This window comes from Myotis yumanensis, unplaced genomic scaffold (assembly GCF_028538775.1).
Source record: "Myotis yumanensis isolate MYYU_CA2020_CCGP unplaced genomic scaffold, mMyoYum1.0.hap1 SCAF_1, whole genome shotgun sequence".
Taxonomy (NCBI): domain Eukaryota; kingdom Metazoa; phylum Chordata; class Mammalia; order Chiroptera; family Vespertilionidae; genus Myotis; species Myotis yumanensis.
This window is the reverse complement of record NW_027223752.1, coordinates 72,582,472-72,716,235: the sequence shown is the minus strand read 5'-3', so window position 1 is coordinate 72,716,235 and position 133,764 is coordinate 72,582,472. Positions and strand designations below refer to the sequence as shown.

Sequence of the window (133,764 nt, the reverse complement as noted above, 5' to 3'; positions counted from 1 at the left end):
TCCCATTAATTAAAAGTTGCCAGATAAACAAATGAGCGAATTCTGTGTTTCTTTCGTGAAACTCTATAATCACTTTAAGAGCAGAGACTGTGTCTTTTTGTGTGTGGAGGGAAAAAAATCACATAACATAAAATTTTCCATCTTAACCATTATTAAGTACACAGTTCAGTAGTGTTAACTTATATTCACACTGTTGTGCAACAAGAATTTATTATTTTGTATTCTCAGAACCCAGCACAGTGCCTGGTACATAATCTTAATAAATATTGACTGACAGACTGGGGAACTCCAGGCTTTTAAAGGTTCCCGTGCCACTTTCTAACCCTCCTCCACACATGCCCTTGCACTTTGAGAACACTTTGAGTAAAACTCTAGAGCACAAGGTTGTAAAGAAGATTCACACTACAATCCACTGGGGGTAGGGAATAAAATATAATTTATGTTTTAAAATCTAAAATAAAGTTGAATCCACTTAACATATGGGTTGACAGTAGTAGTACATGCATATCCTATATAATAAAGAGGTGATATGCAAATTAACCCTGATGCCCTCACAAGATGGCTGCCTATGACCAGGCTGGCAGGGGGGTTAGTGAGGGATGACCAAACGACTGAATAAGCAGGCTGCATGGGGCAACCACGCCGGCGGGGGGGAGGGGGGGATTTGGGGGCAACCAGGCCAACAGGGGGGCAGTTAGGAGCAACCAGGCCAGCAGGGAGGGGGCAGTTAGGGGCAACCAGGCTGGCAGAGGGGGGCAGTTGGGGGCCACCAGGCCATCAGGGGGAGGCAGTAAGGGGTGACCAGGCTATCAGGGAGGGCAGTAAGGGGTGACCAGGCCAGCAGGGGGGGCAGTTGGGGGTGACCTGGCTGGCAGGGGGGACAGTTAGGGGCGATCAGGCCAGCACGCAGAGGCAGTGAGGGGCAATCAGGCCAGCAGGGGCAGTTAGCGGCGACCAGGCAGGCAGGCAGGGGAGCAATTAGGAGCCAGCAGTCCAGGATTGTGAGAGGGATCCTGGATTGGAGAGGGTGCAGGCTGGACTGAGGGAACCCCCCCCCCCCCCCCACACACACACACACACTGTGCATGAATTTTGTGCACCGGGCCTTTAGTAAGTTATAAATGTACAAATATCTGGGGGTGCGGCCTCTCAATTTTTTGCTTATTGGTTGGATGCCACAGGCAACTGTGTATTTAAGTCATATCTATTTTTTGAGCTCACTCCTAGCAGAGGAGTTAAAATTTAAGTTCTGGCTCTCAAGTAATTTTCAGTCTTAAGTCACAAAATTGGGGTCTTGTACCCCAGGAATGTTCAATAGGTATTGTAAATCAAGAGAGCTTGAAGAAAATCCATTTTCTGATCCCCAATTTTTTATGCTCTTTCGTTAAAGTGACCTTTCCAAAAAGGCACGTCTGACAAGGCATCCCCTTCCACACCTGATGGAATGGAGGGTTTTACAAGTGAAAGTGGCACTTCTGTTCTGACTCCCACTGTGGACAAGAACTCTGAGTGACTCTAAACAAGTCTTTTTACAACTTAGGTGGTTTCCAATTCTTTGTTTTTAACAAAATTGAAGGAGACGCACCCAGCCGGTGTGGCTCAATGATTGAGTGTTGGCCCATGAACCAGGAAGTTGAAGTTCAATTCCTGGTCAGGGCACATGCCCAGGTTGTGGGCTTGATCCCCAGTAGAGGCTATGCAGGAGGCAGCCAATCAATGATTCCCTCTCACCATTAATGTTTCTATCCCTCTTTCCATCTCTCTTCCTCTCTCTGAAATCAATAAAAACATATAAAAAAGATTGAAGGAGACACTAATCAAATTGTCAGTGGATCATTAAAAACAATTTGGTAATATTGATACCATTGTAATTAGTTATTAATAATAGGAAAGAAGTAAGGGGAAGGCCACAGACATTATAGGCATGTCATTTGGGCAGCTTCACCAGGAAGCTGCAACTTTGTACTCCCCAGGTAACTGAACCATCAGCCTATTCCCTGCAAAACAGGGGGGGGGGGGGGGGGGGGGGGGGAGAATCCAACAAAGGAAAGGTAGACACATGCCCAGCAAAGTTGGCGGGGTATAGGGAAGGTTCTTGCCTGTCAATCAAACCTGGGGACAGAGATGAATGCCCAGAATTGGCATGGCCACTGCAAGCCGTTGGGAATACATAATCTCCTAAACAAAGGAGTTCTCTCTCTTGTTACTCTTGGCATAGTTGGCTTGTGACTCTTGGTTCTCTTACATTTGTCTTTAGCCATATGGACCCCACATGCAATGGACTGATGGATGCAGGGGGGAAACACAAGCTAAGCTAGCCTGATGCTGGACTGGACCCGGCTCCAACATGGAAAGGAAGCTCTGGACACTGACTCTGGTTTTAACTCTACTGAAGCCCCAGCTACACTTCCTCTATGATGACTGAACTAAGGGAAATGGGACTTTGGAAACCCAGAGTGTAATTCCACCGAAATAAAGCTTTCTACTGATGAGAAAAATAAGACATTTGGGGGTGGGGGAGGGGCTAGCAATCTAAATTTGTGCCAGTAACCTAATGTACATTCTTGATAGCCTATAATTAAGTCACTGTCCCTTTCCCAGAATCTGGTCTTGCAATACTTAAGGCCATAAACTGAACAATGCAACCCCTGAAGGGGGTTATCAATGCTGATGCCAGGCCAGGCCCATAGGTGTGGTTTCACTGACCTCATTCCAGCACATGGGGCTTTTTGCAAAGCCCGCGAAAGGTCTGGAAGTCCCATTACATATCTGGGGGACAAAGACACCAAAGGGATATAAAGAAGAGCTTCCACCATATTGGTTTGCTCAGACTTTGAGAGGCAACTCCTCTGAGACTGCCCGTAATAAAGCTGTGTAACTCCATTTCTCTAAGCGTCGCTGGGGTTTCTTCGGTCTTCTACAACACTACTATATGTCATCCTCCCTTGTGAGTCTCAGAAAATTCCTTTCTCAGATATGGCAAGAATCCCACCCCTACTAGCAACTGGGGGAGACAAGGCCCTCTCTTCTCTGTTAACAATATTAGGCATGTAATTTGGAAGAAGTTCAAAGAATTGAATGACATTTCTATTACAAAGCTCAGTGGTTTCCATTTAATTTTCTATCATCTATCTAAACAATGTTTTGGAATGTTTAAATCTATAAAAATGAAACATGGCAATAAAATAGATGCTAAGCCTTTAGTCTAGCAATAAGTAATAGTCATCCATATATGCATGGGCTAATTGGGAAAAAAAACCTGTCCCTACCACCTCATTAAAAGATGTATTTCCAATAAAATTTTACTTTTTTTGTTAATAGTTGTTTATCAGATTTTACAGTTATTTATATTGTTCTGATCAACCAAGCATTAATCACTGTAACAACAACTAAAATCATAAAAAAAAATTGTTAACAGAGTTTTATGAACAAAGAGTTTTAACTAAAAATTGTATTGATGTGTTACTCAATAAAAGACTTTTCAGTCATAAACTGTATTACAGTTGGATAAACTCTATAATGAGGTGGGATGAAAATACCAGCTCCTGGGAGGAAAGGAACAACGTAAACTTCCAGCTGCTCAAGAATCAGTGTGCTTCTCAACTTTTTAAAATGGATGATGAAGGATGTCAAATTGCTATGATGTGTATAGTCCCTTGGACATTAACATTATTTTTATTTTAAAATATCAATATTCCTTTTTCTTGGAGTTTTCGTAATGACTGTAATACATAATCAAATAAAAGCAGATAGAAGTGAAAAAAATCCATTTTCATCGAGTGCTAGGAAGGATAGTCTTTGGAACTATTTAAGCTTCTGATGAAAAATTTTAAATGCCAATTTAAAAAAATACAGGAGGGGATGTAATGCAAAAAAAATGTTTAGAGGATTTGAAGGCCACTGTCTGGGAGGTGGTGACCCGCCCGCGCCGACAGCGCCTGCTCCCCCCCTACGGCCCGGGTTGGCCTCTGGAAGCGCATCTGTCCCGGCTCTGCCTTAGGGAACCTCTCATGTGGCAGAAACACAAAAAAAGTAAATGACGCGAACCCCTCCCCAGCGCGCCCAGCCCTGGGCTCCGCCCGCCGCCGTCCAGCCTCCCGGGCCTGGGCTCAGCCGGCCCTCGGCCTCACCCACCAGCGGCCGGTGCCCCCCCCCCCCCCCCGCACCCATCCGCACCCCCGCACCCCTCCCCGCCGCCGCGTCCCCTGACCCGCCCGCCCCGCCGCCTCCCGGCCCCAGCCGCCCAGCCCGGGAGTAAATAAACCAGCGGGCAGGGACCCAGACAATGGCCTTGGCGAGGAGTTAATGGGCTGGGCCTCTCGCGTTAGCCGAGTGTGACCGGGGCTGGCAGGGGGCCTGGCCCGGCGCCAGCATCGATTACGACTAGACGGAGCCAGGGCAGACTTGGCACGGCGGGCCCGCAGCTGGCAGAGCCAGTCACCCCGGCCACGAGGGCGTGCGCCGGCCCCGGGCGCCCGCGGCCCCGCTGGCCCCGCTCCCGCCGGCTGGGCGGCCGCCCCTGCCCGTGGGGCAGGGCCCCTGGTGAGCCCGGACTCGCGCCCGACCTTTGGTCCTCCCCAGGGGGCTGCCCCAGATCCGGCCTCTTCCTGTCCTCGGCCGCGGGGGAGGCTGCTCTGGGCCCCACGGACGGGAGGGGGGGACGGCGGGGGCGGGCGGTGGCGAGCAGAGAACCTGCGGGGGTCGCTGGGCTGGGCGGGAAGAGCAGGTAAAGCGGCCCGAACTCGTCTCCAGATGGGGGCCCCGTGAGGTCTTTCTTTTCCTGTCCCCAAAAGCCCTGCGGGGCCCCTTGGCTGAGCTCCGCCGCTGCACCCCCGCCCTGGAGAGCCAGTGGGGCCGGACGCAGGGGACCTGACCCGAAGGGCTCTTCTCAGCTTCTGTGGGGGCCACAGAAAATCAGTGCTTTTCCTGCCGCCTTGTAAATCCTTCTGGCTGGGCTCGTCATCATCAAACTCACTGAGACCGATTCACAGGAGAAAATCAAATTGTAATACATGTGCATGGGGATTCCAGTAAGCTTGAAAATTCCAAAGACAACGAGGCAATATTGGGTTTATTGTGACATTTTTGGACAGAGGAGAAAAGGGTAGAGGCCAGGGTATTCGATTTCATAAGTGGGAATGGGCGGTTTACAGGTAGTTGAGGAAGGACACGGCAGGGACATGCTTGCTGGGCTACTCGACAGTGGGACACAGAGGGTATCCCGCTAACGGGCTGGGAGCGGGCTGGGAGGAACGCTGGGGTGAAGATTCCTAAGGTGATCGAGCCCGGGCTCCCTCCCAAAAGCAGGTTTCTGGTCTGAATCTCTTGGGCAGGAAAAGGGGGAGGGTCAAAGGTTCTTTCTGAGTCTTGTTTCTTAGTAAACAGCTTAAGATCAATATCCCAAAAGGCAGCTTCAAGGTGACAAAATTTTGGTTCCCTTCACTTCTCTGCTTAAAAGGTGTTCGTGTTGCAGTTTACAAGCCAGGCTTGCCTGGGTGGAAAGGAAATGCTTTGCTTTTTAAAGTTCGCTTCCAGTTCCACGACTCTCCTCGGACACTCTCCCCTGGGCAACAGAGTAAGTATAAAACGACTCTTCATCACCCCCCGGGTCTCTGTCTCCGGTCGGCTCCTCGCCCTGTGCTGAGGAGACCCATGGTCTCAGTCTTGCTGAGCAAAGGTTGTGCAGGTTTGGCCTGACATCAGGGACACAAATCATTCCACTGGGAAGAGTCTCCAAATTTGAGGGGATGGTCCCTGAGAGGCCTAGGGAACCCCACTGAGGAGAGAAAACACCTGGTCACATCCCAGAGTGACAGTCCCTGCTCCCTGAGGCCACAGGTGGAGAGCCGGGAGGTCAGGTCCTGCTAGAGCCTGATCATACCACATCTTTGGAGCTGCGGGTGGTGGTGTATCCCATCCCAGGAGGCAGTTATAGACCCCTCCACCCCAATACCCAGAGAGGGAAGCTGAACCAAGGAGTGAGAGGCATTGGAAATGGACCACCCCAGGGCCCAGGTAAAGCAGCTAGATCTCATGCCACTTCCCGTTCTTCCTCCAACTCTTAGTTTCCCTGCTTCCCTCCTCAAGCTCTAAGACCCGATCTTATCCTTCCCCATGAACTCTGTTCTCAGGGGGCGTTTGGTGTGTGCAATGACTGACCAGCTGAGGGGGAGTGGGACTTGGGGGAGGGGAGAATGTGTGGCCCACTAAGTGACATCAGCTCTAGCAACACTGGGGAGTTGTGGCCTTCAAATGGAATGGACACAGTGACAGGAAACAAAACTGGCCTGGACTAGGCATGAGAAATGCCCAGACATTTTGTACTAAAAGGAGGAATGGTGGGGGGATGACTTTTCTAAAAGAAGTATGGCTCTGGCTGGTGTGATTCAGTTGGTTGGAGCGTTGTCCCAGGCACTGAAAGGTCACAGGTTCGATTCCCCGTCAGGGCACATATCTAGGCTGAGCGTTCCAGCCTTTGTCAGGGCACGTACAGGAGGCAACTGATGTTTCTCTCTCATATGGATGTTTTTCTATCTCTCTCCCTTTCTTTCTCTCTAAAATCAATGAAAACATATTTTAAAAATCTAAAGAGAAATACAGACAATTATTTTTTGCCCCTCCACACTTACTTTTTAGAGTCCTTTAAGGACCTACAAAAACCACTTAGGTCGTTTAGGAACATAAAACGTGCTATGCATAACTTGGCTCATAAAATTGTCACCTTTGTTATATGGTTTTGGAGATGTGAAGGCCTGTTATAAAGTTATAAACGCGTTGTTAATGGAGAGTCTTTATTTTTCCACAATATTTTTTAAAACCAAAAGACTCAAGGAGTTTGGATTTTTCACTCCTGACCTTCACATCTACAGCCCAGACTCATCCTTTTGGCATCATTTACACAGGAGCTCAAAGTCCTCTCACACTGGACCCTCACACCCAGGGCCCGCTCTGACCTGGGCAGCCATAGCCACAGAGGGCCCTGGGCTCAGTAAGGCCTCCACTTGGTTTACTACCCTGCTGTTGCCATCTTAAAATTCTTCAAAATTTTTTTAACAAGGGGCCCACATTTTCACTTGGCACTGAGTCCCACGAATTACGTAGTGGATTCTACTTGCACCCTACCAGTCCCTCTGCCTGAGGCCAGCACTGACCTTCCTGGCCCTGGTCCCTCTGGGCCATTGCTGGTCCTCACCAGCAGTGTCCCTGGGATCCCAGATGGCCTTGTCCTTCCTCAACTCTCCTTCTTCCCTACAGGCCCTGCATTCCTCCTGATCCCCTCCTGTCCCCGGCCAGCGCGTCAGCATCTACTTCTTACATCCCCCCTTTGTCTGGCTCTGGTGACCACCTGGAACACAACAGCACTGCAGAGCCCGTGTCCCGTGTGAAGTGGGTTTGGGCAGCCAGGCTCGCTCCTCACTGCAGCTGGTGTTCCCTCCAGAAGCCGCACTTCACCCGGAGCGGGGAACCTTCAAAGGAGCCAGGCCTTCCTGGCTGCTCCCTCTGCATCCTGATCCAGTCGGAAGGTGTTTTTGCCATTTTCCTATCAGCTCGGTGGGAAAAGTTCAAAGAGACTTTGTCTTCCTCTCTGGCTTCCTTTCCAGACGCAGCAGCTTTCTCTCGGCTGCTCCCTGCCCCCCCCCCCCGCCCCCCCTCCCCAGGAAATCGGTGTCTTCCTCCCTCCCCCATCAAAAATGGTCCATTTATGAGGGTTATCCTGAAAGCAGGTGTGTGTACGTTTGGGGGACAAAGGGTCCTTTGAAGCACAAGGTGGGTCAGAAGTCAGCAACTCCCTGACTTTGGGGTCTCTTTGCCAACGCCCTGCTGTGGAGTTAGACTCTCAGAGGATTGGAGAGGGAGAAGCAGGAGAGGGAGCCCCTGGGGCTAGAAGAACATGAGCAGCTCTCATTAGAGCACTTGAGTCACCAATTCTGAAAGAAGGTGATGCACTCTTTATCGTCTGCTTCTCCTGGTCACGCTGCCTCGTGGCCTCTGACAAAGGGGGATTTGCCCCACCTGCTGTGTTCCTGCGGAGGAAGCTTAGTGGCCGAGGCTACTCCCTGGGAAGAACCTTGAATCCCAGTGGTCTAAGAATGGGCCTCTGATTCCAGAATGTGTAGCAGTCATTCCCGCCCCAAACTGGGAGTTTTCTGATTCTCCCAAGGCATTAGGTTTGCTCTGCACTCTACTCGGTCAATTCTAACTGCCCCAGAAAACCTGGTATAGTGCTCAGAAGAGTGTGTAAACCCAGCTGACATCACTCCTCCATCCCAGCTCTCCCTCTTTCCTCCTCTAACGATTAAAACGAGTCAACAGGACCTGGGTGTAGAGGTGCCTTGCCCGTTGTTCCCTTGCCAAGCTTAACCACTCACTGCAGAGGAGCCTGCCAGGCCACGGACAAGCCCTGGGCTCCAAGCCTTCCCTTCCAGGTCAGCACTGGGCATCCCCAGCCTGGGGACCAGACGAAATAGGTAGGACTGTGAGCAGGCCAGGAGACAAGGTGGACAGTAGACCAAAAGGCAGCAAGAACATGCCCTGAAAAGTTAAATCCCAAAAGAATAGAGCGGGCTGGTTTCCAGAAAGCCCCCCCGCCCCCGTGGAGCAGACTCAACTGGCAGAGGAATATCTGTTCAGGCTCCGGGGAAAGGGAGACATGAGGGCAGTTGGCAAAAATTCTAACCCCCCAAAAGGAAAGAGGAGTAAGGGTGGAAATTACCCGCTTCAGCAAGACTGCCAAGAAATGGGGTAAAAGTGGAAGAAAAAAGGGTACACAGAGCCTGAAAATCACACCATTGGAATCAAAGGGATCCACTGAGTCTAGCAGTAAGAGAAGGAAGTTTTAGCTGTCTTAGTCAATCTTGTGACCAACAGTGCCTGGGACTTTCCTAGCAGCATTAATGCACAGGGGCTTGGAATACCCTCTGTGGCCAGAAATGGTATCTGTGCACCATTATGCACCCTTCCATGGTGTGCAGGTGATGCTGGGAAGTGTCCACCCAGCCAGGGACTATATTCCCCAGTTCCTCTTGCAGTAAGTGTGGTACCACGTGATTAGTGCTTACGAACAGAAAATGAATGGAGGTGGTGTGTGTCATTTCCAAACTGATGTGACTAAGAAGCAGATGTGCCTTTTCCACCCCCTCTTTCCCCATCTGTAGTGGCTTTTGAAGGTACTTGTGAAGTTGACCAAGTGACAAGCTAGAAGGAGCCTGGATACTTGACTCACCCACATCAAAGGCCACCCACCAAACACCCTCAGTGGACAACAGTGTGAGTGAGAAATAAACTTGTTTTGTGTTAAGCCTGTAAGATGTTTGGGGTGTATGTAATAGAGCAGCTAGCGTTCCTTACATCCCTGACCCAGAAATTGCACTTCTAGGAATGTTTCCTAAAGAAATGACCAGAGAAACAAAGATTTATAGAGCCTAAGAATAAGGAGCAAAACCTTAAATGGTTATAATCACAGTGAACACTGCACAGAGCTCTGAAATAGGGGAATGGGAAGTGGCCAGCAGAGGAGAGAAAATAGATTGGGCAATTGCACAGGACTACAAATGCTAATAGTTGTGGGAAATAAGGAAGAACAGCAGTTGAGAAGAAAATAAGAAAACTGATCAACAATCCCTGTGTTTAACAAGTGTGTAAACTGAACCATCTGTACAAACATTTTGGAAGAGGTTGGTGAATAGATCCTTGCAGGGAAATACTTTGTTAATTGCAATCAGGAGTCATCAGCATTTCCCTCCTCCCCCTAAGAAATCCTTTGACATCTGATTAAATTGTCAAGGTCTCTTTTACCTATTTTTAAATTTTTAATTGTTTTTTTAAAAATATTTTTTTATTATTGATTATAGAGGAAGAGAGAGAGAGAGAGAGAGAGAGAGAGAGAGAGAGAGAGAAAGGAAGGAAGGAAGTGGGAGAAAGAGAAACATTGATTGGCTGCCTCCTGCACAACCCCTACTAGGGATCTAGCCTACAACCCCGGGCATGTGCTCTGACTGGGAATAGAACCTACAACCTCTTGGTGCATGGGATGATGCTCAACCAATTGAGCCATACCTGCCAGGGCACTTTTACCTTTTATATCTGGATTTCTCTAGCTCAAAACCCTTTACATTTGTGTTTTCATAAATCCAAAGCTCTTTGTTCTCTTTTGTCAGTGATGCTTCTCACCATCTTCTCTGGCCCCAGGCAGTGATGGTAGTATTGGTAAAGTAAGTACTAGTACTAATGTTTAAAATATTCTATATTTGTATATTGCTTATACTTTCAAATACATTTTCACTATTTTGCAGGATTGTAATTATTACTTCAAATGTCATTTTTCAGACTGGCAACTCCCACATGCACCAGAAATAACCTTCAAAGTTCTATTATTTTGTATTTCTGAAATAGTGATCTCAAATATGGGCAGAAAATGAAAAAAAAAAAAAGTTCCCCTTTCGTTACTACTAGTCAGGATAGACCAGGGTATGCTGCAGTAATAAAGTAACTCTGAAATTCCAGTGGACACAAGAGAGGTTTTTTTCTCTCTTAGGCTATGTGTGCATCCCAGGTTGGCTCCACATAGTCCTCAGGGACCCCAGGGTGACAGAAGTTACACCATATTGTAGCTGTGCTATCTGGAACAAGAGGCCCCCTCAATCACAGAACAAGGGATGAACGGTACATGGGTATTTTCTGCCCCAGCCTGGAAGTGACACACACCATTTCTGCTTATGTTTTACTGCTCTCAACTTGTCACATAGCCCACCTAACATGAAGGACTAAATACAATGTTTAGCGAGCACCACTGTCTCTACCATAATTACTACATCATCTCTCATCCTGTCTACCATTTCCTCTCTGGAACTGCCTGTTTTCTACTTATGTTAGCATATGTACAGTAATCTAACTTTCTGACATTGTACTAGGACAGGGCTGGCAAGTACGTGCTAGCATTTCCTCCTCCCATGCCCAGCAGACACTGCTCTTTGATCACAAGGACTCTCTTCTGTTAAGCCAGGAGACAGCATCGGAACTCCCCAACGCAGGTGGCCGCCAGTTTCTCCGAGTCATCACTAGAGAGGAAACGTATTTGCCATTCCTTGCCTAAGGATTTCACTGACGCCACGGACATGGAACTGGCTTGCTTGGCTCCACTTCTTTCTTTGGGGGTGAACATGAAACCGGCAGGCAATTGATCATTTCTGTTATCTGTCCTGTTTACAAACACCTAATCTAGGGCCTCCAATGTTACCAGCATGTTTGGACTCTGGTATTTTCCCTTCAACTCTACCACTTTGATCAGGATAAGAACAATCAAAGGAAACTTGACTTCCTTCACAGCTAGCATGGGCTAACACAAGAAAAGGAATCTTTAGGGGAAAAACAGAAACACAAATCCTTCCGACCCAGACTTGTGGAATGGAACAGTCCAGACCTCCTCCCCAGAAGCCCCTATAGTTTCACAGTTCAGTCCCCTAAACCTAAGAAGGGAATCTTTTGTTCCTACCCTCAGTGATGTGTAGCAAAGAGAATATCCTTCATAAAAAGTAATCATACATTAAAAAGGAAAGAAAATATCCCTTTTCTTAAGAGTTAAACAAAGTAGGATCTTAATAATAAGAAAATCCAGAATGTTCTTTCCTCTCAGCCCTTAACACTCTGCTCACCATTTCTGTTTCTTGAGAGCTTTAACCTGAGTCCCTGGGGTCTCTGGTAAGAGACACTTCAGAAAATAGAGAAGTTGGGGCAGGCTGCTGGCTTCCTGATATTTTTTTCTCTAAGTCGTTTCCCAAAATGTCTTAAAGTCCTCTGGTTATACAACGTTGAAGATCTGATCTCTTACTACCACAGTCAAGAAGTCTCTCCCTACAGAGAGTTTCACTACTGTTGCTGTTTGGAATTGGCTCAGCAGACGTAAACAGGGTCATCTGGGGCCAAAGAGGGTGGGTGTTTAGTTTTAAAGCTCTGGGGTTAAGAGTGAAAACATGTGACTCCAGCCTGGCCAGAAACAGAGGAGCCTTTGTGTGCAGGGAGCAAGCGATTGGCAGTCCCGAGGCTAAACACAGGGGGAGAGAGAAAGAGCGCTGACACAGGTTTCAAGGGTCTGATAGGACACCACTGGCGGGAGGTTAACTCTTTGTGTCAGGCTCAGAGGCTCCCATGGGGAGAGCTTCTGTTTGTGGCTCATCGTAGAGCTAAGACCTTAGAAAAAATAAGTAGAGCTCCCTTGGCTTGCAAAGAAATACATGTTCTCCCGTAGCCAGTGTTGAGATGAAGGCAGGCTGAAGCAACTGGAAGCAAAAGCAATGTCTGGGAGGGGGTGGGGTTGATAGATAATCCGATAGAACTTCCTTGGAGTCCTAACATCTAAACACTGCAGGCTGTTCCTGTGCCAATGCTCCCCCCACCGCCCCCTCCTTCTCGCCCTGGATGGCGGGGATGAGCCAGAGAAGAGAGCAGGGCAGCTTGGACCACATCTCCTCCTCACCAGCCCTCCTCAGCAGGGGGGAGGCTGGTGGTTGGCAGAGCACTGCAAGAGGGAAGCTGGCAGGCTGCTGACTCAGCCCACCCTGGCTATTCCCGCAGGCAGCAGCAACCCACTGGCAGCATCACTCACCAAGGTGCTGGGGACTCACAGGCACTTGGTGAGCTTGGGGTCTGCTCACGGTCAATACTGAGTGAGGCCGGTGGTCCTCGGGCTGGCCCCCTCTCCTACACTGCTCAGAGCCCACCTGCCCCGGTGCCAATGTGCCCTTTCCCCAACCCCACCTCTGCCCAGATATTCTTGAATTGAATGTATTTGAAATGAACAAGTCAAGTTTCCTGAAAGTCTATAGAACCTGACTGTCAGACTTTGGTCGGATGAGGAAAAGGAAACAAAGATCACTCAAAGCCTGGATCCAGGAGACTCCTCAGGAGGAGTTCAGATAAACATGGCAGTGGTGGCATACCTTGCTGAACATCGCATCAGTACTCACCCCATTCCTCCAACTGTAACTCACCACTCCTTCCTTCCGCAAAGATTTCTTAGCATTGTGCCAGTGTCAAGTTCTTTGCTGGATGGTGGGGATACAGTAGTGAATGAGACAGACCAGGTCCTGCCACCAGGAGCCTTTAGTCTATCAGACATTCACAGAGCCATTCACACACTAGTGCTCACTGGTCAAAAGAGTGGTGATAATTGTACTGGGTAAATGGGGACTGCCCGTGTGAGAGGTGGTCCTGATGGGTTGAAATCTTGTCTTATGGTGGGTTCCGTTTCCCCAGTTGCTGACATGTCTCCAGCTCTTCTCCGCATTTCCGGGAGGGATCACTGCTGGAAGGACCATCACCAGCAGCATGTGGATGCAATGCCATGTCCTGGTGCTTAGGCCAGGGCCTCACTGGCCCCAGGCTTGATCTACCAGACTTGGAGCTGGTGGGTTTTTCCGAGGTTGCTATTTAAAACAGTGCAGTACACAGATCTTATATCATAGGAATCTACACCTGAAACCTATATGATCCTCTTAACCAATGTCACCCCAATAAATTTAATAAAAATAAAGAAGCAAAGGCAGTTAATTAATTAATCAATTAATTGAAAAAAACAAAACAAAACTGTACTGTACCCAGTTCACTCTGGCCAGTGTGGCTCAATTGGTTGGAGCATTGTCACGTATACCGAAAGGTGGCTGGTTGTTGTTTTTGTTGTTGTTTTTTTATATTTTTTATTTATTTTTTACAGAGAGGAAGGGAGACAGATAGAGAGTTAGAAACATCGATGAGAGAGAAACATCTATCAGCTGCCTCCTGCACACCTCCTACTGGGGATGTGCCTGCAACCAAGGTACATGCCCTTGACCGGAATTGAACCTGGGACCTTTCAGTCCGCAGGCCAATGCTCTATCCACTGAGCCAAACCGGTTAGGGCAGGTGGCTGGTTTAATTCCTAATCAGGGCACATACCCAGGTTTTGGGTTCACTCTCCCGTTGGGGCACAGGCAGGAGGCAACCAATTGGTGATTCTCTTTTGCATCGATGTTCCTCTCTTTCTCTCTCTCACTCTCTGTCTCTCTCTCCTTCCCTTCCTCTCTCTAAAGTTAATGAAAAAAGGAAAAAAGAATCACATTAAATCAAAAACTGTGTCACATAATTAAAAACAGCAACAGCACCCAGTTCACTTGAGTGTGCATGTGTGTGCGCGTGCACACAGTACCTATAAAACTGCTGCCCAGTGCTCAAGGGCACTTGGCAAATGTAATGATGTGTTAGAAATGAGGTTGCCACCAGGCACTGAACCCTCTCCACTTCAAAGATAAATTCACCCGGCAGAACCCTGGACTCACTCAGGTGAAAAACAAGAACCTTTTATCAGGGTTGCCCAGAGCGCCCTGATTTTTACCCTTGACAGCTCCTGGGTCTCCCAGAGCCACAGGCCACATTCTCCTACACCTTCAGTGGCTGATTGCACCCCACCTGCTCATTCAGCACGAATCCTGAGACACCTTCAGCAAGAGCCCCTTTCCTCCCTGAGTTTATGGAATGGCATGTGGGCTTACTGCCCACTTTCAGCTGGATAAGATAGCAGGGCTGCAGAGACAACTGTGGCCACAGATACCCTGTCTGCGTGTGGATGTGGGGGTCTCCAAAAGAACCAGACCATTGTCACAGCTCCAGTCTCCGAGTGTGCTGAAGAAGTGTGCATCTCTGAAATCCAGAAGGCAGAATAAAAAATGAAGCACATCCAGAGATTGCACTGTCCTCCTCTATGGTGTATACAGAGGTCGAAATGTCTAGGAGGCAGAGGTAACTTCTTGTGGTATAAGCAAAGTCAGGCACAGAAAGAGGGAAGAATGGGCTTTGGCTTCTAAGTTTTGTGTGCACAATTTGTTTTATTTTAGAGAAAGAAGGAGGGAGGAAGGAAAGGAGGGAGAGAGAGAAACAATGATTTGTTGTTCCACTCATTTATGCATTCACTAGAGGCCCGGTGCACAAAAATTCGTGTACTCAGGGAGATCCTCAGCTCAGCCTGAGCCCTCTCGCAGTCCAGGAGCCCTCAGGGAATGTCTGACTGACGCAGTCTGGCCTCCCTATGTGGGAGGCAACCAGGCTGGCTGATCAGGGGACAGCACAGGCCAGCGAGCGGCCGGCCCTGCCCACCCCCAGCCCCCCAGTCTCCCCTCCACTGCTGCTGCTCTCCCCCCCCCCACTCCCCGATCGCTGTCCCCTCCCTCTACCCGCTGGCACACACCTTGGCTGGCCTGGCGCCGCCTGCTCACTGGCCCTGCCCCCCGCCAACTGGTTGTTCTGCTGTTTGGTCGATTTGCATGTTATGCTTTTATTATATAGGATTGATTGGTTCTTGTATGTGCCCTGACCAGAGATTCAACCTACAACCTTGGCATATCAGGACGACATTCTAACCAACTAAGCTCCCCGGCCAGGGTGGGTCTCTAAGTTTGTGTACTACTTGTTCTTCACAGATATGCAGTCTGGTCCTATCCCATTGTATAGGCGAGGACACCAAGGACCAGAGAAGTGAAGCCACTTCTTTGCCCAGAGTCCTTCAGCCAGTTAGTGACAGAGTCAGCCTACAAACCCAGTCTCCTCATCCTAGTCAGGTGGGGTTTCCACTGCTTCATCCCAACTGGATTTCTTTTAGGACATAATTTTGAGGGCAGGCATCCTGTGGCCTGCTTCTTTATTTTATGAGTTTTTATTGATTTTTAGAGAGGGAGAAAGATCGATGTGAGAGCAAGACATTTATTGGCTGTCTCTTGTGATAGAGCAACCTGGGCATGTGCTCTGACTGGGAATCAAACCGGCAACCTTTTGGTGTACAGGACGATGCTCCAACCGAGCCACACCGGCCAGGGCTGGCTTGTTTCTTTAAAATCTGTGCATGGTGTAGGGTGGTGTCTTGCTCATGGTAAGGGGCTCAGCCAGTGCTGTTGACTCACTCAGTGGACCTTGTCTCCCCTCACGGGCAGGGCATGGCGTAATGCAAATGCTAGAGCCAGATTCACCTGCAAGGTAGCATGGAGCCAGGGGACCTTTGAATGGCAGCAAAAGTACCAGCCAGAGAGGACATCACTTACTCTCACCTCCCTTCAGGGCAATTCCAATTCCAATTCCATTCTGAGCCTTCCCTTTTAGGAGGACAAACACTTCTGGGAAGCAGGAGATTAAGGGAGGGTGACTGGGGTTAGTGGTCCAATGGAGTCTCGTTTTCCATAAGAACTGGTTCCAAGACCTCTTGTCAGGCAAAAATCACATGATGTGAAAATTGCCCTTAAAAACCCTGTCAGACACCCAGGAAGTACAACAAGCAAACATATCACTTCTGAGGAAACCCCAGCCAGCTCGCTTTTCCTTCAGCTTGGAAGAGGGCTCTGTGGCCTCAGTGGAGCAGCAGAGGAAGCCACTGGCAGCCAGGGCACACTGGACCAGAAACAATTATCTTTGAGGGTGATACGCTGCTGGTGTGATATGAGGCCAGGAAAGGGCTGTCATGCATGTTCCCATGTCACACCCTCTACAGGCACCACATGTTCACGGAGTGGAGGGCAGGAGACACATCTGCTACACTATGTCACCGTATACATTTCTCTCTCTCTCCCCTTTACACACCCCCAAACTGAGCGTGTACCATTGACTTCGTGTCCATTAAATGGGCGCTCCAGGAAATCTCCATCTTAACACCAATCTCTCAGCATGCTGCCACCTGGGGCTGACACTTCTGAGTTCCTGACCCACAGAAACTGTGAGATAATAAATGTTTGTGGTTGGAAGCTGCTAGGTTTGGGAATATTTCATTATACAGAATACAAATGCAGAATTCTGATACAGGGGATAGCTGGAGAGGTGGGCTAAGGAATGTGAGCTTGATTCAGGAGGGCGAGTTTTCCAGGGGAGAGCAATGAGATCTGGCCTGTCCTTTAGAAATGCCTCTGGCGCAGAGAGGTCACTGTGGAAGGAGGAAGGCTGGCAGAGACCAGTCAGGAGGCTCGTCAATTGTTTAGGGAAAAAAAAAAAGAATCATATTAGAACAACACAGCAGAGATAGAAGACATGTGCAAGAGACAATTCCTAGTAAGAAAGGTCAGACCTTGCTCTAGCTGGTTTGGTTCAGTAGATAAGAGCGTTGGACTGCAGACTGAAGGGTCCCGGGTTTGATTCCGGTCAAGGGCACATGCCCAGGTTGCTGTCTCAATCCCCAGTTGGGGTGTGCAGAAGGCAGCCAATCAATGATTCTCACTCATCATTGATGTTTCTATCTCTTCCTCTCCTTTCCTCTCTGAAATCAATACTGGTCAGAACTTATTGATCGGCTGCCTACAAATAACAATAACAAAAGTAATACTATTATCAGCTAACATTTATTTATTTATTTAAGAGGAGGCAGAGTGGGAGTGGAGGCAGGGGCCTTTTATTTATTATTGATTTTTAGAGAGAATTAGGGAGAGTGCGAAAGAGAAACATTAATTTGTTGTCCCACTTAAGCATTTTATTCATGCATTTATTACTTGGTTCTTACCAGTGCCCTGAGGATCCAACCTGCAACCTCGGCATATCGGGACAATGCTCTAACCAACCAAGCTACCTGGTCAGGGCCCAGCTAACATTTATTGGCAACTTAATATGTACCAAGCATTATTCTAAGCACCTGACACATATTTAATGCTCACAACAACCTTCAATAGATACTATTGTCATCTCATTTTACAGATAAGGAAACTGAGGCACAGCAAGGCTATGTGACCTGCCCAATGCCATTCAGCTGGTGAGCAGCAGAGCCTGGGTTCAAACCTGGGCAGCTGCGCCTTTAACTTCTCCCTGGACTTCCTGGGAAGGGTTCAGAGAGAAAGAGAAAGGGAGGGACAGGGGGGACAGGGTGAGCTCTCAGGTTTCTAGCCTAGGCAATTGAATGCAGCCGTACCCAGAGTAGGAGCAGATGACTTGAAAGAAAGACAGTACATCACCAATCACCTACTAATTCCCTGTGTAGCTCATAGGAGCTGCTAATGGGCTCAACTACAACCCTGCACGTGAAATGTAGAATAACATCCGGACGTGGCACCAGGCCGCACTTCTACCACACTCCAGTAAAAATAAACCTCTCCGTCCAAATATAGAGTGGTTAGAAGTGCCATGTTTTACAGGAGAAGAGGCAGTTATTTGGCATTAAAAATAGACAAGTTTTGGCTTCCCTGCAGATCTGGGCAAGAGCACTGCAATTTCCAAGTGGAAACCCAGATGGATGGGGTAGGCCCCCCTCAGACTGACTCAGCTATTTAAAAAGCCCAACCGAAAATTGCAGCCCCTTTCTGGGCCTCAGTTTACTCAACCATAAAAGGAAGAGGTTAGACAAGACGGTTCAATGTCACTTCAAACTCCCACTGTCTATGGGGGGAGGAACCGGAGTCCAAGGCTGGTCCTCAGAGAGCCGACAGCTTCCTAAATCACGGGGCCCGGCGCTGGCAAGGCGCATTGGCCCTTTGGCTCCGGGCTTACTGCTGACAGGACCAGGGGTGGTTTTCCCCGAGGATTTTCAGAACTCTGTCAAGAGCTTTAAATTACCCTCTTGAATCAGACACATTGTTAATCCACAAAGAAATGCAAGCCAGGAAGTCCCCCTACAAGGAGCCTACCTCCTGAGATGCTACCTTGATAAAAGAAAACTGAAGCCCAGCTTGACAGGGGTGGGGGAATGGAGGTGTGGGCAGGTCCTTTGCACACATTCCCTTTGACCCTGCAAAGCAGGCACAGCTGTATTTTACACAGGAAGAACCAACAGCTCAGAGAGGTTACATAACTTGCCTAAGATCATTCAGCTGATGGAGGCTGGAACTGGATTCAAATCTGGATCCAAAGCCCATGTCTTCCACCTCATGGGGCCTCTGCTGTGCTGCTTACTGTATGGTCAGAGGCTCTTCTCCAATCCCAGAGGGGAAAGGAAGTCCTGACAATCCAGGAGCCTCAGGGATAACTCAGGAGTGCAGCTGAGACACAAGTTAGGAATCTCAAATTCCCTAATGGGTCCCGTTGCACTTTTACCACACCTTGAATCAGACCAGTTTTGCTTTAAATGGTTTTATTAAAAACTGTACCAATTGATGGAGGGAAGACACACACACACACACACACACACACACACACACACACTGGAAGAACAGAAAGTCAAATACTCTGTACAGGTTAAAAAACAATGGGTCCCCATTCCCCTCCCCCTTTCCCTGTCTCTCTCCCAGAGGCAGAGTGCCTAGAACCCAGGGCAACTAATCTGGGATGAACAAAATGCTACATTCTCACTGGGTCTCCCCTGACAGCCCTGTGGACCCAGGGTGGCCGCTGGGCAATGCTCACCCAGCAGGGAGAGGCTCTGGCCAACTGTGCAGAGAGAAGAGCAGTGTGGACCTGGGACCTTCACAGGCTCTGAGCACCGTCAGCTTCAGCATGGAGGCTGGTGCATCTCTGGAAGGGCTGGGCTTTTCCTGCCATTCCCTCCAGGATCTAAGTCCTCACTAGCCCTGACATGCCTGCCCACTGCCCAGTGTTCCCAGGAGGCATCACAGGCTGATAGGTTAACCCCTTCCTAGGGCAAGTCTGGCCAGGGTGGCCGACCACCAAGGGTCCCCGCCTACACACAGAGGGGCCCTCAGCTTCCTCCAGCCTGGGCTGTAGCGCTGATTCCCTGAAGCCCTGAGGGCAGTGGCAATTTAAGTCTGCCTGCTTCTGCTGCTCTCTACTCTCTCTACTCCCTCTTCATCAAGTCCCCCCACAGGCAAGCTTTCATGGGCAGTGTACTCCTTGCTGCCTAGGACAGTCAAGTGGCTCCCCAGCCTCCTTCCCAGAAGACTTCAGGCAGATGGAGGACCTAGATGGGCCATCCCAATCAACCCGTCCCTGCCATGACCAGTCAGGAGCCACCCTTGGACAGGGCCTGGCCACAGGAGTCAGTGAGACAAGTCAGGTGGGCCCCTCTGAGCACTTTGAATGTGCCTGCCACACAAGCTCTGAAAACAGACCTACTCCCCTGGGGTTGGGGAGGTCATTGGGAGGTGATCTGTTCGTGCCTCAGATTGAGCAGGGGAAGGCCACGGGACAGCTCTTCAGCAGCCCAGACTTTGCAACCGGCTGGAGCAGTCAGATGTCTGGCCGGGGGGGATTGTCTCCCCACTTCTGTCCATAGGCTTCCAGAAACCCCTCCTCTGGGGTTCTGAATTGGAAGGGCTGTTTAGACCCTGAATAGCAGGCTTCCCCTCCTCCAGGGCATTTCTGCAACGGGGAGGGAGGTTTCCAGTCCCTCTCTCACCCCCATCCATCAGCAAACCACAAAAGCTCCACTAGTCTTCAGCTGGTTACAGGTCAGGACCCAGGTCAGACTCTCCCTCCCTCTCAATCGGATTCTCCACCCCCTCACAGGAGACAGCCAAGCCTCTGGGGGTGGGGGTGGGAAGAGGGGCCCAGGGGGAGGGACATGTCTCCTGAGGCTGGACTTGAGGAATGTTCAGATCAACTCACCAGGCAGAGGGAAGGGGCGGGACCTAGATCACTAGGCCAATTGAAAATAGCCAGCCAGAAGGAACCTCTCTCCTAGGGCTATTCTGGGAGTTACCTCCTTGGTTTTCTGGGGGATGGGAGAGGAAGGAGGTTTTAAATGTTGCCCTGGCTCGCTTTAACATAGTGAGTTAGTTCTTGGCTTCACAGAAGATGGAGATAGTGCGGTTGGACCATCTTCCCCCAGGCCCCAGGCTCAATGTTCAGATGGGCTTGTCAAACTCTGGGCTCAGTTCTTAGCACAGGCCCTCCTGGGCCTGGCAGGGTCCCTGAAGTGGATGGCTTTGCCTCAGCACCAAAGTCTAGACCATTTATTTGCTCTCTCACTCAGCTCAGGTAGAAAGTCTGCCAAGAGAGGTTAAAAAATGGTTGGTAGAAATAATCGTGGTTTTCTTGTGTGTTCCACTCCAGCACATATACCAGCCGCTGCCTGTCGTAGCCTTGGTCCAGGGGAGGGGAAGACACCAAGGCCCTCAGCACCTCATGAATGATATGACACGCAGGGGAGGCTGAACTTCACGACGGTCAGCGTGTTCCAGAGCCAGTCCTCATGCCTGTTCTCTGGGTTCCTTCTTGTAAGTGAGAACCCATCTTCTTAGCAGACAAACCATGGTACACACCCTGAGAATATAATTCTGGCCAAGAAAAGGTAATACCTCCAGAACATCTAAGTAGAACAAAACAAAGGCATTTGCACAGTTTGAGGTCCTTCTCCTCAGGGTCACTATGAGCCCATTCGGCACCTTCATACAAAGGCACCAGTTCTTCTGGGAAGACTTAGCCCTGCACTGGGGCATCCAACTTGGTGAGCAGAGCAGGAGCTCGACCTTAGTCTCTATCACCTTCCTCTGCAGGTGCCCTTGTGCAGGGAACCTTCCCAACTGTACATACAGGGATCGAGGCTTCCTTCAACAGTACTGAGACCTCCTCTTGGCAGAATTGGAGGAGCCTTGGCTTGTTCAGATGTGAGAGCCTCCTCTGGACTTCTCCGATTTCCTTGGGTAGCCCCGGGGTCTTCGCTGCCCAGGAAAGCAGTCTTTTCTTTGGGCCTTGCTTCTCTGTTTAGCACCAATGTTATCTTTTCCTACATATGCAAAAATTATCATTTCATTTCTAGGTATCTGTTAACAGGTTCTGTTCATCAAATTCTCTGTCTGGTCAGAGCTGGCAGACTGGCTGCTTTAAATTCTCGCCATTAGCGCCACAGCAGGGCGAGAAGGGAAGTTCGGAGGCAGCTGTGATCCTGCTGAGTGCCAGAGCATGCCCTGCTGGCCTAGCTGGGAGCTGAAGGAAGACGGGAGACGTGCACCCAGTTCTGACGGTTCTGCACTCTCATCATTGTCTATTGCTCGAAAAGACACATGTCAGCTGACAAAGTCACTGTGCTGGCTTCTTCCTTCTACCTTTCATAGTAGGTGTGAAAAAGGAATGGGAATGAGGAGGAGGAGGTATGTTGTTTCCAAGGAAACCAAGTGGTCTGGGTTCCTCCAGGGCTGACTCTTCCAGGAGGGAGGGCCGCGTCCCACTGCAGTGCTGCCCCTTCATGCCCTACAGTGCTGATCCGGGGCCGGAATGCAGTCTGTTGCTGGTTCTTTGGAAAGAAGAGCCCACAAAGGCACAAGCTGCTGATGACAGCACGTTGATTGGCTATTTGGCTCATCCATGGCTGACAGGCAGCCAGTTCTAGGAAGCCAGAGGTGGCAGTGGTTCTGTACCTCAGGATCAATCCTGGGGCCTCCAAGTGGGACCAAGTCAGATTTGAGGCCTACACAGAAGTTTGGTTCATTTTGAGGCATGTTTGAGGGGTCCTTGGAGAAACCCAACCCTCCCTGAGGTCTGCTGGAGATGACATGGGCTGGGCAAGAATCCCTGAGCCCTTGGAGCAGGCACCGGCTGGGCCGAAGGAGAACCCAGATATAGGCTGAGTGGCCTAGCGAAGTGGCCATGCTCAGCTGGAAAGCCCCTGACCACGGCCCTGGTGCGTTGAAGCAGTGTGACTGTCCGGATCTCGGCTCCATCCATGGCGGAAAGCTGACAGGTTTGGTGGGAGCAGGAGTGTAATCCGGCTTCCTATGGTTTAACTGAGTTCCTGTGGCTAAACTACAGTCCTCTGGCCAGAGAACATCACTACCTGGCCATCTTCAACAGCCGCGGGCTGAAGAATCTGCTTGTCAGAGCCCTTGGGAGGACCCACCATCAGAGACTCATCAGCCTCCACTTCAACAGTGTTTGACAAAGGCCCCCATTCCTGGTCAAGGTCCTGAACAGGGGAAAGGTCCCACTTGGGCAAGTCTTATTTACACACAGAGATAAAATTTTAAGGTAAGAACAACAAAAAACAACTTCACATGACACAGTGTCAGTCCTCGCCAAAGTCCTTCCTGCGGTGCCCCATTCGAAGAGGGCAGCCCAGCCTCACCTGGGACCTGCCCCGTTCCTGTTCTCATCTCCATTCAAGGCGAGGTTATGTAGGAAGAGGAGGAACTGCCACCACATGCGATTTCGGTTCTGCTGGTGCTGAAAGGGGGGAAAAAATATCAACGTGACTCCTCAACGCAGCCTTAGATGACTTCTTATCATTTCCAATAAAAGTTTAGATCAACATGTCTGGGGCGGCACTTTAATCCTATCAGTACAGCAAAGGGGGTGGGGGGCAGGGAGGCAAGAGAAGCGGCGATGAGGGGGAGATAGCTGAGTCCTCCAAAAACAATTGCAGTTTTTAACATTAAAAAGAAAAGACCAGGCTCATTCTGCACTGTGCACAAGAGGATTAAACTTTTTCCCCTGCTTGCAGGATTTTCCAGAGTTTAGCCAAGTGCTGCTTTTAATCAGATTGGCTCCTGAGCCCCTCAAACCTCAGCTGCATGAACAACAAACTTTCTTCAGAAAGAAAGAGAAGTGCCCCCTCCCTCCCCCCACTCCAAAGTAACACAGAGAACAAGGGCGAAAAGGGGGGAACCTCCATCTGCAAGTGATTTGACACTGTGAAGGTCAAAGGGTTAATCTTCAATTTAAACCACACTGCTGAGGCAGCAAAAATCTGATTTCATCCAGTGCAAACACGCACACAGACAGACACACACACACACACACTTGAGCGCCTGCCCTCTCTCCCTTCCCAGCATCTCCAGCTCAGCACTGCCTGCCCTTTTTATAGCTGCTCTTGACAGTAAGCCATAAATAACCCCTCTTGGAGCGCTTTCCTACTGACTGGAGCCAATTAAACGTTAAGCAAGAACATACTTGAAAACAAAACAAAAACAAAGAATGCACACTACTCTCTGGAGGTCATCCCAGGTCCTACTGTCAGGCAGGAAAGCTGGGGGCAAAGGTCAGGGGTCAGTGGCTCACAGGACAGTGGCTGGTGCCCCACCCACACAGGTACATTTCCCTGGGGCCAGAAGAGGCCAGGGGGGGACTGAGGGGTGCTGGAAGAGGCGGTCTTTGTTCTCTCTTTGTCTGCCAGGGCAGGACTGGGCTGGGGCCCTCTCCACAGGGTTCTCAGTGGACAGGGGAATAAAAACCTAGTGTACAGAAAGAAACCAGCACAGGCTGGACTTGTACTGCTGCAGGGGCCCAGGCAGCAAGGGCCAGGGGAGCTGGAGCCCTCTCTTGGGCTTTATTTATTTTTTTTTTTAATATATTTTTTTTTATTGCAGAGAGAAAGGGAGAGGGAAAGAGAGATAGAAACATCAATGAGAGAGAATCATTGATTGGCTGCCTCCTGAATGCCCCTCACTGGGAACTGAGCTAGCAACCCAGGCATATGCCCTTGACCGGAATCGAACCCTGGACCCTTCAGTCCACAGGCCGACGCTCTATCCACTGAGCCAAACCAGATAGGGCTCTTGGGCTGTCTTTAACCACACAGCCCTGGCCGCCACCAGGAGACCACTAGTCAGATAGGAAGGGGATAGGGTAAGTCAGTAGCAGAACTGGAAAGTGAGTCCAGGTCTCCTGCACTCCCAGAGCTTCGCAGATACATCTGGCCTGGGACAAGCACGCAGGCTGCTGGGTTCCCTTTCACTCTGCCTGAGGCCACTAAGAGAAGAGAGGTGAGGTGTCAGCTCAGGCTGACCTCAGAGCCCTGCCAACCCAGGAGAACAGAATGCCCCATGCCTGTGGCAAGCGTACTCTTTCCCCTGCAGAAGGAGGCCTGGAAAACAAAGTGGAGGCATAACTACTGCAGGGAGGGGCAGGAAAACCGGGCCGTGCCACTGAGGAGGCCTGGCAGCGGCTGGGGAGACTGATAGCTTCCTTGAGTTTTGTAAACAAAGATGAGTAAAAAGAGGAAACACACCCGGCTTAACAAAATCTGGTTATAGTAAAACAGCGTGAAAATGGACTCAGCTGCAAACCTGAAAACGCGGGCCTGCGGCAGCTGGGCAGAGCACCCCCGCCCCCGCCCCCCCCCCCCCCCCCCCCAGCTGCTGCCCAGGACAGGTGCAAAGGTCATGTGCTGGAACAGGAGGAGATTCCAGGAAAAGCCCGGTCCCTGGAGAGGCCAGTCTGCTGGAATCTCCAGTCTCCTCAGGTGCCTGTTTGAAAAAGGCCAAGCAACAATAACAGCCGTGATCATAACAATAATAGTAACATTGAGTGGGCGAGGCTCTGTTTTGAGTGTTTTACGTCTTCCTCTCAGAGTGTGGTCCATGGACCAGCAGCTTCAGCATCACCTGGGAGCTTATTAGAAATGTACATCTACTAAATCAGAGCATGAACCTATAAGAAGATCCCCGGGTGACTCTGAGACAAGTTACACATACATTAAACTCCTTTGATCCTCTCAACAACCCAATAAGACAGGTGTATATTATCATCCTCATTTCACAGATGAGATCATTGAAAGAGTTAGGTACCTTGGCCACATAGCTGGTAAGTGTCAGGGATTGGACTGAGTCCAGACTATTTGACCCTAGAGCTGTGTCCTTACCCATTGTCACTATGTTCCGAGTACCACCATATCTGCCTTTCTTTATACCAAATCTAACCCTTTATTCTCCCTTCTCTAAATCGTCTCCAAACAGCAATTCAGCCAGGGATGGGAGATCACTATTCCATGATTTGGGACCTGGTCCAATACCATTTCTGTATGCCTCAGTTTCTCCCTCAATGCCTTTAACAGAGGCTACCTGCTGCTTTGTGTCTCTGGGAATAAGGCAAGGCAAGCAGCCTCACTCCCATCACTGGGGGTATTGGAGGATCCAGAAACAGCTGTGGGCCAGAGAGTGCTGTCAGATAGGAAGGCTGGGGTCTTCTGGGAAACACAGGCTGGCCCAGGACAGGTAGGCACGCAGGCCCGCCCTCAGGAAGGATCAAGGTTCTGTGCCTCGGCCTGTGACAGATCTCAGGGCTCATGAATTGGCAAGGAAGGCTTTGGTCCAGGAATCAGAGGACCTGGCTGTAGGCTGGGGTCTCCCACCAGCCTGTGTGTGAGTCCTCACTCTCCTTATAAGTGAAATGCAGGCTCCCAAACCTGACTGCATCACAGAATCCACTGAGGTGCTGCTGTAAATACAGAATCCCCGGGCCTCACCCAGACCGACTGGGTCAGAATCTCCAGGGAAGGGGCCCAGGAATTTGTATACTAAACAAGCTCCCTGAGTGATAGTTTAAAAATCAGAAGTTACATTTATTGTATATTTTAGTCATAAACGTAATTGCATGTTAACTGTAGAAAATTGGAAAACACAAGAAAAAAAAAAAAGAACAGAGGAGAAAATAAAATCACCCCTGATTCTATAGCCTAGAAGAAAACACTTCGTGACCTGGTGTTTTCTTCATGCTCTTTCAACCTCTTCCCACCAGGGTAATGCCTTGGCCAACTCAGGGGTAAAGCCTGCCCAGGTGGCTCCACAGCAGCCAGGCCACAGACAGGCATTTGGAAACCACTGAGGTGCTTTCCAGCCCTCAGGTTTGGTGATTCGGAGTTTGTCATCCACAATTATCTTCAAGATTACAACTCAGTGCTCCAACAACTGAACCCAGTTAGCCTGGTGGAGGGTCTGGGTGGGCCTGGAGAACAGGCTGCCCCGTACGGAGTTAAGTCAGTGGCGGCGGCAGCAGTGAGGCCAGCAAGGGCAGCCTGGGAACCTGCTTACGGCCCCGGCAGCCCTTTCTCTGGGCATAAGCAGATGCCACACATACTCCACTTAGCTTTCTCCTGCCACAGTTGCAGCCTCACAAGGCCCTTTTCTGAAAGGAAACCAAGCGGCCTCACACCAAGAGAATCAAAGAATGCTCTGATTTTGAGGAGCAACAATAAATATTTTTTTTTTAAATTAAACAAAAGGGCCTGACGAGAAAGGAAAGAAAAAGGACTTGAAGGGAGGCCAGTGAGAGAAACAGTGAGGAGGAAGGAAATGAACATTTTGCCCAACAGGATGAAGTACACAAAGACACCAGAATGCCAGAGAACCTGGATCCCTCCAGGAGAGGGTGTGGAGGAGAAGGGGAGAAGGAAGAGGGAACCAGGAAAGAGTGTGCTTGGCCTCGGGCTCTCGGGTTCTTGGCACAGCAGCAGGCACATAAACTCAGATTAATGAGTGCAAACCCCAGAGCAAGGCCCAGCTCTCCCAGGCCTGAGCACCTCTCAAAATATGGGAACTCGCCCTAGTCCATTTGGCTCAGAGGAGAGAGCATCGGCCCATGGACGGAAGGGTCCCGGGTTCGGTTCCAGTGAAGGGCACGGTACCTCGGTTGCAGGCTTAATCCCTGTGCAGGAGGCAACCAATCAATGTGTCTCTCTCACATCGATGTTTCTCTCTCTGTCTCTCCCGCTCCACTCTCTCCAAAAATCAATGGAAAAATATCCTCAGGTGAGGATTAACAACAACAACAACAACAAAAGTATGGGAACTTGCAAAGAGTGGAGTTCCCAGAATGCATCGTCAGGTGCCCTCAGGGCTAAGGGGTTGGGCTACAAGGCATGGGAAGCTGGTGGCAGTTTAAGCTTACACTGGAAGTATTCAAATTCAGTCTAGAGGGTGGGACCAAGGCATGGAGGGAAAGAATAGAGGTGCATGCCCAAGGGAAGGGGTTCAAACATGGTGGGTAATAGTACTGTCTTCAGGTGAGAGAGTACAACCAGGCATTAGAGGCCTAAGGTTTGTCTTTAACTCAGTCCCACTCTCTTGCTGTGGTCCGGGGATGAAGGCAGTTTTTTGACAAGTGTGCCAGTCAGTGGGGACTTGTGTGCCAGGCCCTGTGGCTAGATGGGCATTTATCCTGTATAACGGGGAACATGCAGGGACCCACAGTAGGTATTCAACAAGTATACACTGGGCTGACTACAGAAAAGTCAGCCTTGCAAGATAACCCACTTGTCTGAGGCCGGGAACAACTGATGTCTGGCCAGGTCTAAAGATGTACTAGATGTGATAGTATCAGCCTCTTGCCTGGGGAGAGGCCCAGCCAGTAAAAGGCTTTTTTTTTAAGAGCTAGCTGTGGTGTCTGACATGGTTGGATTACACAAATCAAACTCTGTTTCATCCCACGTGGCCTCTGCCCTAAGCACAAAGAGTGTTCCCTGCCCTCCCCAGATAAAAATCTCCCTCTGCCTCTCCCCTTCGGCTCCAATTCACACCCGTGGGAGGGGGGCAGGGGGCTGTCACCAGTGTTCCAGATGCTCCAGCAAGAGCTAACTCACCTCCACGGGACTAGAAAGGACTAGAGGAAAGAGCAAGGCTACGCTGTGGCCCTGCTTTAAAAGAACACTGCACATCTACCAACCAGATAGCAATGATTACATCTCATACTTAGAACAGAGTACTTGATCTTCCCCGTTTGTTCCTCACAAAGATCTGGGATGTGGGAAGGGCAGATGTTATCACAGACAGGGAGGCAAAGGCTTAGAAAAGTTACCCCAAGCAAATTAGTTGAGATAGTGGGTTGTTCAAACCCTTGACTTCTGACTCCAGTGTTAGGTCCTTGCACTGAAATATTACAGTGTGTTTATTCACATGATGGAAATAGCATTAACCTCCAAAGCGAATCACAACTGGACTGCTCCCCTAGTATGTTTAAAGACATTGTTTCCAGATCATTAACTATTTAGTAAGGATGCTGTGGACCAGAAAAAATAAACCTTTCAGAGGCAGAGCTAACTGAAGATCAAACAGAAATAAAGGTAAAACTGGTCTGAAATTTTAACTTCAGATCATGTTCTGAAACCATGCTCCGTTTCTTCAAAATGCAGAACTCTATATACTTTACCTTCTGGGGAGAGACACTCTCTAGAAAGTGACATTCTCCTACCTTTTCCCTTTCCCCATCTAAACCTACCCTGTGGGACCGAAAGAAAGAGGCTCGCCACTGAGAAGCAGGAATGGAGATGAGGGAGACTTCAGGAAAATTCCACTTGCAAGAAGTAGGGAAGATACTTTTATTCAACCCAGCAAGCTTTTATCAAGCACGCAACTCAGCTAAGGGTTATGAGGGATACAAAGATGAGCAATGCAAACCCTGTCAATTATTTTACAACCTGAAGTGGAGAAAAGCAAGAACCCCGAGAGGAGGCAGAGCAGGGTCGAGGCAGAGAGTGGGCGCACCATCGCGCTCTCACTTTCCAGCGTGTGCTGCTGCGGAGCAGGGGTGGGTGCTGGAAAGCCCAAGGCTTCCAGCCCAGCCACTTACAGTGTAACCTGGGCACATTATCTCGTGTCTCTGGGTCTCACTTTCCTATAGGACGGGCATAATGGGGTCTAGATGTATAAGGTGGCTGTAAAGCAGCGGCCCTGGTGGCTGCACCGAGCAAGCTCACCTCTCCTGGTGAGCACAAGGGGAACCTGGGCCACTTCACTTTGCTGTGTTCTTCCCTCAACACGCTCTGCTCAGCGTGCCCGTCTGGGAGCATTCTCTTCTGAACAGACTGATCGAGTCCTGGGGAAAGCCGTGACTTCTCACTCTGAGACAGGCCGTGGCGGCCAGAGACAGCTGGGCGCAGAATTCCAGGATACACGCGGAGCCGGAGATTCTGAACCCCCAGTGGGCCCACTGTCCCAAAATGCTTCTGACCCAGATACTCAAGGAAAGAGCCGTGGAATGGCAAAATGGGAAAGGTAACAATTCTCCTGCCGCCTTGGCCGGTGTTGCTCAGTTGTTGGGCATCGTCCCGTGCACAGAAAGGTTGCCAGTTTGATTCCCAGTCAGGGCACTTGCCTGGGTTGCAGGCTTGATCCCTGGTAGGGGGTGTGATGGAGGTAGCAAATCAGTTTCGCTCTCACATGTTTTTTCTCTCTTTTCCCCTCTCCCTTCCTCTCTCTCTGAAAATCAATTTAAAAATATTAAAAAATAATAATTCTCCCTGCCAAGAGCTTCCTCAGCTCAACCTGCAGTGCTAACAGGACGTTGAAGCCACAGGCCACCACCATGGCAAAAGGGCAGCCTGGGGCCAGCAGGTTCTCAGTCAAAGACAGGAGGGCTCCCTCTAATGCAACTGGAGGACACTACCTTCAGCCACTGGGGGCGAGGGGTGAGGGACAGGCTGGGTGCCGCCCCGGTCCCCAGGGCGAACTGCTGAGGCCCCTACCTCGCTCCCCTCCGGGAGGGCTTTGTGCTTCAGTTTCCCTCAATCTGAGAACAGCTCCATCCAACTATCAGGCAACCTCTCAAGAGCTCAAAAGGAACGGTGGTGTGTGTGCTCTGGTCAAAGGCAAGGGAGAGAGGGGATCGAGGAGGGGGCAGGCTTGTTGTGGGTCTACAAGGCTGTGGAGAAGGAACCCCAAGGTTCTGACTTGGGGCCTTTGCAACTGGTTGTTCTTGTCCGGGCCCTCCTCCCCACCATATCAGTGACTGTTCTCATTCTGGTCATGGAACATCCCCCTCTTGGTAGCCAGATGTGGATCAAAAGGCAAACGAGACATTTCTCTTTTTCTTTTTTAGTGCCTCCTGCTACCCCTTCCCTCATCACCCACCCCCCTCCTCCAAGAAAAAACACACAACAAAAGCCAACTCCCATCTCCATGGCGAGCCTTGGTGGGGAGGGAATGAACTGTCCGTAACTACAAGGCCCTTCTCCTAGAAAAGAGAGTAGTCAGGTGCAGAGTTGTGTGGGGAACTCGGCCTCTAGTCAGCCACGCTGATGACTCATAAGCTAAATATAGCGAGCGATATAAACAGAGCCAGCCACAGAGCAAACACAGGGCCCCCAAGCCCTTGCCCTGGCTCTCACGCACGGCAGCTTTCCACAGCCCCTCCCTCAGCCTCACTCTTCCCAAGCACTGTCCTGGGTGGACCTCCCACTCCCGGGGCAGAGGCTGGCTCTGTTGGGGCCCTTCTCACTTTAAGGCAAATCTCTGGGTTTCCTGCCCAGGGCTGTCCCATCTAAAGCCTGAACAACCTCACTAGCCACAGTCTGAGTTCCAGAAAACCACTCGCTAACAAGGAGAGCATCCCAAAGGGTCAGGAAGCAGTCAGGGGCTCCCTGAACAAAGAATCCAGGCTGCTGGCAGAGAAGCTGCTAGTTAATACACCGTGCAAACACTACCCTGGGTACAACTGCCCAAAGGGCTCCCCAAGAACTATAAGGGCAGGTCCAAGTGAAATCCTAAAATCATCTTTTAACACATGTCCAAAAGTATTAAACTGTCCATTCCTTACTAGTGATATATCTTACAACCAGGACCTGCCTCTGAAGTCCAGGGTCCTTTCTGTGATATTGCAATTAAAGATGATTTCAACTGAGTGGCTGAATTGTTTCTCAGATTTCATTTTCCAGAAAGTCTAATTACTATTCAGGGAATTTCCAAATCTGACTGTTCTGAATGGAGCTACTCCTTGTCCAAGTGAAAAAGTCATTTCCAACATGAAAAATTCCAACCCTCCTTTAGCTTTACTCAACAGTCTACAGTAGCTGCTTTTTTGGGGGATTCTTGGCTTCTTAACTTTGCCCCAAAATACCACCACAAATTTCAAGATGGCGCCACTGGGACAGGAGACTTTCTCAAGGGGAGGGGACACTAGCTACCGCTGTCCATTCATAGGCCCACGCAGGAGGACACCGTGACAGAGCAGCCATGAGCTCAGTGAGGAAGCAAACCCGCACCTCCTCTTCCCTGCAGGAGCTGTACGGACATGGAAGTACCAGGGCACGCTCACAGAGCCTGAGTCAGGGTAGGCCACCGTCAACAGTCTGCAGCCCGTCACATCACAGACGAGCAAAGAGGAAGGTAGAGTGTGTGACCAGGTTTGGAAAGGCTTTTACCTCCATTCACTCTGCCTCCAAAACTCTTGTAGCTTTGAAGACCCTCGCTGACACTGATCTGCCTCCAATTCCTTGCTGGTTGGTCCAGAGGAGCCAGCGGAACTGATCACTGGAGTAACCAGGCTAGACCTGCACGCTCTTTGGGAAATATGGCCAGCACACACTGACCCGGGAGAATCTGCAACCTCTTCAATCCGGGGTCACGTTCATGCACTCAATTTGCCATACTGCCATCCTATAATGCACTACCCATCATCATACCCCCGCCCTTGGCTCCACATCTCCTAGGGAGAAGATCTCCCCTGATACAGAAAAAGAATAACTGAGGTTGCTGTAACCGGTTTGGCTCAGTGATTAGAGCGTCGGCCTGCGGACTGAAGGGTCCCAGGTTCGATTCCAGTCAAGGGCATGTACCTTGGTTGCAGGCACATCCCCAGTACAGGGTGTGCAGGAGGCAGCTGATCGATGCTTCTCCCTCATTGATGTTTCTAACTCTCTATCCCTCTTCCTTCCTCTCTGTAAAAATATTTAAAAAAAAAAAAAAAGAATAACTGAGGTTCAAACCAGGGACAAAAATCAGAGCTCACACTCCCTTCAGGACTCAGGGATTAATGGCCACTGTCTTGCTCTGTGATACCATCCCAGATCCAAGGAGAAAGAAGATGGCCAGGCCCCTTCAACTTCTTCTTACCTCTTGGGTTGTCTTTCGTGGCTCTCTAAACTCAGCCTACAATGATGGGGAATGACCATCACTCTCAGAGGAGAATGTTCAAGGCCAAAGCCCGAAGCTGAACAGTTGGGACACGGATTTCTCTGGACAAGACAGGCAGAGGGGAGCTCAGGGAGCAGCGTGATGGGTGGGGTGGGAAATGTTGAGGGCGATCAGGATTACAGAGAGACAGAAGTAAACAAGCATTCAAGGATACCTACTGATGTGCCTGGAGTTTTCACAGGTATTAACTCACTTAACCTTTCAAGTAAAATTCCGTGGTATTAGCTCAAATTTACAGAAGAGGAAAGAGGCTTGGCAAGGTCAAGTGACTTCCCAATGGCTAGTAGGCGGAAAAACTGGTATTCAAACCTGGACATTCTGACTTTATCCTCAAAGCCTAGAGACTTAATCCTAAACCTTCCAGGGCCTCAGTCTCCCTGCCTGTAAAGATGAGGGAAGGCAATAGGGAAAGAAGATAAAGGATAAGAATGTAGGAGTGTCAACAGTACTTTTTAGATATGAAATATTAGACTGTAGTTATGTAATAATGAAGTTCAGAAGATGACTAACTCCTTAAAACTAGCTGCTAAAAGATCCTATGTGTGCAATTATCCTAGCCCTTCCCCCAAGATGAGCCCCGGGTGAGCAGGGTTAGCGGGGAGGAGGGGGTGAAAAGCAAGAGGACTCCGCAGAGTTTCTTTGTAACGGAAAATTTGGGAAAACCAGAGGTAGCTGGCAGGTGGATGAGGGGCACAGAGAGCCCAGGAGCCAGTACAGGGTGAGGTGCTGAGCAGGGAACACTTTTTTACAGTTAGATCTCCTGCTCTATCCTTCCTCCTACCTGGCTGGGGTGGCTCTGCTGAGAGGACGGCATCCTGTCTAGGGATGAACCATGTCCTCAAAGAGGCAGCCCTGGGCTGGGGGAAATGATTACAAGCAGCAAAGAGCAGGGTCAGACCTTGAGATAAGGGCTGCCTCCTCCTGTTCAGGACTGAGGCAGGAAGAAAGGGCGCTAGGCTGTGGTCTAGTCCTATCCTCCCAGCCTGCTCCCAAGCCTACAGGAGCTCCCCAGATGAGGGAATTTTCTGGGAAACACCTGTTGAAAGAGACCAGGTCTGTTGAAAATGAAAAAAGCTGCCTTCCAAACAATACTTTAGATGAGTCTAGGAGACCCAGAGCCACTGTGTCATCCATCAGCTCCAGCACCAGGACTGGAAGCTGTGAGCTGGACTCAGCCACAGGCCGTACAACCAGGCTAGAGTGAATGGGCAGGAAGGAGGCCAAGAGAAAGAAATCAAGAATCAGAGTGAGTCCACACATGGACTGAAGGGGAAACTCTAAGCCAAGTTTCCACAGAAAAATCAAAAGGACAGACTAGAAACGAGTTTGGGGCCAGAAGAAGAGGCCAAGCTGCCTTATTATCTAAGCACAGGGCCACCCTACCTTCCTGATCTCTGAGGGACTAGGAGAGCCCACCAGGACCAGTTCTAGACCCAAATTTCCCTCAGAACCCTTTGGCAGAAGGCACTGACCATATTTAACTCTTGATGGCCTGTTCGCAGGAGACCCAAAGTCAATTTCTCCTCCCCCTGGTGCTGGCAATGGTTTGGTCCTTGAGTCAAACTATCAATAGCTCTCCTCAGGCCACCTGAAGTGACCCATCTAACCTCAGGGCCTTGCCCAATCAAGATGTTATTTATTTTCCTGATTTCCAGACAGACAGACAGATACACACACACACACACACACACACACACACACACACACACATTTATCCTACGGGCCAGGGACACTGTCCCAGAAGGAGGGAACGCGCTCACTTCCAGGTGGCGTGCCTCCGCTTCAGCGACGGGTATGCTAGCACAGACCAGCCCCAGCCCTCTCCCTGCCTTGGCAGCCCTCCAGAAAGTCAGCCCAGAGAGGAAGGGTTAAGTGCCGGGGGGCCGCCCAGACAGGGCTGCAGAGCAGGGCAGCCTTCAGCCCGTGGCACAAGGGCTCCTTCAGCACGAGCCTGCCAGCCGCCGCCTTTGTTGATGGACTCTGCCACATGCTCCACTGACACGGGATGCCCCGCCCTGGCGGTGCTGGTGCCAGGCTGCCGGCCAAGCACCCGGCCGAGCGCCCGGCCGCCGGTCTGGAGAGACTCCCCGAGGTACACTCTCCAGAGTCCCAGGCCCCAGTTCCCAGACAGAGACAATGAGGAGCAGCCTCCCCAGCTGGAAAGTGTCAGGTTACAACCGGTTCCACCACTTTCCCCCACTCAGCCCATCCCTCAGCCTTGCTTATTAGGTTCCCATTGCACCTCAGCCAGACACCCCCCAACTGTCCAGTTTCACCGCAGCACCCTGGAAATCTTCCCCTTAGGTCCATAAGGGACAATCTCTCAACCCAGGCCTCAAGAAGACACAGTTTGTCAAGCAAGGCTGCAAAAAGTCATCCCATTTTCCAGGAAGGAGGGATAGTGGCATCTCCCAACAAACCATCTTATGGAGCCTGAGCTGAAAGTGGGCAGATAACCAACTTGGAACGCAGAGATGAGGGCAGGCATGCTCATCCAGTAGGGCCCATCCAGTCCTCAGGAATCACAGGAGTCAAGGCCAAAACTCTGGGACCATATTCTTGAGATCTAGCCAGACAGGGTTGCAGAGGCAGGCCCCAGCCACCCCCTACCCACCCACCCAGCAGACTCAAACCTCACCCCCCACCCCACCCCAAGGACCCGTGCCTACTTGCTGCATTTGAAGCCGATGAAATTGGTCGGCAATACTCTGAAGCTTTCTGGCAATCTGGATCTCTGCTCGATGATGTTGCCACTGTCCTTCCGGGGGCTGCTCACCAAGGGGCAAGCCTGCAGGGAAACTGGCAGGGAGAGGGAGCCGGTAGCCAGCATTGCCTGCAAGGACAGAGGGCCCACATCTCAGTATTCTCCACAACCGCCCCTTCCTCCCCGTGCCGAACACTCCTGGCAGAGACCGGGGGTTGAGGCCTTATCAGGGCAGTCTGCCAAATTTGGACAACCTGACTCACTAGCAAGTATATAAAAGTTGGTGCTGGGAGAACAGAAGGGAATGGTCCCAGCCCTCCCTTTACATTTGCCGGCAGTGCCATGGCAAAAGTAATATGTATGGGTGAACTTGCCAACTTTCTGTCCTTATTTACCAAGCTATGCTTGACCATAATTTATTATTCATGTAGTAGCAGGTTGAAGCTCTTCTCTGGACAGGCACTGGAGGCAGCTCTCCAGAGTTCCTGGGTTGAGCAAAGCAAGGGACAGAGAAAGAGAAAACCAAAATGTGTCTTCACTTATTAGTGCAGCACAGGAAGGTTGGTCTCAGGTCCTAAAGCTCTGGGCAGTGGTATAAAAACTAGGGAGAGAAAAGTCAGGCCCACAGAATAGCTAAGTTCCTCTCTGGAAGCAAGACCTCAAGATCAGTGCTCCATACTTACCAAGTGCTGGCAACTGAGCTGCCACTAGGGGCACCCGCCTGCCTCCTCCCTCCTTTCCCTCTTCCCGCCAGAACTGCGGTGCAAGAATTCCCTATGGGTGGGCTCCCTCTGGGAATAAGTAGAGCATCTCCCCAGTCTGTCCATCAGACTCAGCAAGATAGCCTCTGAACCTTTCCCCTCTCTCCATGCGCTATTGTGCTAAAAGTAGAACACAGACTGTGTATCTAAGCCTGCCTTTTTGCCAGAGGAGGGCATACAGCTCATAAAACAAACCATTTAAGTCCACAAATGAAGGGGTCTTGTCCTATTGAACCTTGGAAAAAGCCCCTCTGCTGGCATTGAGCCTAGGCAGTCTCAACCTCTTTTTCCAGTTCCCCTTCCAAGCACAGAAAGTCCCAAGTGACAAGTGGGGGCCACCTTCTGCCTTCAGGAACCTTCTGTCCCAGAAACAGCTGGGTTTTTCCCTTCTGTGTCAACAGCGAGTCACAGATCCGCGAACCTTCTCCTGAGCAATGTCAGCCACTTTACGGAAGGACACAAAAGGCTGCACCACTTTACTGGCCACAGGATGTAACAGCTGAGGCTCAGGTACCCTCTCCAACCCAAGGAAACACCATGGACCCAAAGATCCTTCCAGAAAGGGACAAAAGAGCAGAAATGATGGCAGGGCGCTCTGTCCTTCCTGGTGCTCAAGGAGCACAGGTAAGGAGCAATGACAAGCAGAAAGGCAACAGGTGAGAGTTGAGGAAATCAGTAGCCCCTGCTGCTCAGTTTGGGGAAGGAAATAGCAACAGGCAGGTTTGGGGAGGGAAAGTCCCCTCTTTTCCCCAAGTCTCTATGGGAGGAGTCCTGAGGCTAAGAGCACTCACCATAAAAGAGTCGCTGGGGTTCCTCGGTCACCCCACAAGGCAGCATGACACCCTGGCTCGGGGAGGCTGGACTGAGGGTCTGGGTGGCCTTGTCTTCCTGGCTGACGGGTCGAAGCCCAGGGCCACAGCAGTGGGTGAGAGGGAAGAGCTGCAGACGGCTGAGGGGGCAGTCCAGCTGGCTCTGGGCAAACAGGTCAGCAGAGGGCAAGCTCCCAGGCTGGGTCCCCAGCTCATCCTCTGGCTGAAACACATCATCCTCCAGCTCCTCCACACACTGAGGTGGCTCCATCTCCCCTGTTGGATGTAATGAGGCATCCAGGATGCTATCCCTTCCAGGGAGTCCTAGAGGGGGTCCTCCCCTGCCCTTCCTTCTTCTCTCTTCTTATCTGTGGAAGTGGGGCCAGGTACTGATGACTGATAACCCTGGTGATATAGTGCTGCCACGGGTGACACCTGTCCCCAAATGTGGGCTGCCTCACTGTTCAGGGACTCTCCACACTTCTTCCTGAGCTCACCCACGGCCACCCTCCCCTCAGTCTCTTCTTCTGACTCAGCTGGTCAGAGTCATGAAGTTTGCTCCCAACTCTGAGCAATAGCAGGGGTCTGATCAGCTGCTATAAGCACTCAGGGTACCTGGGGAAATGTCAACGAGACTAGCCTCTGTGAGAGAGCAGAAGGGTGCTGTGTGACTGACTGTACCCACAGTGCTCACAACACTCACTCTCTCTCACCCACTCTCTCACTCACTGCCCTGAGGAGTAACCAACCACCAAGTCTAAACTGAGCTCCAGGCTCAGCAGTAAAAACAAAAGCCAGCCAGCAATCCTAGGACAGCCAGGTTCCCTCCAAACCTGCTAGGCCCTGCCCATCTGCCCATCTACTCTAGTCTCCACCCCCAGCTTGCTCAACACAACAAACAGGCTCCCTGGTGTGGTAAGAGTGTGTCCTGGGAGAGAAAGGGAAGAAAGACCCAAGTTAGTCATTGCAGCTGCCCTCTCAGCACAGTAGAGCGGTCTGCCCACCACAGCTTGGCCTAGAGGGTGGGTCCAACATCCAGCAAAGTAACTGACCTCCTCCAGCTCAATCTACTCATTAGTCTCCCTGATTTCAAACCTTTTCCCACAGCCTACCACTCCTGCCAGTGCTGAACCTTAGATTGGTACGATCTGCCTCACAGGAGGAAGTGAAATTTTGCCCTTTCTCTGTGACCTCACTCACTGCCAAAATACTCAGGTTGTTGATACGAGTTTCTTGGTAATAAAGAAGTTCCTCTTGCTCCACCTGATGACTCTTGGAAGTCTGACCTTGGAGCCACCTAGCATCTTGAATTCCCAACCCAGCCCCCTACACACTAACTAGAACCCCACTGGAGCAGCTAGAAGCAAAAACCACCTGAATAATTAAGGGTACAGAGAGACAATGTTTGTCACTGCCAGATTCAATTAGCGATCCCCTGGGAATTCTGCTTCCCAGTCTCTTGCCTTTGAAGAACAAGCCAAATGGTCTGTGGGTTGGTGAAGTACTTAAAGAAATCTCAGTTAAATTCAGAAGTCCTGGCTTCCCCAAATGCAAGCCGTCTGTCTCTCTGTCCCTCTATCCCACCTAGTCCTGAAGCTATGGTCCTATCTCCTGCCCTCTTCCCTGGAGAGTGAGGAGATGGCCACTTGGATGGCAAAATAGGCACCTGGTATTCTTTGAATATTGTTTCCCAAGGGGGGGGGGGGGGGCGGTGGGAGAACTCCAGCTTATCAGCACCAGGAAACAAAGTTTCCTGCTGAAAAGACCAAAGGCTATCCTGCCAGTCAGCTGGCAGGGGCTCCCCTCCTGTCCCTCAACCTCCTCTCAGCAAGCCGGCAATCCCAACCTAAGAAGGGGCCCTCCAAAGCCAGTCACAACCAGGACTCATTGTCTTGTTTCTTCCTTTGAAGCCCGTCACCTCCCCTCCCCCTCCCCCACCCCCTCCCCCTCCCGGCAAAGCCCCAAAGTGCAACCCTTACTTGGACTGGACAGTGGGGGAGGTATAGCCAGAGGGTGTGGCTCTGCCAGCCAGGGTACCCTTCCTACTCTCAACAGGAACTGCAGGTGGGAGCCTCGGAGGGGTGCTGGGCAAGGTCAAGTGTAAACTAAGATACAGTAAAGAGAACCTCTTCTCCCCCTCCCCAGACCTGAAGGGGTGATGTCCAAACTGGTAGGAGGAGCACTTCCTGAGAGCACTGCTAGGGAAGGCTTTATTCCTAGCCAGGGGAACTAAAGCCCGTAGCCATCCCAGCCCCTATGGGCTCTAACAGGGATGCTGAGCTCAGACTCCTCCTCCCAGGAGAAGGCAGAAGGCACTCTGAACTTCGACAGGGGCTAGAATCTGGGCACGCGCGCACACACGACGCACTCACACTCACACTCACACAGCACACACCAGACCTGGGTGACTCCAGGAGAGAGTGTCGGCCTCCGAGTCGTGATGCCAGGGCTCCGCGCCAGGGTCCAGCGTGACGAGCACTCGGGGGCTTGGCGCCCAGACGCAATTGGGAAGGAGGGGAAAGCCCAGCTGTTAAGGAGAGGGGCCTTCAGACTCCGCGGGGAGGCAGGACGCCCCACAACTTCCTGCCCTGCCCCAAAGTAAGATCCGGAGCCCCGGCTGTTCTCTGGCGCCCAGGTCGGCTCGGCAGTGCACCGCAGGCTCCCTTGCCCACCTGGACCCAACTCCTGGGACTCTCAAATGCTACAACCCCACGTTGTCTCGTGGAGCAGCGCACCTAGATGTGGGTTCTGCACCCCGTTTCCACAGCCCAGCGCCCCAGTCCTTCATGATCACCCCAGATACCCGCAGTCCAACCCTTCCCGGGCCCCCACGCACAGCGCGACTCCTCTCCCCACTTCGCCGAGGAGGTGCGATCCAACTCCGCCCGGCTCCCGGCCGCCCGGCCGCCCTCCGGGCTGCTGCCGGGGGCGGGAGGCGCGAGCAGGGGCAGCAGCCGCAGCGGGCGGGTGGGCGCGGGAGGAGGCCACTCCGCACCTCGCGGTATTGTTTCCAAAATACGCCCGCTCTGGGCATCCCGCAAACAGCTGATTAGGCCCCGCCCCCCAGCGCGTCACGCCGACGGCTGGCCAATGGCGAGCGGAGCCCCCGGTCCCGGGCTGGGCGGCTGCCAGGGACGGTCAAGAATGTACGAACCTACCCTTGGAAACACTGCTAGGGGCCGAGCAAAAGTTCTGACCCGCGCCAGAAACGCAATTGGAGCGTCGTCTGCCACGCAGATTCTGTTCCTCACGCAAGCTCGCGAATCGCCGGGGACTCACCCTTCCATTAGGAACGAGCGAGGGGGCGCCAAAGGGACTTCTGTGTTCTTCCTCGGAAACGGGCTAAATAAATACGGCTCCAGACAGGGAGGGGAGGAGGAGGCTGAGAGCTTTCCGACGCGGCTGGCGGCGTCCGGTGGGTGCAGGTGCGGGTCCCCGCGGATCCTGGCCTGGTGGCAAAGCACCCTCCGCTAGCCGAGCCGAGCGCGTCAGGAGAAACTCCAGCCCCAAATCTATAGAAAGCCTGAGAACATGTGTCTAAAGCTGTTACTGAGTGGCTTTCAGATGAAACACATCCAAAGGGGCCCTCAGGTCCTCTTCTTGGCTGGGCGTGCACCCTTACAAACTAAGCATCTGGCGGAGGAGAGGCGAGATGCTTGGGCAGGTGACACGCATCCTTTTTACGCCGCATCCAGAGGTGGTGCCGGTGCTGCCAGGAGAGCAAAGTGTCCTGCAGATCGCATACCACCGGTAAGGGAGTGTGGACGGTCACAAACATTTATTGAGCACCTGTATTGTGCGGGGTACTGTGTTAGGTCCCAAAAACCTGGTGTCTGTCTTCGGGGAGCTTACAATCTACCCGGAGAGATAGACGCGAAAATAATGGAAAGCAGGAGGAAATGTGTCGATTTTGGAGATAATGACAGCTAGAGACGCAGAAAAATTCAGAATGCGAAGGCAGGAAAGCTTTAGGGAGAAGGCTTTTGAGTTAGGCCTTGAAGGATGGGGAAATTTTTCAATATGGAAAACCAGACAAAGCAGCCCAGGCCTGGGGGCAGCAGAATAAATACGCTGGGGAATATCCTGGGGGCAGGCTAGAGGGTGGGGTCATTGGGTGCACACTGGGACGTAGGAAGGGTGGGCATGGACAGGTAGATGTAAGTCGGAGTACAGAGGTGTCCCTAGAATGCCAGGTTGGGGAATCTGTACTTATTCTGGAGGCAAAGCGGAGCCAACAGAGATTTTATAGAAGATGAGTGACTTGGCCAAGCCTGAATTTTAGGAAAGATAAATGAAGGGGCCAGAAATGAATGAGAGGGAGCCAGTCCCTACAATAGACCTGATGATCAATTATAGGGCCTGATCCCAGTGGCAGGGGGATGGGTGGTTGTAAACTCAGACAAATCTAAGTGGAGCCGGGACCCTTAGCCCAGAGGAGCCTGACGTCATCTTATACCCTTTTCCTACCCATTCTTTCCCTAGCTCCTTCCAAGGGTGCCTGAAAGAGAGCAAACCAGGCATAGTGAGGGCTATGGTTGCTAGAGTAAGAAAACACTGTCCCAAAAGGATGGAGAAGAGGGAAAAGGGAAAGGCGGGAGACTCCAAGCTGGCCAGCAGCCCAGTCCCCCCAGGAGTTGACAGGCATCCAAAAAAGAGGTGCTGGAGCCAAAAGGAGGTATATTATTTTACCAGGAGGCTTGGCCAAGAGGGAGTGTCAGAACCTGTCATGCCACATGTGGGGAGACGAGGAGACCAACCCAGCCTCTGTGCAGGGTTCTCGGGAGCCTTCCTGGTCACCATGCATATCTCCTTCCACTCCTTCCTCCCACCCTGCCTATTGGCTTTCCTCCGGGGCCAGTGTTTCAGGCCGGCCACGTGATGATGGGAAGGACTTAGGGTAAAGAGTGGGACTGAAGGATGAAGCAGCTCTGAATCTGTCCGCTGGGGCAGCACGAGCCCCCAAGGGCAGGGGTCGTCCTAATTCTCCTGACCCACCCAAGCTGCTAACGCTCTGTCTGCTTCCTCACAAGGTGGGATTGGGCCCACAAGGCGAGGAAGCTGGGAGAGCAGGGTGTTCACCTGGGGCCCATGTATTTGTCACACTCACCAGGGTCCCCTCTGCTTTAGGATCTATGAACCCCTAACACTGGCTAACTTCTGGGTGGATCCACACATACTTTTTTGGAGGGGTGGCTCCATAGCTTACAACATTTTCCCAAAGGGGCCTGTGACCCTATAAAAGGTTAAAAAATCATCATTGTAGGGTAATGGGGCTGGGGAGGGGATCATCTTAGTGGGTCTGGGCAGTTTGCAAGATGAAGGGAGGGTCACACCCTCTCGTGACATTTCTTCTAAGACCTCTCTCCCAGGCTTTCCCAGGCTGCTCCCTCAGGCTAGTTCTAAAGGACACCTGGTGGCTTGGCCTCCTGTGTTATCAGCCTCTAAGGTCAAGCAGCAGGGGCCCAGCCTTCTGAGCCAGAGGGACCAGAAAAGACTGTCAGGGATAAAGGGGTCAGGGAGGTCAGGAGCCTCACTCCCCACCTCTCATCACTGTCAAAACAGACCCCGCCCTCTGGGCCCTTTCTCCCCTGCCGGACAGGGCAGACTCAGCAGAGTCAGGACCTGCGGGGCTAGAGATCTGGGATCTGAGCCCCCTGTCCAGCAGCAGCACGCTAGGAACAGAGGAACCCTAGGCTTTTGACTGGGCTCAGAGCAAATGCACACTGCAGCTGCAGCAGCCCTTATTTTTGGAGAATTTCCTTACTTTCCCCCCCCTACCTCTCCACCCCTTGCCCCAATTTGTTTTCTCTTCTGCGAACTGACCCTGGCTCTAGAAGGAGGGTCCCAGAGGAAGGCACAGTTGCTCTGAATGGCATCAGTGTGCAGGCCGGAGAGGGAGGCCGACCTTCCCCCACAACTTTGGAGGGATGCAAAGAGTTAAGAGGAGCGCTTTCGGCAGAAGAGAAAACCCAGCTCCCAGTAGACAGCAGGCAGGAGCCCTCTCCATTGTTTCACCTGGCTATAGGATTTCTCTCTGAGACAAGGAATGGGCTCTAAAACTCTGGTAACTGGATCACTGGGAAGGGAGGTTTTTTAAAAACCAGCTGACAGCTGAATAATAGGAATTACCAGGCAGGCCGCCCTGGGGTTACTGAGGTTTGTAACTCAACCCCCAGGGAGGGGTTAGATTGGAAACTGATTTATGCGGAAGGTGGGGGTCGTGGTGGGGGAGCCCATAATGCTTGACCCCCTCGCCTCTTAACTCCCTCAAGGAGGGATCCTGAATGGAAGAGAGACCAGGAACCTGGGTGTCCATCCCTTGCTGGACTTGCTCGAACAGAGTGAATTCATTCTCTCTGTGCCTGGTTCCGTCTGCCTGCATGGGAATTAGTCCCTCTCTCCTGGAGGGTGAGAGAGAGAGAGAGAGAGAGAGGGAGCAGAACAGACAGCAGACAGACATTGGCTTCTGCTAATTGGATAAACAAATGGAAAGACTTGATTTCCCAGTCAATGAGCTCACTACAAGCCAATCACTGGTTCGGTGAGACTAAAATAGAAAAAGCAGGTACTAAAGAGAAAACATTTGGGAACTCAGAAAACTGGATGTAAGGAGAATTGTGGAGACTGAGGCCGCCCTGCTAAAGCCCAGTGGAACCTAGAAGACAAGGTGAAATCCATGAATTATGACATTCAGCACATATTCAGTTTTGTTTTGGGGGACATTCAATAAATATTTCCTGAGTGAGCAAATGGATGAATGTACATTTCCACATTTAAAAAATATGAATAGCCCGGCTGGTGTGGCTCAGTTTGTTGAGCATTGTCCCATGCACAGAGAGGTCGCCAGTTCAATTCCTAGTCTGGCACATGCCTGGGTTTCGGGTTTTGGGCTCAGTCCCCGATGGGAGGCATGCCAGAGGAGCTGATTGATGCTTCTGTCTCTCCCTTCCCCTTCCTCTCTCTCTAAAGTCAAGAGAAAACATATTTTAAAAATAAGTTTCACTTTTAAAAAATGAAGAGTTCTGTATTGGGGAGTGGAAAAAACCTTCAGTGGCGGATTTGCCATGATTGTCCCTCGTTACATGGTGTTTGCCACTTGGAGTGGTTGGCCTTACCTGAGTTTCTTCTCACCAGCAGAGCCTCCCCTTAGAAGGGAAAGGTGATGCCACCAACGCCTTGGTACCCTCAGTCCACCCTCCAGGCGTGGCACATGATGGAACTATGTCTTTGGAGACAAATTTACAGAAAAACTACAAGCATGGCCCTGAGGGTGGAGCCTCCTCAGCTCTACTTTCCCCCACTTCCTGCCCAGCCCAGGGCTCAGCATGCCTAGCCCATGGAGGGAAGGTTGGCTCTATCCTGCTAAGAGACGAAGAAATCCAGTAAGAATACTCTTCCTTTAAATCTACCTCCCCCGGGATGTAGCCTCTTTCCTGGATAAAGGTACATCAATACTTCAGTACGTACTTTCCTTAGGATTGTCAGGGAAACCTCAGAAATTTCAAGCTGAGGCCAGAAAACGACCGATTGCTATCAAGGAAACCTGCAACCCTGGAGGAGCTGGGGACTGGTCCCTTCTGGGCCTGGAGCCTCCCAGGTTTTGAATCTGGTGTTCAAGAGGACTTGGGCAGAGAAGAGTTGGATCGGCTGCTTTCCCAGCCCACCCCTCAGCCCCCAAGGCCTGAAGTGGAAGAGGGTTCCTATCTGGCAGTGAGAGGCTCAGTCTCCTAGGTGTGAGTTCACTAAACATTAACTAAGCACCTGCCCTGTGCTAGGCTCCCCGCCAAGGACAGGAGGTGCAGATACAGGCCCTGGGGGATCCTTGAGCGTATTCACATCCTTTCTTCCCAAACATGAACCCTCATATGCACACCTACACACAAGCTCAGAGAAACTTGGGGACAGGAGGAAGGTATGGCAAGGGGAGCTGCAACTGGACTAGCTAAGAGTAAACAGCCTTCCCAGGAAGGCCAGGCCTCCCCGAGATGGTCTTGCCTTTCCTTAAGCAGAGACATTCTGGAAATGTTTGATGCCCCACATCTTCCCTGTTCCCAAAGCCCACCCGTCATCGGGTCGAATAGAAAGAACTCTAGACGAGATGTCAGGAGATCTGGGTACAGTTCCCAGCTCTGCTATCATCAGATGACCTTCCAATACTCATATATATGTCCTTGCCCCAACAGAGTCAGAGGTGGCATAACTTGGGCAACCAGTCTGGCTTGGCAGGGGTTAGGACTTTGGAGCAACACCAGCCTCTTATCCCAATCCTGCCTGAGGTCCCGGGGCTATAATCCAAACAACTCCCACCTGCGGAGCACCTAATGAATGCCAGACATGTGACAAAAGGTGTCTCATTTAACCCTAAACAACCCCAAGCAGGAGCTATCACCGACAGTGCCATTTTACACTCAAGGAAACTAAGGTCACATTTCTAAAGAAAGGCAAGCGGCAGCAGAACTATGATTTGAGGCCACATCTGTCTGGCGTGAAAGCTGCTGCTCACATCCCCTACGTCTACTGCCTTGAAGGCACACCCAGTCCTTCCCCACAGGCAGAATTCACTCCCCTTCCCCCATCAATAACACCCTGTCCCCTGTGCCCCCAGAACAGGAAGGCCAAGCCTGAGGCAACCTAGCGAGGTGAATTCCAGCCTCTCTCAGTTGCAAACACTCCCACAGCTACCACCACCTGTGGCAGATGCGATTGCATCACCCGCAGGAAGCGGTCCGCAGCCCAGCATCAGCTCTGGGGCACATTTTCAGTTCCTACTTCTATCCTTGCCTGCGATGAGCCACGGCCTTACCTTCTACCCCTGCCTGACGCTGTGGGTTGAGGCTAATGTGCATGACTGGACAAGAGACTGTGGTCTGTCGCTTGGATGAGGTGTGTACAGGGCCAACAGGGGCCCCTCATCCCTTTTCACTGCCAGATGGGGGAGGGGAGGTGGGGCTGCAGGGGCTCTCCCAGCCAAGGACTGAGATCCTGTGGGCTCAGAGGAAAAGTCCTCCTGAATTCAGGAGACAAGTCCCAGGCAGCCACCATGACTTCACATCTGCTGTTCAAGGATGAGTACCCGCATGTCTGGGCCATGTCCGGCTGTCAGGTGGGTCAGCGAGAGGAAGAGCCTCCCAACGCAGCCAGGATATCGCTGGTGTAGTGTCTGGAGCCCATTAGATTGGCAGACACACTGTACTGGGCTTTGCTTCCCACCCTACACAGCCGTGGAGTTTTCTGGAACTGAGGAGAGCTCCTCACCCCCGTGGTTTCTCTTCTGCCCACCTGGGCTTCTTTTCTCTCTCTGCCAATTTCCTACTCCCTCTCCCCCATTCAGCGCTCTTTATCTCTTTAATCTCTCTTCCTACCCTGTGTTTTTTTTTTCCTGCATTTGCCACCTCTCTCTGGGCTCACCTTGGCCCACAGCAGCAATGGTCAGCCCTTTATGGGCTCATAAAATGCTCGACATTTTAGTGGAAGTCATCCTATGTGGAGTTATCATCCCCACTTGAAAACGGTTTGCTTGAGTCTGAGGGACACTTTAAATGGCTCTGTGAGTGGCGCTGTCACTGTCTTTTCATTCAGAGAGAGAGCTACACGAAACCAGCGGCCGATATATGGATCTCTCCCAGCCCGAGATGCTCTTTGCACCACTAAGCTGACTTACTCCTTGGAAGTGGTGAGGGCACCTGAATCAGTGATTTGAATAAATATCAAGTTGTTCTTTTAGGACCAGCCCAGCCTTAATAATACTGGTTTACTTTGTTTGAAAAAATGTCAAAAATGCAATGTGTAACGGGGTAATGATAGGGCCATTCAGGCTCTCTCCTGAGGATCATCAAACCTGTTCAAGTAGTAATAAACCTTTCAGGAATAAAGGTTATGGAGCCTATTCCAGGTTTTGTGGCCTCCTAAGCATCCTTGGAGGCTAAGTGGATTCGTGAGGAAGAAACCAAATATCGAGGTCAATCCTGGATTTCACAACTGGAGAAAAATATCAAAATTACCTGGATGCTTCAGAGTGGAATCCTTTTTTCACCCTGACCCCTCTCACAATGAGGATATAAAATATTCAAAACTGACCTCTGTATAAGTCCCTGGCATAAGTTCTTATTGACCTTAGGAAGATACTACTTCCCGGCTTACTTCAGCTCCAAGACAGGTCATCGACTGTGACCATCACCATTCCTTTGGATGAGATAACCTCTCAGAGGGGAGGAGAAAATGGATTCTTGATGTGCTTTGGTTTAGAATGCAGGTCTTTGGGAAGCATTCCTAGAGTTTACTAGTTTCCTTGTCTGCAGGAAGGAAGTTTTGCTTAAATGTTTATTTCTGTCATATATACCCTGTAGGCAGAGAGCTTCTACACTCCATTTCTTTAGTACTTAAAATTTGTGTCATTGTCTTTGAAATGTGATTTTAAGGAATAATTTAGTCTTATGTTTTGGGGACTTTGTTTCATTTGATATCTTTTGGTTCTTTGGCAATGGAGATCTATTCCTGTTTCTACACATCCCTAATAGGTTTAACTTCTCTAATGCACTTTATTACTTCTCTGAAAATAAACTATTTCCTTTAATTAAGTATTTGTTGAGAACATACTATGTGCTCCAGACCATTTTAGGAATGTTAAGGAGGCCATCTCCTGCCTGCCTTCTCACCTTCTGCCCTTATAGTCTTTATTGAGATATAATTCACCTACCATAACATTCATCCATTTAAAGTATGCAGTCTTGTCAAACTACAGCGGGAAGGCCAGGGAGGGTTGGGGGGCGAGAGGGGGGCGGTGGTAAGAGATCAACCGAAGGACTTGTATGCATGCATATAAGCATAACCAATGGACACAAGCCACTGAAGGGTAGGGGAGGCCGGAGGAATGTCAAGGGGGTGGGGGGAAGGAGACATATGTAATACTCTTTGTAATACTTTAAGCAATAAAAAAAAGTAAAGTATGCAGTCTAATGGTTTTTTAAATATTTCCAGAATTTTTTAACCACCATCACAATTTTAGAACATTTTCATCAACCCAAAAAGAAATCCCGTATTCATTAGCAGTCACTCTCATTTCTGCCAACCTCTTCCAACCCAAATAACTACTAATCTACTTTCTGTCTCTGTAGATTTGCCCATTCTGGGCATTTCACATAAATGGAATCATACACTATAGTGTCTTTTGTGACTTACTTCTTTCACTTAATGTTTTCAAGATTCGTCCATGTGATAGCATTTACCAGTACTTCATTCTTTTTTTATGGTTGAATAATATCCAATTATATGAAAGGTCACATTTTGTTCACCTGTTCATCAGCTGATGGACATTTGGGTTGTTCCCACCTCTTGGCTATTGTGAATATGAACATTTGTGTACAGATTTTCATTTGAACACCTGTTTTTTGTTGTTGTTGTTTGTTTGTTTTGCTCTTTTGAGTATATACCTAGGAGTGGAATTGCTGGGTCAAATGGTAACTATGTTTAATCTTTTGAAAAATCATGTGGGTGTTTCTTTAAATATATCTTCATTGACTTCAGAGAGGCAGGAGAGGGAGAGAGAACTGGAAACATCAATGATGAGTGAGAATCATTGATTGGCTGCCTCCTACACACCCCTCACTAGGGATCGAGCCGCAACCCCGGGCATGTGCCCTGACCAGGAATCGGACTGTGACCTCCCAGTCCACAGATCACCGAGCCATGCTGGCCAGGCAAGAATCATTTGAGTTTGACTTGCATTAACTTAATGACTAATGCTGTGAAGTATCTTTGCATGGGCTTATTGACTATTTGTATATCTTTGAAGAATGCCTACTCAAATCTTTGCCCATTTAAACATTTAATTATATGTCTTTTTATTATGTGTTGTAAGAATTCTATATACATTTTGGATTCAAATCTCTCAGCAGATGCACAATTTGCAAATATTTTCTCTTGTTCTATTAGTTGTCTTTTTTTTTTTTTACTTGTTGTCTTAATGATGTCATTTGCAGCAAAAAGATTTTAATTTTAACATTATTCATATAGTCTATTCTTTCTTATGTCACTTTTGCTTTTGATGTCTTATCTAAGAAACCATTATTTAACCCAAGTCACAAAGATTTACTCATGTTTTCTTCTAAGAGTTTTACAGTTTTAGCTCTTAAATTTAGGCCTATGTTCCATTTTTAGCTAATTTTTTTTGTATGGTATAAAGGGGTTCAAGTTCATTATCTTGTGTGTGGATATCTAGTGGTCATAGCACCATTTGTTGAAAAGAGTATTTTGCCCCATTGAATGGTCTTGGTAGCCTTTTAAAAATCAATTGACCATATATGTGAGGGATTATTTCTGGCCTCTCAATCCTATTCATTTAATCTATATATCTATCCTTTATGCCAGTACCATGCTGTTTTGATTATTGTAGCAGTATAGTAACTTTTGAAATTGGGAAGTGTGAGTCCTCCAACTTTGTTTTAATTTTCAAGATCATTTGGATATTTTTGGTCCCTTGCATTTCCATGTGAATTTTAGGATCCATTTTCAATTTCTGCAAAAAAAAAAAAAAAAAGCCAGCTAAAATTTTGATTGGTATTATACTGACTCTGTAAATCAATTAGGGAGTATTGCCATCTGAACAAGATTACGTCTTCTATTTCATGACATGGGATGTCTTCTCATGTATTTAGATCTTCTTTAATTTCTCTCAACAATGCCTCATAGTTTTCTGCATACACATCTTGCACATCATTTTAAAATGTACTATTGTCCTGGCTGGTGTTGCTCAGTTGGTTGGGCATTGTCCCATGCATCAAACGGTTGTGGGTTTGATTCCCAGTAGAGGGCATGCAGGAGGCAGCTGATCAATGATTCTCTCTCATCATGATGTTTCTATATCTCTCTCTCCCTTACTCTCTGAAATCAATAAAAATATATTTTTTAAAAATCTTTGAAGCTCTAGCTGGTTTTGCTCAGTGGATAGAGCATCGGCCTGCAGACTGAAGGGTCCCAGGTTCAATTCCAGCCAAGGATACTTGCCCAGGTTGTGGACTCAATCCCCAGTACGGGGCGTGCAGGAGGCAGTCGGTCAATGATTCTCTCTCAACATTGATGTTTCTATCTCTCTCTCCTTCTCCCTTCCTCTCTGTAATCAATAAAAAAAATATTAAAAATCTTTGGAAAAAATGTATTAAGTATTTTATTGATTTAGGTGCTACTGTAAATATAATTGTTTTCTTAATTTTATTTTCAGATTGCTTATTGCTAGAGTATTGAAATACAGTTAATTTTTGTATATTGACCTGTTACTCTCTAATTTTGCTGAATTCATTTACTAGTCAAATAGTGCTGTTTTTTTCTTTTTGAAGATTCCTAAGGCTTTACTATGTACAAGATCAGGTCATCTGCAAAGAGAGATAGTCTTTCCAGACTGCATACCTTTTATTACTTTTTCTTGCCTAACTGCCCAAGCTAGAACCTCCAGTGCAATGCTGCACAGAGTGACAAGAGTAAATGTTCTTGTCTTGTTCCTGATCTTAGAGAAAAAGCTTTCAGTCTTTCTCTATTAAGTATGATGTTAGCTGTGGGAGTTTTGGTAGATGCCCTTTTTCAGGTTTAGGAAGTTCCCTTGTATTCCTAATTTATTGAGTGTTTTTATCATGAAAACATGTTGGATTTTGTCAAATGTTTATTCTTTGTTGATTAGGAGGATCATGTGATTTTTGTCCTTTATTTTATTGATATTGGGTATTATATTGATTAATTTTATATATTAAATTAACCTTGCAATCTTAGGAAAAATTCTATGTGGTGTATAATCCTTTTCATGTATTGCTGCCATCGGCTTCCCAATCATTTGTTGTCTTCATCTTTTAAGGAGGCACAATTTACACAGAAGAAGGAATAGAGGACATTTAATGCAAAACAGTATATAACCAAGTGCTATAATATAAGATACAGTCAATGCTATTCTATTAAATACAGGCATACCTCGTTTTATTGTGCTTTGCTTTATTGCTCTTCACAGATGTGTTTTTTACAAATTGCAGGCAAGACCATCTACCAACAAAAAGATTACACTTTGCTTTATCTTGGTGGTCTGGAACCAAACCCACAATATCTCCAAGTACACCTGTAAATATTTACTGTGCATCAACTATGTGCCAAGTATTGTGGTTTGGGAAGATAAAATCTGCAGGGACTAAGAGCCCTTGGGAGCCAGCATCCCCACCCCTCTTTCCCACTTCAGTCATGCCCAAGGGCCATTACAAAAGCAGCCGGGACTCCTTGAGGATTCAGTTAGGTGGCCAGAGATAATACTGTGACACAATTAAGAAGCCAGAATAACAGGGTAAGAACAAAGGTTTTGTCCCTGGCCAGTTTTGCTCAGTGGATAGAGCGTCGGCCTGTGGACTCAAGAGTCCCAGGTTCGATTCCGGTCAAGGGCATGTACCTTGTTTGCGGGCACATCCTCAGTGGGGAGTGTCCAGGAGGCGGCTGACCGATGTTTCTCTCTCATCGATGTTTCTAACTCTCTATCCCTCTCCCTTCCTCGCTGTAAAAAACCAATAAAATATATATTTTTTTAAAAAGAACAAAGGTTTTGGAGTCAGACAAATGGGGATTACAATCCCAGTATTGGCACCTGCTGGTGATATGGGACTAGTAAATTAACTTCTCTGAACTTAGTTACATCACCTGTCAGGTGGAAATAATGATAGCACTCTCCTGATGTGGTTGTTGGGGAGTAGAAAGTGTAATAAACTAAGCAACGCACCTGGTGGAGTGCTTTGGTACATAGCAGGTGCTCAACAAATCATAGTTATCACTATGTGACAAGCACTGTGTGACAAGTGTAGGGTAGGGGAAGAAAGTCCAGAAGAAGAGTGAAAAAAATCATTGGCTCTACTTCCAGAAGGCACAATGTCTAGTCGGGAGTAAAATCTAGCACATACAAAATAAGTATAGCATTATAAAAACAGCATATATTTTACTTAAAAGATCATACTATACAGGCTATGATAGGAATAAATGACACTATAATATGTAAAGTCTTTGATACCAAAGTGCCTGATATATGGTAAGCACTCGATAAATTGTAGTAATAATTAGCAGTTGCCTTCACCTAAGTGTCAGTCTAGAACAGTGGTTTTCAAAGGGTGGTGCCTGGTCCAGCAGTATCAGCATCACCTGGGACTTGTTAGAAATGCAAATTCTTGCTCTCCTTGCCAGACCTACCGACTCAGAAACTCAGAGGGTGGGGCCCAGCAATCTGTTTTTAATAAGGCTGCCAGGTGATTGGAATGCAGTGGTTCTAAATGTTGCTGCACATTAGAATTACCTGGGGAGCTTTTAAAAAAACCCTGATGCCCATGCTTTCCACAATTAGACCAATTAGAATCTCTAGGGATGGGATCCAGACCCGCTTAGAGTTTTCTAAAGCTCCCCAGTTTATTCAAATGTACATCTGGGGTTTGGGACTCTACCTCAAAGGTTTTCTTAAACCAGCGGTTGCCAACCTTCCAGACCTCATGGACCACCAGTGGTCCGTGGACCACCAGTTGGCAACTGCTGCTCTAGGTAGAGTTTTGCATTAACAAGAGGAAGAGAAGAAGATTCAAACTTTAAAATTAATAAATTAACTAAAGCAGGTAACGTAAAAGGCCCTAAAATACCCCTTCTCCATTTTATGCCCCTTCTCCCAAATCTGCCCTACAGGAAGAGAGACACAGGAGAAAACGGAGCCTCTTTCGGAACCTGAGGTTGAGCCGGGGGTCATGGAACAACGCATCCTGCTCCCAGGTGGACTGCCATCCCAAGGAACAGACACGGAGAGCGTGGGCCTGCTGTTCATTTCTAATCACGCAGTTAAATTCCCTCTGGAGGATAAGGAGGCGTCTGCCTTCAACACAAGAGGGTCTCTTGTCACCCAAACACTTCACTTATTCCAGAAACAAGGAAGATCCTTCATCAGCCCCAATCCTGCCCTGACCCAGACTGTCCCAGACGCAGTGCCCACAACATGCACACTGGCTGCACCCTGCCCAACCCGGCGTGTCTTTGGTGCCTCCAAGGTCCAGGACAATTTCTTAGACAGAAAGAGAAGTTGGTGTGGAGCTTAGCAAAGCATAAAAGTGAAATGGAAGCCAGCGTAACCTAGGGCCCACGTGCCCTCCTGTGTAAGCGGTTGTGCAAAATGACACCTTTAGGAGCAGTAGCTTCTGGCCTGAGTTCAGGAGAATAGCCACCAGGCTCCTTGGTTGTGTTGGCCAGGAAAGCAGGTGCTTCCTCTGCTACAGGCTGTTTCAGGGAAGTAGCCAGCAGTGGAAGAAGGGTGGGCTTGGAATCCTCATACAGATGGAAACCCTGCTGTGCCCCTTATAAAATACTTTACTTCTTTGAGTCCCAGTTTCTTCATCTGCTTCTGGGGATTAGACCAGGTGACAAAACGTGCAAGTCCTTAGCATGGGCCAACCACATAGATGCTCAGGAGATATTAGTTTCAGAGGTATGACGGGTTAGCTGTCCAAGCCTTCTCTGTGGCGCCCCCCTCCAGAACCACCAGTGTCCCTGCTGCAAGCTGTCTGTGTCCTTCCGAGCTATTCCTAATGAAGACAGGGTGAGACTTACATGTTAAATACTTCTCTAATAATTCCCCAGCGGAGGCTACAGCAAACCCTCGATTTATATTCCCAGTACATAACTTAAACACTCAAATAGCAGAACAGAACGTTTGTGTTAACCCTAAAATTATTATTGTAAAAAATAAGACAATCGTGTGACCCTTGTTTCTTCACAGGGGAGACAGTGCCTCCCAGACTGTGCCCAATCCCAGGAGGGCTTGGGGCTTTCTTCCTGGCTTTCATTTTTGGGTTTGGGTTCACATTTCTTCATTCTCTCAGAGTCTAGGGCTGAATTTCTAAAAGAAAGAAGAAAAGGAAGTAGAGGAAAAATGAGTTGTTTTCTTCAAAAAGGAAATGGTCCCAACCTATAAATGCCCCCAGTCCTCTGGAATGCCCGTACAAACCCCACAATCCCAGCTTGGGAATCTGAACAAAAATAGCATCAGGCCTCTTGGGATGGCCACAAATGTTGTGCTTAGTTGCATACATTTGCATACAGTTAGAAGCAAATATGCACAGTGAATTAATTAGGGCTCCCAGTGGTGATTGCAATCAACCCCAATACTACAAGCTGGCCAATGGGAAGCAGGTGGCATGACCACAGGGCAGGGCAGGACAGTGCTTGCAGCCCAGAAGCAGCTACTGCTCAGGGGCCTCCTTGAAATGAGGGCCAGAAACCAGTGTCACAGAAGCCTAGTGTTCTCTCTTCATCTCTCTGCCCTCCCAACTTCCTCTTTTCCCCTCCAGATCCAGCTCCAACTGCCCTCCCTTCTCCCTCCAGATCCAGGGGAGGCCATGGCTCAGTGACTCCCTCCTGAAAGCTCTGAGTTGGGGTGGACGTGAGCCCCCACGCCATCCTCAGGCTGCAGAGAGGGAAGCAGGGGCCTCCTGGGCACAGACCCTTTGGCAGTGCCCACCCCTCAAGAGAATCTGCATAGTAGCTACAGTGGAGTAGGCATACAGGAGCATGCCAGCAGCATGGAGACTTGTAAGGAAAAATAAATCTCCAGGAAGGAAGGCAGGGGAGCAGACCTGGGAGTGTGGAGGAATTTGGCCCAGATCCATTACACCTGCCTTTAAAATACACCATTAAAGTTTCATGCTGTTTTCTTTCCATATCTGTGGAACCCTTTGTTCTCTGGTCATTACTGACCAGCCTGGCTCCGGGACAAAGCCAGACAGATTGTTCTAAAGTTTGAATTTCTACTGGCTCTCTGCATCTAATGAGCTGTCACTCAGAACTTTGCCCCAGAAGCCAGGCAGTGCCTGGAGGAAGCAGAAGAGGACAGCTCGTATGGCAGCACCCACAGCTGGGCCTGAGCCTGCCAGGTTAGGCTGGATTGCCTAGAGTCTAGCCAGTGATGGTGAACCTATGACATGCGTGTGAGAGGTGACACGCGAACTCATTTTTTTGGTTGATTTTTCTTTGTTAAGTGGTATTTAAATATAGAAAATAAATATCAAAAATATAAGTCTTTGTTTTACTATGGTTGTAAATATCAAAAAATTTCTATATGTGACACGGCACCAGAATTAAGTTAGGGTTTTTCAAAATGCTGACACGCCGAGCTCAAAAGGTTCACCATCACTGGTCTGGGCCCTAGACCTCTGGCCCCAAATTCCACACTCAAGGAACTCTGTGCCCTTAGGCCAGTGGTCGGCAAACTGCGGCCCCTTGAGTGTGGCTCTTCCACAAAATACCACGTGCAGGCGCGCACGTACAGGGCGATGAAACTTCGTGGCCACACTCCAGGGGCCAAAGAGCTGCATGTGGCGCTCGAGCCAGCCGCAGTTTGCCAACCACTGCCTTAGGCCATTAGTTACCTGGTGTCTGGAGGGCAGAGCCAACCAGGGGCAAGGTCTCTAGATCCTGCATAACCCTCAGGCCAGAGCCACACCCATGGCATTGCTACAGCTACTTTCTTTATTCACAGACTGTCCACATTTAGGCCAAGATGGCAGCTGCCAATATGGGATGGTGCGAGAAGAGTCCCCAAACCTCTGGGTTCCCACAGCCTTTCCTGGGACTTGCAGATCCCACCGTTGTAATCTCTCTTTTGGAGAATCCAGAGGCCCTGTTAAGATGCAGCTGTTGCTAGAAGCAAGCCTTGGAGAAAGGGGCTGTAGCTTCCCCTGCTGGAAGTGTTCCAGCTTCTCTGTGGTAGCATTCAGCCAAAACCTCCTCCCATGGGTTTTTTCCTTGCTGTGATTTAACAGGAACAGTAAGACAGACCCATAAAACATGTCATTTCAAAAGTGTATTGCCTCTAACCATCCATAGTGTATACCTACTTCCTGGCTCCAGCCAACATTGGAAGAGTCCTGTGCTGAATGCCTAGGACCGAGTTGCTCAAACCTTAATCCATCACCTGGAGATCTGATGATAATGTGAACCACACTTGGATTAGCAAGGCTGGAGAGGATTCAAAGATGAAAAAGACAAGGTCCTTGCCCTCACTTTCCTTTACGGTAAATCCAGACAACATAGCCTGTGAGGGCGAGAAGTGCCATAATAGAGACACCGAAGAAAGCACAGCAGAGAGAGGATTTCATTGGTTTCGGTCAAAAAGTGCAAGATTTTTGTAGATTTCAAACCTCAAACCACTAGACAGATTTAACATCTAAGAGGATTTGACAAAAGAATGGGCTGGGGAAGGGGTAGACATGGGGAGACACAAAAACTCGGAGAAGTGTGGATGAAACCAACATCTGTATAATCCAGGCAAATGTGCTACTGGGATCCTCACTTTTTCTATCTCCGTTCTGATGGAAATTGCTGGAAGGAAAGAGACTGCCATCTTGGACTGGCTAGTGGAGATGTTTTCTCATAAGCAAAGAAGGCACACAACCAGCTGTGGGGAACCTCTGAGAAACAGCTAGAAGAAGTGCATCAGAGGGAGGCCCGGGAGGACCCAGATATGGGCCCTTCTTGTAAAGGAGAACGAAGCAAAGTGTACCAAGCAGCCAGAAGGAGTATAACTCCCTGTGGGTTAGTTAGTCTGGAGTTCTTGTCATTGCTAAGCGGGAGCCCTGCTTGCTTCTTTTGAATCAGGCCTGCTTTGAAGGGGTGCAGATTTCAGTACAACCTTACATCTAACACCAGCCCTAAGGGCCAAGGCTGATCAATGTCAGGCTTGTCACTCAGGGCAGGAACCTCACACAATCATAAGATTTTAGAGCTGGAAGTTACTTCCTTGGGCCCAACACTTTTTAAGGGGAAAAAAAAATTACAACAAACTCAAACGTGGACCCAGTGCTCTCTGGAACAGCCCACCGTGCCTCCCTTTTTCCTGGAGCTGAGACCCCCACATGGACAGACAGTCCCAGTCCTCAGAGAATCCTGCCTGTGCTCAGCCAGGCGTGAGGAACAAAGAGAAGAGAGGCACATCCCCTGGGAAGGGGGGGGGAGGGGGGGGTGCAAAGGCGAGGAGGGCTGGTTTATCAGCTTTGGGGCATCTTCAGAAACCAGAAGGCAGGACTCTGTGTCTGGTGATTCAGTCCCAAGTAGTAGAACCACAAGGAGGGCCCACCCTTGGCTGCTGAAAACAGTGAAAGTTAACCTGGATTTACCCCCTGGCATGATGGAGGGCTAGTGGGAGTGGGGCCCAATGGGTACCTACCACCCTTAGAATTAGGAAGGCTGTGTGTCCAAGTTAGCCTAGACCAGTGGTCAGCAAACTCATTAGTCAACAGAGCCAAATATCAACAGTACTTCTTCAAAATAGACTCGCCCAGGCCGAAAACCGACTTCTGCGCATGGGCCACGAAGTTTCAATCGCACTGTACGTGCGCGCCCGCACATGGTATTTTGTGGAAGAGCCACACTCAAGGGGCCAAAGAGCCGCATGTGGCTCGCGAGCCGCAGTTTGCCGACCACTGGCCTAGACAGTCCCAGCATATAATGTTATCCAAGAATAAGTATTAAAAGTTCCTCCTTGTATTACCCATCACTACTATTGCTTTACATAACTACTCCTATAGTCACTCTGGCATAGCTGCCCATCTCTGACTGCAAAGGCTGAGGGATGGGGGGCTGAGCCCTGCCTGCCCCCATGGTGTCTCCCTACCCTGCTGCTGCTCTACTCTGATGGTTCTAGATGCACCCCCTCGATCCAGCACGGAAGGAGTAGGGGCTGGGTTCAGGACTGTGGGGAGCTTGGGAGGCTCAGCCTGACCGTGGGGCAGCTCTGGAAGGGTCGAGAGGGGGCCAGGAAGCACTCTGGGGCTGACCCAAGATGGGAGATGGCCTTTGACTTCACCCAAGCCCCAGCCAGGCTTGCCGTGAAGCTGACTCATAGTCCCTCACCCCAGAGGAGCAGGGCTTAGGACGGTGCACACACTTCCTGGATATTTGCACAATGATGTTAGACTTTTCCCCCTGGGAAGGGAGGAGGGATTCCAGGGAGACAACAGAAATTAGGAAGCCAAGACACTAAGCCAAGATAAGGTAATCAACTGCAATTAAAACTAGAATCACACTATTCATCAACTACTTATAACGGTGGTTCTCAACCTTCTTAATGCCTCGACCCTTTAATACAGTTCCTCATGTTGTGGTGACCCCCAACCATAAAATTATTTTCGTTGCTACTTCATAACTGTAATTTTGCTACTGTTATGAATCGTCATGTAAATATCTGATATGCAGGATATATTTTCATTGTTACAAATTGAACATAATTAAAGCATAGTGATTCATCACAAAAACAATATGTAATTATATATGTGTTTTCTGATGGTCTTAGGCGACCCCTGTGAAACGGTCGTTCGACCCCCAAAGGGGACGCGACCCACAGGTTGGCGACCCACAGGTTGAGAACCGCTGACTTATAACATTGCCGGATATTCTCCTATACCCAGGGACTGGCTCTAGTCCAGTTCAGCACAGGCCTGTGAGGAGGTCACACTCCAAGGAATTACACACCAGACTTGCCTTCCCATGGGGCCCGAGTCTGCGCCTTTGCCTCTGAAGAAGCACATTTTCCTCCTCCCATGGCAACTGACTGGAGCCCCAACTCAACTCCTCCCTTTCCCCACTATCACATTCTGTTCCCCAAGGTGGGAGGCAAACTTCATCCAAGCCCCAGTGTTCCTGGGATTCAGGCCTCCAAAGGATCCATGGGCCTCAGGGAGGGCCCATCCTACAGCAGATCTGGTGGAGCTGGAGCTCCGGGGATTTGTGCTGGGTGAGGCCTGGGGCTGGTGCCTCTGCTCAGGGGTCCTTCATTTAGCTCTTGGCAGATAATTAACAAGAGGGCTGGTTGCAGCTAGCAGGCAAGCACCCCGAGGACCCCTGTTTTCCTGAGGACCTGTGGAGCAGAGCCACCATGCTGGGCATGGCGGGCCTACCCCCGACAGTCACGTAAGAGAGAGCCTGTCTTGTTGAAGCCATGGTTGTTTCGAGTATCCATTACCCACGGCCAAACCTAATCCTTACTGAAATAAGTATGTTAACCCGTATTGTTGACACTCCACTTATTTCCAAAAATAATTTGAGACAACTTATAGTAAATAACAAAGAAATGATAGAATTATGCAAACAGGGATAAATGAGTAAAAGGCGTATAATAAAAATGGGGTGACAGTTTTTCCAGAAAATGTGCATTAAGGGTAATTATTGTAACTGCACACAACATTTCACATCTAACTTCCTGGCAGACAAGTGAAGTAAAGGATGCCCGGTGACTTACCATCTCTCTCTATCAGTGACCTGGGACAAGGCTCTCCTCTTATTTGTGCGCCCACTGCCCAGGAGCACCTGGCATGTGACAGTAAATGCCCAAAAAGGATATGTTGACCGAGTGACTGACTGAATAAAGGAATGGGAGCTGGGTTGTGCTCTCAATTTTAGCCCCAATATGCTGTGCGACTTTGGGCAAATAACTTATCTGAACCTCGGTTCTGCGTCGTCACTTGAGAGAGTTGCACTAGAACAGCGGTTCTCAACCTGTGGGTCGAGACCCCTTTGGGGGTCGAACAACCCTTTCACAGGGGTCGCCTAAGACCATCGGAAAACACATATATAATTACATATTGGTTTTGTGATGAATCACTATGCTTTAATTATGTTCAATGTGTAACAATGAGAATACATCCTGCATATCAGATATTTACATGACGATTCATAACAGTAGCAAAATTACAGTTATGAAGTAGCAAGGAAAATAATTTTATGGTTGGGGGTCATCACAACATGAGGAACTGTATTAAAGGGTTGCAGCATTAGGAAGGTTGAGAACCACTGGTGTATTAGATATGCTGTTCCTTCTGCCTGGAAAGCCATTCCTCTCCTTCTAGTAACTCCTAATCATTTTTCAAGATCCCTTTTTGGAAGCACTTTCTGAGACCTCCCTTCTCTCAGCCCCCAGGCTTAGGTGGGGGAAGGGCTGCCAAATTCTAGGTACATGTGGGGTTATAGCTCATAAGCTACCATGTTATAAATTGCTTTTCTTGAGCACAGGACTTGTGCTTTTTCCCCCCCATCTTTATACCCCTGGTGTCTGGCACAGCACCTGACATAAAATATTCAATAAATGAATATTGTTGAGTGAACGAATGACCTCCTAGAGTGCTTGGTCTAGTAGGTCACGTGCTAGCTATTCTCTATTGTTCACTTCTGTCAGTTAGTCAGGTCCTGGGAATCCCATAATGAGCAAGAACTGCCACGCCCTGCCTCGGGGCTCTACACTTCCATGAGGGATACAGGATGAGACAGTGGAACCAGCCTTTGACTGCTGGAAGGAGCCTGCAGGTCCAATTTCTTTGTCGTTGAGGAGGAAACTACAGCCCGCGGATGGGAGGGATGAGCCTCTCTCAAACCTGTCTGTGTGGCAGGGTCTTCTCCGTGACAACTCCGTAGGGACTCTGTCCGGGCACACATCTCCCGGTTGGCAGAAGGCAGCCTCCCAATACCACAGCTCCCCTGGTGAGGGACCATAGCTGGCTACCTCCTGGCCTCTTCTCACAGCATGCGCACTACCTTTCCTAACTCCTGCCAAGGGGCTTGGATGGAAAATCAGAAACAGGATCAGGTTCTGTCTTTTATTAGGAGACGATGTTTTCTAACTCTGTCCGTCTCTGGATTCTCTTCCCACTATAGGTGTTTTTTTGGTGTTGTTGTTTGTTCTTTAATTGATTTTAGAGAAGGGAGAGGGAGAAAGAGGTAGAAACATCAATGATGAGAATCATTGATCGGCTGCCTCCTGCACACCCCACACTGGGGATTGAGCCTGAAACCCGGATATGTGTCCTCACCAGGAACAGAACCGCAACCTCCCAGTTCATAGGTCTACACTCAGCCACTGAGCCATGCCTGCTGGGCTCCCCGCTTCAATTTGGGGGCCTGTGATGAAAGAAAGGCATAGAAACTTCCCACAGACGGTGTGTTCCGAAGACCTCTGTGCAGAAGAAAAGCTGTGTGGTTCTGTCCTGGCTGCAGAGACTGGAGTTCCCATTGCTGGCCTGACCAAGCCCAAGAGTGAGCCTGGGAATCTGCAATGTGAAGAGTTCCTCTAACACTGCTCAAGAAGGGTCCCACATTCAGGTTTCCCCTGCCCGCAGTCTCAGATTGTTTTAAGAAAGGAATAATGTTGGCTAATCCTGGGGAAGATCCAAACCTCCAGACAAGGCCAAAAAAGAACCTCCTTTAGGGTAGAGGGTAGAGGGTAGAGGTGGAAACAGAGGCCAAACAGCTTGTCACCTCACATAATTCTTCTCTGAGTCATCTCGCATCTAGCCACGGTCAGCTTCTCACTGTGCAATCCAAACATCTCCATGCTTGGCTCCCACAGTCAGCCAAACTAAGTTGCTTCCAATCGTCTCACCCTCTCCCAGCCTGGGGGCCTCTGACCTCTGGCCTTTCCTTGGAAAAGCAATGCAGAGCCCAGATCTGCAGGAATACCTCCCACGGCTGGGCCCCTCAGAATGTCAGAAGCAAACTTTCCACAGTCTGCACCAGGTCCCAGGAGGCAACGTCTGAGCGAGGAAGCAATGGGAGCCCAGACATACCCACCCCCCAGATACTCCATCCTCCTGTCAGCTTTCCCACATTGGTTGGCTCGGCCAGGAGCCATCCCAATTGCTGTTCAGTTATGGGATCACCACCTCCTTAAACAGGGATAGACCAGTATGTAACTCGTTTCCTCGGGCTTCACTGCTATGGAGCCACAGCAATAGGGTGATGAACAGTGCACTGGCTCTCCCACAGGACCTCCACAGTTAGCACACATAGAGCTTTGTGTGAGTTAGAAAAAGGAGGCCCCTTTGGATAGATAAACTTTAAAAAAATTCATTTTATTGATTTGAGAGAGACAGAGAGAGAATGATAGATTTGTTGTTTCACTTATTTATGCATTCATTGGTTGATTCTTGTATGTGCCCTAATCAGGGATTGAACCCCAACCTTGGCATGTCATAATGACACTCTAACCAGCAGAGCTACCCGGCCAGGGTTAAACATGCCTCCTCTGAGTGAACAAAGCAGGGAAAAGTGTCCCCATTTGTGCCTGTGATCAAGCACTCTGAGGCATGGCCTAATTTGTACAATGATATATGCAGCCCTGAGTCAGCCCCCTTTTCAAAGCGTCCCCCAGGTCATCTGGGTGTTTTCCAGAGCTCTTATGCTCACCAACCAGTTCAGTCCCCCAGTTCTCACCCAGCATCTGCCCTACTCTTCCTTTCCTGCTGTCTCTGAGGCTAGTGGAGGATATCTCACCTCTGGTGGAGCCAGCCAGGTGGGTGCTGATGTCTAGGCCCAGGTGTGGCTGCCCAGTGCTCTCAAAATGGCCAGTCTTTGATGCTAGAGCTGAGCTGTGCCCTTGGCAACTGGGCATGAAGGTAGTGCTGCTGGAGGCCAGCCTCACACAGAACTGACTCCTGCAGCCCCTGCCACAGCCCTCTCTCCACAGGGCTCGGAGTCCTCGGGGCCAGGCCAAGGAGGGCCACGTCCAAGGTGGATCTTAGGTGGCCCTCTCCATTCCTGTTCTCCACAAGCCCATGGGCAAACCCTCCTGCTTCCACCATCTTCTTCCTCAAAAGCAAACAAAATTACCTGCCAGGGATCCCACTCATCGGTTTTGGGGAAATATCTAACATGTTGGAGTGAGTGGAGGCTTCCTCTACCTATGATGTTGGAGAACCTGAATTCACTCCTCCCACAGAAAGTGACACCCAGAAGCTGAAGTTTACTAAACATTGGAACTGGTTGAATCCCTTCACACAATACTGGGCTTGAAGTACGGAGCTGGCAGCAGTCAGATCCTACTCTGCTCTTTCTTAATGGGAAGTCTCACAGTCACTTTACTTCTTTGAGTTTGGGTCACCTCATGTGTAAATTGAGCACAGTAGTGAATACCTGGAAACTCTCTAGATTCTCCGAGACCTTCCTGCACACAAAACTCTGAGCAGATTAATGTCATGGCAAAACAGTCTAATTCTGCACTTCCTATTAGCTAAATAGCTTATTTAGCTCTACATCTAAATTTGTTTCTTAACAGCCTAGTTTCTGTTCTCAGCTTGTGGTCCATCCTGACCTTTTGGTTCTTTTATCAAAAGTAGATAACTAGTATCTCCTCATTGGCATGTATATTTTTTGCATGTATAAGTGTAGAAATTCTGGGTCAGGCAATTTCCAATGGTTTGAGAAGACCCATGAAAAGTAAGGTAGTTCTGTAGAAAAGTAGAAGCATAGTCCAGAAAGGAGTTTCCATGAAATTAAAGAGAAAAACTCAGCTCCTTGGATAGTAAACTAATACCCAGTCAGCAACAGCTACTGTGAGATGCAACTAGACAGCAGCCAGTAGCCCCCAGCACTGGGCTAATGTATCTTTTCACCCTTCACCTCCCTACCTCCTGGCAACACAAGATGGTTTGAATTACTATGCCTCTTTCTCATTGGTTCTTCTACCTCAAGACACTTCACCACTGGTAAATACAAGATGCAGATGCTGCTCTGATTGGCTGATCTGTTGCTAGGGTAAAGGCCAGCATGGTGATGCTGCTTTCCCAGATGTGGTCTCCTTCAGGCCCTGAACACACACACACACACACACACACACACACACACACACCCATTTGGTCTCTCTTGACCTTCCTCCCACCCGTGGGACAGTCCCGCCCTCCTCCTGTGGTTGCAACAGTAAACAAGCAGTCCATCCAAGGGTTCCCTGGAGACCCAGAGGTTTTCATCTTTGCAGTTTAGCCTACTAAAGCTGATTTTGTATAATCTATGAAGGCACAGTTGGGGGAAATCAGTCTTTGACAATCAAGAACACACACAACCTCCATAAGCAAGAGATCATAGATTTTTCTGATAACTGAATTCCTCTAACAGCCACTGGTACAGATAGGTACGGCTTTGCATATGCAGTAAATGGGTGAAAATGAGGAGCTTGCTAGTCCCTAACTGCTACCACATGCAACTGTGCCTGAAATTCCACCATTAAGATTTATTCCTTTATGTACTGTATATTCTTCTCCTAGGCCTACTGTTAAAATACAATGAGCCTAAAATCTGTTCTGAAAGATATTTGAGAAAGTTTCTTTAGGATCAAATAAGTTTAGATATGTCAACATATTTCAGCACCCCCAGTAGTAGGTAGAATAATGGCCCCCAAAGAGGTCCATATTCTAATCCATGGAACCTGTGAATATGTCACTTTATATAACAAAAGGGCAGATCTAATAAAGGTTCAAGACCTTGAGATAGAAAGGTTATCCTAGATCAGCGGTTCTCAACCTGTGGGTCGAGACCTCGTTGGGGGTCAAACGACCCTTTCACAGGGGTCTCCTAAGACCATCGGAAAACACATATATAATTACATATTGTTTTTGTGATGAATCACTATGCTTTAATTATGTTCAATTTGTAACAATGAAAATACATCCTGCATATCAGATATTTACATGACGATTCATAACAGTAGCAAAATTACAGTTATGAAGTAGCAAAGAAAATAATTTTATGGTTGGGGGTCACCACAACATGAGGAACTGTATTAAAGGGTCTCGGCATTAGGAAGGTTGAGAACCACTGTTCTAGATCATCCGGATGGACCCAATCTAATCACATGAGCCCTTAGAAGCAGAGAGATTTTCTTGACTGTGGTCAGAGAAAGAGCTGTGACAGAAGCCAGAAAAATGCTATGTTGCTGACTTTGAAGGTAATGGAAGGGGGCCACAAGCCCAGGAACACCAGTGAATGCCTCTAAAATCTAGAAAAAAGAAAACAAATTCTTGCTTAGCCCAATGAGATCAGGTCAAACTTCTGTTATAACAAACTGTAAAATAACAAATTGGTGTGGCGTTAAACTACTCAATTTATGGTAGCTTGTTATAGCAGCAATAGAAAAGTAGCACTTCCCTCCGAGATTCATGATGCACTTTGGCATATTAGAATCTCTTGGGAGACTTTCAGTAAAGATGCTCATTTAATCCAGAATTTCAGAAACTTATTTGAACAGCAAACACTTATTCTCCTGTAACATATATTAGCATCTTAGAAAATGATGTGGGAAATACTGCATTCAAACATTAACTGTTATTAACATCTTATTATGATTGAGTTAATGTTTTCAACGTGATAGCTAGGTGAGAGAGACTAGGACACAGGACAGGTGCAACTCTGATACGATGATTACAGAACTAGAATCCAGCTCTTCTGAATTCAAGAGTTGGAAACAACTGGGTCAAAGTAGCCTAAGAACTCTGGACACATGTGAGACTTGGGGCAGACATTAGGGGATGATCATATAGCCTGGCCAGCCACCCCAGAAAAAAGTCAAGCCAAGTGCAAGCAGGCAAAAATTTCTCCCTACACTCAAAAACATCAAAGAAATTTTGGTGCTTAAAGTGTCTTTGACTTGGCCCAGAAACTGGCCTTACACGCAGAAAGCACCTGCAAAGAATTTATACCCCTCAAACCTGGGGCCCCTGGCAGCCACCGATCCTGGAAACTACAACTCCCATTATGCACTGCGACTGCGTGGGTTAAACTACAAACCCCAGAATGCCTTGAGCAAGAGGCGCGAATAAGAGCGGAGGGGCGTAGTTACGTCGTCCGTGCGGGACCGTTAAATTTGAAAGTTGGCGGCTAGCTTGGAGGTGGCTGGTTCGTTACGGAGTTAGGTGCGTGATTTCCCTACGTTGCGGAGCACCCTCTAGTCGCTTTGATACCTCCAAGGACAGGTTGTAGAAGGAAGCCCCGACGGTGTGCGGCCCCGAGGAAAGGCCCACAGCGGGACAAGGACCTGGGCCGGGGATGCAGGATGGCGGCGAAGAAGGAAGAGGGTGCTTTGAGGTAGGTGCGAGAGCTGAGAGCTGGTCCTGCGAGGTCCCGTGATACCTAACAGGAGACCGAGGCCCCTCTCGGAACAGGCAAGGAGAAGGGCGCACGGTCAGCAGAAGAGCAGGCCGGGCCGCAGCCTCCCTCCTGGTCGAGTCTGACGCCGGGGGCGGAGGTGCAGACTCAGGGTAAGCCCTGCCCTCCGCGTGGCCGGCTCTGAGACCCGCTCCCTGCCGCTTCAGCAGGAAGGAGGCTCTGGGACCTAGTGTTACAGAGAACTTGGAATTGGGGTGGGGGAGGTGGTGTGTGCGTTTGTATCTCAGCTCAGCCATTTGCTGGCTGTTTGACCTTGGACACGTCTCAATATGGGAAATATTGGTATTAATCTTACCTTGCCGGGTTCTGGGAGAATTCCAAAGTATTCGTAAAGTGACTGACTCCAGATAAGTGCTCAGCAAATGGCAGGAGCTGTAATGATGGCGGTAGCATAGTTAGAAATCCGAGCCCTTCTCCGCGTGCTTGCCGCTTTTCCATCTGTAGAGTATGTATGACCTCTTCTGGGTTGGAATTCTCTGCGTTTTCATTCTGGGCTACACCATGCCTAGATCAGTGGTTCTCAACCTTGGCTGCGCATTAGAATCACCTGGCTGGGAATCTTGTTAAAATCCTGACTTCTGGGCCTCATCATTAGTAACAAAGAAGCAGAATTTCCGGAGGATGAGGCCCAGAAATCAGGATTTTAACAGGATTCCCAGATGATTCTAATGTGCAGCCAAGGTTGAGAACCACTGGCGTAGATAAATGTCACGTCACGAGCTCTTTAGTTCATGCAACAAGTACTTATTGACAACCTACTAAGTGCCAGGTGCAGCAAATAAAAGACACAAAAACCCCTACCCTCGTGAAACTTGAGTTCTGGGGTGAGGTGTGGGTAGAGACAACAGACAGTAAGTGAGATAAATAAAGTAAACGTTAGATGGTGGTCACTACTTAAAAAAAAAAAAGGTGGGGCAGAGGGGGTTGGTGCAATTTTAGACGGTTTTGAACAGGGGGCCTCGCTGAGATGGTGTCATTGGGGTCAAGACTTGAAAGATGCTCGCTAGCTAGTCATGCATTTATGTGGGGGAAGTGCAGAGGCTGGAGGGTGAGGGTTGGAGGCGGAGCTACACCTGCACGTAGCTGAAGCCCAATGAGCCAGGAGAGTCCAAGGGAATGAAGGAAAAAAGGTGAGATGCAGGCATTGTAAGGACTTGGCTTTTACTCTGATTGTAGTTGAAAGCGGAAGAAACGTGGTCTGACATGGATTTAAATTGGATCCCTTTGGCTGCAGTGTTTAAAAGACTAAAGGTAGAAAAGGATGGAAGCAAGGAAATGAGTTAAGAAGTTTTTGAAATAATCCAGGCAGGAGAAGTGGCAGCTTGAGCCAAGCTGGAAGCAGTAAAGATGGTGAGAATAGGTTGATGTCTAGATATATTTTGAAGGTACAGCCAACAGGACTTGCGGAGTGACTGGGGAAGTGTGAGAAGAGTGTCAAGGTTTGGTACCAAGACTTTTGAGCAACTGGAAAAATGAAATTGAGATGGGGAAGACTGTAGGAGGAGGAGGAGGAGGTAAGGGAGGAGTCCCAACTCAGTTTAGGGCATTTAACTGAGATCATTTAATTGCTAGTTTAAGAGCAAGAGAAGAAATTCAGATGAACTCAAGTATTTATTTATTGCTTACTAGTGTCAGATCCTGTGTTAGACCATGGGGGATACAAAAATAAATGGCATGGCTGTTACAGGATTCACACAATATTAAAAAGATGTGAGTAGTTACAACCTAAATTAACTTATTTTCTTCTTCTCCCTTCCCCTCTTCTCATTAATCCTCACCCGAGGATATTTTTCCATTGATTTTTTAGAGAGTGGAAGGGAGGGGGAGAGACAGAGAGAGAGAAAAAACCCCACATTAATGTGAGAGAGACACATTGATTGGTTGCCTCCCGCTTGGTCCCAAAACCAAGGTATGTGCCCTTGACTGGAATGCAACTCATGACTCTTTAGTCCATGGGCCAATGCTCAATCCACTGAGCCAAACCAGCTAGGGCTTAACTTCTTTTCTTTCTTTTTTAAAAATATATTTTTATTGATTTCAGAGCGGAAGGGAGAGGGAGAGAGAGAGAAACATCAATGATAAGAGAATCATTGATTGGCTTCCTCCTGCACACCCCTACTGGGGATCCAGCCTGCAACCCAGGAATGTGCCCTTGACCAGAATCCAACCTGGGACCCTTCAGTCCGAAGTCTGACTTAACTTATTTTCTTTAAGAGAGATTTGCTCTCTCATCTAGACTGAGGTCACAGATATCTTTCATTCAATTTTGAAGATTAGTGCCTAATCTGTCTCTGTTTCAAATCCAGAAATAATGCCTGTCATCCAGACGTAGGCTTTTATCTGACCATGACAGAGCTCTGAAGTTCAGAGTCCATACCCAATATGGTGATTGCCTCCAAAAAAAAACGTGCGGAGATTCCCTCCCCCTCCCCCTGCCCATGGGCTTGATAGAATGGGGGTGGGGGGGTGGGGGGGGGCATTTGTGACCAGTAAAATGTATTTTTGTCTGCTTCTGCTCTGGGCTAGCTATATATGTAAACTTTAGTTTTAAGTCATCAGCTGAAATATTGGTATCATTCTGATGAACACTTTGCTAATTTTAAATTAAACTAGATGATGCGTTCCGTGGTAGGCATAGAACTACTTTTTGTCCACTTTGCCAAATTTATAATAATTGTTTCCCTTTTTTCCTTCCTGCCTTAAGCTTTATTCTTGTAATACTGTCCACAGTACCCTGCTACATTCTCTCTTCCATTGGGCAAATACTATAGTCATAAACTTGGAAATCAGATCACAGACGCAGAAGCTTAGAAGTGTAATAACACTACTAATGTGCATGCCCACGATATTCAACCCAAAAATCATGAATAATCATTTATCGCAATAATCTCGTGATATATTTCAATATTGATATGAAACTTATTTTTGTTTTCCCCTTCACAGTGAAGCCATGTCTCTGGAGGGAGATGAATGGGAGCTGAGTAAAGAAAATGTACAGCCCCTGAGACAGGGGCGGAGCATATCCACACTTCAGGGTGTATTGGCACAACAAGAATCTGCCCGTAACACTACTCTACAGCAGCAGAAACGGTGTGTAGAACATTTGGGGCTCAACCTGTCATTGTTCATCCCCAGCTGTGGTAGAAAATGTGTGTGGATCCATGCACAATGGCATAAGGAGTACTCTTTAAAAATTGGTAGTATGAGAATCTGTTCCTCATATGTTTTCTCATCATGACAGCTATCTGAAGATCTCAAGTATGATTAAAAACAAGAGCTATAGGATTTCATTTCATTGTGAAGCAGCCAAACTCTTGTATCAATAGAAATGCATCTTATACAGGGGGCACTGAGAAGCAAAGTAAAGCAAGTATCATATTACTATGTTTTCCAAAAGTATTCTGTCATTCTGAATCCCAAACAGAATTAGCTCTTTTATTTGATAGTAACCAATTAGAGAAATTTCTTCCTTAAATTCTGAGTACTGAATGAGATTGAATCCGCTATCTTTTATGTGTATTCAATTATTAACTTTTTAGGAAAGTATTTTTGACAATGTACCAAAAAGGAATAGTGATCTCCAAAGAAAATGTAAACCCGAGAGAAACTGAATTTATACTAGAAAGTGTCTCAATAATGATTTAACAAACTCTGGATAAACAAAAACTGAAAGAAAAAAAAACCTACATTATTCAAATGGACCTATGGAACTTGCTTTCCTTTGTCTAATAATGTTTTGATAAATATGCTTTTTTTCGAAAAAGTAAAGTATCCGTTTCTATCCTGGGTCTCTGACAAAAAAATTCTTCCATCCTATATAATAAAAGCCTAATATGCTAAGTGTCCAGTCATCTGGTAGTTCATTCAACCAATCAAAGCGTAATATGCTAATGATATGCTAAGGCCGCTCAACTGCTCGCTATGATGTGCACTGACCACCACGGGGCAGACGCTCCAACTGATAGGTTAGCTTGCTGCTGGGGTCTGGCCAATTGGGACTGAGTTAGACGGGCCAGACACACCTTGCAGCCCTCCCCCTGTCCTTCTCCGGCTGGTCAACCTCCCACGTCCCTCCCCGGCCCTGATTCTGCACCGGTGGGGTCCCTCTGCCTGCCTGCGCCCTCTTGCAGTTCGGGACCCCTCGGGGGATGTTGGAGAGCTGGTTTCGGCCCAATCCTGCAGGCCAAGCCGAGGGACCCCACTGGTGCACAAATTTGTGCACCGGGCCTCTAGTCATAGATAAATTATAATTTGGGGTTATGTAATGAGTATTCTTGTTCATCTCATTGGATCTTTAAAAGCATTGGGCCGAAACCAGTTTGGCTCAGTGGATAGAGCATCGGCCTGCAGACTGAAAGGTCCTATTTTATTGATTTTTTACAGAGAGGAAGGGAGAGAGATAGAGAGTTAGAAACATCGATGAGAGAGAAACATTGATCAGCTGCCTCCTGCACATCTCCTACTGGGGATGTGCCCGCAACCCAGGTACATGCCCTTGACCGGAATCGAACCTGGGACCCTTGAGTCCGCAGGCCGACGCTCTACCCACTGAGCCAAACCGGTTTCGGCAATAAAATATATTTTTAAAAAAATAATAAATAAATAAAAGCATTGGGTTTTATGATTTTGCTTCAGAGCTGGTAGTATTCTGTTCTTCCTGGCTTCTGTGACATTTTACTAGTTTTTTTCACTTCTCCAACTACACCTTTTTCTTGTTGACTTCCTACTGCATTTTACCTAAGTTCTTCCATGTTCAGGTTTTCCAGGATTATTTAACTACTGTATACATCTTTTACTTGCTTTCCAAATATCTTTTTATCTACCTGTAATATATAATTAGATAAATGTTTCACCAGTTATTAAATAGTGAATCTCATTTTTAATATATAACCTTTCTTTTTCTATTTTATTTTGGTTAGTGGTACCAAAACGCACCTGAATGTTCTTATTTACTGCTCTCTTACCCTAATTCTATTTAGTTGGTTCCTAAGGACTAGCAATTTTTAAAAAAATATAATTTACATTCAGTGAAATGCTTAGATTTTTATGTATACCATTTAATCAATTTTGACATGCATTTCAAGACAGAACATTTTCATTACCTCTCTCATGCCCCTTTCCAATCAAAGCAACCAGTGATTAGATTTCTGTCAACATAAGTTACTTTTGCTTATTCTAGAATTTTATATAAGTGGAATCATATAGTTCTTTTACTCAGCATGGTTTTTTCCATATTGCATGTAGAAGTAGATTGCTCCTTTTTATTACTGAGTAGTATTCCATTTGTTTATTCATCAATTGGTGGACATTTAGATTCTTTCTGATTTTGTTTGTTTTATGAGTAAAGCTACTATGAACATTCTTATACAAGACTTTTTGTGGGCATAGATTTTCACTTCTCTTGGAAAGGAATTTCTGGGTCATAGAATAAATATATGTTTAACTTCTTAAAAAACTGCCGGTTTTCTAAAAAGGTTGTGATATTTTACACTTCTACCACCAATGTACAAAAGTCTATTTGCTCCAAATCCACTCCAGTATTTGATGGTGTCAGTCTTTTTTGTTTTAGCCATTCTGGTGGATGTGTAATAGTATCTCCTTATGGTTTGACTTCCCATTTACTATCATGGTGACTAATGGTAGTGAGCACATTTTTGTTGTTGTTAATTCTAACCTGAGGATATTTTTCCATTGATTTTTAGAGAGAGTGGAAGGAAGGGTTAGAGACAGAGAGAAACATTGATGTGAGAGAGACACACATCAATTGGCTGCCTCCTGCACATGCCCCAACCAGGGCTGGGGATTGAGCCTGGAACCAAGGTATGTGCCCTGGAATAGAAACCTGGACCCCTCAATCAAAGGGCCAACACGCTATCCACTAAGCCAAACTGGCTAGGGTTTATTGGCCTTTTCTATAACTTCTTGTGTGGTGTATTAGTTAGATGTTTTGCTCAGTTTTAAAATTAGATTCCAGGAGTTCTTTATACAGACTGTATACAAGTCCTTTAGCAAATATGTGTTGCAAATATTTTCTCCCAGTCCATGGCTGTCTATTTTCTTGGTGGTATTTTTTGATAAGCAAGAAGTTTTTAATTTTCATGGAAAGAAATTCATTAGTGTTTTTCTTTTTGATTAGTGTTTTTTGTGTCATCTCTAGGAGATTGTTGCTACTCCAAAGGTGCAATGATATTCTGTTTTCTTCCAGTAGCTTTATTGTTTTAGCTTTTATGTTTAGGTCTATGATTCATCTTAAATATATCCTTGTGTATAGTGTAAAGTTGGAGTAAAAGTTCTCCCTCCCTTCCCTCTCTTGCCTCCCCCAATATGGATATCTAGTTCTGCCTCCATTTGTTGAAGAGATTTTTTTAATTTTATTTTTATTTTCCCTGTTGAATTGCTTAGGGGTCCTTGGCAAAAATCATTTGCTTGTATATGTGTGTATTATTTCTGGACTCTGTTCTGTTCCATTGTCCTAACTGTCTATTCTTTGACCAATTATTCATTGTCTTGATTAGCTCTGTATGTGGTAAGTTTTAAAGTCAGGTAGAGTGTGTTCTTCAAGTTTTATTGTTTTTTCAAAATAATTTTAGCTATTTTTGGTCCTTGGTCTTTCCAAACAAATTTTGAAAATCATCTTTTTAATTTCTATAAAAGAAAGACCTGGGATTTTGATTGGATTGCACTGAATCTATAGATTAATTTGGAGGATGGCTGATTTTTACTAGTAGTGTCTCAGTTTTTATTTTTTCACCATTTCTGCAGATAATCCCCTCATCTGGTACTTAAATTGCCATTTTAGCTTTATAATTGTAGCTGCTTTCCTAATGGTCTTAGTCTTAAAATGTTACTTGGTTAATCTTTTTGAAATCTTGTCATATTCAAGATACTCTCCAATTAAAGAACCAACAGTGGCTCATGCCCTTCTTACCTCTCCAGATAGCTCTGTTTGTTTCCAATATTGATTTTATGTTATAGCTCAATTTCTTCTGGTTAAACTTTCCCACCTTCACAACTTAATTTAACACATTGCGTACCGCATAGAAATCTCTAAGACATACGCCAGGGACCGCACGTTTTTTGGCAAACTGCACGTTATTTAAATCATCATAATGCACTTTAGGTGTTGTTTTTCAATAATTATAATATTTTTACTTACAAAAACAAAGTTCCTAGTACTTTTTTAACGTATGGTACTGCGTAAAACATTTTCCTCTATGAAGAGGGACCAAACAAAATTTACATAAGTGTCTAGATTCGCTCCTTTTTCCATGGGCGTGAAAAACGAGAACACTCGTGAGCAGTCCTTAACAGATGGCACGCGAAACATGACAAAACTCCTGAGCGGTACGAAATGTGTTAATATTGATTTCTCTTCTGGAAAACTCCCTTTTTCTTTCAAATGTTATGGGTTCTTCACCTTCTGAGCCTGCTGCTTTGATTTCTTAAAGCCTTAATGATCCATTCTTGGCAATTGTAATATACTGTACTGTTTTGTATTTTTTGTTAATTTTTCATTTTAAACTTTGTCTTATCCTATATAATAAAAGAGAAACATGTAAATTGACCGTCCCTCTGCTGCACTCACCAGCCAATCAGGAGTGAGTATGCAAATTAACCTGACAAAGATGGCGGGTTAATTTACACAAATAGGTGCAGAGCGGGAGAGTCTGTGGAGAGTGGAGCAGTTTGGGGAAATTGGCTCCCCAAGCTGCCAGACGGAGAGTAGAGAGGGAGAGCTGGCGGCTTGGAGGACTTGGCAGGCAGAGTGGGAGGCCATGGGACAGAGACAGAGCAGGAAGGGAAAACCAAGAGTGCGGAGAACACCAGAAATGCTGGGAATCGTAGTTCTGGTGGCAGACGGATCTCCTAGACCAATGGTTCTCAACCTTGGCTGCACATTAGAATCACCTGGGAATCTTTTTAAAATCCTGATTTTTGGGCCTCATCCTCCGGAAATTCTGTTTCTTTGTTATGGGGTGGGGCCACAACATTAGTAACAAAGAAACAGAATTTCTGGAGGATGAGGCCCAGAAATCACGATTTTAGAAAGATTCCCAGGTGATTCTAATCTGCAGCCAAGGTTGAGAACCACTGTCCTAGACACTAGAGCAGTGATGGCGAACCTATGACACACGTGTCAGAGATGACACGCATGTCAGAGGTGACACACGAACTTATTTATTTTTTTTGGTTGATTTTTCTTTGTTAAATGGCATTTAAATATATAAAATAAATACCAAAAATATAAATGTTTGTTTTACTATGGTTGCAGACATCAAAAAATTTCTATATGTGACACGGCACCAGAGTTAAGTTAGGGCTTTTCAAAATGCTGAACGCCGAGCTGAAAAGGTTCGCCATCACTGTACTAGAGCAAAGTGAGCCTGGATCAAGTTACTGTTGCAGTGGGGGATGGAGGGAAAGCAAAGGTGAGAGACATAAGTAAAATCAGAGTGTCTAGGAAAAATTAAAGGGAAGATATCCTAAAACTTCCAGGATATCTCCACCAATAAAGCAAAGCAAAAAAAAAAAAAAAAAAGCCTCTATTCTTCTCTGAGCAACAAACCAAACTGAGTTGGGGTCTCAGACAATTCACTCATATGATTGCAAAGACAGACAGAAACTCCCGGATTGGAGAGGGCTCCCCTGAGGGCTCCTAGATTGGAGAGGGTGCAGGTTGGGCTGAGGGACCCCCGCACCTCCCAGTGCACGAATGTCATGCACTGGGCCTCTAGTTAGAGTATAAATGTCTTTGTGTCAGGGACTATTTTATTATTATTTAATCAAACATAACCTCATACAGTTTTTGTTGATTTATCTAAATTGTGGTTTATTACCCAATTTTCCCTCTATTCTAACTGGTCAGTCTTAACTCTTATAGCCCTTGGCCTTTCCCAGATTTTTACAAAGTCATTTTTTTTACTTTCTTTAAGGCACTTCCCAAATTACATGATATTACTCTTCTTTGACCAATGTTGCCCATGGAATTTTCTTTAACTCTAAGACTTGTGCACGCGCGTGTGTGTGTGTGTGTATCTATTTAGTTTGTTCCATACTATTATCCTATATAATAAAAGCCTAATATGCTAAGTGTTCGGTTGTCCGGTCATCCATTCAATCAAAGTGTAATATGCTAATGATATGCTAAGGCCGCTCAACTGCTTGCTATGACGCGCACTGACTACCAGGGGGCAGACACTCTGACTGGTAGGTTAGCTTGCTGCTGGGGTCTGGCTTATCAGGACCTACCAAGACGGGCCGGGCACGCCCTGGAGCCCTCCCACGCCCTTCCCTGGCCCCGATTGTGCACTAGTGGAGTTCCTAGGCCTGGCCTGCTCCCTCTCGAAATCTGGGCTGAGGGACACGCGCCACCCCCCCCCCCCCCCCAAAAAAAAGTGCAAGAATTTCGTGCACCATGCCTCTAGTATACATATAAAATAATAGCTTTCATTTATTGAGTTATGTCTAAACATTTTACATTTAAGACTAATCAACCTAATAAGATAGGTACTAGTAGTATTATTATCCCATTTTGCAGATGAGGAAACTGAAAACAGAATTTAAATAGCTTGTCCAGTGTCACTCAGTGATTACTGGAACTGCATTTGAACCTAGGGAGTCTTGTTCCAGGACTTTAAATTGCTGTGTAATACTGCTTTTTTATATGTTTCTTGGAATTTGTTTCTCTAATTTCTACATGTTTTGTTATGTTACCAGGCAGAATCCTAATTATCTCTATTCTTATTCTTGCTGTTTAACAAACCCTCAAACTCCAGTGTAGTTATCTAGATTCACATTAAACACTTAATAAAAATGGAGGTGATACTTACTTATTTGGCTACTTTAACTATTGCTTATGTTAACATTGTTTTGTTTAAATTTTAGGGAATTTGAATCTGAAATTCGATTTTACACTGGAAATGACCCTCTGGATGTTTGGGATAGGTGAGTATTTTTTATTCAAACTTAACAGATGAATCCTTATGGCCATGCTTCTCAAATTGGGGTTTATAGAACAGTGTGCCAGAATAAAAAGTGGTGTCTTGTGGACAAAGAAACAGTATAATTATAGTGTCTCTTCCTGAGGTATTCAAGACTAAAGAAATTTCAAGTTTGTAGCTGTGAACTACACCCTTTTATCCCCATCTCCATTATTTCCAATTGGCACTTATTAGAGATACTTGGAAAAGTCTAAGGGATACAAGCTTAGGACATGCCATTGAGGACCTCTAAATAAGCATACTTTCAATACATTAGATATTTCTGCTTTAAAAAATCCAGAATGGGTCTTGAAGCAAAAACAAAAGTTTAATGTACTTTTAAAATGTTCTTTTCCTTTTCTTCTTGTTCAGGTATATTAACTGGACGGAGCAGAACTATCCCCAGGGTGGGAAGGAGAGTAATATGTCAACATTACTGGAAAGAGCTGTAGAAGCACTACAAGGAGAAAAAAGATATTATAATGATCCTCGGTTTCTCAGTCTCTGGCTTAAATTGGTAAGTTTCAAATACCATCTTTTAAAACATTAAACCAAAAGATTTTCTCTAGAAATACCCGGTACACCAAAAATGGCAGAACCTGAGCCTTTTAGTAGATACTAAACATTTAATAAATATTCAATATTTGGTAAATTGGTTTTACTTTAAAGATAGATTTTAATGTTTTATACCTCTTTACGAGTGATCACAAGGCTGATATACCTTTCCGGGAGTGTGTTACTTGTTTGTTTGTTTGTTTGTTTTAAATATAATTGGGTCATGCAACTGTATTGGAGGATAATGTGTAGGATCTAATACATGACATTAGTAAAATTGGTAAAAGCTTTTGTAGATGATTCTGGTATCCCTTTCTCTGCTTTTTGAGAGTCATTATCATAAAAAATGATGTTTAATTCTTCATTTCTCTTTGGGCTTCTTTTACCTAGTTTATTGCTATATCCAAAAATGTCTGCCTGACTATATTGTACTGTCTTACTTGACATGTAATTATTTTATTTCTAGAACACTTGAGGGTTTCTTATGAAAATATCTTCATAACTAATAATGACCAGGTTTTCTTACACATTAATTTCATTGCTTTTATCCTAAAAGAGATAAGAAAAAAGTAAATGATATTCAAAATACAGTGTTAGATAATGGATAATTAGATACTTATAAAAAAATTATTTATTTATATATTTATTTATTTTTTATATTAAATCTTTATTGTTCAGATTACATTTGTTCCTCTTTTTCCCCCCCCATAACTCCCCTCCTCCCAGTTCCTGCCCCACCCTCCACCCTCACTCCCCACCCACTGTCCTCATCCATAGGTGCACAATTTTTGTCCAGTCTCTTCCCGCATCTCCCATTCCCCTTACCCCCCCAAGAATAGTCAGTCCATTCCCTTTCTATGTCCCTGATTCATTATAATCACCAGTTCATTCTGTACATCAGATTATTTATTCACTTGATTCTTAGATTCACTTGTTGATAGATGCATGTTTGTTATTCACAATTTGTATCTTTACCTTTTTCTTCTTCTTCCTCTTCTTAAAGGATACCTTTCAGCATTTCATATAATACTGGTTTGGTGGTGATGAACTCCTTTAGCTTTTCCTTATCTGTGAAGCTCTTTATCTGACCTTCAATTCTGAATGATAGCTTTGCTGGATAAAGTAATCTTGGTTGTAGGTTCTTGGTATTCAGCACTTTGAATATTTCTTGCCATTCCCTTCTGGCCTGCAAAGTTTCTGTTGAGAAATCAGCTGACAGTCGTATGGGTATTCCCTTGTAGGTAATTGAGACTCTTTCTCTTGCTGCTTTTAAGACTCTCTCTTTGTCTTTTGCTCTTGGCATTTTAATTATGATGTGTCTTGGTGTGGTCCTCTTTGGATTCCTTTTGTTTGGGGTTCTCTGCGCTTCTTGGACCTGTAAGTTCATTTCTTTCACCAGGTGGGGGAAGTTTTCTGCCATTATTTCTTTAAATAGGTTTTCAATATCTTGCTCTCTCATCTTCTGGCACCCCAATAATTCTGATATTAGTGCGCTTGAAGCTGTCCCAGAGGCTCCTTACGCTATCTTCATATTTTCGGATTCTTTTTTCATTTTGCTTTTCAGGTTGGGTGTTTTTTGCTTCTTCGCATTTCAAATCTTTGACTTGATTCTTGCGCTCCTCTGGTCTGCTATTGGGTATAATATTCTTTATTTCAGTCAGTGTATGCTTAATTTCTAGTTGTTTTTTTATCATAGCATCGAGGGTCTCATTAGTTTTCATGAGGCTCTCATCAAGTTTATTGGCAGCTTGTAGCACATTATTGCAAGCCCTCAAAATTGCGTTTTTTAGCTCTATATCCTCCATTTCTGTCATGTTTTTTTGTCTCCGCATTTTTTATGCTTTCTTGGTGCACCCCCTTGTGGTCTTTGTGCGCAGTCTTGTTCTAGTTGAGCCTGGATTGTTGTAGTTAATACTAGAGGGATTTGACCACCAGGCTGACTGGCTGTGAGAATCAGCTGTGTGGAAAACTTCTGTCCTCTGGGGAGGTGCTAATCTAGCCTTTGCCTGAGGCGATCCGGCAAATGGCTCAGCGCAGGGCTTGTGCGGGGCGGGATCAACAGGGCGGGTGGAGGGAGCAGTTATGGCTGCTCTCAGTCCTGTTCCCAGAGGCTCTGCTTCTCAGAACCCCGGCAGCCGCTGCAAACCTCGGAGAGAAAGCTGCCCTCAGATTCCAACTGATGCTGGACAATCCCGCTTCTCCCATCTGAGTCTGAGTCCCTAGAGACTCGCCCGGATCTGGAGCCCAGAGTCTGAGACTCACTCCTGACCGAAAATGACAACCGCGCCCTCAGCCACCAGCCCGCTTTGCGCGCGCACCTCGGTACCTTTATATTTTCCACACTGCACCTCCTCTGAGCCTCGGTATGCTGTTCTCTTTCCTTCTAGTTGAAGGGTCTCTCCTCAGCCAGCTTTCCTGTGGTTCTGGGTGATGTCCATTCTGTCTTTTAGTTGTATTTTTGAAGTGGTTGTTTGCGGCAGCAGTCTCCGATGTTTACCTATGTCGCCATCTTGTTGATCTCCTAAAAAAATAAATTTAAAAAATTATTTAAAAAATAGGTAATTTGCCGTAACCGGTTTGGCTCAGTGGATAGAGCGTCGGCCCGCGGACTGAGGGGTCCCAGGTTCGATTCCGGTCAAGGGTATGTACCTTGGTTGTGGGCACATCCCCAGTAGGAGGTGTGCAGGAGGCAGCTGATCGATGTTTCTCTATCATCGATGTTTCTAACTCTCTATTTATCTCCCTTCCTCTCTGTAAAAAATCAATAAAATATATTTTAAAAAATAAATAAATAAAAAATAGGTAATTAGATACTAGATTAGATAATTCTAAATAATGGAATATTTACAGTGACTGTTGTAATATGACAAAATATTGATATTTGAAATTGATAAAATTTTTGGCTAAAATATCTCTTGGGAGGGCCCAACTTTTATTTTTTTCAAATTTTATGTTTCAATTACACTTTACATTCAATATTATTTTGTATTGGTTTCAGGTTTGTTTCTTGGCGCTCTATTCTGTTCCATCGATATATATGTCTGTTTTTATGACAGTACCATGCTGTTTTGATTACTAAAGCCTTATTGTATAGTTTGATATCAGATAATGTGATACGTCCAATTTTGTCCTTTCTCAAGATTGCTGTGGCTATTCAGGGTCTTGTGTGATCCCATATCAATTTTTGGATTATCTGTTCTAGTTCTGTGAAACATGCTGCTGGTATTTTGATAGGAATTGAATCTATAGATTTTCTCGGATAGTATGGACACTTTAATGATGTTAATTCTTCCTATTCATGAGCACAGTATATGCTTCCATTTATTTGAAACTTCTTCAGTTTCTTTCTTTAGCATCTTATAATTTTCCAAGTATAGTTCTTTTACCTCCTTGCTTAAATTTATTTCTAGTTATTTTATTTTCTTTGAGACAATTGTAAATGGGATTATTTTCTTAGTTTCTCTTTCTGATAGTTCATTATTGGTTTAAAAAAATCGATTTCTGAATATTTATTTTGTGTCCTACTACTTTGCTGAATTGATTAAACAGTTCTAGTAGTTTTTGATGAGATTTTTAGGGTTCTCTCTCTATATGGTATTATGCCATCTGCAAGTGATGAGGTTTACTTCTTTCTTTCCAATTTGGATGCCTTTTATTTCTTCTTGTCTGATTGCCGTGGCTAAGACTTCCAGTATTGTGTTGAATAAGAGTGGTGAAAGTGGACATTCCTCAACTAGTTCCTCATCTTAAGGGAAACGCTTTTAGTTTTCCCCCATTGTGTATGATGTTAGCTGTGGGTTTGTCAAATACGGCCTTTATTATGTTTAGGTATGTTCCCTCCTTTCCACTTTGCTGAGTTTTCATCATAAATGGGTGCTGGATTTTGTCAAGTGCTTTTTCTGCATATATTGATATGATCATATGATTTTTGTCCTTTATTTTTTTTATGTGGTGTATCATGTTAATTGATTTGTGGATTTTGTAGCATTCTTGCATCCCAGGAATAGATCCCCCTTGATCATTGTTAATGATCATTTTAATGTATTGCTCAATTTGGTCTCTTAATATTTTGTTGAGGATTTTTGCATCTATGTTCATCAGGGATATGGCCTATACTTTTCTTCCTTTGTAGTGTCTTTATCTGGTTTTGGAATTAAGATAATTCTGTCCTTGTAAAAAGCTTGGGAGTCTTCCCTCCTCTTGAATTTTTGGAATAGTTTGAGGATAAGTGTTCTTCTTTGAATCTTCGGTAAAATTCGTCTGTGAAGCCATCTGGTCCAGGACTTTTTTATGTTGTGAGGTTTTTTTTATTACTGCTTCTATTTCATTCGTTGTTATCGGTCTGTTCAGGTGTTCTGTTTTTTCTTGGTTTTGTTTTGGAAGATTGTATGTTTCTAGGATTTTATCTATTTCTTCCAGATTATCTAATTTGTTAGCATACAGTTGTTCATAGTATTTTCTTACACTCCTTTGTATTTCTGTGGTGTCAGTTGTTAACTTCTCTTTCATTTCTGATTTTATTTATTTTGGTCCTCTATTTTCCTTGATGAATCTGGTTAAAGGTTTATCAGTCTTGTTCAGCTTTTCAGAGAACTTAAATCTGGTTTTATTGATCTATTGTGTTATCTTTTTAGACTGTTTTGTTTATTTCTTCTCTGATCTTTATTATTCCTTCCTTCTACTCACTTTGGACTTTGTTTGTTCTTGCTCTAGTTCCTTTAGGTGTAAGATTATATTGTTCATTTGAGGTTTTTCTTATTTCTTGAGGTATGCCTATAATGCTATAAATTTCCCTCTTAGGACTGATTTTACTATGTCCCATAGATTTGCATTTGTTGTGTTTTTATTTTTCTTTGTCTCTAAGTATATTTTGATTTTTTCCTTGATCTCATGGTTAACCCATGCATTGCTTAGTAACATGTTATTTAGCCTCTGTGTATTTGTTTGTGTTTAGTTGTTTTCTTGTAGTTTATTTCTAGTTTCATACCCTTGTGGACAGAGAAGATGCTTGATATGATTTCAGTCTTCTTAAATTTTTTGAGACATGTTTTGTGTCCTACAATGTAGTCCATCCTGGAAAATGTTCCATGTGCACTTGAAAAGAATGTATATTCAGGTGTTTTGGGGTGAAATGCTCTGAAAATATCATCTGGTCTAGTGTGTCATTTAAGGCTACTGTTTCCTTATTGATTTTCTGTTTGGACGATTTATCTTTAGATGTCAGTTGGGTATTAAAATCCCCTACTATGGCTTTATTACAGAGATTACTCCCTTTATGCCCCTCAAGTATACTTTATATATTTTAGTGCTCCTATGTTGGATGCATAAATGTTGAAAAGAGTTATATCCTCTTGTTGGCTTGATCCCTTTATCATTACGTAATGTCCTTTGTCTCTTATTGCCTTTGTTTAAAAGTCTATTTTGTTTGGTATAAATATTGCTACTCCAGGTGTTGTTGTTTTTTTCTTTTTTTTCATTTCCATTTGCATTAAATATGTTTTTTCCATCCCTTTACTTGCAGTGTGTGTGTGTGTGTGTCTTTCCATCTGAAGTGAGTCTCTGATAAACATATGTAAGGGTCTTGTTTTGTTATCCATTCCGCCACAGTGTGTTTTATGATTGCACATTTAAACCATTTGCATTTAGAGTAATTGTTGATATGTATTAATTGCCATTTTGTTATTTTCTTTTTATCTTTTTTTTTTTCCTTTTTCTTCTTAAAGCAATCCCTTCAACATCTATTGTAATGTTGATTTGGTAGTTATGAACTCCTTTAGCTTTTTCTTATTTGGCAAGGTCTTTATTTCTCCTTCAATTTTAAATTAGAGTGTTGCTGTCTTGGTTGTAGGTCCTTGCTTTTCATCACTTTATTTCGTACCAATTCCTCTGGCCTGAAAAATTTCTGTTGAGAAATCAGCTGACAATCCGATGGGAGTTCGCTTGTAGGTAACTAAGTCTTTTCTCTTGCTGCTTTTAAGATTCTCTTTTTGTCTTTAACCTTTGGCATTTTAATTATGATGTGTCTTGCTATAGACCTCTTTGAGTTCATCTTGTTTGGGATTCCCTGCACTTCCTGAACTTGTATGTCTATTTTCTTCACCAGGTTAGGGAAGTTTTCTGTCATTTTTTTCAAATAGGTTTTCAATTTCTTGCTCTCTCTCTTCTCCTTCCAGGATCACCATGCTGCTAATGTTGGTACAGTTGAAATTGTCACAAAGGCTCCTTACTCTGTCCTCACTTTTTTGGATTCTTTTTTCTTTTTGCTATTCTGATTGGGTGTGTTTTGCTTTCTTGTATTCCAAACTAGAGGCCTTTCGTGCAGGAGGGGGCCTTTCTTCCCCGAAACCCACTGGTTGGTGGCCTGGGCCTCCCTCTTTGGGGCCATCATAGAGCCTCCCGATTGATGGCTCCGCCAGCTGGTGGCCTGGGCCTCCCTCTGTGGGGTGATCATGGGGTGATGGCCGGTCCCCTGACCAATTGCATCGCACCCACCTTGGCTGGCCTGGTGCCAGTGGGTGTCATAGCGTGGTCCTGGATGGTCGTCCAGATGGTCGTTCCGCTGTTTGGCCATTCGGTCGATTTGCATATTATGCTTTTATAATATAGGATGGCTGATTTGATTCTCATCTTTATTTATTCTCCTGTTGATTCTCTGTAAATTACTTTTTTTTTTCTTGTTAATCCTCACCCAAGGATATTCTGCCCCTTGGATGTGTCACTTGTGGAGGTGGTTGGGTGGTGGTCTTTCGACTTGGTCTGAAGCTATCCATAGAACTTAGAGGGAGTGAGTCTAAGTGGTGAGTGGGCCCTTTAAGAGGAACTGCCTGGGATTCCGGCAGGCCTCTGTCTCCCTCAGCCACAATCCCCTCTGGTTTTTACATCCAGAAGTTATGGGGGCTTATCTTCCTGGCACTGGAACCCTGGAATGGGAGGCCTTGTGTGGGGTTGGGACACTTCATTCCTCAAGGGGAACCTCTGCAGCTGAGATATTCCTCCCAATTTTTAAAAAAATATTATTTTATTGAGCTTTTTACAGACAAGAAGGAAAAGGGATAGAGAGTTAGAAACATTGATAAGAGAGAAACACTGATCATCTGTCTCCTGCACACCCCCTACTGGGGATCAAGCCTGCAACCAAGGTACTACATGCCCTTGACTGGAATTGAACCCAGGACCCTTCAGTCCTCAGGCTGACACTCTATCCACTGAGCCAAACCACTTAGGGCTTCTCCCAATTTTTATCTGCCACACGTGGGACCAGTTCATTCCACATGTCCACCCTTTCTATCAGTCTCAATGTGGCTTCTGCTGCTGGTGCTGGTGCTTTTTTACCTTTTTATTTATTTTTTTATTGATTCTAGAGAGAGGATGAGAGAGAGAGAAATATTGATGTGAGAGAGAAACATTGATCAGTTGCCTCCTGCATGCGCCCCAACCAGGGTTCAAACCCACAACCTAGGTATGTGCCAGACTGAGAATCTAACCCACCACCTTATGGTGTACAGGACTATGCTCCAACCTAGTCACACTGTCCAGGGCGATGTGGCTTCTTCTTTAATCCCTAGTTGTAGGACTTCCATTTAGCCAGATTTCACCTAGTTCTGAATGATGGTTGTTCTGTAGTTTAGTTGTAATTTTGATGTGGTTGTGGGAGGAGGCAAGTATCATGTTTACCTACGCCGTCGTCTTGACTGGAAGTCTCTTATATAATATTCTTATATGGGTTTTATTAAGAGGTTACACTGGGTAAACCTCTAAAATGACTTAATCCCGGGATTCTATGGTTATATATTGTTAGAGCTATTAAAAGTAACAATTAGTTGATGCTATCTTGATGTTGGTATTGAAGAGCAATGACATTATTATAAAGTAAAAAAATCATAGTCTAGACTAGTGCTCCTGAAAGAATGGTCTGCAGACTGTTCAAGATAAGTATAAAAATTGAGTAGCCATTTAGAAATTTTGTTAACATTTGACATTGTCACAACATCCAAACATATTATCTATTTATCTAGTAACTTGTTATTGTATTTAAAAATATCAGTTCCACGATGGAATGTAAATTTTTGAACACCACACACACACACACACACATATCCCCCCCCCCCCCCCCCGCCCCAATACTGGCCCCTTCACCACAGATAATCTGAGAAACACTATTCTAGACAATCCTCAAATTCAAATGGTCAGCAATAATCTTAACATTGTATATGGATAACAAGGTGCATATTAAATTATTATTTTTTTCTTTATGGGATAGTCAGGAGAGTAACAGATGGTTTTCTGACTATCTTTTGATTTGCAGAAAGATGTCTCCAATCAGAGAGTTATTTTTATAAGGGATAATTACAGTCTAAGGAAATGTTTATTTTTAGAAAATATCCAGTATTTTTAGTTAAAATTGTTTTAGTTTGGCCTTTTAGAGCTTACCAAAAAGATTTTTTTGGGGGTGGTGAACATACAATATAGTGCACAGATAATGTATTGTGGAATTGTGCACCTGAAACCTTTATAATTTTGTTAACCAGTGTCACCCCAATACATTCAATAAAAAGGAAAAAGAAAAGATTTGTTTACCTTTTGGATCTAACTATGTTGTCCCTTAATTTATGTTTTCTTAAAGTGATCTCATTTAGCACTCTGGAATAACCATGGGACAGCCAGCTTTTATTGGCAGTTCCATGCTGCACAGAGTTATTCAGAGAGTTGTTAATAAAGTGAAATCTATGTTAAGACTGGATCTTACACTGATAACACATTCAGAATTGTAACTTTGCTTGAAGTACTATCACATATGGGAAAACATTACTAATTTGGGTAAGCAGAAAAAAATCATTTACTGAATTACTGCACAATTAAGCTATAAAATACTGTTTTTGTGAGAGAGATATATATATAAATGGAGCATTTCATTTATTCAACCATTTTCTACCAGTCCCTGGCTAAGGATTAGGATATAGTAGAGAGCAACGTTTTCTGTGTTTGTGGAGCTTACTTTATTGTGGAAGACAGATGTTAAGCAATTAATTGTAAAAGTAACAAAAAAAGAGGGCAAGTATTGAGTTGTGTGGGCATGCATATAAGGAGGACTTATTTCAGGCTAGACAATCAGGAAAAGGTAGGTATGAGAGAAAATACATCTAATAAGTAAACAGGAGAAAATGTTAGCCTCCCTGATAGTAAAAGAACTAATTGGAAAACTGAAATGCCATTTTTACATGAAATGAGGGAGTTTTAAAAAATGGTATTTGGGAATTACTATTAGCATTTTAAATTTGTATGACTCTTTTAAAAGGCAATTTTTAACTTTTTAACATAGTCCTAATAGGATTTTTTTCTTAAGAGAGTAATGTAAAACATGAATGGTTGTATGCATGAAGATATTTATTATAGAATTATTTGTAATTGAGCAAACTTAAAAGTTGTTTATTTAAAAAGTAATAGTGAAGAGTAAGCTGCAGCATGGAAAAAATGAGCGATGCACCAAGTGTAATAAAAACAATTTTGATTATTAAAGCTTTATAAAATGATTGAAAAAATCATCTTATTCTGTATAAGACTAAAGAAAGTACATCAAACTGTCAGTGGTGGGATTTTTAGTGATTTTCACCCATACCCCCTTTCTACTAGAATTATCTAGAATTACAAGTTCCTTCTAAAGTCCAGATTTGAGGACTCGGTCCCTGCATGTGAGGGAAGCAACCAATTGAAGTGTCTCTCTCACATCGATGCTTCTCTCTCTTTCTGTCTCTTTGTCTGTCTCTCCCTCCCTTTCACCCTCTCTAAAAATCAATGGAGAAAATACCCTCAGGTGAGGGTTAACAAAAATAAAAATAGAATAAAATACAGATTTAACCATGCCATATAACTCTCCCACACCAAAACACATACATTGACCCTAAGGTAAATTCAGAATTGATTAGCTTGACATTCAAGACCTGTCACACCTTTTTTTCCAAACTCCTATCTTGCCTACACCCCAACAAACAATTCTCTATGCCTAGAGTGCCCTTCCCTTTCCCATTCTCTACCTGATGTGAGTCAAATCTTCCTTTAAGGCTACACTCAAATATCATACCTTCTTGTAGTCTTTCCTCCTTTTTCTCACAAATTAATCTCTTCTGTTCTCTTTGTAGGTCCTCTTTTGTCTTCTTTTTAGGTTCTCTCAGTATCATGCTTACAACATTATATTATAACTAGTGCCCTGGTGCAGGGATTTGTGCACATTGAAAGGATATTAATTAGAAGGTGGCCAGCTCGGTGGGACTGGGCAAGATACCTGGACACGCCCTGGAGCCAACCTCCCTTGGTCCTTCCCCAGCCGGCTGCCTTGGCACTGCGGCTCGATGGGCGTCTGTGGAGTGAGCAGGGTCCCTCCGGCAGGTGGGGTCCCTCGGCCTGGCCTGTGGGGATCGGGCCAAAACCGGCTCTCTGAAATCCCCCAAGGGGTCCTGGATTGCAAGAGGGCAGTTCTCAGGTGACATACCCTGGAACTGGGCTCCCTCCTCTCTGGTTCCGGGGTGCGTCACCCAGAACTGCCACTACCAAGTCACCACAGCTCGGAAGCTCCTGCATTGAGCATCTGCCCCCTGGTGGTCATTGTGTGTCGTAGCTACCGGTCCAACGGTCGCTTAGCCTTTTATATATATATACTAGAGGCCCTGTGCACAAAAATTTGTGCACTCGGGGAGGGGGGCGTTCCCTCAGCCCGGCCTGTGCCCTCTCGCAGTCTGGGACCCCTTGGGGGATGACCACCTGCTGGCTTAGGCCCGCTCCCCGGGGGATTGGGCCTAAGCTGGCAGTCAGACATCCCTCTGGCAGCCCGGGAGCCCTCGGGGGATGTCCACTTGCCAGCGGGGAGCAGGCCTAAGCTGCAGTCGGACATCCTTAGCACTGCTGAGGAAGTGGGAGAGGCTCCCACCACCACCACTGTACTGGCAGCCGTCAGCCCGTCTTGTGGCTGAGCAGAGCTCCCCCTGTGGGAGCGCACTGACCACCAGGGTGCAGCTCCTGCATTGAGCGTCTGTGCCCTGGTGGTCAGTGTGTGTCATAGTGACCAGTCATTCCCAGTCATTCTGCTGTTAGGGTCAATTTGCATATTACCTTTTATTATATAGGATAGAGGCCTGGTGCACAGGTGGGGGCCGGCTGGTTTGCCCTGAAAGGTGTCCCGGATCAGGGTGGGGCTCCTGCTTGGGTGCCTGGCCAGCCTGGGTGAGGGGCTGATGGGTGTTTGCAGGCTGGTCACACCCCCTTCAGGTTGGGGGTCCCCACTGGGGTGCCTGGCAAGCCTGGGTGAGGGGCTGATGGCTGTTTGCAGGCTCGTCAAGCCCTAACCAGTGGGGACCCTCACCCCATGGAGGTTTGGCCAGCCTGGGTGAGGGGCTGATGGCTGATTGCAAGCTGGTCACACCCCCTTCAGGGTGGGGGTTCCCACTGGGGTGCCTGGCCAGCCTGAGTGAGGGGCTGATGGCTGTTTGCAGGCTGGTCACACCCCCTTCAGGGTGGAGGTCCCCACTGGGGTGCCTAGCCAGCCTGGGTGAGGGGCTGATGGCTGTTTGCAGGCTCATCAAGCCCTAACCAGTGGGGACCCTCACCCCATGGAGGTTTGGCCAGCCTGGGTGAGGGGCTGATGGCTGTTTTCAGGCTGGCCACACCCCCTTTAGTGTAGGGGGTCCCCACTGGGGTGCCTGGTCACTCTGGGTGAGGGACTGAGGGCCCTTTTCAGGCTGGCCAAGCGCGCCCCCCCCCCCCCCGGTGACAGAAGCCCAGCCTCTCCTTTTTTTTCTTTTTCTTTTTTTTAAATTCTGAGATTTATTTACCTTCTATAATTGAAACTTTGTAGCCTTGAGAGGAGCTCAGAGCTGTCCAGGGCGGGTGGGAGGGAAGCTTGGCTTCCTCCATCATTGGGGCAACCAAGCCTCCTGCTTGCTCCAGCTCCATGGCTGCCGGCTGCCATCTTGGTTGGCTTAATTTGCATATAGTTGCTCTGATCGGCTGGTGGGCGTGGCTTAAGGCATAGCAAAGGTACGGTCAATTTGCATATTTGTCTTTTATTAGTATAGCTAGATAGATAGTTACTTTTTTTCAATGCAGAAACTACAGATAGTATCTCCAAGTGATTGTTTGGCACATAATAGACAATAAGTGAATAGAAATTGGTTAACTGTTAATGCTTTTAATTTGTTACAGGGGCATTTATGCAACGAGCCTTTGGATATGTACAGTTATTTACACAACCAAGGGATTGCCATTTCACTTGCTCAGTTCTATATTTCATGGGCTGAAGAATACGAAGCTAGAGAAAACTTTAAGAAAGCAGATATGATATTTCAGGAAGGGATTCAACGGAAGGCTACACCACTGGAAAGATTACAATCCCAGCACCGGTAAAATGCTTCTCTAGAACTTGTTTTAACTCTTTATAACTAGTGGCTATAAATGGTCATTTTTGCATCTAATAAAGTACTCTCCATGGATTGGCATGTTTACTTAGTTAATATTCAGTTTTTTAAAAGGCATATTTAATGTACTGTAAAATTCATTCTATGGTGTAGTGTTTTATAAGTAGTTTTCACAAATGAAAAGAGACATGTAACCATTATCATGATCATAATACCCTAGTAAACTAGTTCCACCACTCCATAGAATTCTATCATGCTATCCCTTTGTGCTCAACACCTACTCTCACTCCCAACTCCTGTCAACAACTGATTTATTCTCTCACCCTACAGTTTTGCCTTTTCCATAATATCATATAAATGGAATGATAAAATATATAGCCTTTTGTGTTTGGCTTCTTTCATTTAGCATAATGCATTTGAGGTGTACGAGTTCTTTATATATTCTGAATACAAGTCTTTTGTCAAATAAGTGATGTGTAAGCCATTCTCCCAGCTTAACTCTGGTCTATTCATTCTCTTAACAATTTCTTTTATAGAATAAAAGTTTTTAATTTTGAAGTAGTCTGACATTAGTTATTTCTTATGGATTGTGCTTTTGTAATATCTGAGAATTTTGTCTAGCCAAAAGTCACAAAGATTTTCTCCATTGTTTTCATCTTGAAATTTTATAGTTTACTTTTCACATTTAGATCTGTGATCCATTTTGTGTTATTTTTTAAAATATATATATTTTATTGATTTTTTACAGAGAGGAAGGGAGAAGGATAGAGAGTTAGAAACATTGATGAGAGAGAAACATTGATCAGCTGCCTCCTGCACACTCCCTACTGGGTATGTGCCCGCAACCAAGGTACATGCCCTTGACCGGATTTGAACCTGAGACCCTTGAGTCTGCAGGCCAACACTCTCCACTGAGCCAAACCGGTTAGGGCAATTTTGTGTTAATTTTTATAAGATTTGGGTCAAAGTTCTTTGCAGTTGAAAAGACTCTCCATTATGTTGCCTTTGCACATTTGTCAAAAATCAGTTTCAGTTTGATGATTTGTGTAGTTTTATTTCTGTTACTCTATTTTGTTCTATTGATTTGTATATTCATTAGTCTATACCATGTTATCTAGATTACTGTAGCTTTATAATAAATCTGGAAATTAGGTAATATGAATTCTCTAACTGTTCTTTTAGCTCTTCTGATTCTTTTGACTATAATGTGTTGATTTTTCTTGGGGTTCATTTAAGATTTTTTTCTTTAACATTGGTTTTCAGCAGTTTGATTGTGATGTGTCTAGATGTAATTTAATCCATTTGGGGTTTAATGGGCTTTTAAAATTTTGTTAAATGAATACCTTTCACAAATTTTGAAAAGTTTTCAGTCATGATTTTAAAAATATTTTTCTGAGCCTATATTTTTTTCTTTATTCTTCTGGGACTTCAGTTATACATATGTTAAACCTTTTTTAAAAAAATTTTTATTGCCCTAACCAGTTTGGCTCAGCGGATTGAGCATCGGCCTGCGGACTCAAGGGTCCCAGGTTCGATTCCGGTCAAGGGCATATACCTTGGTTGTGGGTACATCCCCAGTGGGGAGTGTGCAGGAGGCAGCTGATTGATGTTTCTAACTCTCTATCCCTCTCCCTTCCTCTCTGTAAAAATCAATAAAATATATATTTAAAAAAATTTTATTGATTAAGTTATTACATATGTGTCCTTATCCCCACATTACCCCCCATCCCCCCCACTCATGCCCTCACCCCCCTGTTGTCTATGTCCGTTGGTTAGGCCTATATGCTTGCATATAAGTCCTTTATGTTAAACCTTTTGATTATTGTTCCACCAGTCCCTGAAGCTCAGTTCCTGTTTTAATAAAATTTAAACCTTTTTTCTTTCTATTCTTCAGAATGGCCAATTATTGATTTTGTTTTCGGGTTCGTTTACTCTTTCGTCAGCCCTCTTCATTTTGATATTGAGTCCATCCAGTAAATTTTTTATTTTAGATAATTGTGTTTTTCAGTTCTAAATTTCCATTTGATTCTTTTTATATATTCTGTGTCTCTGTTAAGAACTTTAGTCTTTTCATTTCAAATGTTTCTACGTTTATCTCATGGAGCATAGTTATAATAGCTGCTTTAAAATCTCTGAAAACTCCCAGCACACCTGTGTCATCTGTTGTGTGTGTGTGTGTGTGTGTGTTTCTTTTGGTTAATCCTGCGAGGATATTTTTCCATTGATTTTTTTTAGAGAGAGTTGAAGGGAGGGGGAGAGACAGAGAGAAACATTGATGGGAGAAAGACACATTGATTGTTTGCCTCCCACACAGGCCCCAACCAGGTCCAGGGATTGAGCTTGCAACCAAGATACGTGCTCTATAGACTGGAATCGAGCCTGGGATCCTTCAGTTCATGGGCCCATGCACTATCCACTAAGCCAAACCAGCTAGGGCACCTGTGTCATCTTATTGTTAGTATCTCTTGATTATCTTTTTCTTTGAGAATTGGTCACATTCTCCTGGTTATTTGTGTGTCAAATAATTTCGGATTATATCCTGGACATTTATAATGATACTATATGTTATTAGACTCTGGGCCCTATTGGTTAATATTCTGTGGAGAATGTTGAATGTCTTAGTAGGCAACCAATATTCAGATGTCTCAAGTTCTTATCTTATGTGGCTAGTGATTTCAATGTCTGTTAAATATTCAAGACCTTAGGGGTCTATCTCATGTGTGTTGCTCATTGGTTGTTCTGGGACTTGGGCAGTGGTTTATATTATAGTTCAGTTCTCACAGCCTTTTCTGTTCTGCCATGATTCTGCCCTGTGCATACATAACTGAGGAGTGAGTCTAGGGTTTGTGTCAATTCCTGTACAGAATTAGGAGATCCTCTTCCTTCAGCACATCCTCTCCCTTATTTCTCCCATACCCATTGGTCCTCAGAGTCCCCCTTCCCCAGTCCTCTGGCCAGAAAGATGAGGTTTCTCTAGGAGTTTTAACTTTCCACACCACCTTTGCAACAATTCAAAACCACAAGAAAAAAGAGAAGGGAAAACAAACAGGAAACAACCCCATGTGGGTTATTTCCTGAAGTTTGTCTCCTCTCCACAGTTCACTTGCTTTTGTTTACTTTTCAGAGGCCTCAGTTGCTTTTTTGTATTATATCTAAAGATTTTAGTTCTAATCAAAGAGAGAGAGGGGAAGCGGGAGGAAGGAAGAGAGAGAGAAGTACGTGCTATCATGGGCATACTCCATGTTGGGGGCAGTGTGTGGAGAAAGAGACATAAAGGCAGTGATAAAATAACGTGACAAGATGTTAACAATTGGTGAATCTACATGAAGGGTATTTAGGTACTTATTTACTCTTGTTAACTTTAAGTTTTATAATAAAAAATTGGTGGGAAACTCTGACTTTAATAAATTCTGTAATCTTAGTTACCCTGATTTTATCCTCAGACCAACGTAATGGTGATCTTCAGAATATTTTTAATTAAGTCAAATTTGGACATTTAAAAGGGGGTGTTAAATCATTCTAGCCCAAACCTTCTCTGATCTCAAGGTGGTTTTCTTTATTCCTAAGTGAATAAACACTTTCTTTGGGCTTTTTCTACATATTTCTTCTCCCATCCTACCCTTCTCCCTTGTTTGTTTTAACAAATTAGAATTTTGAATCCGGTGAGTAGTATTCATCTCACCAAAAGTTAATTGTTCATTTTTTACTTTAGACAATTCCAAGCTCGAGTGACTCGGCAAACTCTGTTGGTACTTGAGAAAGAAGAAGAGGAGGAAGATTTGGGGTCCTCTGTACCACAACGAAGTACACTGGCTGAACTAAAAAGCAAAGGGAAAAAGACGGCAAGAGCTCCAATCAGCCGTATAGGAGGTGCTCTCAAGGGTATGTTTGTTAAATGTTATTATGGGAAATTCTTAGCCTCAGGTGGTAGGCAAATTATGTAAAGAGATGATATATATATGTAGACATTGTCCTAGTATTTTGAGTACTAGGTAGCAAAAAGAGGGAAGCCTAAGGAGAGTTGATATTACAATGTACACAAAAACCAAAACTTGTCAGCAATTTTGTGTCTTAATTTTTAAAAAAATATAGGAAGCATCAAAAGTTTTTGAGTTTAAGAGTTGTTAGTTGAAAAAAGATATGTCTTGTCAAAATAAAGTTTACATGTCCAGAGCCTAAGAGAATGTATTAACACGGTCTGTAGTCTTTTGGGGCCAAAAATTGGGCTCTCTTTGTATTTACATCTAAAGATGAACAATAATAAGCTTTTTTTAATTCACTTTTTTTTAGGTAAATTTTATGTTCATAGCAACATTGAACAAAAGGTACAGAGAGCAATAAGCTTTTATTAACTAAATTTATAGCAGTTAGACATGTAAATGAGAATATTTTTTAAAACTCTCTTACCCTTTCTTGGTATCAACTTACCAATATTTAGACTGTTTCTTGTAGATCCTACTATTAGAGTATAAGAGAGTATATGGTCCTAAAGAACATTTCATTCATATCATGATGAGGGTTGATTGTATTAAGCAGCCCCACAACAGAAAACACTCCTAATAAATGGACTAATTTTAATTTGTCTTCATTAGATTCGGTATGTCTCAACTGATTTCCATTGACAGAAAATTTTAAACTGAAAAATGAAGACTTAGGTTAGGTTAGTCTCTGATAAAACTAGACAATGTTAGAATGATGACTAAAGGAAGATATAGAATTTAGTGGGGTTTTTTGATATCTATGAATAAAAGATTGTAGGTGAGGGAAAGGAGCGAGAATATAGGTAACAAACACTGGATTAAAAAATTACTAATTATCTTTTAAAATCTCTTTGATTCTGTGGTAGCAGAAGTAACCTTATCTGGCATCTGAGTTGGATAACTAAAAATTTTACATGGTTTTAATATTTTTCTCCTAGCTTCAAACCAGAACAGAGGACTCCAAAATCCACTTCCTCAACCCATGCAGAGTAATTCTAGAATTACTGTTTTTGATGAAAATGCTGATGAGGCCTCTATAGCAGAGCTGTCTAAATCTACAGTCCAGCCATGGATAGCACCCCCTGTGTCCAGGGCCAAAGAAAATGAGCTGCAAGCGGGCCCTTGGAACGTAGGCAGGCCTTTGGAATACAGGGTAAGGACTCTTACTTTGATCCAGTGTCTTTGCCAACATAAAAAAAGACTTCAGATTTAGATTAGATTAAAGGAGTATTTTTAGCATTTTTTAAAAAAAATTCTTGCATAATTAGGCATGGTCTGCATATGTTGTGTCAGAATGTAAAGCCATGGTAATTTTCATTTTCTTCATTGCCAGCCTCATGACAATACAACTTCTGTGACAGCTGTACCCTCCATGCTGCCCAGTTTTACTCCATATGTAGAAGAGACTGCACAGCAGCCTGTTATGTGAGTTTGATTTCCTGATTTTTTGAGGTGGGAATTATTAAGCGTGGGCAGAGGTACCTATCCTAATTCCCAAAGGTATTTTCATCTTTGTGAGTATGAAAGTAACGAAAGTTTTGTGTTTCCTTTATGTCTATATTCCTTTGAGTATGTTAGGGCTAAAAGATCATTGGTAATATTCTTACTGAAAAATAAACTTAATAGGTTTATATTTACATTGTTATAAGTCAAAGATAACCACTGTGATTCAAGTGAGATGTTCTACCTTTATTATTAACAGGAATTAGAAATTATGATAGTGTTTCCTCTGACTCTGCTCTTTCCTTCCAAATATTTTTTTCTTTTTCTTCCTAGTCCTTAGCATTTCTGTTTGTAAGAAAGAGTGCTGACTAGATAATCGGGCAGTCTGAGATTTAGTCTAAAACATAACATTGTGGCATTATAATACTAGATCGTATTTTGTGCCCCAGTGCAACTTAACTCATAACTAATCTATAACCCTCTACTACTATACAGTAGGTAGTGTAGCAGAGTAAAAATAGATAAGATTTAGAGTAAAAATACTGTCTTGTTAAGAGCTCATCACTAGGGAGGTTAGTCTTTTTTAAAAATATATTTTTTATTGATTTTAGAAAGAGAGGAAGGGAGAGGGAGAGAGAGATAGAAACTTCAATTGGCTGCCTCCTGCAGACCCCCTACTGAGGATTGAGCCTAAAACCCAGAATCAAACTGGCAACCTCTTGGTGCATGGGTGAACACTCAACACTAAGCCAAACTGGCATGGCAGGAGATTGCTCTTAAGAAAATAATGAGTATTTATAAAAAATTACCTGAAAAAGTTGATAACAAATATTTATGGGTGTTTAATTTTTTTAATGTTTCAAATTACTTTTTAGAAACAATTATGTCAGAATAAATATGGTATAGAAAATGTTCAACTCTATTTTCATTAAACTCTTTCATGGATGTCTTGTTTGACTTTTCTATAACATTTTTGTTTAGTTTGTGTTTTTCTTAACATGTTTCAGAACTCTTGATAGATTAAGAAAACCAGCAAAACTCTGTAATAGGAGTTGTAAATATTTTCCTCTAGTTTTCCACTTATCTTTTGATGTTGCCTAGCAGCAACCATTATAACTATATTTTAATTTCTTACAACAATCAAATTTTACCATCTTTGCCCTAGCCGGTTTGGCTCAGTGGATAGAGCACCGGCCTGCGGACTAAAGGGTTCCAGGTTTGATTCCAGTCAGGGGCACATGCCCGGGTTGCAGCCTCCTACACCCAGTAGGAGGCGTGCAGGAGACAGCCAATCAATGATTCTCTCTCATCATTGATGTTTCTATCTCTCGCTCCCTCTCCCTTCCTCTCTGAAATCAATAAAAAAAATATTTTAAAAAAAACAACAAATTTTACCATCGTGTGTTTTTTTTTAATGATAATTTTGTTTTTCTCAAATGTCATTTATTAGAAAATAAAATTCCAGAGAAAGTAGGAGATACAAGGACAGCTGGGAAGTGGGTACAGTACACAGACCTCTTTAAATCAGGGGCATAGAGGATCAAAATAAAATGAGCTACAGGCAGCCCTGGCTGGGTGGTTCATTTGGTTGGAGTATTGTCCTGTATACCAAAAGGTTGTGTATAGGTTCTATTCCTAGTCAGGGCAAATATCTAGGTTGCAGGTTTGATCCCCAGTTGAATCCCCAGTCAGGGTGCGAGGAGGGAACCGATCAACCTTCCTTCCTACTTATCTTCCTTACTTCCTTCCTACCTTTCTCTCTCTCTCTCTCTCTCTCTCTCTCTCTCTCTCTCAAAAAGGCAATAAAAACATATCCTCAGGTGAGGATCGAAAAAAAAAAGAGCTACAGGCAAAAAGCCAGTTACACATCTATGGTCCATTCACCTAGAGAGGTTCACTCTTGTTCCCCACATCCCTTACCCCTCCCCACAGCAGTCAGCTTTATCCTTGGTGTTTTCAATTAAACAACAACAAAAAAAGTTTAGCCCTACCTGGTTTGGCTCAGTGGATAGAGCGTCAGCCTGTGGACTGAAGAGTCCCAGGTTCAGTTCTGGTCGAGGGCACATGCTTGGGTTGCGGGCTCGATCCCCAGTAGGGGGTGTGCAGGAGGCAGCCGATCGGTGATTCTCTCTCATCATTGATGTTTCAGTCTCTCTCTCCCTCTTCCTTCCTTTCTGAAATCAATAAAAATATATTAAAAAAAAAAAAAAAAAAAGTTGCCGAAACCGGTTTGGCTCAGTGGATAGAGCGTCGGCCTGTGGACTGAAGGGTCCCGGGTTCGATTACGGTCAAGGGCATGTACCTGGGTTGCGGGCACATCCCCAGTAGGAGATGTGCAGGAGGCAGCTGGTCGATGTTTCTCTCTCATCGATGTTTCTAACTCTATCTCTCTCTCCCTTCCTCTCTGTAAAAAATTAATAAAATATATTTAAAAAAAAAAAAAAAAAAGTTTAAACTTTCTTGCCACCTGATGGTTTCTTCCTCTCCAGTTAATGGAATGAATCAGCAAAAGGGGGAATTTCTGATCCTTGGAGCTGGAGAGGAAGCTGAGGAGGGACAAACAGTTCAAAAGTATCCCCCATTAACTCTGTTCCACAATCATGGGGCACATCCAGCCTATTCTAGTTTAAAACATTAATAAGAAATTCAAATTCTCTCCCCCATTTTTTTAAGGAAGATAATGCTTTGGAGGCACAAGAGTGAATTTCAAATCCAAGTGGTAGGAAATGAGTATCTATCTATACTAATAATCTATACTAATAAAAGGGTAATATGCTAATTAGACCAGGAGACCTTCTGGACAAAACTATGGTGGCGGGGCTGAGGCAGAGGTGGTTAGGGGCGATCAGGCCAGGAGGGGAGGGCAGTTAGGGGCAATCAGGCCGGCGGGGTGGGGGACAGTTGGGGGCAACTAGGCTGGTGGGGCGGGCAGTTGGGGTGATCAGGCAGGCAGGGGGGGCAGATGGGGGTGACCAGGCTAGCAGCGGGGGGCAGTTGGGGACAAGCAGGCCGGCAGGGCGGTGCAGTTGGGGGCGAGCAGATCAGGCAGGCAGATGAGCGGTTAGGAGCCAGCATCCCGGATTGCAAGAGAATGTCTGACTGCCGGTTTAGGCCCAATTCCATAGGGATCCCCTGAGGGGTCCCAGATTGGAGAGGGTGCAGGCCAGGCTGAGGGACACCCCAACCATCCTGTGCACAAATTTTGTGCACCAGGCCACTAGTGTATATATATAAAAGGCTAATATGCAAAGTTTCCCCTCGGGAGTTCAACCGGGAGACCGGGAGTTCGATTGCTCGCTATGACATGCACTGACCACCAGGGGGTGGCACAGAATGAAGGAAGGCCCCTGATCGCCAGCTAGGCCTAGGGACCCTACCCGTGCATGAATTTTGTGCACCAGACCTCTAGTTAAAATATAAGAGTCACAGTCTCTCCCTCCCAGCTCCAGGGGATCAATCATCACTCTAATCCAGCCTCCTTGAGAACAAAGAAAATCATTGGAAATCCTCCTGAGGATATGTTTTTATTGGATATGAGGTACGGGGGAGGGATGAGAGAGAGAGAGAGAGAGAGAGAGAGAGAAAAACATCAATGTGAGAGAGAAACATTGATCAGTTGCCTGCCCCTGGCTCATGCCATGCTGGGATGGAACTCTCAGCCTTTTGGTGCACAGGACAACACTCCAAATAACTGACCCACCCAACTAGGGCAGGAAAAATAAGTCTTAATGGGACCCCATGCCCCTTTCCTTCAGATAAGGCATCCCTTTGGCTCCAGATTACATAGGTTTATGGCCCCATAGAATGAGGGAAATTCTTATTAAAAATGTGAAAGAAATGGAGCTTGGGGGAGAAGCAGCACAAGAGGAGTGCTGGGTTATGGGAAAGGCTTCCAAGAATTATCCAGCTGGCAGCCATGTTGGCATCTGCAGCCTAGGAGCGCCCTTCCCAGGACCCAGATGCCTTTGGGTGAAAGAAATCAAGGGCCAAGGCATCATATTATCCCACAGAGAAAAATGACGAGAGTGACCCATGAAGGAGCAGCCCCAGCATATTCACAGGGACCAGAAGGGTGAGAGAATGGAGGAGTAGAAGGCATATTCAGGGCAAGTCCTAGCAAAGTAGGTGAAGACAAGAGGAAAATCTCCCTGGTCACCCCCCAGCCCCCCGAAAGAGCACTAGTTCCTGAATACAGGTCCTTTGCAGAACTCCATAAGAAAGGCCCTTCCTTACACACACAGGAATCACATTGCTCTCCTTTGGAGGCAAAACCAGAAAGTCTGGCAGCACAGACCTTAGTCCAGCATACTCAGCCCTTCCTGCTCCTCCCAGACTTAGAGAGCGGAGTTCTAATGGAGGACTCACTGGGCGCCTCCCCAAATAATTCCTATAGAGAGAAAAACAAACACACACAGACCTAGGGGAAAAGTCCAGTAAGAACCTTAAATCATACAAAAAGTCCAAATAGCCTTCCTCTTTTTGCCTTCTGACGCATATGTGAGTCCCTTCTTACAAGGCTTTTGTCCAGTTAGGACAACATTACTATTTCATTTTTTAAAAATAAAATTAAAGCCCTGGTCAGTGTTTCACTCTCAGGTTGATGTTTCTCTCCTCCCTTCCTTCCTCTCTCTGTAAAAATCAATTTGAAAATCTTTTTAAAAAATAAAATAAAGATATCTGCCCTGGCCAGTGTGGCTTAGTTGGTTGGAGCATTTTCCCATACACTGAAGGGTGGTAGGTTCAATTCCTGGTCAGGGCACTTACTCAGGTTGTGGTTCATCCCTGGTCCAGGTGAGTACAGGAGGCAACCGAACAATGTTTCTCTCTCCCTTCCTCTGTCTCTCTTTACAAAAAAGAAGAAGAAGAAGATATCCACATTGCTCCCTTGACACAAGGTAAACTTAAAAAACTTTGTTGCAACCTCACAGCCTGCAAGGTCCTGTTCATTAACAACCAACTCAAACTCAGTCTGCAGAGGAAGGGATGGCAGAGAGCTTCTTACCTCCTATCACCGAGGCCCCATCCACCTGGACAACAAGGAGACCAGCCAAGGGCTCTGCCCCTTCACAAGGAAAAGACAAGTCATGCCTGGAGAGTCCTCTCCACCAGCTCCATCACCAGCACGAGGTCCAGGCCAGGGCTCTGCTGGGCTCATGAGGTCTCATGACTTCAAGATTATACTTTGAACCAGCAGATCCTAGTTTGCACCTGACCAAGGAGAAGGTTCTCCCAGAATCCTTGCTCACTTAGCACACTCAGCTGTAGTTCCTGCTGCTGCAGGTCTCCCTTGGGGATCTCATCATACACCAGCATTTCATTGTAGGTGGGGTTGCAGGTTTTTTGAGCCACTTTGGTTTTTTTCTTCATAATGGTTTTCTGAGGGTCAGGAAGGAGGAAAATCTTCACATAGGGGTCACTGTTATTCCCATCCAGGAGCTGTTGCAAGCCCCAAATATGCATCACCATGAAGAAGAGTTTATTGTTTTTGTAGGAGATGGATATCTTCATTTCCCTTCCCCACTTCCTAATGGGATGGGGCCCAAGAGCCATCTTAGGACTTGGGAACTGGGTTGGTGCTTGGATCCTTTTCATCCCAAGGCAGGGGGTGGAAGAAGGTATATACCAAATCACACTCAGCCACCTCCAGGTGGTATGGATCAAATGCTTCTTTTTTTTTTTTTTGCTGGTGTTACTGCAACCTAACTACCTCTGCTTTTACTCATCCCATTCATTCTTTATAATGTCACAGATCTTCAATGCAAATCTGATTGTGTCATTTCCTGACCAGAGTCCCTTGCTAGCTCCCCATAACCTATGGGATGAAACCTAAACTCCTTAACATAAATTATTAGGCCATTTATGATTTTACTTCTACTAATATCTCCAATTTTCTCCCCCATATATAGTCACATTATACTGTTGAACTTGTCTAGAATAGCCAGTCTTTGGACATTTAAGTTCTTTTGTTCTATTTTTGGCTATCTATATTAATAATAGAGGAATATGCAAATTGTCCAGGATGCCATCACAGTAACTACCGAACAGCAGGCTGCGTGGGGCGAACAGGCCAGCAGGGGGTGCAGTTGAGGGCAACCAGGCCAGCAGGGAGGGTAGTTGGGGGCAACCAGCCCGGCGGGGCGGGGGGGGCAGTTGGGGGCTATCAGGCAGGCAGACAGGCAGGTGAGCAGTTAGGAGCCAGCGGTCCCGGACTGTGAGAGGGATGTCCCTGGGATTGGGCCTAAACCGGCAGTCGGACATCCCCTGAGGGGTCCCAGATTGGCGAGGGTGCAGGCTGGGCTAAGGGGTCCCCCACCCCTGTGCACGAATTTCGTGCACCGCGCCTCTAGTTATGAAGAATGCTTCTTTGAACATTTGTATATGTTTTTGTGTAGACATGTTTTCACTTCTTTTGGGTATATACCTAGAAGGGGAGTTGGAGAGTTATGTATTAACTCCATGCTTAATATTTCGAGGAACTGTTAAACTTTTTCCAAAGAGACTGCTCCTTTTTATATTTCTACAATGCCATAATGAGGGTTTCGATTTCTCCACATCCTTATTAACACTTATTATCAATTTTTTGTTTGTTTGTTATTGCCTTTGTGAAGTGGTATCTCATTAGGGTTAGTGATGTTGAACATCTTTTCATGGGCTTATTGGTCACTTGTGTATCTTATTTAGAGAACTGCCTATCAAATCCTTTGTCTATTTTTCAGTTGGATTATCTGTCTTTTATAGTTGAGTTGTAAGAGTTTATATATTCTGGATAGAAGTCCATCCTTTTATTTCTTGTACTTTTGGTGTTGTATCTAAGAAGACTTGGCCTACTCAAAGGCATAAAGATTTACTCCTATGTTTTCTTCCAAGAGTTTTATAGTTTTAACTCTTACATGTCTGTGACCCATTCTTAGCTAATGTTTGTGTATGGTATAAGGAAGGGAGGGAGTCCAACTTCATTCTTCTGCATGTGGATGCCAGTTGTTCCAGGACCATTTGTTGGGAAAACTTTTTTCCCCATTGAATAGTCTTGGTATCCCGATGAAAATCAATTGACCATAATGTATGGGTTTATTTCTGGACTCTTAAGTCTATTCCATTGATCTATATATCTATCCTTATGCCAGTACCAAGCAGTCTCGATTACTGTAGATTTATGACAACTTTTGAAATCCGGAAGTGTAAGTCCTCCAACTTTGTCCTTTTTAAAGATTGTTTTAACCATCTAGTCCCCTAGAGATTCCATATTAAATTTAGGATCAGCTTGTCCATGTCTGCAAAATAGGCAGCTGGGATTTTGATTCAGCTTGTGTTGAATCTGTAAATCAATATAATGAATATTATTGTCTTAACAATATCAGATCTTCAGATCCATGAACATGGAATGTCTTTCCTTTAGTTATATCTTCTTTCATTTCTTTCAACAGTGTTTTATAGTTTTCAGAATACAAATTTTGCACTCTTTTAAAAAATTAGTAGACTTTATTTTTTTATTTTGCTTGAGTATTTTTTATTTTTTATTGATTAAGGTATTACATATGTGTCTTTATCCCCCCCATTGCCCCCCCCCACCTGTTCATGCCCTCACCCCCCTGGTGTATGTGTCCATTGGTTATGCTTATTTGCATGCATACAGTCCTTTGGTTGATCTCTCCCCCTTAGACTTTATTTTTTAGAACAGTTTTAGGTTTACTGTTTAGTTTACATTTTACAGAAAAAATGTGCAGAAAGTACAAAGAGTTCCTATATACTAGCCCCACCTCTGTGCACATTCAGCTGTTCCTATTATGAATTAACAATTTGTTATGAATTGACAAAGGATATTGATACATTATTATTAACTAACTAGAGGCCCAGTGCATGAAATTCATGCACTTGGGGCAGGTCCTGCAGTCCGGAACCCTTGGGGGGATGTCTGACTGCTGCGGAGGCGGGAGAGGCTCCCACCACCACTGCTGCGCTTGCCAGCCCTGAGCCCGGCTTCTGGCTGAGTGGCATTCTCCCTGTGGGAGCACACTGCATTGAGAGTCTGCCCCCTGGTGGTCAGTGTGCGTCATAGCGACCAGTAGTTCCACTGTAGGGCCGAATGTGAGAGTGCGCAAACCAGGCTGAGGGACCTCACCAGTGCACAATCGGAGCTGGGGAGGGACATGGTAGCTTGGCCAGCAGGGGAAGGACTGCGGGAGGGCTCCAGGGTGTGTCCAGCCCCTCTCGCTCAGTCCCGATCAGCCAGACCCCAGCAGCCAGCAAACCTACCAGTCAGAGCATCTGCCCCCTGGTGGTCAGTGCACGTCATAGGAAGCGGTTGAGCAGCTTTAGCATATCATTAGCATATTACACTTTGGTTGAATGGCCAACCGGACGACTGGACATTTAGCATATTAGGCTTTTATTATATAGGAAGATCATAGCTTACATTAGATTTTACTCTAATGTGTTTCGCAGTTCTATGGGTTTTGGCAAATGAGTGTCATAGATCCATTATTATAGTGTCATACAGAATATTTTCACTGACCTAAATATTCTCTCTACATTATTAATCCATCCCTCTTATGAATCCTTGGCAACCACTGATTTTTATATATTATCTTTATAGTTTTGTCTTTAAAAAATTATTATGAAATTGCCAAAACCGGTTTGGCTCAGTGGATAGAGCGTCGGCCTGCGGACTGAAAGGTCCCGGGTTCGATTCCGGTCAAGGGCATGTACCTGGGTTGCGGGCACATCCCCCGTGGGAGATGTGCAGGAGGCAGCTGGTCGATGTTTCTCTCCCATCGATGTTTCTAACTATCTATCTCTCTCCCTTCCTCTCTGTAAAAAATCAATAAAAAAAAAAAAAAAAACAATTATTATGAAATATTTTATTCTTTTTGATGCTGTTATAAATGGAATTGTTTTCTTAATTTTATGTTCAGATTATTAATTGTAGGTATATGAAATACAATTGATTTTTATATATTGATCTTGTATCCTTATTTTATGAATTCATTTATTCTAATAGTTTTTAGGTGAATTCTTAGGATTTTCTATACATAAGATTGTCATCTATAAATATAGATCACTTTACTTCTTCCTTTTCCATCTGGATGCCTTTTACTTATTTTTCTTGCCTCGTAGCCTTGGCTAGAACTTTCAGTTTAAATAAAAGTGGCAAGAATGGACATTCTTGTCTTGTTCCTGATCTTAGCAGGGGAAGCATTCCATCTTTTATCATTAAGTACGATATTTATATGGGTTTTTCATTAAAAAAAAATTTCAAGTTAAGCAAGTTGAGGAAGCCATTTTTAAAAAAATATATATTTTATTGATTTTTTACAGAGAGGAAGGGAGAGGGATAGAGAGTTAGAAACATCAATCAGCTGCCTCCTGCACACTCCCTACTGGGGATGTGCCCGCAACCAAGGTACATGCCTTTGACCAGAATTGAACCTGAGACCCTTGAGTCCGCAGGCTGACGCTCTATCACTGAGCCAAACCAGTTAGGGCATTGAGGAAGCCTTTTAAGCATATAGATGCTGGACCCTACCATTAAAGGCTCTGATTCAATGGACTGGGATAAGGACCAGGTGTCTTTATTGTGAAAAGGTATATAAGAAAATAAAAGTTATAAAGTCATTCTGCCCAGGATTGAGAACATCTGAGCTATCCTAATTGGGGTACTTTATATTTCATTCTTTTCAAACCTATATTACCACTCTCATTCTTCCCCTTCAGCTGAGAACCTTGAACTTCACACCATCAGTTCCCTAAATGCTGTATTCCTAACTCCAATTCTTTTGGGTGCTACATAGTGGGAAATGGGTATATTGCATAAGTTAATTTCCATTCATATACTGTGTTTGATTAAGAAATTGTATTGTGGCCTGGTTGGTGTTGCTCAGTGGTTGAGCGTCGACCTATGAACCAGGAGGTCACAGTTCGATTCCCGGTCAGGGCACATTACCGGGTTGCGGGCACGATCCCCAGAGTGGGCATGCAGGAGGCAGCTTATCAATGATTCTCTCTCATCATCGATGTTTCTCTCCCTCTCCCTTCCTCTCTCTGAATTCAATAAAAACATAGTTTTAAAAAACAAAGAAATTGTATTATGATATATATATATATTTTTTTAATTTTTTAAATATATTTTATTGATTTTTTACAGAGAGGAAGGGAGAGGGATAGAGAGTTAGAAACATCGATGAGAGCCGAAACTGGTTTGGCTCAGTGGATAGAGCGTCGGCCTGTGGACTGAAAGGTCCCAGGTTCGATTCCGGTCAAGGGCATGTACCTGGGTTGCGGGCACATCCCCAGTGGGAGGTGTGCAGGAGGCAGCTGATCGATGTTTCTCTCTCATCGATGTTTCTAGCTCTCTATCTCTCTCCCTTCCTCTCTGTAAAAAATCAATAAAATATATTTTTAAAAAAAAGAAAAGAAAGAAACATCGATGAGAGAAAAATATCGATCAGCTGCCTCCTGCACACCCCCTACCGGGGATGTGCCCACAACCAACATACATGCCCTTGACCGGAATCGACCTGGGACCCTTCAGTCCGCAGGCCGACGCTCTATCCACTGAGCCAAACCGGTTAGGGCGATGATATGTATTTTTTTACCTATAAGGAATATAAATATTTGATGACCCTAACTTATGGCTAATTTTCTTCCTAATTATAACATAGTACTTAGAACATGATTGTTGATAACCAATGTAAATTATTTGTAGGCTCTTTTCTCAACCTTTTGTGTTTTGTTTTTGTTTTAAAAATCAATCACATTTAGTCTTGCTGCTGACATTGTACTTGTGTTTTATCAAAATGTAAAAAATAACTCATTTAATCTGTATGATGAATAATAATTATTTTGCTTCTTTTAGGACACCATGTAAAATTGAACCCAGTATAAATCATATTCTAAGCACAAGAAAGCCTGGAAAGGAAGAAGGTGATCTCCTGCAAAGAGTTCAAAGCCATCAGCAAGCGTCTGAGGAGAAAAAAGACAAGGTGATGTACTGCAAGGAGAAGATTTATGCAGGAGTGGGGGAGTTCTCCTTTGAAGAGATCCGGGCTGAAGTTTTCCGTAAGAAATTAAAAGAGAAAAGGGAAGGTATGTGTATTGATCTATTTACGTTTGTCACAATAACTTAACTTGGTTGTAGGAAGGTTAGTATATTAAGTCTGAGGAAAATTGCCTTATTTTTTGTATGTTTGTGATGTTTCTATGGTTTCTATTGTTTCTCTTTCTATTTAAGCTGATCTCCCAATGCTGCTTTCCATGAGACCCCTGAGGGGAAAAAACTAAGCAACTAAGTCTGTGTTCAAAAGTAAAGGAAGAGAGGAAGCCCTGAACTGTAGGAACATTTCATATTCACCATTGTAATAGGCAGACAGCTATGATACCTGACATACATACATGTACATGCCATGCCTCCCTGTTCAGTACTTTCCTCATCGTGCCTGAAATATTTCACTTGACTTTTGATACCCTACCTGGAATTTCTCCCAGGGTTTATTTAGGTTAACATACTCAGTCACTTAGATGATATTTATTTGTATTATTTCTTAAAGACAGTATCTTCTTTCTAAATTAAGGAAAGTTTTACTGTAAAAGGAGAAATTTGGAATTTTGGGAAAATGGGTAGCAGTTCTGTTCTGGAACCTAGAGTACTTGGGGCAAGAGGTAGTGCTGAATGGGCTGAAAAATATTGAAGTATAGTATTTGGAGCTTAAGGCGTTAGAAGATAAGGGATAGCACAGAAAAGGAGGTAGGGGAGGGTCCAAAAGTAAAGTTCATCCATTTAGATATTTTGACTAGGATCTATACGAAGAAAGAAGAAATATATCTTTGTACACAGATATCCAGAATAACCTACTATGGGAAGAGGATATGGAATATGTAAGGCTAGCTGGGAAATTTGACCATTTCTTATAATTTACTTGTGAAAAAATAATTTCTGAGTTCCAGGTGACAAGTTAGAAGCAAACTTCTATAAAGCAGACTGTTGTTAGTAAGTTTGGAATGGCCTTCATTTGTCATATCAACTATATCAAGATTGACAAAGGTGCTCTGGGTTCAAATTAATGTATTGAAAAATGGAACCTATGTATATAGGTAGGAGAGGAGGAATGGTTAGAAAGCAAGGAGATGGTTGAAGCTTTTAAAAAATGGGAACCACCCTAACAAAGAAGTAGGCTAGGAGGGTAACCTAATATGAGCTGGGAAAGGAACTAAATAGGTACTCAGATAAAGAAAATTAGTGTTTCCTTCAACCTAAGTATCCATCAATAGATGAATGGATAAAGAAAATGGTGTGTGTGTGTGTGTGTGTGTGTGTGTGTGTGTAATGGACTATTATTCAGCCACAAAAAAAGAATGAAATCTTACCATTTGAAACAACATGGATAAGTCTTAGGGATGTAATGAATAGCATGGTGACTATAATTAATAATGTTGTATTGCATATTTGAAAGTTGTTGAAAGAGTAAATGTTAAAAGTTCTCATCACAAGAAAAAATTTTTATAACTGTATGGTGACAGATGGTATCTAGACTTATTATGGTGATCATTTTGCAATATATACAAACATAGAATAATTATGTTGTGTACCTGAAACTAACATAGTAATGTCAATTATACCTCAAAATTTTTAAAAATTAAAAGAAAACAGCATGAATAAAACAAACAAAAAACTTCTGTTTCTTTAGGAGAGGCCTAGCTTATACCAGATATATAGATGTAAGATGAAAGTACATTTTATTCTCAGCTAGCCAAAGAAGGACCTATGTTAGGGTTAGATGGTATTTGAATAGATGAGAAGACCTCTGAGGCTTTTTAAATACTCATTCCCTAAGCTGGTCTCTGAATCTAATTCATGAACATGTAATTCCCCTGCTATGTATAGATTGCATTCTTATAAATCCTCATGCCTATAATGAAGTGGTTTCTTGTTACTATTAAAAACTGGCTTCAAAGATTGTTGCTGATTACTTGCTATCAGGCAGGAATACTAGAAATAAGGAAGCCAGAGGTAGGGCCTACAGAGAAACAAGGTAGTTGTACATTCTTCCCATTGCTACTTCCAAACCATTTTTTCCCTTCTCCAAAAACTCTAGCTCCTTTCAGATCCATGTCCTTCCATTTTTTTTCCTACCTCTTGAGCCTCCTTAGTCACTCCCCATCATTCATTAATTGACTCAGTACCTAGCTCTGTATCTTCCTTTCCATCCCTACACCATCCAGTAGTATGGCTTCTCAATTTCATGGTTGCCATACCTCCTGTGATCTCTTCTTCAACCCTACTGCCCAACTCTTCACATGGTCTTACTGTTGACCTTATCACCCAATAACTTTTTGACCATGCACCCTGTTGATTCAAGCCAAAAAAATCCAGAAGTCATCTTTGATCACTCTTTTTTCACTCTGCCCCCCAACTAATGAATAAGCCCATCAACTTTACCACCCCAAATTTTCCAAATCTTTTATCACCACTCCCATTATTAATCCAAACCACAATCTTTTACATTGTTTCATTACCTCAAACTACAACTAGACTTTCTACATTCACTCTGGGCTTAACACAATCTGTTTTGCTCACAACAAATGATCTTTTTAAAAAATCAGGTTATGTCACTTCTTTACTTAAAATTCTCCATTGTTTTTCATTATCTTAGAATGCAATATAAACTCTTTACCCCCATGTGACTTGGCCTCTACTTACTTCTCCAACCCCATCTTTTACTTTTTTCCCTCTTACCATACTGCATACCATGCTGGCCTTCATTTGGATCCTTGAGCACAATGATATTGTTCCTTCATTAGGGCTTTTGTGCCACCTAGTCTCTTGGTCTAGAATCTTTCCCTAGTCTTTATAACACTGGCCCCTAATTATTCAGGTTATTGCTTTATTATGTCTCTTTCTGATAATGATCTCCCCTCATCACTGGCCTTAAATAGCCCCTGACTTCCATCCCATACCCAGTCACATATTTTCACATCACCTATTTTACTTTATTTTTAAACCTGATTTTCATGTTAATGTGTATGTGTGTTTGTCTCCCCCAAATTGAATTTTAGCATCACATGACCAAGGACTTTGCATTATGTACCACTGAGATGTAAATGCTCAGAGTTGTGCTCAGCATGTAGTAGGTACTTTATTTTTTACTGACTGAATAAATGAGACGTCAAGTTGAGGGTTCTGCACCACTTATATCATTCACATCTGTAATGTTAACATCCATATTGAGGACATGAAACCCAAACAGTTTTGACAGAGTAAATTGCTATGAGGAGTAAATGCCTCAGCCAACCTTATTGTTTCTAGCTGAGCTACTGATCATTGCAGAAAAGAAAGCAGAAATGCAGAAACAAATTGAAGAGATGGAGAAGAAGCTAAAAGAAATTCAAACTACTCAGCAAGAAAGAGCGGGTGATCAGGTTACTTCTCTCTTCTTTTTAATACGTGAAACTAAAGTTTATTGAAACAAATTTATGCAATGTAAAATTTATGCATAGAAGGTAAAAGTCCTCAACCCCCATTTAGAGTTTTCTGTAGTTCCTTAACTGTTAATAGCAGCAAAGTTGAACAGGAAAGTAATTTAACAAGTGATTTCAAATTGAATTAGTGGCATGTGAAACAATTTATTAACTTCTTAGTTATATTCTAAACCATTGTTTTGTTACCTCTAATTTTAGCTCTTTTTTTCTATTCATTTTCCATTAAAATAGGGTTAACTAAAGAAATTCAGTATATGCTTGGAATTCTCATAACAGTGCCAGTTGGTACTAGGAACATAAATTATTGGAAAGAACTTTTGTGGAACAGACATTTTATTTTATTGGTGGATATCTAGGGGGAAAGTACGATAAAGCTAATTTTGGAACTAAAGATTGAAAATAGGTAGCATTTTCTAGGTAGAGGGGACAAATTGATTTTGTTTATTTAATGCAAACAGCAAGAAGAAAAGATGCCTACAAAAGAGACAGCTGAACTGCAAATTGCTTCTGAATCTCAGGAAATACCAGGAATGACTGTGTCCAATTCTGTTTGTCCAGTAAACTCTTGTGCCAGGTAGGACCACATTGGTGGAAAGGATGATGCTTATGGGAAGGCATTGACAACCAACCGCTGACTCTCTAGTGACTTGAAGTCTCTTGGACTTCTGTAGTATCAAGACATGATTTTGCAAGTCTCTGTCACAACATAAACTTTGATGCTGATGAGGGAGGACAGGGTAATGACTTTTTCTATTAAAAACTAACTAACATTATAGAAGCAATCAAATATAAATAATTGTTTAAAAGGCAAAACTGCCCATTTCCGCCACCAAGAGATGACTACTATTAACATTGTTTTTATTTTGTTTTATAAAACTGAGAGTTTAGCCCTGGCATGTCTGGCTCAGTTGGATGAGCATCATCTCATGCACCAAAAGGTCAGGTTGATTCCAGATCAGGGCACATGCCTGGGTTGTGGGCTCTATCCCCAGTAGGGGGCATGCAGGAAGCAGCCAATTGATGTTTCTCTCTCCCTCGCCTTTTATTTCTCTCTAAAATCAATAAAAAAAATTTTTTTAAAAACAAATGAGAGCCCTAGCCAGTTTTGCTCAGTGGGTAGAGCATTGGCCTACGGACCAAAGGGTCCCGGGTTCGATTCCGGTCAAGGGCACATACCTTGGTTGCAGGCTTCTCCCCAGCCCAGGCCCTGATCGGGATGTGTGCAGGAGGCAACCAGTTTCTCTCACATCAATGTTTCTCTGTCTTTCCCTCTCTCTTCCGTTCTCTCCTAAAAGATCAATGGGAAAATATCCTCTGGTGAGGATTAATGACAACAAAAAAGAAACACATGAGAGTTTACCATTTTGTAATCTGCTTATACTATTAAAGTAACATCTATTATCAAACATCTGTAATAATAAAAGCGTAATATGCTAATTAGACTGGATGTCCTTCTGGGTGTCCTTCCAGATGACCTTCCGGACAAAGTCGGGGCTGCGAGGGAAGCCTGGGTCCCGGGTGCCAGGGGGAAGCTGGTGACTGTAGCCGAGGGAAGGAAGGTCTACTCTTGCACAAATTTTATGCATCAGCCTCTAGTCTTTATATAAAAGCCTAAGCAACTGGCCTCCTGGCCAGTAGCTCTGATGCGCACTGACCACCAGCGGGCAGACGTTCAACGAAGGAGCTGTCGAGCGACAGCAACTTTGCAGAGTGCCCTTTCGCACTCCAGGACCCCTTGGGATGTTGGACTGCCAGTTTCGGCCCAATCCCCGCAGGCCAGGTCAAGGGACCCCACCTGCCAGAGGGACCCCACTCACTCCGCAGACGCCCTTCGAGCCCCGGTGCCACTCCAGTGTGGCTGGCCGGGGAGGGACTGCAGGAAGTTGGCTCCAGGGTGTGTCCAACTCGCCTTGCCCAGTTCTACCCCGCTGGCTACCTTCTAATTAATTTACTTTTAATGTGCACGAATCCTTGCACCGGGCCTCTCTTATTTCTATAATGGCTATAATGACTGAAGGTTCCATCTTTTTAAAGAATTTTGATTGACAGTACTAGAATATTTTCTTTATCTAGGAGTGAAAAGATTAATAAAGAAGCCTCCTAGGCTTTTTGTTGTTAATCTTCACCCAAGGATATTTTTTCCATTGCCTTTTTTTTTTTTTAGAGAGAGAGAGGGAGGACGGGAAGGAGTGGGGGAGATAGTGAAACATCAATTGGTTGCCTCCCGCACAAGCCCCAACCAGGGGCTGGGGATTGACCTGCAACCCACGTATGTGCCCTTGATCAGAAATCGAACCTGAGGCCCTTTGGTGTGCAGGCCCATGCTCTAACCACTTAGCAACTGGCCAGAGCAAGCCTACTAAACTTAAAAATTCTTTCTGTGAGTAGTAAGCACATCTTTTAAAACAATTTTCTTTATAGGGAAACTTCACTTGCAGAAAACATTTGGCAAGAACAACCTCATTCTAAAGGTGAGTTGCATTTGACAGTGTCATGAAGAACTTGCTGATAACCCATGCTTTATGTAACAAGTGATAAATATTTTTCTTAATTACAGTTGAAAGAAGACAGAGAGCGGGACTAAAGTTATTATTGTATCTTTGAATCATGGAATCTATATATATAAAAGCCTAAGCAACCGAACAACCGCTCGCTATGATGCGCACTGATCACCAGGGGGCAGATGCTCAATGCAGGAGCTGCCCCCTAGTGGTCTTTGTGCTCCCACAGCCAAGTTCCCACAGCTGGCCAACCTCCTGCGGCAAAAAAATTTCAGCATTATGGAGCAAACAACCCAGTTTCTTCAACAACAATTTATTTTTTAAAAATTCTATGGAATAAAAGTGACTTGGGAGACATTTTATTTTACTATTTATTTAATTTTTAGAGAGGAAGGGAGAGGGATAGAGAGATAGAAACATTGATAAGAGAGAAACTTTGATCCTATACACCACTCACTGGGGATTGAGCCCTCAAACCAGGCATGTGACCTGACTGGAAATCCAACAGGGGACCTCTTAGTTTATGGGTCAATGCTCATCCATTGAGCTACACTGGGTGGGCTAAGAGACATTTTAACTAGTCACAATACATGGATCTTACTCTGCATCCCCAGTTCAAACTTTCTAAAAAATTTTGGTAAAATGTGAAACTTCTGATTGAATAGTTGATATTCAGAAATTATTAATTCTATAGTTATGAATCATGCTTTGAGATTATGCTTTTTTTAAAAGAGCCTCTCATGGAAATACATACTGAAATTTATATAGATGAAATGATATGATGTCTTGGATTTGTATCAGAATAATCTGGAGTTGGGTTGAGTTTGGGGAGTGTGGTAGTGGTGGGGAATAAAGATAAGCAAGATCATCCATGTTTAGATAATTATTATTAAACTAGGGCCGGGCTGGCTGGGCGGAGGGGCTGTGTGCGATTGGCTGGCGGGCCCCGCCCCCGATTGGGGTTGAGGGGCCAACTGGGGACATGTCCAGCCATAGGGAGGGGCTGTGGGCCGGCTGGCCCCAACCCCAAATGGGATGGGGGGTGCCGATCGGGGGCCAGCAGCCTGGGAGAGGGGCCATGGGTGGTTGACCCTGCCCCTGATCAGGATGGGGGGCCAATCTGGGGTGGAGCCGGGCAGGGGGAGGAGCTGTAAGAGGTTGGTCGGCTGGCTCTGCCCCCTATTGGGGTTGGGGGGCAATCAGGGGTGGGGCTGGTCAGGGGTAAGGGCTGTGGGCCGATCAGGGTGGTGGCCGGGAGCAAGGGGGTGGGGTGTTTGGCCACCCTTGATCGGGGTGGGAGAGCCCGGTAGTGGGCAGTACTTACTAAAGCAGTGATGGCGAACCTATGACACACGTGTCAGAGGTGACATGTGAACTCATTTTTTTGGTTGATTTTTTTTGTTAAATGGCATTTAAATATATAAAATAAATATCAAAAATATAAATCTTTGTTTTACTATGGTTGCAAATATCAAAAGATTTCTATATGTGACACAGCACCAGAGTTAAGTTAGGGTTTTTCAAAATGCTGGCACGCCGAGCTCAAAAGGTTCGCCATCACTGTAAAGGATACTTATTGAGAACAGTAACTGGGAAGAATGGGAAAAGAGCAGGTTTGAGCCGAGGAATAAGTAAAGCTATAATGCTGGCCAGGGATCAGCCTCAGCAAACCACATAGAGAGCTCTTGGGTCAATGGGGAAAAAAGGAGACATATGTACCTGATCAGGCTGGTTCGCTGGCCACAGTGGGCATCATAGCAAACGGTTGTTACGGCGTTACGGTCACTGGCTTTTTATATATATGTAGATGATCTTTAATGTGTTTGAAATTATCCTATCTAATAAAATAGTAACATGCAAATTAAATGTCACTCCCTCACTCCGTCAGAAAGATGGCTGCGGCCACGGAGCTGAAGCGAGCAGGAGGCTTAGGTTGCCCCTGGCAATGGAGGAAGCCAAGCTTCCCACCTGCCCTGGCTGGCCCTGAGCTCTGCTCAAGGTTACAAAGTTTCAATTATAGAAGATAAATAAATCCCAGATACCTGCTTCCAGCTGGCATGGCTTCCACTCAAGGAGGGGACTGGGAACCTGGGTTGCCAGGGGCAACCCAGGCTTCAAGCCGAACCAAGGCTACAAAGTTTCAATTATAGAAGATAAATCCTAGATACCTGTTTCCAGCCTGCGGCCGTGGCCAGCCTGAAAACGGCCCTCAGCCCCTCACCCAGGCTGGCCAGGCACCCCAGCAGGGACCCCCCCCCCCTCCCCGAAGTGGCTGTGGCCAGCCTGCAAACAGCCATCAGCCCTTCACCCAGGCTGGCCAGGCACCCCAGTGGGGACCCCTACCCTGAAGGGGGTGTGGCCAGCCTGAAAACAGCCCTCAGCCCCACACCTAGTCTGGCCACACCCCCATGGGGTGAGGGTCCCCTTGGGGGGCTTGACCAGCCTGCAAACAGTCATCAGCCCCTCACCCAGGCTGGCCAGGCACCCCAGTGGGGACCCCCACCCTGATGGGAGTGTGGCCAGCCTGAAAACGGCCCTCAGCCCTCACCCAAGCTGGCCAGGCACCCCAGCGGGACTCCCACCCTGATCTGCCAGAGGGATGTCTGACTGCCAGCTTAGGCCTGATCCCCCAGGGAGCAGGCCTAAGCAGGTGGACATCCCCCGAGGGGTCCCAGACTGCCAGAGGGCACAGGCCGGGCTGAGGGACACCCCCGAGTGCATAAATTTTTGTGCACCAGGCCTCTAGTCCTATATCATAAAAAGGTGATATGCAAATTAACCCTCACGCCATCACAAGATGTCTGCCTGCGACCAGGCCGGCAGGGGGTTAGTGAGGGATGACCAAACGACCGAACAAGCAGGTTGCGTGGGGTGACCAAGCTAGCAGGGGGGTGAGTGAGGGACAGCCAAACAACTGAATAGCAGGCTGGCAGGGGGGCCATGAGGGGCAACCAGGCCAGCACGGGGAGCAGTTGGGGGCAACCAGGCAGGCAGGCAGGCAGGTGAGCAATTAGGAGCCAGCAGTCCAGGATTGTGAGAGGGGTGTCCGACTGCCAATTCCCAGAATCGGGCTTAAACCGGCAGTCGGACATCCCCTGAGGGGTCCTGGATTGGAGAGGGTGCAGGCTGGGCTGAAGGGATGATCCCCCCCCCACGCCCCTGTGCATGAGTTTCGTGCACCAGGACTCTAGTTCATTATAAAAAACAAAGTTGTCTTTCTGCTTTCAAACAGTACAAAATATTAATTGATCTAGTTGCCTTGAAGAATAGAGCGTTTACTCTAAAGCAGCAGTTCTCATCCTGTGGGTCGCAACCCCTTTGGGGATCGCCTAAGACCATCGGAAAACACATATATAATTACATATTGTTTTTGTGATTAATCACTATGCTTTAATTATGTTCAATTTGTAACAATGAAATTGGGGGTCACCACAACATGAGGAACTGTATTAAAGGGTCGCGGCATTAGGAGGGTTGAGAACCACTGCTCTAAAGAGTATAAATCTAGTCTCTTTTTTCTATAGGTCCCAGTGTACCTTTCTCCATTTTTGATGAGTTTCTTCTTTCAGAAAAAAAGAATATCAGGTTTGAGTATTTTTGTTTTGTTTTGACACTTTAAAGTTTTCTATTTTTATAATTGAGAGTTTACTGTTATCTCTGTCAACAGAAAAATATTGTTAAATGGAATGTGTCTTTTTATAGTCCTCCTACAGATCCTCCACGGGTTTTAGTCCAACGAAAACCCCTTGCAGTTCTCAAAACATCAGACAGCATCAATTCAAATGAAGATGTGTCTCCAGATGTTTGTGTAAGAAGTATTCCTAAGATAATATAAGTGGACTAGTGGATTGTTTCATTCAATTCTCAAAAAAAGTTTAGGATTCAAGTGAAAATTACTGACTTGAAAAAAGCACTGGCCAGTTTTATTACCTCCCTCTCTTTTTCTAAAAATCAATTTTAAAAAGCACATGGAAAGATGTTCAACATTATTAGTCAGAATCAAAACCACAGTGAGATACTAGGATAAGCACTAGGATGGTTATAATAAAAAAAGACAGAAAATAACAAGTGTTGGTGAGGATATTGAGACATTAGAACATTTATACATTGCTGGTAGAAATGTAAAATGGTATAGCCACTTTGTACAACAGTTTCTCAAAATGTTAAACCTAGAGTGACCACATTATCAGAAATTCTCTCCTAGGCTTATATCCAAGAGAATTAAAAACATTAACACAAAAAAACTTGTCCATGACTGTTCATAGCATTATTCATGATAGCCAAAAAGTGGAAACCCAATGTCCATCAACTGAGGCATGGATAAATAAAATGTTGTATATTCCTACTGTGGATTATTATTCAGGCATAAAAAAGAAAGAGGAACTGATACATCTTATAATATGGTTGAACCTTGAAAATACTTCATTAAGTGAATGAAGCTAAACACAAAAGACCACATATTATATGATTCCATTTATATGAAATGTCCAGAATAGGCAAATTCATTAAAAGAGAAATAAGCCCAGCTGGCGTGGCTCAGTGGTTGAACATCCGCCTATGAACCAGGAAAGCATGGTTTGATTTCCAGTCAGGGCATGCAGGAGGCCATGGTTGCTCGCTTGATCCCCAGTGTAGGGCATACAGGAGGCCACCCATTAGTGATTCTCATCATCTATGTTTCTCTCTCTCTCTCTCTCCCTCTCCCTTCCTCTCTGAAATCAGTAATAAAATATATTAAAAAACAAACAAAACAGAAACTAAATTAGGGATTTCCAGGGGATGGGGATAAGAGGTTAGAGGAGTTAGAGAGTGACTGCTAATGGGTATGGGGTATTTTGGGGGGGGGGGGGGTGAAAATGTTCTGGAGTTAGATAATGGCGATGATTGTACAACCTTGTGAATACGCTAAAAACCACTGAAATGTACACTTTAAAAGGGTGATTTTTTTGGTATGTGAATTATATCTCACTTTTTTAAAGTGGGGGGAAAAAGTATTGTGTTAAAAGCCTTAAGCACTTTTTTTTAAAGTAACATAGCAAAGAATCGTTTTTTTTTTGTTTGTTTGTTTTTTTAATATATTTTATTGATTTTTTACAGAGAGGAAGGGAGAGAGATAGAGAGTCAGAAACATCGATGAGAGAGAAACATTGATCAGCTGCCTCCTGCACATCTCCCACTGGGGATGTGCCCGCAACCCAGGTACATGCCCTTGACCGGAATCAAACCCGGGACCCTTCAGTCCGCAGGCCAATGCTCTATCCACTGAGCCAAACCGGTTTTGGCAGAATCGTTCTTTTTATATAAAATGCTTTTTGTGGCAATAGAAGAGTTATGTGACCAACCATTTGACTTTAATAATGTTCTGTTTTAACCACTATGGATTAGTGACATGACTAGTTTATAAAAATCCAAGTCAAAGTAAGTAACTTTTATCATTGACATTTCATTGAAGTTTTAAGGAAGAAATTCATCCCTGTCTTCAAACCAGCATCTGGAAACTTGTCTTGAGGTGGAAGAAAGTGGAATATGTTTAATCTGAAAATTTGACAGAAAACAGAGTGGCTAGAATGCGTTAAAGCAGTGTATTCTCCATATCCTAGGGAATGAATCACTTGGGGAAACTTTCTAAACATGTTTTTCCCCATTTACTTCTTTATTGAGGTATATTTTACATCCAGGAGACTGAACACATTAATTGTACAGCTAGATGAGTTTTTACATGTGTGAATATTTTTGCAATTTCCACCTAGATCAAGATGTAGACAATTTTCTAGCAACAGAAAAGACTAGGGAGCCATTTATGATGGCAGGTGCTCAGGCCCCATTCTACCTATACTGAATTAGAATTTCTATGGATGAAGTCCAAGCATATATTTTTTAAAACTGATTTATTGGGGTGGCCAGTCAACAAAACAAGCATGTATTTTTGTTTGTTTTAAATACTCTCCCAGATAATTCTGATAGTTTACTGACCGCTATGAAAAGGTAACAGTGTAGAAAAGTAATAATTATATACTGTGTTCCTGAGAATACCACCAGAGAACATAATGAATGGATAGGCTGGATTTGGAGGTTGTAGTTCTAGGTTCAGCTGTTCGGAAATGGGCTGAATTATTAAAGGAGTCTATCTTAATCTAGTTTTGGGGTTTTATTTATTTTTAATATGTTTTTATTGATTTCAGAGAGGAAGGGAGAAGGAGAGAGAGATAGAAACATCAATGATGAGAGAGAATCATTGATCAGCTGCCTCCTACATGCTCCCAACTAGGGATTGAGCCTGGGCATGTGCCCTCATCTGGAATCAACATGTCCTTTTGGTGCATGGGATGATACTCATCCAACTGAGCCACACGTGCCAGGGGTAAACTCTCATTTTTATAAAACAAAACAAAAATAGAAAAAACACATAAGGAGGGCTATATCAATGTTAATAGTAGTCATCTCTTGGTGGCAGAAATGAGTAGTTTTGCCTTTTAAACAATTATTTATATTTGGTTGCTTCTATAAGAAACATGTTTGTTAGTTTTTAATAGAAAAAAGTCATTACCCTGTCCTCTCTCATCAGCATCAAAGTTTATGTCGTGACAGAGACTTGCAAAATCATGTCCTGATACTACGGAAGTCCACAGGCCGATGCTCTGTCCACTGAGCCAAACTGGCTAGGGCTCTTGTTTCTTTTAGATGTACCTCTCACCTCTGCTTACAAATGTTATCAGAAATTTAAAGTATATGTCAAATTGATCACCTAGGAAATTAATATCTAGTATCCACAAGGGTTAAATGAAATAGGCACTTTTGTATACTCCAGGTAAATGTTTAAAGTAGTACCATCTCTCTGAAGGCAGTATACCGTATGTATAAAGACCATTAGTATTCATAACCTTTTGTTTGACCTGATAATCCTATTTTTAGGAATTATTCCTAAGATATTAAGATATTCCTAAAGACTTAAATATATAAGGATATTTAAAATAGTTTTATAATAGTAAAAAACAGGGAATAATCTAAAAAAATTTGTTGACTTCTGATAGACCCACAGTGTGATCATATTGTGTTTTTTGTTGTTTTTTTTAATATATTTTATTGATTTTTTACAGAGAGGAAGGGAGAGAGATAGAGAGCCAGAAACATTGATGAGAGAGAAACACCGGTCAGCCGCCTCCTGCACATCTCCCACTGGGGATGTGCCCACAACCCAGGTACATGCCCTTGACCAGAATCGAACCCGGGACCCTTCAGTCCGCAGGCCGACGCTCTATCCACTGAGCCAAACCGGCTTTGGCCATATTGTGTTTTGTTTTGTTTTTAACTGAACACTTATATACTCTTAATTGTTCCACAACATTACTTAGGTATTTCATGAGTTCAGAGTCAGTAATTACAAGCAAGGTGAGCCCATATTTCTGCACTCCAGTAAAGGTTTTAGAAGGATATATGCCGCACTGATATACAATGCTGTGGGTTTTGTTTTTTTTTAATTATCACCCAAGAATACTTTTTCCACTGATTTCTAGAAAGAGTGGAAGGGGAGAGTGGTCATATTGTTTTTAAAGGATTTTTAATAGCACAGAAAATATGCTAAAAATATAATGCGTAAGAATAATATCTACAGTCCTAGCTGGTGTGGCTTAGTTGGTTGAGCATTATCCCATGCACCAAAGGTCACTAGTTCGATTCCTGGTCAGGGCACATAACCAGGTTGTGGGTTTGGACCCAGTTGGGGTGCATATGGGAGGCAACTGATTGTTGTTTCTTTCTCACATCATCAATGTTTCTCTCTCTTTCGCTCTCATTTCCTCACTCTAAAAAAATCAATAAAAACATTTTTTTCAGCACAATATATACAGTTGAACCTTAACATAAATTTGAACTGTCCAGGTCCATTTATACATGGAATCATGGAATTTTTTTCAGTATACAGTTGGTCCTCCATATGCCCATGTTTTACATTCACAGATTAACCAACCAAACAGTATTTTTCATCCGTGGTTGGGAATCTATGAATGGGGGAGGCCAAATATATGCATTATTCTATGCCATCCTATCTAATAAAAGACAAAAAGGGTAATTGACCTTACCTTAGCTACGCTTCCCATTGGCTAATCAGCGAGATATGCAAATTAACTGCCAACAAAGATGGCGGCCGGCAGCCACGCAGCTGAAGTGAGCAGGAGGCTTGCTTGCTCCAGTGATGGAGGAAGCCAAGGTTACCCGCCTGCTACGGCCCGGCTCTTAGCTCCAGTGACAGCAACAAAGTTTCAATTATAGAAGCTAAACAAACCCCAGATACCTGCTGCAAGCAGGAGCCAGCTCTCAGCTCCAGTGACAGCAACAAAGTTTCAATTATAGAAGGTAAATAAATCCCAGAATGAAAAAAAAAAAGAAAAAAGGAGAGGTTGGGAGCTTCAGTTGCCGGCCAGCCTGAAAACAGCCCTCAGCCCCTCACCCAGACTGGCCAGGCACCCCAGTGGGGACCCCCACCCTAAAGGGGGTGTGGCCAGCCTGAAAACAGCCATCAGCCCCTCACCCAGGCTGGCCAGGCACCCCAGTGGGTTCCCCCACCCTGAAGGGGGTGTGACCAGCTGCAAACAGCCATCAGCCCCTCACCCAGGCTGGCCAGGCACCCAAGCAGGACCCCCACCCTGATCTGTGACACCCTTCAGCGCAAACCAGCCGGCCCCCACCCATGCACCAGGCCTCTATCCTATATAGTAAAAGGGTAATATGCAAACTGACCCTAACAGCAGAATGACTGGGAATGACTGGTCACTATGACACACTCTGACCACCAGGGGGCAGACGCTTAATGCAGGAGCTGCCCTCTGGTGGTCAGTGTGCTCCCACATGGGGGAGCTCTGCTCAGCCACAAGCCAGGCTGATGTGCCAGTACAGCGGTGGTCATGGGAGCCTCTCCTGCCTCCTCAGCAGCACTAAGGATGTCCGACTGCAGCTTAGGCCTGCTCCCCACTGCCAAGTGGACATCCCCCGAGAGCTGCTGGGCTGCCAGAGGGATGTCTGATTGCCATCTTAGGCCCAATCCCCCGGGGAGCAGGTCTAAGCCAGCAGGTGGTCATCCCCCGAGGGGTCCCAGACTGCGAGAGGGCACAGGCCGGGCTGAGGGACCCCTCCCTCGCCCCCATCCCGAGTGCACTAATTTTTGTGCACCGAGCCTCTAGTTTTACATAAGGGACTTTAGCATCTGGCGGGGGAAGGGGGTCACCTGAAGCCAATTCCCCATGACACCAAAGGATGACTTATAAGTTTTGGGAGACTCAAAGTTATCCAAGGGTTTTCTGTGCAGGGGGAGAGGGTCTCCTCCCTTAACCCCCATTTTGTTCAAGGGTCACCTGTACTAGCATATATTTCACTTCTTTTAAAAATACCTTTTTTTTTTTTTTTTTTTTTTTGCCCTGGCCAAGTAGCTTAGTTGGTTAGAGCATCGTCCCAATATGCCAAGGTTGTGGATCTCTGGTCAGGGCACATGTAAAAAACAACCAATGAATGCATAAATGATAAATAAATGGAATAATAAATCGATTTCTCTGAAATCAATAAATAAAAATAAAATACACTTTTTAAATGCATAGGATATGCTTGTTCCTGTATCCCACCAGATAATATATATGACAACAATGATTGTTTCTGGGGTGTGATAATTGAAGTGATGGGGAAGATAGGGTTCAAGTGCAGGAGGGAGAATTTTTTACTATATATCCTTTTAAATCCTTTTGAACTATTTGACTTTATTTTTTTAATATGTTTTATATATTTTTATTTTTTTAAAGGTGAGATTTCCTTCTCTTTTTTAAAAATATATTTTTGTTTTCAGAGAGGAAGGGAGAGGGAGAGAGAGAAAAACATCAGTGATGAGAGAGAATCATTGATTGGCTGCCTCCTGCACGTCCCCTTACTGGGGATCAAGCCTGCAACCCAAGCATGTGCCCTTGACCGGAATCGAACCCAGGACCCTCCAGTCCACACGCCAACGCTCTATCCACTGAGCAAAACCAGCTAGGGCATGTTTTATATATTTTTAGAGAGGAAGTGAGAGAAAGAATGAGAGAGAAACATGGATGTGAGAGAGAAACATCAATCAGTTGCTTCCCATATGCACCCCAATTGGGGACTGAACCCGCAACCTGGGCATGTGCCCTGACTGGGAATCGAACCAGCGACCTTTTGGTGCCCCAGACAACACTCAGCCAACTGAGCCACACTGGCCAGGGCAAATTAGTTGACCTTTTAAAACCATATATATGTATTACTTTTAAAGACAAAGGCATATTTTAAATGTTTCTCTTTATACTTTATATTTTGTTTCCCATATTTTTCTACCATGGTTGTGAATTACTTTTAATAAAAATTAACTATTTGGCATAGAAGATTACTTAAAAACTAGTAGTATAGCAAATTATCAGAACATTCTCTAGGCCAAAAAAAAAAAATAGTTTTAGCCCTTTAGTTCTTAGGTGAAATTGGTTGGGGGAAAAAACCATTGCCCAGTATTCTTCCTTTGTGTGTTGTATGGAGATTCCTCATAGTGTATTTTTGATTAAATGTAGTTTGCTGTTTTCATGATACAAAACTTTTTTCTTCAAATGTTATGATGTGCTTTTTAAATTGTCTTTTCTTAGAGATTCTGATACACTACTTTTGTACCCTGTGTTGAAAATCACATAGCAACAGTATGTCTCTCGAAGTAAAAAAGATAGGGCAACCATATGCTTATTGAAATATTTCAGCTGAACTTTACTTGATTTTTATTTCAGGATGAATTTACAGGAATTGAGCCTTTGAGTGAGGATGCTATTATCACAGGTTTCAGGAACGTAACTATTTGTCCTAACCCAGAAGACTCCTGTGACTTTGCTAGAGCAGCTCGTTTTGTATCCACTCCTTTTCATGAGATAATATCCTTGAAGGATCTCCCTTCTGATCCTGAGAGACTGTTGCAGGAAGAGGATCTAGATGTGAAGACCTCTGAGGACCAACAGACTACTTGTGCCACTATCTACAGTTCACCTCTCAGCATCAAGAAGCTGAGGTGATTGATGATTACAGGTTGCACAAACCAGGTTGTTTAAGTGCTCTCTTATTGTGTGTGCTAATCAGTTGTAGCAATTAATTATCATCTCTTACTACCTGTCAGGTACTGTGCTAAGTGCTTTGCATGACAATAGGACTCCCCCAGATAAAGTGTCAAAGGAATTTAGCAATTGATTTAAATATGAGGGTCAGAAAAGTACATTTTTATGGTTAGGAGACTAAGAGGCCCAGGAGGAACATGGTGTATACCTGAATGGAAGAGAAGAAGCATTTATTTTTCCTTTAACATTAAGTTTAAAATAATAGTAGAATAACTTGATACTAACTTCAGTTAGGCAACTAGAGATGTATTTTTAAAAAGTATATTTTGATAGAGAGGTGGAAATGAACAAAGAATAATTATGAGCGATTGGCATAGAGAGCCAGAGACTAAGACTTATAATCTATCCATATTTAAAAGTTGGCTAATTTTAGCAAACTTATTTCAGCTTCAGGAATAGTCTTAAGTTTGCCAATTTTTGTTTTTAAACTGCATTTTCAGACTTTTTCTCCAACAAACTTTTTATCAGATTTGTTAGCATGTTTTCACCTTGAGTGATGTTGGTGTCCCGTTTTCTTTTTTGACCCTTTCTTTTTGCAGAGTAAAAACCCAGAGAAGTGATCAACAGGAAGAAAGTTAGTGTCTGTTTCAGTTTTCTCAATCGTTTAGGATAGATATAGAATAGGCATTTACTATAGATTAGGTAAATAAAGCATAATTTAGAAATTTAATGCTAGGTATTGCCTGTTAACCAGGGTAGATAAAGCTACCTAGATTCTGATTATGAATCTACTTTTGTTTCAGGAAAATAATGGCCTTTGAAAATGAGACTATTAAATATCAAAATGTTATATAACAGATAAAATTGACATGTATTTTTCCTATGAGGATTGACTGATTTGTAATTCTTTCAGCCCAATTATTGAAGACAGCGGTGAGGCCACACATTCCTCTGGCTTGTCTGGATCTTCTGCCTCAGTTATAAGCACCTCCTCCATCAAATGTCTTCATATTCCTGAGAAACTGGAGCTTACTAATGAGGCTATAGGTAAGTACACATATACCACTGACTTGTAAGCAAACATCTACATCCATGTGTAGTGCACACTTATTTATTTCAGCAAACTGAACTGTTTTTCTTTTCTAGAAAAGTTTCCATAAATTGTGAAATTTCTAGAATATATTAGTACTAACAGAACATCCTCCTATGTAATAAAAGGCTAATGTGCAAATTGACCGAAGAGTGGAACGACCAGTCACTATGACGCGCACTGACCACCAGGGGGCAGACGCTCAATGCAAGAGCTGCCCCCTGGTGGTCAGTGCGCTCCCACCAGGGAAGCACCATTCAGCCAGAAGCCCTGAGCCGGGCTTATGGCTGGCAAGCACAGTGGCGGTGGCGAGAGCCTCTCCCACCTCCATGGCAGCACTAAGGATGTCCTAGCAGGACTAAGCCATTAGTCGGACATCCCCCGAGGGCTCCCAGACTGTGAGAGGGCACAGGCTAGGCTGAGGGACACTCCCCCTCCCCCGCCCCAGTGCATGAATTTCATGTACTGGGCCTCTAGTAATATCATAAAGACTTGAGATAGATGAGTTTTGTTAGGTTAGCAGTATTGATCATGCGATCTTGTTTTTCCCCTCTGTTATAATACTCATTGTAAGTTTTTTGGGTGTGTTTTTTTTACAACTTCTCCTCCTCCCCCAGAACACCCCATTCAGTCACCCTGGTGTTCACAGTATCGCAGACTACTACTGAAATCCCAACCAGAGTTGAGTGCTTCTGCAGAGTTTTTTGTAGAAGATAGACCAATGCCTAAGTTGGAAATAGAGAAGGAAATTGAACTGGGTAAGTACCATTGAATGCATGTCCTTTTGTGTAAGACAGTGTACAAATAAGTGATTATTTTTGTACTTGAGCTTTATGCTTTTGAGCAATAAATATTTCTAGATTACAAGAAACAGAATCATTGATAAGTTCTTGTCCTACTAACAATAGGAGTTCTGTCTTCCTTTCAGTATTTAATAAATGATTTTTTAAAAATATGTTTTTATTTCAGAGAGAGGAAGGGAGAGGGAGAGATAGAAACATCAATGATGAGATATAATCATCTTCAGCTACCTCCTGCATGCCCCCTATTGGGGATCGAGCCTGCAAACTTAGCATGTACCCTGACTGGGAATCGAACTGTGACCTAGTTCCTGGCTCAATGCTCAACCACTGAGCCACACCAGCCTGGCTAACAAATGATTTTGAAGTATTCTAGCTGCTACTAAATGACTAATTATAAGGTGCTATTAGCCCTTAAACCAAGAAGTAAAAGCTAGGGGCCCTATATATATTCCAGTGGTTTTTAATTGAAATCAAAACCTTCTCAACAGGTAATGAGGATTATTGCATTAAAAAAGAATACCTAATATGTGAAGATTACAAATTATTCTGGGTGACACCAAGAAACTCTGCAGAGTTGACCATAATAAAGGTAGGACTGATTCCTTGTCATTACAGTTACCTTATAAATAAAGTGAGTTGAAGCAATAACTGTGTCCCCATGGTACCATCAAACTCTCTGAATAGTCTATAAGCTTCTTATGGGAAAATCACTGATGCTTCAAGAAATTACTCACCATTATATTCCAGGATCAGATATCAAAAGTAAGAAGCTATTGTGTAACTCTCTTAATATGTCCAAACATACTCAGTATTCTGTAATTTTATCTTTTTGAGAAAATCTGAAATTTTTTGCCCTGCTCCAGTATTGAGAAGTTACATTCTAGACTTCACATACACAATATTATTTTGAAATTTTCATTCACCACCATCCCAGGGATTCACATTACCTCATTCTTAGATTGGATGCCCACTTAGTTGGATTCCATTTTTTTTTTCTTTCTTGGTTTAAGCCCTCATGCTTTAGTAGCTTCCTGAGAAGGGATGTATGGGATGTAAGTTTTTTGAAATCTTGTATTCTGAAAATTTTATTCCACATCTTTACTTGATTGGTAGTTTGGATATTAGATTTCTTGGTTTAAAACACTTTATCCTTAGAAATATGTTTTTATTGATTTTCAGAAAGAGGAAAGGAGAGGCAGATGATCTTGTGGCATAGATTTGATTGCTCTCAGCTCTTTTGTTATAGATTTATGCCTTTCAAAATATCCCTTTACTATTATTTTTTGTTGGGGTATTAGAAGGGCTGGAGGGAATGTTTTTAATCTGCCGACAATAACCATAGATTCTAATTGCTCTTATTTTTAAAATATCATTTCTTACCAGGTATCTTCTCAAACTGTCCCATGGGACTTTTACATCAACCTCAAGTTAAAGGAACGTTCAGATGAGGAGTGTGATTACTTGTGCAGCTATTATCAGTACCAAGACGGCTGTATCGCTTGGCACCAGTATACAAACTGCTTCACCCTTCAGGTTTGCAATAATATAAAAACAATTTAAAGTCCTCATGTAGAGAGATTTGTGTTCCATTTAGCAAAAGAATTTAGTACAAAATTCTTGTTAATCATCTAGAAGTATACCAACTCATTATAAATGAAAAGCATTGATCATTTTCTTTTCCCAAGTTATTTTGACCGAGAACCTCTTTTAACTTATATCAATGTTCAGACATAGACAAAAGTAGATAATTGTGTAATGACCCTGTCATCTATGATCATCATCAGCTCATGGTCCCTCTTATTTTAAATTCCTGGTTGGTTAATTCCAATTTTCCTGTCATCTCTGGTTTTGACACTTGGTCTGTCTCTTCAAATTTTGGTTTTGCCTTTTAGTATTCCTTGTAATTTTTTCTTGATAGCCAATATGATGTACTAGGTAAAAGGAACTGCTATAAAAAGATCTTTAGTAATGTGGTGATAAGGTGTGAAGGGAGGAAGGGGGGGCATTGTATAGTCCTGTAATTTATATTTTTAGGAGCCTATGTCTCTGTGTTCTGTCCTCCCCTACCCCACCTCCCAGTGTGGAACAGGCTAGCTAGAGTGGGCGGGAGTTCCTTCCCGGGTCTGGTAGGCTCTGGGTAACTGGTTTCCCATGAGGTGGGCCCTGTTAAGAACAGAGCACTCTGGGCTATTTCACATGGTTTCTTCTCTTCTCCTCCTGCAGAAGCACAAGAGACACTTTTGCCACTATTTACTGTGTGAACCTGGTCTAGCTCCTACAGTAAATGCTCACAAAAGTGTGGATCTTTGCTTACAAAACCCAGAAGAGTTACAGAGCTTTTTACTATGACCCCCACTGGATTATGTTTAGAACCCAACCACAATGTAACATTTTATTCTCTGTAATGTTCTTAAGAAGGTTTTGCTGCATATTTTTACTGTAGTATGATTTCCCTAAATGGTTGGAATAAGGTTATTTTAAAACTACCATGTATAGAACACCGTTTATGGGCTAGGTTTGTCCTTAATGCTCTTAGTCCATTATTTCATTAAATCCTCACAAATAATCTTACAGGAGAATAGTGTTGTTAAAACTGGGACAGAGGCCCAACCTACAAAAGAGCCCCCAATTCTAGTAGAGAACAACAAGGAAGAGGACAAAGCAGCAGCCAGCAAGGTATTGAGTATAAGTGCAGTCTCCCTAACTTAAGAGACAGTGAATTTTGTTGTCCTTCTATCTCCAGGATCTTTTTCAACACAGCGAATTGATTACCCATGAAATAACAGTGTTGATTGTTTATAACCTTTTGACAATCGTGGAGAAACTACACAAAGCAGAAATAGTCCATGGTGACTTGAGTCCAAGTACTCTGCTTTTTAGAAACAGGTTGGTCCTTTTCATTCTTTTATGCTTCTCTCAAACATAGATGGTTGCCATTTTCTTTTGCCTTTCAATAAATGCCACAGTGACAAACACAGTATATTAAGAAAATATTTGCTACCTAAAAGTCAATAACCATTTAAACAGTCAATAGTTTAAAAGAATTCAAAGGAAAAAAATAACATTTTGGAAATACATTAATTCAGAAAAAAATAATTAACCACTCTGAGTATTATGATGATTTCTGTCAAAAAGAAAATAAAATATGAATATTTTGGGGAATATAAAGTAGATTGTCCAGTCTTTCTTGAGTGGGGCCAGTACAAATCTAGTGAGTATGCTAACAAAACCAAAGCACTGCTGCGTTTCAAAAACCAAAGCTTAAGTCAGGCCAAATTAAGGTAATTGCCAAGAGGAATAGGTAAAAACCAGAATACAGATGCAAACTATGCCAAGAAAAGGAGCTTAGTGTTCAAATTAAACCCAGCTTATTAGCCATCAGGTTCAAGGGGTAAGTGGAGAGCAGGAAATAAGAAATAAAGCCCAAATACTAAGAACTGAGAAAATATAGAACACATTAAGGCATGTACAGTAGAATACTACATGGCTATAAAAATGAAGGAGATCTTACCTCTTGTGAAGCATGAATGGACCTGGAGAGTATTATGCTAAGTGAAATAAGCCAACCAAAGAAAGACAGATACCATGTGATCTCACTTACATGTCGAATCTAATGAACAAAATAAACAAAAAATAGAAATAGACTCACAGATACAGAGTACAGACTGACAGCTGTCAAAGGGGAGAGGGGTTGGGAGGCTGGGTGAAAAAGGTGAGGGGATTAAGAAAGGAAAAAACCCCGCATATATATAACATAGACACAACAGTGTGGTGATAGAGGGAAGGGGAGCAGGGGTAGGCGGAGGTAGGCAAAGGGAGAATGAGGATGAAAAGAGACTTGGCTTGGGGCAATGGGAGCATGATGCAGTGTGCAGATGATGTTTTATTGAGTTGTACACTTGAAACCTATATAGTTTTGCAAACCAGTGTCACTCCATTATATTTAATTAAAAAATAAAGAAAGAACACATTAAGGCATGAAAAAGGAAGGCATAGTCCACAGGTTTTGTTTTATGAGAAGGACTAGAGGACCAGCATACCTTTGTAGTGTTTATTGGTCTCATGGTATTTGAGTAAAGCAGTTTGGTTTAAAGATGCTTTGTCTGCCCCAACCCAAAAGCAGCAGTTATTCTTTACATTTCTCCTGATTGCTTAATCTGTAAGAGAAGACTCAATTCAACTCTAAATTATAGTTGGTATGGAAATTAAAGGAACCCCCAGTGTATTTTTGCAATTATAACCAAAAGAACTGGAGCATCCCACCTTCTTTCCTGAGATAGCAGAATCCTAAAGTCTTCTTCAGGCATAATACAGCAGGATTTCTCATCCAGGGCACCAAAAGTATTTTGGATAAGATAATTCTTCATGCCAGTCTATTCCAAACATTTTAGGATATTTTATATTAGTATTCTCCCATAACTGCCCCCACCCCATCCAATTAAATACAACTTATATTCCCCCAGCCATTGTGACCACCAGACACTCCCCTCCCCCATGTGTTCCCAATGTGAAAACCCCACCGAAAGTTTAGAGGATAATGCTAGAATTCTCAGGTCTACCAAAATTTTAAGCAAAGGGATATTCTAAGCCCTTTAAGGATTGGGCATTTGTGCACTATGTATTTGGATATCCCTTCTTTTTGCCATGACTTGTCAAATTTGGTAGGAAATTTCATATACATTCAAAAGGATTTAAAGAACCTTTTGAAATCATTTAATGCAGTGCTTATATATATATTTTTTGTGATGAAATGAGATCCAAAATAGTGAAATGCCTTGTCCAAGGTAATAGTGGCTAATTAGAGAGTGAGGAGATCTTCCTGCTTCTTTTTATTAACCTAAGAAACATTTTTCCTATCTCTCCCAAGTTTTAAAATATCTAGAAATTACAATTTTGTGATGGCCAAAACAGTTGCATCATATAAAATGGGAGCAAATAGGTAAAATAGATCGTTCTGTGCTGTAGAAACACATGAATGGTTTAATCAAAGCCTGTATTTAGGAATAGAGGACCTGCCACCAATGTCAATCAGGATTTGAGGGAACTGAGAAAAGCAGAGAGACAAAGAAACACAAAAATAATCCATTCTTTTCTCTCACATAAATAGTTTCTACATCTCTTTGAATAGTAGCTTTATTGCATGGAATAGGTAAACCCAAGGAAATAAAATTAATTAATGGTGAATTAGTGTTACACAATTGTTTTTTTGTTTATTTTTTGTTTTAGGAAATAAGGGTTGAAATAAGAGTAAGGTTGAATTTGGTGTTAGTTTAATAGAAAACAGGATAAGTTACAATATAGGTAGCACTTTACAAAAAAAAAAAAAAAGTCCTATATTTTCCGTTAAAATCTGGGAGAAAGGAATCTGAATTAAAATGGAAACTTGGAAAATCTAATCTATAGTAATAAACAGAAAGGTTATGACACCTATAAAAGCTTAATTTTCTCCATCATAATTCTCATCAGTGATAAATCATTGCTGCTCTATGTGTTAATATGTGCAGTGTAAGGCAGAGGCCTGCACTCTACTTTCCGTACTTATGGAAACTTGATAAGGGTTCTGTGGTGACCATGCACTGTGGTTTAGATATGCACTAATACTTGTGTCACTCAACTAGAATCTTGACATTCCCCACTTGCCCACTTGGGTGGATGGACACTGCCACTGCTCCTACAGGTGTATTTTCAAAACTAACCACTGGGGGGAGCTGTTGGCATAGCTAAGACACACCTGCAGTACCTCTTTTTTATCTTTTTCTTTCTTTTTCTTTTTTTTTTTTTTTCTTTTTTTCTTTTTTTTTTTCTTTTTGTTTAAGACCAGCTCTGCAGCTTCATTCATGGCCTATTTTTTATTATCTCTTTCTCTTAAACCTGGGCTTAGAATCTACGATGCCTATGATTGTGATAAGAACAATCAAGCTTTGAACATAGTGGACTTTTCCTACAGTGTGGACCTTAGAGCACAGCTAGATGTTTTTACCATCAGCGGTTTTCGTACTGTACAGATCCTGGAAGGACAAAAGATCCTGGCTAACTGTTCTTCTCCCTACCAGGTAAGTGTAAAACAAGCCTGAGCAAATATGGAGAGGGTTCTTCATCTCTTTCTTTTCTAGATAAGCTATGAAAGCTAGTGTTTACTGATATTGTCTCTCCTGGAATAGATGACCTAATTTTCAAATATCATCAAATCAAGCAAAATATACCATTTTTTTTTGTCACAACATTAAAGAATATCACAGGCACATGCAAACCCATGGCTAAGTAACCTAAGTGTCAGGGCTATTTCTAGCACTTATCTATGTAGTAAATCATTTTGTGTGATCTCTGTAAAATAAGGATAATCTGCTCTGTATACATAAGAATTGTTGTGAGGATTAAATTAAAAAATATAAAGGGAACATTAGGACAAATGTAAAGTGTTTTATACATTATATGCACAACGCTTTCTGACTCAGTTTTGGACATATAGCATTTGCTGATTGAATATGTAGCATGAACCTGAATTAGTCATATGGACCACATTTAGATCACAGCTGGAGTCCATGCAAATTCAATAGATCTACACATTTGAATTTGTCAGTCCAGATATTTTTGTTGCCTTTTGTTCTTAAGGATAGTTCCTAGAGTTGGCTCCATTGATCACTTCTTTGGGGGAGCTTCTCCCTTTACTGTAAGGGTACGGAACAGTCTACTAAAATATATGTCATAAAATAAATTTAATCATTCTAGTATCTTTCAACTTCCTATATAAGTAAATTTCCATGAATCCTGGCCGGTGTGGCTCAGTTGGTTGGAGCATTGTCCCGTACACCAAAAGGTGGCGGGTTCGATTCCCACTCAGGGCATATACCTATGTTGCAGGTTTGATCCCCTATTGGGATGAGTGTGGGAGACAACCGAATGATGTTTCTCTCTCTCTCTCTGCCTCCCTCCCTCCCTCTCCCTCTCTCTCTCCCTTCTTCTCTCTCCCTGCCTTCCTTCCTCTCTTCCTCTCTCTAAAAATAAATAATTAAATAAGTTGCCAAGTAGCAGAGAATTGTTTTAGCTGATGGTGCTTTTTGTGATTTCAGGTAGATCTGTTTGGTATAGCAGATTTAGCACATTTACTATTGTTCAAGGAACACCTACAGGTCTTCTGGGATGGGTCCCTCTGGAAACTTAGCCAAAATATTTCTGAGTAAGTATTGGTGATTTCAGGGTCTTTGCCTGCTCAAATAATTTTCTTTTTCTATTGGGTGCTCTCTCTGCTTTGGCAGCCTTAGTCTTCTTAGTCCCAATGCCATGATTTCATTAATTTCAACAGTTTTTATTTATTAAGTATCAGTGGAGCACCTAGTGCAGGGCAAAGGAATTGGTCATTAAAAACAAGAAACTAAAAAAAAAAAACAAGGAAAAAAAACAAGAAACTACTCAGACTTCAGGACATCATTCTGGACCTAGATGTATCATGCAGACTGCAATTGTAGTATTGAGCCTCTTAGTTAGAAATGTTAGTAGAAACATTTCATGAGAATAATTTTCTAACCAATTGGTGTTAGTGTTATACCCCTTTTTAATAGCTTTTGTTATCAAAAGTTAATAACCATCTCTTGAAGATAGTTAAATTTCTAAATTATATACTAATTGTAGGCTATTATTTATTTAGTGAATGGGTGGAACCAAAGCAGAGAACTGAATCTCCTTGGTGAAGAAGTAAATGCTCTTTTAATAAGAGCTGCTTAGTCTCAGAACTTTAGTACTCCCTCAAGCCTGATCATGAAACTTATTAAATATCCCATGTTTCACTTTAGTTTATCAGAGCTAATAACTTCACAGAATAAGTTTACCAAGGTATCACTGATACATTCTTTGGTTTAAAAAAAATCAGTGTTGAAGACTTAACACCCTTCTCCTCCATTCCCCATTCCCAACAATTGAATTGCATTTTTTTCTTTATTTAACTTAGAATTTGATCAATCTTATTTGCCTCCAACATGTACTTTAAAAATAGGCTTGAAATATAATGCAAGATACATAGGATAGATTCAGGTACCTCCAGTTGTTTATGATCCTAGGTGGGTCTAACACAAACAGAAACAGGTGGGGTTGGTTGGGATTTCCAAATAGCTCTGCCTTATACAATAGTGGCAGCTTCTCTGATTTGGGGGAAAAAAGTACAAACATCATAGACTAAGCAGCAGTTACTTCAGTCAAGCTTAGGATTCTCAGAGGATTGTGAAGATAATAAACCACTAGGCAGGGGGAGAGGTTCTATAGTCTTTCTAATGACCTAGACTTTAGGAAAGTTAGAGTAGAGGAGACAAAATTCATTTTTCTTCTATTTGTAGAAGAGAAGTGCCACATCTTAGTACACAGAGGAAATTTAATAGATTTAGATGAGAGACTTTTTAAGTGCATTGTATTATGGCTTTTTCCACTATGATAGTCTTTTTAAGTTTCACCTTGGACTTCCAAAGTACTATTTGAATGATCTCTAACTCTAGAGTTCTAGGCATTACCTTAAACCATATGGTACATAAATGTACCACTGAGTTAAACACAGAAACAGTTTTAACTTTTACATGCCTAATATTGACAGAAATGGTTTTTATATATTTTTAGGCTAAAAGATGGTGAATTGTGGAATAAATTCTTTGTGCGGATTCTGAATGCCAGTGATGAGTCCACAGTGTCTGTTCTGAGGGAACTTGCAGCAGAAATGAATGGGGTGTTTGACACCACATTCTACAGTCACCTGAACAAAGCTTTATGGAAGGTAGGGAAGTTAATTGGTCCTGGGGCTTTGCTCTTCCAGCAAGATAGGCAGTCAAGTCTCTCACAGGTTCCTGCCTAAAACCACTGGTTCTGCTGTAGAACACTAGACCTGTCTATGCTATAATGTACTCTAGGACGCATTTAGATACACTACCAACACTTTCTACTTTTTGGTAGTGGTGTACTTCTAGGTAACTGGCGGTTTTTTTACACAGCAATGTACCTACTCTTCTTGTCAAACTTTAACAAAGAACTGTTTTGTTCTAAATGGACTCCATGTGAATGGGTACCTTGTTGTTGTTCATTGCATTTGTCTCTACTTTTTCCTTTCATAATTTGTGATGTGTGCCCTTCTGATCACTGTGTATTTTGTAAATAATAAAATAGTATTTGTTAAATTTGTGCTTCTAACATCTCATCTACTTTTGCCAACTAAGATAATAAATGGCGTGGTTTTGTAGACAGGAACTGTTTTACCATGGAAATGTATATATCCTAGATTTGGAACTGTTATGATAGGTTTGTAACAAGACAGTAGCCAACCATTCCTTTAGGTCAGTGGTTCTCAACCTTCCTAATGCCGCGACCCTTTAATACAGTTCCTCATGTTGTGGTGACCCCCAATTTCATTGTTACAAATTGAACATAATTAAAGCATAGTGATTAATCACAAAAAACAATATGTAATTATATATGTGTTTTCCGATGGTCTTAGGCGACCCCTGTGGAAGGGTCATTCAACCCCCAAAGGGGTTGCAACTCACAGGTTGAGAACCGCTGCTTTAGGTGTTCCTGACCTTTCACTAAGTGGTCTAAATTGAAAAGTAGATAAAATGATTTACACAAGGCCCAATTTTCTTAACTTTCAAGTGGCAATATTATTTTTTCAATATATCTTAATTAGAGGCCCGGCCTGTGGGATTGGGCCAAAACCAGCTCTCTGACATCCCCCATAAAGTCC

The 133,764-nt window shown here is 44.5% G+C and overlaps 2 protein-coding genes across 4 annotated transcripts; one reads left to right on the top strand and one right to left on the bottom strand.

Moving 5' to 3' along the window:
• Nucleotides 1–22,299: 22,299 nt before the first annotated feature.
• BMF (Bcl2 modifying factor) lies at nt 22,300–39,769 on the bottom strand. Of its 2 annotated transcripts, XM_070425251.1 has the most exons (5): nt 39,609–39,769; nt 39,173–39,299; nt 36,755–37,048; nt 35,168–35,331; nt 22,300–23,040 (listed from the first exon to the last, which is right to left on the bottom strand). In XM_070425251.1, exons 3-5 carry the CDS (start codon nt 37,041–37,043, stop codon nt 22,939–22,941), a joined length of 555 nt encoding a protein of 184 aa, XP_070281352.1. In that variant the 5' UTR covers nt 37,044–37,048; nt 39,173–39,299; nt 39,609–39,769; the 3' UTR covers nt 22,300–22,938. The 2 variants fall into 2 exon arrangements, with proteins under 2 accessions (XP_070281352.1, XP_070281351.1); XM_070425250.1 differs by having other exon boundaries at nt 35,168–35,297; nt 39,173–39,618.
• A 25,777-nt stretch (nt 39,770–65,546) lies between these two features.
• BUB1B (BUB1 mitotic checkpoint serine/threonine kinase B) lies at nt 65,547–133,168 on the top strand. Of its 2 annotated transcripts, none has more exons than XM_070405107.1 (23): nt 65,547–65,653; nt 68,678–68,824; nt 75,620–75,679; nt 76,087–76,231; nt 88,462–88,658; nt 92,386–92,555; nt 93,592–93,806; nt 93,987–94,078; nt 104,949–105,178; nt 108,417–108,508; nt 109,027–109,142; nt 110,990–111,039; nt 114,594–114,654; nt 114,772–114,877; nt 121,839–122,113; nt 123,070–123,203; nt 123,864–124,004; nt 124,538–124,638; nt 125,433–125,582; nt 126,793–126,935; nt 129,931–130,102; nt 131,120–131,226; nt 132,651–133,168. In XM_070405107.1, the coding sequence occupies exons 1-23, from the start codon at nt 65,622–65,624 to the stop codon at nt 132,880–132,882; spliced, it is 3,168 nt and encodes a 1,055-aa protein (XP_070261208.1). In that variant the 5' UTR covers nt 65,547–65,621; the 3' UTR covers nt 132,883–133,168. The 2 variants fall into 2 exon arrangements, with proteins under 2 accessions (XP_070261208.1, XP_070261199.1); XM_070405098.1 differs by having other exon boundaries at nt 108,396–108,508.
• The last annotated feature ends 596 nt before the right edge of the window (nt 133,169–133,764 follow it).

Coding starts and splice junctions, on each gene's coding strand:
- BMF (XM_070425251.1), bottom strand. CDS start 37,043: ATGGAGCCACCTCAGTGTGTGGAGGAGCTGGAGGATGATGTGTTTCAG. Junction 35,332..36,754: donor ACCCCAGCGACTCTTTTATG/GTGAGTGCTCTT, acceptor CTGTCCTTGCAG/GCAATGCTGGCTACCGGCTC. Junction 23,041..35,167: donor ATCGGCTTCAAATGCAGCAA/GTAGGCACGGGT, acceptor CCCCCCTTTCAG/CACCAGCAGAACCGAAATCG.
- BUB1B (XM_070405098.1), top strand. CDS start 65,622: ATGGCGGCGAAGAAGGAAGAGGGTGCTTTGAG. Junction 92,556..93,591: donor TATAGGAGGTGCTCTCAAGG/GTATGTTTGTTA, acceptor TTTTTCTCCTAG/CTTCAAACCAGAACAGAGGA. Junction 130,103..131,119: donor ACTGTTCTTCTCCCTACCAG/GTAAGTGTAAAA, acceptor TTGTGATTTCAG/GTAGATCTGTTTGGTATAGC.